Source organism: Podarcis tiliguerta (assembly GCF_965153285.1).
Source record: "Podarcis tiliguerta genome assembly, chromosome: Z".
Classification (NCBI taxonomy): Eukaryota; Metazoa; Chordata; class Lepidosauria; order Squamata; family Lacertidae; genus Podarcis; species Podarcis tiliguerta.
Genome location: NC_139553.1, coordinates 47392683 through 47513235, shown reverse-complemented (window position 1 = coordinate 47513235; position 120553 = coordinate 47392683). Strand labels below are relative to the sequence as shown.

The 120553-nt window shown below is 46.1% G+C and overlaps 3 protein-coding genes across 6 annotated transcripts; 1 reads left to right on the top strand and 2 right to left on the bottom strand.

Annotated features, from left to right (window-relative positions):
* Positions 1–31889: 31889 nt before the first annotated feature.
* Positions 31890–34827, bottom strand: AGTR2 (angiotensin II receptor type 2). The gene is made up of 2 exons (XM_083422791.1): positions 34589–34827; positions 31890–33694 (listed from the first exon to the last, which is right to left on the bottom strand). The coding sequence occupies exon 2, from the start codon at positions 33607–33609 to the stop codon at positions 32545–32547; it is 1065 nt and encodes a 354-aa protein (XP_083278917.1). The 5' UTR covers positions 33610–33694; positions 34589–34827; the 3' UTR covers positions 31890–32544.
* A 10933-nt stretch (positions 34828–45760) lies between these two features.
* On the top strand, positions 45761–49060 carry LOC310669798 (uncharacterized protein). The gene is made up of 2 exons (XM_083424176.1): positions 45761–46988; positions 48303–49060. The coding sequence occupies exons 1-2, from the start codon at positions 46142–46144 to the stop codon at positions 48767–48769; spliced, it is 1314 nt and encodes a 437-aa protein (XP_083280302.1). The 5' UTR covers positions 45761–46141; the 3' UTR covers positions 48770–49060.
* Positions 49061–52699: 3639 nt separating this feature from the next.
* Positions 52700–117498, bottom strand: PLS3 (plastin 3). 4 transcript variants are annotated; one of them, XM_083422622.1, is made up of 18 exons: positions 117331–117394; positions 94277–94378; positions 80353–80455; positions 73425–73513; positions 72023–72186; positions 70328–70457; positions 68628–68760; positions 65922–66003; positions 64270–64435; positions 63038–63180; positions 61941–62036; positions 61228–61423; positions 60721–60799; positions 59892–60006; positions 58968–59101; positions 58273–58396; positions 55979–56103; positions 52700–54839 (listed from the first exon to the last, which is right to left on the bottom strand). In XM_083422622.1, the coding sequence occupies exons 4-18, from the start codon at positions 73495–73497 to the stop codon at positions 54707–54709; spliced, it is 1893 nt and encodes a 630-aa protein (XP_083278748.1). In that variant the 5' UTR covers positions 73498–73513; positions 80353–80455; positions 94277–94378; positions 117331–117394; the 3' UTR covers positions 52700–54706. The 4 variants fall into 4 exon arrangements, with proteins under 4 accessions (XP_083278748.1, XP_083278746.1, XP_083278747.1 ...); XM_083422620.1 differs by lacking the exon at positions 94277–94378 and adding an exon at positions 115983–116161 and having other exon boundaries at positions 117331–117380; XM_083422621.1 differs by lacking the exon at positions 94277–94378 and having other exon boundaries at positions 117331–117498.
* Positions 117499–120553: the final 3055 nt, after the last annotated feature.

Sequence of the window (120553 nt, the reverse complement as noted above, 5' to 3'; positions counted from 1 at the left end):
AGCTGGCTGTCAACACTGTAGCAACAGCAACCCAGGGTTTCCCGCCTAAAGTAACTGATGTGGACCTGAGTGAAAACTATCTACAGTATCCCCCTGCTGGCCCAGGGTGAGAACATAACAGTAAGCTGGTGCTAGGCTGGGGGGGGCTCCTTTTTGCTCCAGGCCTCGGAGCTCCTCTGGGCTGTGGGCCAGGTGGTGTCGGTGGCAGACACTGGGGGGAGTTGGGGGCTCTGTGCAGCCTCCTTGGTTGTCGCGTTGGGCACCTCTGGTTACCCCCAGTCGCGGTGGTGGCAGCGGCAATGTTGGTGGTGTGCGGACCAGCCAGGCAGCGCAGTTGGTGCTGGAAGTCCTCAGGAGCTCTGCACGGCCATAGCGCTCACCATTGCGCCTCAATGCACTCCTTCAGCTTTTGGAAATTGGCCTCCTTAAAGTTCAGAGTGCGTGAGTTTTCCTTGCCACCGTATCCTGAAACCCAGGAAAACATGATCACTTCTTCCCAAGTTTCTGAGCACTTTCACTTCATCAATCAGTTCCTCCATATTGGTGAGAACCAGGTCCAAGATAAGTGATTCCCTTGTTGGTTCTTCCACCTTCTGAGAAATGAAATTGTCAGCGAGCAATGGAGGAATTTATCAGATCTTACACTCTTGCCAGAGCTTGAGTCCCAACAGATATCGGTGACGTTGAAGTCCTATGTGATTATTTTTTCTTTCCTTTTTGAATGTTTGGTAATCTGCTCTAGTAAGGCATCGTCCAAGTCTTCAGTCTGGCTTGACACCCACAGTAAGGTCACTGTTGTTTCTCCCTCCTATAATTTTTACCCATATACTCCCAATCTGCTTTCCATGCTCCAGGTCATGGATTTCTTCACAAGTGTACCCATCCTTTATATACAATGCTGCTACTCCTCCCTTCCTGTTTGGTCTATTCCTTTTGAATAGATTATACCCCTACCAGGTTGTATTTGCTGTCTTGTATTAAAAGCTCCAGTTCATCTTGTTTGTTTCCCAGACTCTGTGCGTTTGTGTAGAGACAACTGAAACCATGAGTCGTTCCCTGCAGCTGCTTTCTTTCTGTGGTTTCTTGCCCTTTAGCAGGTTTCTGGAGCCCCCCCCCCCCCCCGTTTCCTGTGCATCAATGAAGCTATTATCTCAGTGTCAGGTGCTCTTTTGCTTTTCGTATTGTTTTCTCCCTCCCCCTGAAGATCTAAAACTCTCCTGATCAGATTCTCAAGTAACCAATGCGTGTACTACTGTTGCAAGGCCTTCCTGGTCCAGGAATGGCCAGAATCTAAAATCGTCCTCCGCATCACAAATGTTTTTATCTAAATTGCATGACACTAGAACTGGTAGACATCCAATGAAGCTGAATGTTGGGAAATTCAGGACAGACCAAATAATGCACTTTTTCATGCAGCACCTCATTAAACTATGGGCCTCACTCCCACAGGAAGGAGTGATGGCCACTGTAGAGGATTCCACCAACCCAATTAATAAAGTAGTTGATCCAGCCCACCAACTGCCCCCACCTCACAGTACATCAATTAAATGAATGTCTATAATTTACCACAGGCTATCTTGTGTGGGTCTTGTGTGAGGGAAAACTTAATCTTAGGCAGGAGCTGAACAAAAAAAGAAAAATTTACAAAAAAAGTTTGTGAAACAAAGTTGGGTCAAGAGATGTGTTCTTTCAAACAGAAGTTAACTAATTACTTAAACTAGATATAAAGATGACACAGGCTTAAATGCAATATAATAGGCACAGTAGTTCTTAAACTTCAGTTACTAAAAAATCAGTTGGTACATGCAGGCGGCACTGTGGTTTAAACCACAGAGCCTAGGACTTGCCGATCAGAAGGTCGGCCATTCAAATCCCCTCGACGGGGTGAGCTCCTGTCCTGCTCCTGCCAACCTAGCAGTTCGAAAGCACGTCAAAGTGCATGTAGATAAATAGGTATCACTCCGGCGGGAAGGTAAACGGCGTTTCCGTGCACCGCTCTGGTTTGCCAGAAGCGGCTTAGTCCTGCTGGCCACATGACCCGGAAAACCAGAAAAACTGTACACCAGCTCCCTTGGCCAATAAAGCAAGATGAGCGCCACAACCCCAGAGTTGGCCACGACTGGACCTAATGGTCAGGGGTCCCTTTACTTTTACCTTTACCTTTACACTTCAGGTAGGTGTTCAGGTTTCTAGGCTAGGTGATAAAACACTTAACTCAGTTTCAGTTATTTCCCTCTCGTTTCTTCACTTAGTTGAGATAGTTTAATACTTACAAATATATTAACTTTGGCAGCAGGAAGTGGAAGCACAGCTTCCTTCACCACTTAATACTGTTTCATGAGCGAGGGGCGCTTTTTGCCAATTCCCCTCTCCTAGCAACTCCCCTCCTGAGGTGTTCCAGTTAGTGTAACAGAACCAGGGGATCCCCTCACCCAGGGCCAGATTTAGGTTTGATGAGGCCCAAAGTTACTGGAGGTAATGGGGCCCTTTGTATGTCCAGCTGTCCTTTGTCAACAACTAATTGTCGCTGTTTTTTGTGTTGAATATATGCTATATGGTAATTTGTGGACCTAATTTACACATAGCAAATAGGAACCTACACAACACAAAACATTGTTGCTGTATGTAGGTTTTATTTTATTTGTTTTTTATCTTATATTTTGGAAATGTACATCCAGGTGTTTTTTCCTTTAATTTTTTGGGGGACCCCCAAGAGAGTGGGGCCCTAAGCTATAACTTGTTTAGCTTATACGTAAATCTGGCACTGCCCTCACCCCTTGTTTCTAGGTTCTTCTTTACCTAGAGGTACCTAGAGGTACCCTCTGTTCCTGACAGGAATGAGCGCCAGGGAGTCCCTGTCCCCCCAGCTCCTGCCTCAGACTCAGCCCTCCGCTTTAACTCCTGTCTGAATCCTCTCCCAAGACGGCCTCCCTCTCTAAGCCGCGGCAATCTTCCCTCTAGCTACGGGTATTCTCCTCAGAGCCAGTTCTCCCTCAGACAAACCCTCTCCTGCTCCCTGTCCCCCATCCCAAATCAAGCCCTATTCCTCAAACTCAGGCATCGGCAAACTCGGCCCTCCAGATGTTTTTGGTCTACAACTCCCATGATCCAAAGCTAGCAGGACCAGTGGTCAGGGACGATGGGAATTGTAGTCCCAAAACATCTGGAGGGCCGAGTTTGCCTATGCCTGCTCAAACTGAACCCCATCTAGCATCTCAAATAAAGCCCTATCCAACGCTCTCCCTCAGAAACTGCTCCTTTTATTTTCCCTCCAAAAGTGCTGCTCTCCCCCCTCCCCCCTCTGGCTGGCTGTCTCTGTAGCCAATCAGAGGGAGGCTCTAGTCCTCTGGTGGAATTCTGAGGGACTGCATCACTTGGCTCTGCTGTCCGTCACAGCCGCCAACTTGGATGGCTTGGAAAGAGAATTCAACGGATTCCTGGAGGAGTCTGCTATGGATGGCTACTAGCCATCATGACTGTGCTCTGCCTCTGAGGTCGGAGTAAGTAATGCTTCTGAGTACCAGGTGTTGGAAGCCGTCAAGGGGTGGAGTTGCTGTTATAGTGCTTATATCTTTCTTGTATGCCCTTCTTGGGTGCATCTGGCTAGCCACTGGGAGACCACGATGCTGAACAAGATGGACGCCTTTTGTTCTGATCCAGGAGGGCTCTTCTGATGTTCTGATGTTTAGGAGCACAAACTGCCAACATAGGGAGCACTTCAAGATACCAGGAATATACACCAGATGCAGAGGGGGCTTGGGAGCCAGTGTAGCAAACCAGATCTACTGATGAAGGGCGGTATGCAAATTTAATAAAAATATTACTATTTTTTTGGTGGGAGGAATAATAAGCTTCAGCTTTGGAAGACCATTTTTTCTGTTATTTGTTTGTTTGATTGTATGTTTGTTTACTTGTATGTACATCTGTTTTTCATAAATGTATTTATTTTAAATTAATAAAAATATTTATTTATTTTTAAAAAGGAAACACTTGGGACCCCAGGGTCTGTTGGTTATGGAGGAGACAGAGGAGAGATTTGGTTTTCTTCCAGCTTGTTAGCTAGTTTATTTGTTATATGGCTTCTGTGAGTTTTTAACTGTAGAGTGAGTGAAATATAACACCGTGATGCAATTTTAACAAAAGATTTATTCCACAGATTTAGTCTCCCCAAATAATGAAAAGGAAGCACCTTCACTTCAAAAAGAAGGCTTGGTCAGTTGCTTGTTTTGTCTTCATATAACCTTGAGCTTCTCTTGTAAAGCTCTCAGGGACATGTGGAATAGGCAGATGATCAAACTGGCTCTCTATTCCTCCCCACCCCCACACAAAGGCAACATTTGCCCTGTTTTTCATCCAGTAGAGTGCCACACGCACAGCTTTGTGATTAAACTGTGCAGCTAGCATTTGACAAACAGTGGCATAATAAGAAATGTGTGCATAGGCACACCAAAAAATATGAAGAGGGGAACTGGTGTTGCCCTTTTTAAAAATGTTATTATTTGTGGCTGGTGGCTTTATATGCTGTTCAAGAGCTGCAACACGGAAGGCTGAAGACTCAGCAGCTGGAGCATTTGAGGATGGAGCTAAGTATCTCAACCCTGACTGGCCACCACCTTGGATCCATCCACTTCCCACCACCCAATCCCACCCCCTCTGTTTTTAGATTTTTCTTATGGTGAATACTCCATATTAGTGTGCTGAAGAGTCCTGAAAAAACAAGAGCTGCTCTCATGTCTCCTTCCACATTTGGCCACATTTAATGGAGGCCAAACGGCCAGAAGTTAAGCAAAATCTATAAGCCCAAAAGGAACTGAATGTCACATTTGCAAGAGCTGGTTTGAGGCTGTTGGGTGGGTTTTGATGAGTAGGAGAGGATATTTATTGATTGATTATCTTTCCTCTTCGTATTTGTGTAAGAATGCAAATACTTATTTCAGCAGAGTGAAAAATCTCCACCCATGAGCAGCTTATCTGCTCATGAGCCTATTTGGGCTCGCCCGCAAAGGCTGATGGATCCTGATAGATTCCGTCAGGCCTTGCAGGACCCTGCTCCTCCTGGCGACTCATTAGATGACCTTGTCAAGGACTGGAATAACTGGCTCTTGGCAGCCATTGATGAGATCAAGCCTAAGCGCCCTCTGTGACCCCGTCGAAACCGGGCTCCTTGGCTTACTGAGGAGCTCCGGAAAATGAAGCAGGATCTCAGATGGCTAGAGCGTCCTTAGGAGGGCAACCAAATTTAAGCTCAAATTCGACCCACAGCTGTGAGGCATTCACAAGCTTTTTTGCGGAGAAAGTCCTGTTGCTCCGCCGTGACCTCTCTGCCAATTTAGATACAGTTACTGAACTGGAGGCCCCTCGACTGACTTTGGGTCCAATGTTGGACCATTTCGATCAGATACTCCCTGCTGATGTGGATAGATCTCTCCAAGCTGGTAGGCCCACCACCTGCCTCCTCGATCCGTGCCCGTCTTGTCTGATTAGGGTGTGTCCAGGTCTCGCACGGATCCCCCAGTTGAAATTATCAATTTGTCCCTTGACACAGGGACATTCCCAGGGGAACTGAAGGAAGCAGTGATGTGTCCGCTCTTAAAGAAAACTTCACTAGATCCTTTAGACCTATCCAATTACTGCCCAGTTTCAAATCTTCCATATCTGGGTAAGGTAACTGAGAGAGCGGTTGCTGAACAGCTTGGTAGGTTTCTGGAGGAAACATCGGCTTTAGATCCATTTCAGTCCAGGTTCTGTCCTGGTTTTGGGACGGAGACGGCTCTGGTTGCCCTAACAGATGATCTCCATAGACAACTAGGTTGAGGCAGGTCAGGACTGCTGATCCTTTTAGATTTGTCAGCAGCCTTTGACATGGTCGATCATGGTCTTCTGGACCACTGCCTCGCCAACGTGGGAATACAGGGCATAGACCATAAATGGCTGTGCTCTTTTATCTCTGGTCAGGGACAGAGGGTGGCACTAGGGAGGGAAATGTCGCTGTGCCACTCCTTGGTGTGTGGAGTGCCGCAGGGCGCAATCCTCTCCCCAATGCTTTTTAACATCTTTATGCGCCCCCTTGCCCAGATTGTCCGGAGCTTTGGGCTGGGCTGTCACCAATATGCTGATGACACTCAGCTCTATCTGTTGATGGATGGCCACACCGACTCGGCCCCGAACACACTGACCAGATGCTTGGAAGCTGTGGCTGGATGGTTTCGTGGGAGCCGATTGAAACTAAATCCTTCAAAGACAGAGGTCCTTGTCACGGCTAAAATGGCCGCTGTTTCTTTAATGCGAATAAAGCTGGGTCAGCATGACTCAGCGGCTTGCAGCATGTTGTATATATATAGTGAGAAATGTTAGTCTGAGACTGAGGATGGTGTTTGGGTTGGTTGGTTGGTTGGTTGGTTGGTTGGTGCTGGTGTGTATAGTTATTCAGTCGTGTTTTGCACAAAGATTTTTGAGAATAAAACTCTGCAAGGATATTCTCGTGGACTCTTTTATGCAGACAAGGGTCCGAGGACCAGGCTGAAGAGACAAAGGGAGGTCAGAACCCTTTCCTTCTTTTTTCTTTTTTTGCTTTTTACAAACACTGACAGTCCTATGGCTGGGTCTGGATGGCATGGGGATGAGGGACCAACTCCCTTCTCTTGCAGAGGCCCAATTAGTGCCATTGCCTTCCGTTAAGAGTTTGGGTGTAATCCTTGACGCCTCCCTTTCCATGGAGGCACAGGTTACAGCAACAGCAAAGGCGACATTTTTTCCACCTTCGCTGCATCAAGCAGTTGGTCCCTTACCTTTCCCGCCTCGATCTGGCCATGGTGATCCATGCGATGGTCATCTCCAGGCTTGACTACTGTAATTCGTTCTACGCGGGGCTGCCCTTGAAGCTGTCCCAGAAACTCCAGCGGGTGCAGAATGCTGCAGCGAGGCTCCTCACGGGGTCTCTGCCATGGGAGCATATTCACCCAGTGCTTTTCCAGCTGCACTGGCTCCCGGTGGAGTACAGGGTCAGATTTAAGGTGCTGGTTTTGACTTTTAAAGCCCTTCACGGCCTAGGACCCTCGTACCTACGGGACCACCTCTCCCGGTATGCTCCACGGAGAGCTTCAAGGTCCATAAATAGCAACACCCTAGAGGTCCCGGGCCCTAAGGGAGTTAGATTAGCCTCAACCAGAGCCAACACTGGCCCTGGCCTGGTGGAACGCTCTGCCTCATGAGACAGGGCCCTGCGGGATCTGATTTCTTTCTGCAGGGCCCGTAAGACAGTGTTGTTCCGCCTGGCCTTTGGCTTGGAGCCAATTTGATTCCCTCCCCCTCTTTCTTTTTTCTTTTTCCTTTTCTCCTCCTGTGACGAGGCTGCATTTTAATATTTTAATGTTTCAATATTTTAATGTTGTATTTTAATCTTGTTTTTAAGTTGTATTCATTCAACTTGTTTTTATTATTGCTTGTTAGCCGCCCTGAGCCCGGCCCGGCCTAATTATTATTATTGTTGTTGTTGTTATCTTTAGAAGCTTTGAAGACAAGGGTGTGTAATGTTCTAAAAAGAATTACCGTATGTCATCCAAGGATGCTCAGGCAGATGTTGAATCCCATCCCATCTATGTGAAATCACTCTCAGACTGTTTAAGTAAACAATAAAATACAAGGTTTGCTCACATTGAAAGATGTGCCAGGATTCAAACAGGTACAGCGATGAAAATCAGGCACACAATAATCCTTGAAAGTTGCAAAAGTCCATTGTCCAGATCAAAATGCTGTGCACTCTCTGGAGAGAGCTTTCTGACAACCTGTCCGTCCCATTGTAGGTAAGAAGAATAGGTGCAGTGACGGGAAGAATAAGGTTCCCACCACAAATTTTAGAGGATGTGACATAATGCAATCCCCTGTTTGTGACTCTCTAGCAACCTGTGTTTGGGATTTTTGGCTAATGATTTTGGTTTCCCTCAATTCTGCTTGTTTAAAGGGGGTGGGTTAGAATCAGGCAAAAATGATGAGGAAGCCAGACAACGCGCTCCCCAAAGTGTTAATGCAAGACCCAGAGTCTTGACAAAGTCCATTGCTCTCTGGAGGATGGTTGGAAACAAAAAGTATGGATCTGGGTACCGTACTTCAGCATGAAAACAAATGGGTGTTCCCCCATAAAATGCCAGGTCATGGAAGTAAGTCCCAACCCCCTTCCTTGTCCCTGAGTTTTCAAACTGTGGCCTGGCTTTCATAACATTCAAGAAGAGCAGTTGACTATGTCTGCAGAGAATGTTCTATTGGAAATGGATGTCATAGTGACATGCATCTCACAACAAGGAAGCCCACCTCACTTCTTCGTCCAGGGACACAAGATTCTCCCTACCTAACCAATCCCTAACCAATCCCTCTGCTTGGCCCAAATTCAACACCAGAAATGGCAATAGGTTCTTAGGGTTATTTGGGCACTGTGAGAACAGGATGCTGGGCTAGACAGGCCTCTCCCTTTGGCCAGAGCTAGCTATGGGCTGTTCTTGCATCCAGCAACCTCTGAGGTCCACAGAGGTGCCTGAAAGATGTGACCACCTGGCCTCCTGAAACAGAGCTGTTTCCCTTCTGCTTCCTTCTAGGACTGGAAATGTGCCTCCTCCCTGTCCCACCCCCTCCCTGAGGCTCACCATGACTGCGTGCATCGGTTCATCCGCAGCGAGGATCTGTGGGAACACCTGATCTACACTTTGGCCCTTGTTGTAGGTAATGTTGTGGATGTATCAGGCCAGGCTGCAGCCACTGCCCATGAGGATGGTCAGAGCCAGAAAGTAGCCCTGCCACTTGTAGGTGTCAGCTCATGGCTTGCTGTAGTTGTGGTCCACAGGGGCTCTGGATGCCTGCAGCCCGCTGAGAGCTTGGGGAAGCCAGAAGGTGGGACAGGCAGGGAGACAGTGGTTTTGCCTGGTGCTTCATGCAAGCCAAAGTCTGCCCCTCTGAGCCACCCTCCCTCCTGCCCAGAGGAAAGCTGGACTCTTGATTTGATATCTGTATCACTCAATCCACAGTAGATGTACCATCCTGCTTGCTAGCAGGTAAGACCTTGCCAGTTATTAAATCTGCCAATAGATGAGGACTCTGCGGAGGTGATCTGACCCCATCCCCACTTCCACATAAATCAGACCCAACAGCATCAGACCCTCCAAGTTCCCCTATTTTCCAGGGAGAGTCTCAGATTTACAGAAGCCATTCCAGTTTTTGATTTGATTCTGGAAAGTCCCACTTTTCCTTAAAGGTAAAGGGAACCCTGACTGTTAGGTCCAGTTGTGACCGACTCTAGGGTTGCTGCACTCATCTCGCTTTATTGGCTGAGAGAGCCAGTGTACAGCTTCCAGGTCATGTGGCCAGGATGACTAAGGCGCTTCTGGCGAACCAGAGCAGCGCACGGAAACACCGTTTACCTTCCCCCTGGAGCAGTACCTATTTATCTACTTGCACTTTGACGTGCTTTCAAACTACTAGGTTGGCAGAAGCAGGGACCGAGCAATGGGAGCTCACCCCGTCGCGGGGATTCGAACCGCTGACCTTCTGATCGGCAAGCCCTAGACTCGTGGTTTTAGACCACAGTGCCTATTTTCATCAGAGAACCGTTGGAGGGCATGGAGTTATGTGACCCCCCAATCCAAAGAGATAAGTAGTCTTTAGAAGACATCTGTATAGGGAAGTTTTTTAATGTGTAATGTTTTATTATGCTTTTATACATGTTGGAAGCTATGATAATAAATAATAATTTTTATATAATTTATTATTATTATTATTGTTAATTAATAATAATATATTGGTACCTAGGTTGACAGATGCTTCGGATTACAGATGCTTCAGTTTACAGATGCTTCAGGTTACAGACTCCGCTAACCCAGAAATAGTACCTCAGGTTAAGAACTTTGCTTCAGGATGAGAACAGAAATTGTGCTCTGGCAGCGGGAGGCCCCATTAGCTAAAGTGGTACCTCAGGTTAAGAACAGTTTCAGGTTAAGAATTGACCTCCAAAATGAATTAAGTTCTTAACCCGAGGTACCACTGTAATAATTGTAGAATCGGACGTCCCTATTTTCATTGGAGAAATGTTGGAGAAGGTATGCAGCATTGTGACTAAGATCCAGGGAACTGGGTTCAAATGTCTCCTCTCTCCATGTTTTATTCTCAATACTGCCATTTTGGGCTTGGCTCCCTCAGCGCAGAAGCCAATAAAGCTCCTTGGGGAAAATCATGGGTTAGAAATGCAATAAATAAAATAAGTAATAACATTTGAGTCCTCCTGGCTCCCCTTAGGCCAAGTTGCTAAGCATGTCTGCCCATCTTTACTCAAGCTTTGATCTCCTGGCGCTTTCTCTTTAGACACATGAAGCCCCACAGCACTCCCCTCTGCACCCATATGTTTCCATGTACACCCATGTACACCCCCACATAACCCATGTACATGTACACTCACGTGCACTCATGTATACCCATACACACATGCCCGTGTACACCCTGTGCACTCATGTACACCAATGTGCACCCCACACCCTCTCCCCCCTCTTCTCCCTCAACCTTATACTGTGTACAACACTAATGTCTCACACTGAATGTAACTGACCTGTAGAAAAGACTCTGGGACCTGAAAGAAGATAAAATGCACATACTTTTGTAAACGAAGAAAATCTTTATTGAAATAATTTTTTTAAAGGTAAAAAATAATGGATAGAAACAAACACATTGATACAGAGGTTTTTGAATGTTAATATCCAACTAAAAGAAAAACTTCTTACTGGGACTAATGGATATACAATTAGAAAAAGAGTATAGAAAATTATTTCAATATATGATTACAGCAGCAAGATTGTTATATGCACAAAGACAGAAGAGCTTATCATTACTATGGAAGAATGGTTATTGAAATTAATAGATTTGCATGTTTAATTAGAGTAAAATTATTGCTGACATTTTTAAGGATTTAAACTATTTGCACAAAAAGAAAAATAAGCTTGTGATATCTGGGTTTGAAGGTTGATTTATAGAAAGTAGGATATTACTACAGAGCAAGGATTTTGCATAAATCGTTAAAGCTGATAGAAAAGCAGAAGCATTTCTTTTCTTCTTTCTTTTGGTTTTTGTGTCAAAAAGCGTTTGGAATTTGATGTTAACTGTTGTATATTGCTTTTTCTTTGCTCATTTCAAGGTTTAATAATAAAATACTTTTTTAAAAAAAGGCAGAAGCATATTGGAATTCTATAATAGGCATTTAAGAGTTGCAAGATCCTCTCTACTTTTTTTAAGCTTATGCATAAGATTCTACCAAAAAACTCTGCAGGCACTGCCATCATTATTCTGAATACTTTCTCTTAGATTACACCCCCTCAGCAGGAGGATCAGCACGGGGGCGGCCTCTCCCCCATCTGAAGGCTGTGGGTCAGTCTCCCCTCTTGCTCTCTCTTCCTCTCTTTTTTCATCTCTTTATTTTTGGCTTCACAACAGGAGGATCGACACTGGGGCCGGCTGCTCCCCAACCCAAAGGTTCCAGCCCAGTCTCCCCTCTTCCTCTCCCTTCCTCTCTTTGTCGTCTCTTTATTCTTGGCTTCACAACAGGAGGATCAACACTGGGGCCGGCTGCTCCCCCACCCAAAGGTTCCAGGCCAGTCTCCCCTCTTCCTCTCTCTTCCTCTTCTTGTTTTCTCTTCATTTGTGGCCTCCCAGCAGGAGGATCAGTGGCAAAGATTCCCAGCATGTAGTGGAAAACTGGAGCTCTTCTGAAATACTTGACTGCTTCATGACGAAGTTTATTCCAAGGAATGCTAGGTAAAGCTCCACCACCAGCATTTTCGTCACGATCACTGTCTTCTCCTTCTGGTTGATTTAAGCCCATAAATGATGATACATTTTTGGCAAAATCATCTGCATCGACTTTGGTGCTCTCTGAGGGCAACTGGCTCACTTTCTCCTTTCCTGGACGTGATGCCAATGTTGGGGGCAGAGTTTCCATGTCAGCCTGGGACATGCCTGCAAGCTGTTCAACTGCATCTTCAAAAGATTCTTCCATTTCTTCAGGTTCTGCAAACATTGCCGGAGCTTTTTCTTCCAGAGACGAACTCTCTTCCTTATCTTGCACCCTCTCAACAGGAGGCTCAGCACTTCGGCCAGCTGCTCCTGCATCCAAAGGCTGTGGGCCAGCCTCCCCTCTTCCTCTCTCTTCTTCTTGCCTCTCAACAGGAGGATCAGCGGCAAAGGTTCCCGACATACAGTGGGAAACTGGAGCTCTTTTGAAGCACTTCATTGCTTCCTGGCCACGTTTATTCCAAGCAGTGCCAGTTGAACATTCACCAGCAGCCTTCGCCTCTTCGCTATCATGTTCTTCATCTTCCAGTTGAGTTAAGTCCATAAATGATGATAAAGCATCAACAAATTCATCTGTGTCAAATTCGGTCTGCTCCTCTGGATCCTCTTGCCGCTCCTGATCCTCCTGATCCTCTTGCCCCTCCTGATCCCCCTGCCCCTCCTGATCCTCCTGATCCCCTTGCCCCTCCTGATCCCCTTGCCCCTCCTGATCCCCTTGCCCCTCCTGATCCTCTTGCCCCTCCTGATCCCCTTGCCCCTCCTGATCCCCTTGCCCCTCCTGATCCCCTTGCCCCTCCTGATCCTCCTGATCCCCTTCCCCCTCCTGATCCCCTTGCCCCTCCTGATCTTCCTGATCCCCTTCCCCCTCCTGATCCCCTTGCCCCTCCTGATCCTCTTGCCCCTCCTGATCCCCTTGCCCCTCCTGATCCCCTTGCCCCTCCTGATCCCCTTGCCCCTCCTGATCCTCTTGCCCCTCCTGATCCCCTTGCCCCTCCTGATCCTCTTGCCCCTCCTGATCCCCTTGCCCCTCCTGATCCTCTTGCCCCTCCTGATCCTCTTGGCCCTCCTGATCCTCTTGGCCCTCTTGCCCCTCCTTATCCTCTTGGCCCTCCTGATCCTCTTGCCCCTCCTGATCCTCTTGCCCCTCCTGATCTTCTTGCTCGCTTCCTAGAGTTGCTGCCAACATTGGGAACAGAGCATCCATATCATCCTCCCTTGCCAGGGATAGGTCTACAAACTGATCATCTTCATCTTCATACAATTCTTCAATTTCTTCAAGCCCGTCAAACGCTGCCAGGGCTTCTTCTTCCCCCTCAACAGGAGAGTCAATGGTGGTGTCAGCTGCTCCCCCACCCGAAGGCTGTGGGCCAGTCTCTCCTTTTCCTTCCTCTTTACTGTGAAATAAAAGTAATACCAATAATGATAATTATAATAATTAATAATAATAATTTATTATTTATACCCTGTTCATCTGGTGCATCTGGTAATTAAGATATGTATGTAAAATAGAAGGCCCTCTAAAAGAACTGCTATAAGCATGGGGAGGGGGTAATTAAAAAGCAATTAAACATTGAGAAAATTAGAACTATATACATACTGGTATATAGAATCTCGTGGGTGCCAGTTAAAGTATTTCATTTTAATTGCTCAAACTATATAAAAAGGGGGCTAGCTGACAATTGAGAAGTGCTGAAAAACTAATTATAGGAGAAGCCAATCTACTAAAATGACTATTTTCTATATGTTATAAAACATTAATCAACATTTTATTCACTTCTTTTAAGCAAACCCCTGTAGATGGTGGGAATCAAACTGGCAAATAAAGGAGGAAAGCTGGTCAAAGAGACCATACAAGTCTTCATTGGCTTTGACAAAGGAACGTCCTCTCAAGTCAGCCATGGCTGGTGCTTGACCCTCAGGCCGCTGTCCTTCACAAAACCAACTCCTGTATACTAGAGGGGCTGTGCAGGCCTTGGTATGTCCAAAATCAAGTGGTGGGATTACCCCAACAAAGCAACTTTTTGGAATAGTATTTCACTGATCACAGCACAAAGTAGTCCTCTCTGTTCTTATTTGGCTCTACCTGATGTATTTACAGGAGAAACAATGCATTTAGTAAGTTAGGACTTATATATCTGTTAACTGAAGCTCACACTGACATAGCCAGATCTTGGAAAGCTTTGGATTTCTTAAATCTGGATCAATGGTGCACTGTAGTTTCGCAAACAGTGCTATTAGAAGAATTATCCCACAAACTGAAAGTTGCAAGAGGTCAAAGTAATCATGGCAATTTCTATGCAATTTGATATTTCTTTTTGCTTATTTATTTTATTTATTTTTTTCATAAAATGAATATACTACTAGAGGGTGGGGTGGGGGGGACTCAAAGCAGTTTACAAAAAACACACACCCACAAACCCATAAAAACATCATTAAACATTTTACAACCGTAGTGTAAAACATACAAAAAGTTAATGAGGTTCAGGTAATGGAGTACATAACAAAGTTATGTAATATAGTTGAGCTTTCATAAATAAATACTTATTTTCAGGCTGGCATACACACTATCCAAACTCTATAGCAAAGAAAGTAAAATAACATGTTTTCGAAATAAATACCGTAAATAACAGCTATTTTCAAAAAACGTGTGAATCATAACAAACCTGTTTTCATTCATCATGTTTTTGGTAATGTTAATAACTGTGATTCTTTTCTTCTTCTCCTTTCTATTTTCTGTTGAAGATTCAATAAAAATAAAAAGATAAGATAAAATTAAAACATGTCCGTTTCGGCAATCCTATCAATATATGTAGAATATTGAATATTGAAATGTTTTTGGCTCATTATTGATTTTAATGATTATTCTTTGAAATACTTGTTTTTAACAGTTTTCACATCTAAAGTCATTGTTTTATCCCCCCCCCCAAATCGCTTTGAAATGATATTTTTATACAGTCAAGCAGTGCTTAAGCTTTAAGGAAAATAAAATAAATAAAATAATTCTTGTGGAGTACCATACGGGGGTGGTTTCTTTCAATGGTATTTAATGCATTCATTGGAAATAGTTCTATACCGCCGCTCCTAGCATCTGGTTCCCGAATGGTTTGCACAATTTCAACAGACAGCTTCCATCATTAGGAGCCTGAGCTAAGTGACTCTTGGGGTTCCCTCCAGTTCTGAGATTCAACCATTCACTTTTATCCTGCCTGGACGAGCCTAAGATTACAATAAGCAAAACTCTACCTCTGTTCTCGTCGCCAAACTGCACTGGTCCACAAAAACGAAACTTTTTGCCAATTTGCTGCCCGCTCCAGAGGCTTTGCAGAAGAACTTTCACCAGCCTCCACCTAAAACATTTGGAGAACAAATGTTTTTCAGATTTGAAAGTAAGGGATCAGCAGCCTCACCTGTTCCGGGGACAGTCTACGGGATATCTAACAATCCGGGATAGCCGCGGGAAACGGCGCTGGAATAAGGGAATTTTCCGCCAAAAAAGGGAAGGTTGACAGCTATGAGGGGAATAAGGAGCCTCAACTACAGGCAAACGGCAACGAGGCAAACCACGCATAAGCGAAAGGCTGGTCCCCAAAACAAAAAGACTCCTATGAAGGGCAGCGGTTGCTGCCAGCATATTTGCAGCACATTCGAGAAGCTAAGAAACTGCGAATGACGCCCCAAACTTGCATGTATGCACACTCACCCTCCCCACGAAAATAAATATTTTGTGGCGCTTTTTCCGAGTTTAATTTGCTTTGCTGTGGCGTGGGGAGATGATCCGTGTTCAAGTCTCCTTGCAAGGAGAGAGGGGAAGACTCAATAGAAGGTTTCTTCTAAACCTAATTGGGGACAGCTGAGGATCGGAAAGTTAAATCTTCCAACACCACACCACCACCACCCTAAAATCACCCCTTCCTTGTTGCAAAACAGAAGTCCTCTTCCAAGTCGCCATGCAAGCGCAGAGAGCGGGTGCTACGGGGACCACGGCAGGCGACACACAGCTAACTCGAATGTTAGGGCACAAGGAAGCCCGACCCTAGCGTTTTGTTCCCGGTCCCCCATGCATGCGTATCCTTTCAAGTTCTTAGGCGCATAAACTTTTGCAATTGTTTAAGTTCGAGCAGGTGCCGATTCCCACCACAGTCGCTCCACGCGCGCACGCGCACATCCCTTCGGAACAGCATCCCGGCGCATACGCATCTTTGGATGCTCATCTTTAGGACCTGAAAAATTGGGGCTTCAATTGAAATGCTATCCCTACCGCATAGAAAAACCTATGTGTTTCCATCCCCCCCGGACCGTTTGCTCCGCTTCGATGACAAATGGGCTCGGGGGCTTCCGTTTGGCGCCAAGGGGCAGTGGGAGCAGCGGGGGCGCTTTCCTGCAAGGTGGGAGCCCCCTCCAAATGCACTTCTGGAAGTCCCTGCGGAGGATTCTGAACGCGAGTCAGCCCGGGTGAACCGAGGAGGCTCCTGGAGCTCTCAGTCTTACCTTTTTCTCTCCTCAGATTCCGAATCTCCGTCCGCAGAAGCTGCTTCAGTTTGCCCTCCGCTCGCTAGCGAGTCAGTTCAGCTGCTGAACTGTCCTGGGCGAGGCTCCTCAAACCACCTGAAACAAAGCCTGTCTTCTCATTGGTCCAAAGGCTCCACCAATAGAAATTCAGCAGACACCTTCAGCGTTCACCTTAAAGAAAAACTTGCGGGAAACTTTATCGTATACCACTAGCTTCTGCCCGCAATTAAGGATACATCTTCCCAGGAGAGGGGTTTTCTTATTGCAACGTTCTTAGAATAAGAGTTGGGCGGTACAACAAGAATCTAGGACAGATAACCACCCAACCTCTGCTGAAAAACTTCCCAGGAAGTGGATTCTCTTTCTTTGGAGGTTTTTACGCAGAAGTTGGTCATCTGTCACGGATGCTTTAGTTTGGATTCCCGCATTGCGGGGGGTTGGGCTAGATGACCCTCGGGACCCTTTCCAGCTCTACAGTTCTAGGATTCTAAGGGCGTGAGAAGCCTCCCCTCTCCAAACTAGCTAAACCAGTGGTTCTCAAACTGTTTTCTCTGGGCCACACTTTCAGAATAAAAATTTGCTCATGCCATACCATTTTTTTATTGATAAAAAAATACACTGGAAAATAAAAAGAAACAACGCTTGGCTGTGCTTAATTTATAACACAGAACATAGCTCCTATATAATATGATCACGAAGCATCCAGAAAGTGTGAAACAATGAAGCTACATAACAACATGAATTATTCCCAAAATAAAATTAAAAAGAAGCCTCTTACATATGTACCTTAAGTATATACAAACTGAATGGGAGGTGTGAAGTTGCTTTTGTCAGGTAATGTCATTTATAAGACAAAATTTGAGACAAACTCTCATCTCCACAACAACACAATCCCCCCCCCCCTTTCTGATCTTTCGTATTTGTCAGAGTTGAAAATCTCTGTCGAAGAGAGGCGTGGGACACTGTTTTTGGTTATGTATATGGGGGGATGCTATGCTATGCCATGCCATGCTGCACTGACATGTTTACATGTTACATGTTTACATGTTACTTTGAATCTTTATTAATAATTATTATTATTATTATTATTATTATTATTATTAATTAAATTTGTATACCGCCCCATCCCGCAGGTCTCAGGGCAGTTCACAACATAAAATTACGATTTAAAAAGCACAAAATACGTAACAATAATTAAAAACCTACAAAGACAACCCTATAATCCCCCTTCCTACAACACATTTTAAAATGGCAGGGGATATCAAACAGCCAAAGACCTGGTTTTTGTCTGGCGCCCAAACCTCCCTGGGGAGAGCATTCCACAGACAGGGAGCCGCTGCAGAAAAGACCCGTTCCCCTGTCGCCACCCTCCGCACCTCTCAAGGAGGAGGCACACCAAGAAGGGCCTGATGAACGCAGGGCCCAGATTGGTTCATACGAAGAGAGACGGTATTTGAGGAATTGCGGTCCTGAGCCATTTATAGCTTCATAGGTCAAAACCAGCACTTCGAATTGACCTGGAAGGCAGCTGAGTCTACAACGCTATGCACCCTTACTCGTGAGGAAACCCAACTGAAAATAGTGCGACTGAGTTCTGAGCAAGCATGGATAGGTACCTGCTGTGAATCTGAAAGACTGGCTGACGCAACGGAGCAGAGCAACCGCAGAAATGAAAAATTAAAAATTAGTCCCAAGGAACATATATATATGAAATCAAAATGTCTTATGCCACAGTAACTCTCACACGATTTCTCCTCTTCAAATTAAAGAAAACTGCTTGCGCCATCACCAGCATCAAGTACTCGGCAGGAAAAAATAGAATAACGTACATTCATAGAGCTTTAACATACATTAGCTTAGAAATCCTGATAGCAGTCGTACATAGGTTGGTATGGTGTTTAATATTCCTATACAAATTGGTGGACTGACTGCTTAGGGGTGAAAAGAGGGGAGGGAAAAGTTAGCAAGGAAAAGTTTCCTCCCTCATGCTATCGTTCCCTCCCCTCTTTCCCCCTTTAACCCCCCCCCCAATATGGCATTTACTTTACTTGCACACTGCAGCACGTCATTGCCAAATTCTTGGTTGTGTGTCTCTGTGTAAGAATCAAAGAATCGTAGAGTTAGACGCGATCGGGGACCTCGAGGGTCATCTAGTCCAACCCCCTGCAATGCAGGATTCTTTCAACCAACATGGGACCCGAACCCGCTACCCTGCATCTCATCTTCTATGGAATGAGCCATGCCAGCCATGTTGCAGTGCAAGGCTATCCAGAAGTAATCGCCGCTGTGATCAGTGGGACTTAAGTGCCAGAAAACGGATGTAGGACTGCGGACAGTGCACATTTTAAAATGCATGCTTTTTACAGTACAGTGGTACCTCGGGTTAAGTACTTAATTCGGCCCAGAGGTCCGTTCTTAACCTGAAACTGTTCTTAACCTGAAGCACCACTTTAGCTAATGGGGCCTCCTGCTGCCGCCGCACCGCCGGAGCACAATTTCTGTTCTCATCCTGAAGCAAAGTTCTTAACCTGAAGCACTATTTCTGGGTTAGCGGAGTCTGTAACCGGAAGCGTATGTAACCTGAAGCGTATGTAACCTGAGGTACCACTGTAGTTTGTTTATTATTATTTTTTACAGTTTTTACCTTTTTTACAGTTTTGCCTTTCTAAGCTAAAGGGCCAGATCGCTCCGCCCCAACTTGCCAACCCCTTTTCTGCTCTTAGGCTGAACGGGGTTAATTCAGAGGGCTAATTCGGCGGAAGACAGGGATGAGTGAGGGGCATGAAGGAACACATTTTCCCTGGAGGAAGTCCCTTTGCAGTCGGTGGGGCTTACTTCAGTGCGTGAGCCTGAGTCGTTAGCTGTGCTAGTCAGTGAGGACCGCAAGATGGGTTTTCCTTCCTCCGCCAAGGAGAGAGGGCTTTTGTGAGGAAATGACGGACCCTGCCCCATGTGCTATCCCCTCTTCTATGGGCAAAAGGGTTGCCAACTGGAAGGCACAGACAGCAGACCCGCCGGCTTCTGCTTCTGAAACCCCGGAGCAGCCCCAAGGTCAGAAGTGCCCCGTCTTCCTCCTGCAAAGCTGCAGGGTGCTCAGAGCAAAGAACGCGCAGCGGGGCTGATAGAGCGGATAGCAAGGCGAGACCTTGATGCTGATCACGGAAACGCGTTGCTAGCCAGGTGTTGATACGAAGCTTAATCGGAGTGCAGTGACGACCTAACGATGCTGCCAAAAGTACATGAAAAAAAAGAGAGAGAAAAGCAGAGCGCAGCTGTTCTCCTTATTTCTGCCAGAAACTGTAATAGAAGGGAGTGGCCGCGGTTTGACGGTCTACTTATGAAGGGTCCATGTAGGGTTTTAAAAATGTGCAACGTGACTCTAGATCTGAAATACAAACAGGCAATCAGAAATCAGGAAGACCAAAATTTTGATAACGAATGGGGGAAATTTCTAATTTATCTTAAAAATCATTGTAAACAGTTAAAATCGTTAGTAGGATTGAATAACACTTGTAGTTTAATTTTGGATATAACGGACGTGCAAAAGATTTGGATTATTATAAAAGATGTAGGAGGAAATGACTAACAATAGGCCCCACAAAGGGGAGGAGGGAAGTTCAGGAGATTCTTTGGAATCTTGTTTTTATGATGTATGTTGGATATGTGATTGCAAAACTTTAATTTGGAAAACCATATATATATATTGTATGAAATACAAATAGGCAGAAGCTGTATGGACACAAAGTCGGGGGGCCAACTTTAATAAAATATTGGGGGGCTGGTAAGCTCCACCCCAAATAATTGATCACAAGATGCAATGCTTGCACACTGTTTGAATGAGGACCCCCCCTCAAATATTTTGTTGGGGGGGGCGAAGGGTGTGTTTTCTTGTAAGAGCCTTTTCTACTCACTAAAACTCCATGTGTTACATTTTTAGTTTAAAATTCTCTTTTGCCTATAGAGGGCAACCAAGTCCTTATCGTTTTAACTCTGGGAGACTGATTACAACAGGTAGAATCCCTAGCTTGATAACTTTAAAGCAAACTTATAAGAAATGTACATCTGAATTATTATTATTCTGAGTGGTTATCACAAACCATTGTTTCCTTGCCTTTGCCATAAGCATACCCGTATGCATGACTCGTATGGTATCATTTACTCTGTTTGGTTCATCCACTACACTCTTTCCTGGCAACACACTTATTTTTCACCTCTGAAATACTGGGGAAATTGAATACACCACAGCATTAATGCTCCCCATGCAGTAGCATCACAGAACTAATAATGCAGAATAAATTCACCACAAATGTACTATGATTATGTCAAGTGCAGAATACACCCACAATAAAATACCAGTCTGGAGGGGCCTAAAGAATAAAACAAATACCCCTGACTAAAATTAACAACACCCCATTATTGAAACAATGAAATAAATCAAGCATAATTCAAGACTCTAAAAGTGTGTTTAAGAAAAACAAACACCAGTGCTCACATACCCATTGAGACTAGCAATTGATGAAGCAGCAAGAGAATCAAAGTCTTGCTTTAAAAAATGAAAACCTTCAAATGTCAGAACACAGATAAAGAGGAAGATGAGCTAACTTCTTTGGGCAGGAAGCTCCCCAGGTGAGGTGATGCCACAGACAAAGCCCTCCCACACATTCCCTTGGACTGTAACCCTCCCGCATGTGAAGCAAGCGCTCTGTGCCCCTTTGTAACAACCTTCTGCAACCTGCTGCCCTTCAGATATTTTGGACTACAACTCCCATCAGACACTCCCCCCCCCCTCCTAGATGATGTTTATGATATTAATTCTTTACCCCTAGAGGAGCCACAGGAACCCACTATTTGCCACAAAACCAGAGCAAACAGCAATCCACAGAAAACCCATTGGCTCCAATTCAGTGGTAAAGGTGGAGTTTTCCTGGGGAAAGCAGGGGGGGGGGAATGCTCAGACACAGACCTGGGAAGCCAAGACCTGTGCCTAGAAAGGCAGAGCAAAGGTAAGTGTGAATGAGCCCTAAGACTCAAGGGGGAGGAATTCCAAACAGGAGGTGTCATGACACTAACTGCTCAATTCCTCTATTGGGGTCCTCTATTGGTGACCTCCTCAAGGAATCCCCTTATAGGTTGGTACCTGCAGGTGGCCCTCACCTGCAGAGTGCAGTGGTCAATTTGGTATAGAAGGGGTGAGATGCTCTTTTAGGTTTCCTGGTCTCAACTGGTATACACAACCAAAACCAGGACATCAGCATTGACTGCTTACTCAGGTTGTCAGGTGAGGAGCATCCCAGACTGGCAGTGTTCACTGGGCTGTTTGAGGGGTGAGATGCTCCCTTTCAGTCATTTGTCTTAATAATAATTTTTTAAAAGCATCCTCTGCAAACCTTCTGATATTGCCCCACTGGTTGCTTTTCAAAAGCAATGTGATTATCAGTCTGGTTTTGGACTACAATTCCTATCAGCCTGAGATAACTGAGCATGACATTTCAGTTCAAAACCTCTGAAGCACACCAGGTTGGCAAAGGCTCATCTTTATGATAAAAGTATACCTACAAATTGGAAGTTCTTTTTTCAGTCGCTTAATATTGCTGTGTCTATTTTACCTTTGTTTTTTTGACCCGGATTTGGTGTAAGAAGAATCCTTTATATTTGTTTGCTTTTACAAAAGAAAAGAAAGCAAGGATTCCAGCATTAACAGGGCGCCCATTTCTTCCTGCATTGCAGGGGTTTAGACTTGATGAGCCTCAGAGTCTCTTCCAACTCTACTGTTCTGATTCTGAGAGTTCCCACACAGTGCATAATTGGCTTAAATTCCCTTTGTCCCAGGCATTGCATTGTTTTGGGTTTTCAGAGATACCAGCAATATATATCTTTGTCTTCTTTTTCACATGAAAGAGTAAAAAGTTTCAGAGTTTCGCTAATTAATTTCTCAGACTCCCACTCACTGTGCCTTCTTCAAACTCCTCAGCAAATTTCTTGATAGCAAACTGACCAAGACCTGAGCAAAATGGAAAGTTAAGTTTAATAAGCAAGTTTGCAGCTTACCTCACCATATGAAGTGCTTTGCTTAGCCAGCTCTCTCTCTTTCTCTCTCTTTCTCTCTCTCTCTCTTTCTTGCACCAGTCTTTGAAGTGTGTTTTGAACTTTCTCTTTCTCTCCCTCTCTTTCTTCGTATTTATTGTATCAGCATACTGTGCTGGCAGAGTAGCAGCAAGGAAGCAAAATCATGTGCAATTCTGATTCTTTTCTTGAAATTAAAGTGATAAAATATTCAAAACCTTTTACATGCAGAACATATAGCTAAAGAAGGATATATGCAAAGTATTTACATTCACATGTTAATCTAAGCATGGGCTTAGTTTTTCCTTAGGTGAAGATTACAGCGTCTTCCTTAAACATTCAAACAAATGTGTCTTTCTTTCTCTCTATCCAGTCCTTGCACTCCGCCTTCTGTCCGTGACCCAGCCAGGCCACACATATCCTTCTTGAGAGGTTTCCACTTTCTCCTTCCAGCAGATAAGACTTACCACCCCAAAGTTAACATGCACGCACGCACACACACACAAACTAAACTTATTGCAAGCCATTTGTGTTCTAGTAAGCAGCATGCAATTATCGTAAATGGCTTGGATATTTTTAATGATATAGCAGTACGTAAATGTTTTCTATGACTCAAGAAGGCCTTGGGAAACAGAATGGTCCAGCTGGCCGTAAAGAACCTGGGAGCTTCCCTAGCAGGATATTGCACAGCTGGATTCTCGCTAGGGAAAAGGCCCTTGCCCTGGTGGGCGCAGGCTTCCCTTCATTTCTGTGAGCACTCAGAGCAGGTATTGCAGGGGGTTGGACTAGATGGTCCTCAGAATCCCTTCCAACTCTGCAATTCTAAGATTCTGAGAGTTCCTATACTGTGCATAAATAGCTAACATCCGCTTTGTCCAAAGCGTTGCTTTGTTTTGGGTTTTGGCAATGTATAAAACCCTTTCTTATCTTCCTCTTTATACACAGGGATGAGCAAAGCACTTCAGAATGTCTCTGAATAAATTCCAAAACTCCCAGATAAGGTTTGTTGGAGAAACCACACACCGTACTCCTTCAAAGTGAGGGGTGGGGGTGGGAATCCAGAGACTATTTCCTGGTAGCACAGTTACATTGATTGTTTGCAAATGTCTTTTTGGCATCCTTTTTAATAATAAAAAATAACAACTATCCTCTTCTTCCACCTATCATTGAATGGTTTCCTCATACACAAAATCCAAAATCCTTATTAAGGAAATAAGGATTCCCTAATTCAGGGGTCAGCAACCTAAAGCCCACAGGCCACAAGCGGCCCGTGGGGGTCGTTTAACCGGCCAATGGACACCCTGCGCCCACTCAGGGACCCCCAGCACCCGGTTGGTTGGCTCCCATGTGCTGCGCTAAGCCAGCATGGAGCAGAGTGGGGACAGCCTTCTGTGACGCTAGCCGGCATCCCATTGGCTGCAGGAAACTCCTGCAGCCAATGGGAAGCTGCACACACACCCTTTGCACCCGAAGGAGTGTAAGAAATAGCGTTTGCACTCTGGCCCTCCGCGGTGTCTGCGAGACCGTGAACTGGCCCAAGCCACAAAAACTTTGCCAACCCCTGCTCTAATTGATTAAGCCCATGGACATGTGAAAAAGTAGATGCAACCTTTGGAACTAGAATCATAGAATCATAGAATCATAGAGTTGGAAGAGACCACAAGGGTCATCGAGTCCAACCCCCTGCCAAGCAGGAAACACCATCAGAGCACTCCTGACATATGGTTGTCAAGCCTCTGCTTAAAGACCTCCAAAGAAGGAGACTCCACCACACTCCTTGGCAGCAAATTCCACTGTCGAACAGCTCTTACTGTCAGGAAGTTCTTCCTAATGTTTAGGTGGAATCTTCTTTCTTGTAGTTTGTATCCATTGCTCCGTGTCCGCTTCTCTGGAGCAGCAGAAAACAACCTTTCTCCCTCCTCTATGTGACATCCTTTTATATATTTGAACATGGCTATCATATCACCCCTTAACCTCCTCTTCTCCAGGCTAAACATGCCCAGCTCCCTTAGCCGATCCTCATAAGGCATTGTTTCCAGGCCTTTGACCATTTTGGTTGCCCTCCTCTGTACACGTTCTAGTTTGTCAGTGTCTTTCTTGAACTGTGGTGCCCAGAACTGGACACAGTACTCCAGGTGAGGTCTGACCAGAGCAGAATACAGTGGCACTATAACTTCCCTTGATCTAGATGCTATACTCCTATTGATGCAGCCCAGAATTGCATTGGCTTTTTTAGCTGCCGCGTCACACTGTTGGCTCATGTTAAGTTTGTGGTCAACCAAGACTCCTAGATCCTTTTCACATGTACTGCTCTCAAGCCAGGTGTCACCCATCTTGTATTTGTGCCTCTCATTTTTTTTGCCCAAGTGCAATACTTTACATTTCTCCCTGTTAAAATTCATCTTGTTTGTTTTGGCCCAGTTCTCTAATCTGTCAAGGTCGTTTTGAAGTGTGATCCTGTCTTCTGGGGTGTTAGCCACCCCTCCCAGTTTGGTGTCATCTGCAAATTTGATCAGGATGCCCTTGAGTCCATCATCCAAGTCGTTGATAAAGATGTTGAATAAGACCGGGCCCAAGACAGAACCCTGTGGCACCCCACTAGTCACTCTTCTCCAGGATGAAGAGGAACCATTGATGAGCACCCTTTGGGTCCGGTCAGTCAGCCAGTTACAAATCCACTGAGTGGTAGCATAGTCAAGACCGCATTTTACCAGCTTCTTTACAAGAATATCATGGGGCACCTTGTCAAATGCCTTGCTGAAATCAAGGTAGACTACATCCACTGCGTTCCCTTCATCTACCAGGCTTGTAATTCTGTCAAAAAATGAGATCAGGTTAGTCTGACATGACTTATTTTTCAGAAATCCATGCTGACTATTGGTGATCACAGCATTCCTTTCTAGGTGCTCACAGATTGTTTGCTTAATGATCTGCTCCAGAATCTTCCCTGGTATTGATGTCAGACTGACTGGGCGGTAATTATTTGGGTCCTCTCTTTTCCCCTTTTTGAAAATAGGGACAACATTTGCCCTCCTCCAGTCTGCCGGGACTTCGCCTGTTCTCCAGGAATTCTCAAAGATGACTGCCAGTGGTTCTGAGATCACATCTGCCAGTTCTTTTAATACTCTTGGATGCAGTTCATCTGGCCCTGGAGACTTGAATACATCTAAACTAGCCAAGTATTCTTGTACTATCTCCTTAGTTATTCTGGGCTGTGTTTCCTCTGCTGAATCATTTCCTCCAAATTCTTCAGGTCGGGCATTGTTTTCTTTATCGGAGAAGACTGAGGCAAAGAAGGCATTGAGGAGTTCAGCCCTTTCTGTGTCCCCTGTTTGCATTTCACCATCTTCTCCTCTGAGTGACCCCACTGTTTCTTTGTTCTTCCTTTTGCTACGAACATACCCATAGAAGCCTTTTTTGTTGCTTTTAACCTCTCTAGCAAGCCTGAGTTCATTCTGTGCTTTAGCTTTTCTGACTTTGTGTCTACACGTGCTGGCTATTTGTTTGAATTCCTCTTTAGTGGTTTCCCCCCTTTTCCATTTTTTGTACACATCATTTTTTAATCTTAACTCAGTTAAAAGTTCTTTAGATAGCCACCCTGGCTTCTTTAGGCACCTTCCATGTTTCCGTCTCATTGGTATTGCCTGAAGTTGTGCTTTTACTATCTCCCTCTTAACAAACTCCCAGCCATCATGAACTCCCTTTCCTTTTAGTATTACTGTCCATGGGATGTCACCCAGCACTTCCCTAAGTTTTATGAAGTTGGCTTTCTTAAAGTCAAGAAATTGAGTCCTAGTATGCTTGGCTGCTCCTTTCCGTTGTATAGTAAACTTCAGAAGAGCATGATCACTTGCGCCTAATGATCCTTCCACTTCTACCCCATTAACCAGGTCATCGACATTGGTTAGGACCAGATCTAAAATGGCTGTTCCTCTTGTTGCTTCTCCCACTTTCTGGACAATGAAGTTGTCTGCAAGGCCAGTGAGGAATCTGTTTGACCTTATGCTCTTGGCTGAGTTTGACCTCCAACAAATATCTGGGTAATTGAAGTCCCCCATTACTACTATCTCCCTTCCTTTTGCATGCTTGGCCATCTGTTCCAGGAAGGCATCATCTATGTCCTCCGTTTGGCTTGGGGATCTATAGTAAACTCCCACAATGAGGTCACTATTATTCTTCTCTCCCTTAATTTTGACCCAAATGCTCTCACTTTGGCTTTGAGGTTCTAAATCTTGGATCTCCTCACAGGTATACACATCCCTGACATATAACGCCACTCCTCCTCCTTTCTTGTCTGGTCTGTTTCTCTGAAATAGATTGTATCCCTCCATTTTTACATTCCAATCGTGGGACTTATCCCACCAGGTTTCAGTGATGCCTATTATGTCATATTTAGTTTGCTGTACCAAGAGCTCAAGCTCATCTTGTTTATTTCCCATGCTTTGTGCATTAGTGTACAGACATTGAAGTCCATTAGTCATTCCCCCGTGTCTCTTATTTAAGGATTTTTTCCTCCCACCACTAGGTCTGCTTGCTGTTTGCTCCATTTGGTCTATGACATTTGGATGATCATCTTCATCAATTAATAGACTCCTACCTTCAGGAGCACTGTCTCCCTCCCCCACATTAATGGAATATAGTGCATATTAAGCTCACATCTCCATGTTTTTTGATTCTCAAAAAGCCTTGTTTGCAGCCCCATTATCCCAAAAAGCATGTGAGTAAAGTTTTTTTGTTTTTTAAATGGGGCAGTATACCAGCATACAGCTCTTTCCTACTGTTTTCACTGTCCAATAACATTATTTGATGTACCACACCACACCCACTGGGTTGAATGAGATTCATTGCATTATTCTTATTCTTATTCTTATTCTTATTCTTATTCTTATTCTTATTCTTATTAGAATTTATATACTGTCCTATACCTGGAGGTCTATTGCTGATCAAATGCTGATCAAAAAGGCACAATTCCAAAATGCAAGAGGTACTGCAGTGTGAAAGGAACATTAGAAAATGGGACAGAAGTACTCACATTAGAATCCGAAAACTAGCACAATATTCTCCACATCCAAATGCGCCTTTTGTTCATAGAAAATAACCTTGTTTCTCTTTATTCCAGTTTTCCACCTATAGTACCAGGAACCTGTCTGCTTTGCCTATGAATGCAAAGAGACCTGGGTAAGAGACAAGTTTTTTGCTTCCAGAGACAGGATATCCACCACTGCCATGCACCTGGTTCCCAGCATGTTGGTGCAACCTGAGTCCTGCATAGCCCCTAAAAGGACCTCGTGGGAATGTCAGCTAACGCTCCTGACATTCATCTTGAGATTGGGACCAGATGCAGAATCCATGGCTTCAATATCAGGCAACAACGTGTCAAGCAAATGTTATCCCGCTTTCCAATGCATCTCCACATCACTTTACTTATCCCGAAAAGCACAATTCTGGTGAAGCAGGTTTCTCGTGCAAAAGTTTTCAATCAGGTTTAATTGTGCAACATGAATTTGCCAATGTGTGATTGGATCCCACCAAGAACAGAGACTGTCTGGAAGAAAAGTGCAGCCAAAAACAATCAAGGGACTGGAGCATCATACCTATGAGGAAAGGGCTTTTGAGTTTTTAAAAAAGGTTAGTGGGTGGGTGAGTGGGGGCAGATGTGGAAGCACTTCCCTCCCTCCCTCCCTCCCTCCCTCCCTCTCTCCCTCCCTCTCTCTCATAATACCAGAACTCATGGACTCCAAGCTGAATGTTGGAAGTTTCAGGACAGATAAAAGAAAGCACTTACTCCCACAGAGTATAGTTAAACTATTGCCCTCAGCTGTAAAAGAGGATTAAGCAAATTCATGATGAGGATGTCAATGACAGTCTTCTCCCTCCACTTGCTGCCTCTGAATAACATTTGCTGGGAATCACAAGCGGGGAGAGTGCTTCTCTTGAACTCAGGTCCTGCTGGTGGGTTTCCCTTTGGGGCATCTGTTGAGCCAATGTGATAACAGGATGCTAGATGGGCCTCTGACCTGATTCAGCAGTAACTTCATTGGTTCTTAAGCACCCTCAGAGTTCAGATTCACTATTTTGAGTAGCAAGACTGAAGGGGGAAATCCTCATTGCAGCATCTGCAACACTGCAACTCCTTTCTTCAAAGAGCAACTGCCACCCTGGTATGAGACCTGAGTGCGGAGCCCTAAGAAGGGGCCTTGCCCAGGATCAGCTGTTTTAGGCCTGCTGTTTCCAATCCATCCTGGGGGCAACAACTGGTGGGGATGAGCATCATTATCAGCCTTCATTATCAGGATGAAGACAAAAAAGAGAGATTCTCAAGGGATGCTCTTTCAGGACCCGAGTCCAAACATGATTAATCCCACACTGAAGACAAGACTATAAATGATTGCTTCCTTCACTCACACCCCCATCAACCCCGGTTTGGACAGCTGGATGGGATAAAAGTTCCTTTTGCCATGATAAAAACAGAACAAGGGGAGCCAAAGCCCACTACAAGACCTTTAGCAATCACTAATAATGGTTCGCTGGAGCTGGGCTTGCAGGGCAGGTTTTGCATTTTGATCTCTTGTGGCACACAGCCTCTGTAACCTTCCTAGACGCCTCAGCATCTCAAAATGTGTCTGATAGAGGAAGGGCACCTGTGACTATTTTCAGCTTAGGGAAATGGAAAACAGGCATTGGTGTAGCGTGAGCAATGGGTTAAATGACACAGTGCTGTCATGGTCCATGTCTTGAGTTAGCACATCCCCAATGTCTATAATAAGAGAGCAGGAGAATTGGTTTATCATAGCAACAGAACAGAGGGCGAGTGTATGACTTGCTGGGTCATCCCCCCTCCCATTGGTTCAGGAATGTAGATAGAGGTAGAACAGTCCCTTGGGCATGGCTTTTCTTCTGTCCTGGAGCTGTCCTGTTTGCTGTCAGGATCTGACTCTGGATCTGTGAGAGTCAGGGGAAGAGGCTGTGGGTTTTCGCAGCAGCATTAGCTAGAATGCTGATTGTGTTAGCAGTTCTTCTGTACATATGGGATGTGTTACTAGACATTTCAAGGAATAGAGAGTGATCAGTGAAGAGGCAAAGAGAGGCAGCAGTTCCTTGTCTCCTTTCACAGGAGGACTATAGCCCTCTGTGGAGAAGACGTCTACTTGCAAGAAGTCTACTCTAACCAACATTCACATACTAAACGCTGCTCACTCTGCATATGAAAGGGTTTCAATAGGCAATTGACCCATTTACACTTTAATGAAGATATTGCAATTACCAGTTACCAGATCTTTTTAACTGGAGAAGCCAGGGATTGAACCAGGGACCTTCTGTGTGAAGAGAGCTATAGTCCTCCAACACAGCTTCACAGAGAGGTAATTGTCTTAATCTTGTTCAGCAAAAGCAACATAGTTATTTTCTAGCACCCAACAGGTGTTATGTATTGTAGCATAAGCTTCTGTGGACCAGAGCCCACACCACCAGAAGTTTCTTGTCTACAAAAGCTCTGGCCACAATCACAGTGCAATCCTAGAATATACATCTACTCAGAAGTAGGCCCCATTCCATGTTCTCCCTCCACTATCAGGAACAGATTTGCCTTGGAATGGCAATTTCCTGTATGCAAGCAGGGAGATGCCCTGTTTGTAGGCCTCCCATTAGGGTTCACCACTTTGAGAATTGGATGCTGGGCTAAATAGGCCTTTGGCCTGATCCAGGTGCAGGGTTCCTATTGTCTTCTTAATAGGACTTACTTCTGAGTAACCATGTTTAAGATTGTGTTGCAAGTGTGTTTAGGACAGTAACCTAAGTCTTCAAAGTGCCAGCACCATCTCAGCAATTGAAATCACTGAGCTTAAGTGCATGCTGGATCATGTCCAAAGATGATGATGCTATGTGTGGCTGGTGCTAGTCCTAATGTTGCAGAAATGCCTTTCGTAATGATCAGAAGGCTGTGTGTGTGTGTGTGTGTGTGTGTGTAAGCAGAGAAGAAGGAGCCAAAAGAGATGTGTCCAACTGGCTGGAGACATGTGGCAACAAAGCTGTGCATTCCTCTACAGATGCAGTAATAAATCACGTCTGCATGGATGAGTAGCCTGGATGGAGCCAATACTTTGCTGCTGCAATGTGTTCAGTGAGGAGGGGAGAACATGCTGTCCTCAGTGGTGTTTACTAGTTGTGCACACAGTAGATAAACAAGCAACTTTTCTGACTGTTTTAGAAAAAACAACCTCCCTCCTCTGAATGCAGGTCGTTAGACTTCCTTCTCATTAAAAGGTGCCACAGATAAATGCAGAGGCTGACATCATAACAGCTGTTCATTATGCTCCTCAGAGCAACTTCTTGATTCTGAGTGACAAAATTAATTCTCAGGGTCCAAAGAAGACACATCATTAAACACATCTTTGCACTTAATGTGCATGCCTTTTTTTAAAAAAATACACAAATGGCAACATGGGCATAGCCAGGATTTTTGTTAAGGGAGGCAGGCCTTTTGTTGGGGAGGGACAGAACCTTAGTTTGCTATGTATTTTTATCAATATTTGTTGATGGGGGGCAGTTTCCCCTCCCTGGGCCCCCTTGGCTACGCCCATGAATAGCAGGCTGCTAGCAGTAGGGGCGTAGATAAATAGGTACCACTCCGGCGGGAAGGTAAACGGTGTTTCCGTGCGCTGCTCTGGTTCACCAGAAGCAGCTTTGTCATGCTGGCCACATGACCCGGAAGCTGTACGCCAGCTCCCTCGGCCAAGAAATTGAGATGAGAGCCGCAACCCCAGAGTCGGTCACGACTGGACCTAATGGTCAGGGGTCCCTTTACCTTTACCTAGCAGTAGGGGCAGGGAGGGGGCTGATGATAATTGGGATTGCAGCAGATGGGGTGAAGAGTTAAACTTTAGCACTTTCTTCCTCTACTGTGGTTGCAAGGTAAAATAAAATAGTTATAAAGGAAAATCTCTGGATGCCAAAATCTAGGTTTAGGGCAAGTCCTCTTTGGTGAGAGAATCCCAGCAGAGATTTAATATCACAAAAGATACAACATTAATTTCAAAGGATGGCTGTGTTTCAGTTATTGCATTTCCCTCCCCCCAGAAAGTGTGAATTAGGGAGGTTTGGTTTTAAATGAGAACTTAATTGAATTTCTCCTCCCATTCCCAGAAGGTATGTATATCTATAACTCAGGATAACACCTCAAGCATCTGATGAAGTGGACTATATTCAGGGCCAGCTCTACCATGAGGCAGAGTGAGGCAGCTGCTTCAGTTGGCAGATGGGAACAGGGAGTGCAGGGGTGAGGCCTGGCATCCTCACACCCCCAACAAACTTGCTGCCCCCAGGAAATGGGGGAGACACTGCCTCATTGTCAATGTGGGTACTAAGATTCAGCAACCAGTCTAGCTGGCTTCTGTAAATGGAATGGGGTGAGATGGAGAGCCATTTTATCCCTTGCCTCAGGCAGCAAAATGTATTGGACCAGCCCTGACTGGTCCATGTAAGCTGAGGCCATAGTAGTCTTTAAGATTCCACAAGACTCTTTATTGTTTTAGCACATCCAAAGCAAGAGGGCTGTCTGTGCACTTGCTCTACACACTATAGCTGCCATACGTCCGGATTTTCCCAGACATTACCGGAATTTCAAAGGCAGAAATGACTACATACTGCGCTCTCTCTCTCTCTCTCTCTCTCTCTCTCTCTCTCTCTCTCTCTCCCTCTCTCCCTCCCTCCCTCTCTCCCTCCCTCCCTCTGGCATTTCCTATAAGCCAGCTTTCCTCCCTGATGGCATCTAGAAGCCAGAAGGGCTGCCCTTTCGTCACAAACAACTACTGGGTTTGTAATGTCACCCAAATGTTTACTGACGGTAAGTCAAACCCTGTCTCACACACACACACACACCCCGCAATGTATAAAAACAAAACATAGAGCAAGTAAAATGCATGAAGAAGTCAAAATTTGTTCAAGAAAGTGAAAGCACAGTCTTTGCTGGACAGTTTGTTCCAGGAGATGTGTAAAAAGCAGGCGAGGAAACCGAGCAAGAACGCAGCCGCCTCCTCCTCCTCCTCCTCCTCCTCCTCCTCCTCCTAAAAGTTTCCAGATGCTGCTCACTCACTCAGAGCACCCATGGTGGGTGTGTCTGTGGCTTCACATAGACTCTGCTTTGGTCTGCCCCCATCAGGGACTCCGTGATTTTGGGGGAGCAAGTTTTGCTGGGGCAAAGGTTTTCCCCTTGAACTGATAGAGCCTCAGCTTGAACAAATGTTGGAGTTTCTCCTGGAACTGGCTGCTGATGACATAGTACAACAAAGGATTGATGCAGCTGTTAGCGAACCCCATGGAGAGCCCAAACGGTAGGGCTGCGTCAATGACAGAGGTGACCCAGCAATTGCTGATCACATCCATCCAGGAAAGGGCATCCAGGAAGGTGAGGATGTGGAAGGGGAGCCAGCAGACCAAGAAAGCCACCACCACAGTGGCCACCAGCTTCAGGACTCTATCCCTCGTCTGCTGGTTCTTCCCAAACCCCTGAGCTCTCATCAGGTGCACCCTGATCCAAAGGTAGCACGTGATAATGATGATGAGGGGGACCAGGAACCCAAGGATGTTCTTCATCAAGGCTGTTCCAGCTGACCAGCTGGAGTATTTCTCTGATGGGTAGGCCATGATGCAGGCTGTCACACCTAGCTCCACGATGTATTTGGTGTTGCGGAAGTAGAAAGTTGGCAGGGAAGTTAGGGCTGCCAGTCCCCAGACCAGAAGCGCAGTCTTGGACGCTTGCTGCAGTGTCCCTTGCTGGGACTGGAATGGGTGGGCAACTGCCTGGTAGCGGTTCAGGCTTAGGCAGGTGATGAAGAAGATGCTGGCAAACATGGTCAGGCAAAGGACCGAGCTGGTGATTTTGCACATCACTGGGCCAAAGAGCCAGTTGTACCCATACGTATAGTATGCAGCCCAAAAAGGAAGTGTGGTCAGGGCCAGCAAGTCCGCCACAGCCAGGTTGACGATGTAAATGCTGGAGACTTTCCTCGGGCTCCGCTGCCAACACAGCACTGCTACCACCATGCTGTTCCCCACCAGTCCGAGGATGAAGATGATGCAGTAGAGGACTGGGATGAGGACAAACTGGTAACTGGAGACAAAGATAGGGCAGTGGGAGGAGAGGTTGGCTGGAGAGGAGTAAAGATCTTGCAAAGGCTGCTCAGTGGGGCTGGGGGTGGAGTCGTTGTCCCTGGAATGCATGCTGGTGCCCAGGATGGAGATGTGGGGTGCAGTGAACTCTTCTTGGGATCTGGAGTCTTGTGTGTCACATCATCCAATAGCTAGCCTATTTTTATTTTTTTTAAGAAAGAGAAAACACAACAGAATCACAAGCTGCATACGTGCAAACTACATCCTTGGCCTTCCCAGTTTACTCATGAAGGAGATGAAACCAGGAAATGGCATTCTATGGAGTCAGAGCATGGTTCCCTCTAACATGGTATGTTGTCTTCATTGACAGGCAGTGGCTTTCCAGGGTTTCAGGTAGGGGACATTCTGGAGGTGCCAGGGATTGAACCTGGGACCTTCTGTGTGCAGAGCAAATGCTCTACCACTAAGCTACAGCACTCCCCCAGGATGCAGGTGCATTCCAGGTCTACTATTGCTTAAGATCTGATCTGCTGGAAGAGATCAAAAGTCAGCCGAGTCCAGCATCCTGCCTCCCGAAGCAACCAGCTTTGTGCTTCCAAGAGTGGAGGGTCTGAAGGCAATGTCTGCCTTCAACTTTTGTCCCAGGACTCTAGGGTCACAGCTGTGAAGGCAAATGCTTAATTCTCTCCCTAAACCAGGCACCATCAGCCTAGAGCCTTCCTTTTAGCTCTCTGCTACCACTGACAGGCATCAGCTCCCCAGAGGTCCAGACAATGGTCAATTTCCCAGCTCTATGTGGGGATGTCATGGTTGAAACCTGGGACGCTCTGTATGCAAGTAAACACTGAGCCACAGCCCTCCAATTGAAAGGCTGAAGAAGGATGTTTATTTTAAAACAGAAATAACGAAGGAACCATATTGAGCATGGATGCAAAAGTTTGTGTGTGTTAAATACCCTTTAAATCTTCACTGTTATTATTCAGACATTTCTGTACAGCAAACTGCCCCTCCATGCAAAGCAGTTTCTTCACACATTGCTAGATAACATAAAGCCTTATGGGAAACACAAAGAAGACAGGTGGTGACTTACTCTGGGAGTGCTTGAACTCAGGCTGGTTACACACCAAGTTGTGTCCATCCTCAGGCAGGAGCAAAACCTTCCAGGCAAAACCTTCCCTTCTTTCTCTGGCTGCTTTGTGAGAGTTGGTTTTATATCGCTCCAAGACTGAAACATGAACACCACCGAGAAAGTCTTTGCATAGCTTCCCGCTTTGTATGAGAGGAGCATTGGGCTGGTAGAGAGCATACATGCGTCTCTCAGTCTCTACAACCAATAAGAGGCAAAAGACTGAAGGAGGGAGGGTGTTTAAGTAATCCATTCCCAGTGCAGTTGTTTGGAGAGAGAATGTTCCCCCTCCCAGCTTACCCTTCATAAAGTTTGGCTAGAAAGTGTGCAGCTATTTCTTCCTGCAATCTGAGAAGAGTGTGTGCGAAAGAGGGATGGAAAATAAGCAAAATAAACTAGCATCTTCAGTAAGGTGTAGCTTCCAGGAAAGTGTGCATGGAATTGTACAGATAATGCTGAAAGAGAAAAAAGCTTCAGAGCAGAAGTTTCATCTACACTTACTGTTTGCCCTGCGCATTCTATGTGCAGCTCCACACTGAATCTCAACAAAAGGCAATTCAGGTTTTCTGAAGGTTGCTGTTTGCTCCAAATCAGCAGTAAAGAGCGCGTTTTCCTGGAGAAAGTGTATGTGGGGAAGCAGTTGGACATGGAGCTTTAAAGTGCAGACCTGTGTCTAGAAACTCAACACAAAATGAAGTTTGAATGAGCCAAGAATCTCTGAGCAATGTGCTTTCTGATAAGCAAGCAAGGACTCAGCAGGTAAATGCAACCAGCTCGGTGCCAAAGCAATTGGCTGTGGTTCCTAACTTTCCCCCTTCCCCTGCCCAGCAAGAAAGATAAATGCATGGAATTTGGGCTGCATGGAATTTGGAAATGCTGTTGGAAAGGCTGGTTCCCATCAAACTCAGAGGTCCGATTAGCAACATGTTAGAGGTCAAATGGTCCATGTGCATGAGACTGTTCACCTGTTTGCATGCGCAGGGTTGGCTGGATTCTGTGACTGGAACTATGCCGGGGTAGGGAGCAGCAGCATCTTTCCCTTGGCCTCAGGTAGAAAGACATCTTGAGTGAGCCCTGGTAAGCTCGATTTGCACTGAAAATTGATCCAACTGCAAGCTGAAGGAGAAGCACAGAACGTTTATTCTCCAGGATGCCAAGTCCTGGCTGCTTAACTTCTTTCTTGTAGTTTGGATCCATTGCTCCGTGTCCGCTTCTCTGAAGATTCCACCTAAACATTAGGAAGAACTTCCTGACAGTAAGAGCTGTTCGACAGTGGAATATGCTGCCAAGGAGTGTGGTGGAGTCTCCTTCTTTGGAGGTCTTTAAGCAGAGGCTTGACAACCATATGTCAGGAGTGCTCTGATGGTGTTTTCTGCTTGGCAGGGGGTTGGACTCGATGGCCCTTGTGGTCTCTTCCAACTCTAGGATTCTATGATTCTATGATTCTATGAAATACATCAAAATGCAGTATCCAAACATAGATGAAGCTCCTTGATCTCAGGACCCATCATGTGAAATTTGGAAAAAAAATAAGTGCAGTTTTAAAAGACTCAGTCCGTCATCTTGATTCAAAACAGGGTTCAATTGTATCCAACCATAGATGAAAATCCATTTTTCAGTTTTGGGAACGCACACAGAAAAAATTGGTATGGTATCTTAAGAGGTGTGCAAATGTATAATGAACAAATAACTTTCCAAAATTGAGAGTATATTACACCATTCCTCCAATGAGCTCAATGGTTCTGCCAGTTTACCCTCACAACTCTGTGTGGTAGGTTAGGCTAAGAGATGGTGTCTAGTTCAAGGTCACCCAATGAGCTCCAGGATTGAGGGGGGTCTCCTAAGATCCATGTCCAACACTCTAACCACTATACAACACAGACTGCTTCCTACCTGTTCGTATTTTGTATGGGTGGGAAAATTCAGCTGCAAAAGGCAAATTCAAGTTCTGCAATTGAAATCGGTTTACTGTTAAAAAAAACAACACCTCCAGAATTTTTGCTGTAAGGAAAGTTATGGGGAAATGCACTGGAAAGTGTGGGGTGGCAGTGTCTTAATGTGACACTACATAACCTGCCCACAAACAAATCAAAAGGAATGTTCAGTAAATAGCAGGCATTGTAGCACCTCCTGCAAAGTCAGGCTAAATGCTCAACAACCAGTTCATCTGGAAGTATCCCGAGCTTGTTAGTCTCTTAATGAGTGTCACAAGACACTATTGTTATAAACAAGCTCTGCTCTCCAAGAGCCATTTTAATACATGTGTCATAACATAAAGTCAGAATGAGAAAATCAAGAGGCTGAAGATGATAAAGTATGGGATAAAGCAATTTCATTCCCAGAGTAAATGAGTGGCCTGGATTTAACCCAGCCAAGACTGAAGGGACTTGCCTTCACAATTTCTGGCACATATCCAAGCCTAGCTGTGCCTTCAGGATGTACAGACTGCATGGACATGAAGTGTTCCAGTGACCTACATTATGTGCAGTAACTTGGAGAGGGGGCTTTTAAATGATGTCCCCTCCCAATTTCCTTTAAAACACGAAGAATAACCTTGTAAATGCGCCTTATGTTTAGATTCCACATCGAGGACTTGGCATATCAAGGAGCTTCTGCGCTCCAGAGCATGATTTGACAGTCTCTCTAGAACATTTTGAAACTGCATGTTTGGAATATTCCATGAAAGAGGAGATTACTGCAGAAGCTTGGCTATGTCTTCCCTTTTCAAGCATTTCTTACTGACTTAGAAGCATCCAAATGAACTCCAGCATTCAGAGAGAGTCCAGTTTTAGAAAGCCTCCTTGCAGTTATTATGAGTTGCAAGCACCTTTCAAGCATGTCTTTCGTGCAAAATAAACAGCTTTCTCCTGGGTAGAGTATTCTCGAATAAATACTCCAACAAAGTATTCAGCTTCCGTTGATACATTTGAACTCCAGATGCAATCACTTTCCATCCCCTTGCTATTAACTAGTACACCGTGCCCCCTCATGGGGTTGTTTTGTGTTTTTCCTCCATACCCTGCTTTTAGAGTTGTTAAAATTGTACCTTTGCAAATCTGGATTTTTTCCTAACCCTTCTGAAACTTTCGTCTTTTGTGTGGGACTCTGTGCCTTTATTTATTTATTTATTTATTTATTTATTTATTTATAAGTCATTCCTACACCACTTAATTATTTGCATTTCTTTCTTTTTAAAAATAATTTTATTAGGTTTTTTTAACATATCATTTTCAACAATTATTAAACATACTTATATATCTTATACAATTTTTTTTTACTTCCATCAATCACATCTGACAATTTTCCAATCTTTTCACTTATTTTACATTTCTTACTTTCACTATTACATTCAAATCTCATAACTAATATCTCTCTTCTTTCTCTTCTTTGCAATGTTTCATATATTTCTCCTTACAAAACTTCTTGTAGTCCTACTAGCGTAATTTGTTGATTACGGTTGCTCTTCAAATAGTTCGTATATTTCTTCCATTCTTCTGTGAATCTCTGGTCCTGCAGGCTTCGAGTCCTTCCTGTCATTTTATCCAATTCTGCGTAGTCCATTAATTTTGTCTGCCATTCTTCTTTTGTCAGTATTTCCTCCATTTCTGGGCCAACAATACTCTTGCCGCTGTTGTTGCATATAAAAACAATTTAACATCCTGTCTATTAATACCCTCATTTATAATACCAAGTAAAAATGCTTCTGTTTTTTAATATATATATATATTTCAACATCTTTTTCATTTCATTATATATCATTTCCCATAAATTTTTTACTAATTATTTGCATTTCTAAGTGGTGTGCATAAAAGAATCAGCAGAAAAATACAATAAAACATTTTTTTGAAAGTGTCATAAAACTGAACACTACCTTAAGCAGCTTCCAGAATAAGAAAGTCTTAGCCATATGCCTGAAATTTAGCAAGGAGGATGCCTGTGATCTCATCTGGAAGGAAATTGTTGCAGGGTTCTATCCTGGGCCCATTAGATGAAGGAATTGAGGAGATGCTCATCAAATTTGCAGATGACACCAAACTGGGAGGGGTAACCAATGCTACAGAAGACAGAATCAGAATTCAAAATGACCTGAGTAGATTGGAGAACTGAGTGCAAGCTAACAAAATTAATCTCAATAGGCCCAAATGTAAGGTTCTGCACTTAGGCAGGAAGAACCAGATGCACAAATATAGGACAGGGGACCCCTGGCTTGCCAGTAGTACATGTGAATGGGATCTAGGGGTCTTGGTGGACCCCAAGCGGAACATGAGTCAACAGTGTGATGCAGCAGCAAAAAAAGCATTGCTATTCTAGGTTGCATCAAGAGAAGTATAGTGTCCAAATCAAGGGAAGTAATAGTACCCCTCTATTCTGCCTCAGTCAGATCATACTTGGAATACTGTACTGATTTCTGTGCACCACAATTTAAGAAGGATGTTGACAAGCTGGAACATGTGCAGAGGAAGGTAACCAAGATGATCAAGAGTCTGGAAACTAAGCCCTTATGAGGAACAGTTGAGGGAGATGGGTATGTTTAGCTTGGGAAAGAGGAGAGTGAGGAGATATGAGAGCCATCTTCAGTGATCTCAAGGGCTGTCCTATGCAAGATGGAGCAAGCTTTTCTCCTGCTCCAGAAAGTGGGACTTGAACCAATGGCTTCAAGTTACAAGAAAGGAGATTCTGGTTAAACATCAGAAAGAACTTTCTGACAATAAGAGCTGCTTGGCAGTGGAACAGACTCCCTTGGGAGGTTGTGGACTTTCCTTCCTTGGAGGTTTTTAAGCAGACATTGGCTGGCCACCTGTCATGGATCCTTTAGCTGAGATGCCTGCATTGCAAAGAGTTGGACTAGATGATCCCTTGGGTCCCTTCCAACCCTATGATTCTGTGATTCTATTACTCGGTTCTATGTCACTGAATGCAGAGTTCCAGTAGTTATGACCTGTGCATCTGATCCATGGGGGACCACCAAGAGAGACTCAGTGATCATGCTGAAATATAATAGATTAGGTGGTCATGGAGGTACCCTGGACCCAATATGTTAAGGGCCTTGCAAATTAAGACAAGAACCTTGACACAGGCCTGGTTGCGAATGAACAGCCAGTGCAAGCTTTTAAGCACTAGAGTTGTAGTCTGTCCCCATCCACAGTGCCACCACAGTGCTTTGAACCAGCTGGAGCTTCTGCGCCAGGCACAAGGGCAGACCCACTTAGAGTGCATTGCAGTGATCAAGTTTTGGAAGTTATCAGTGTATGAATCAGTGCAGCCAGATCGATCCAGTCTAGGATTGGCCGTAGTGTGCACATTAGCTTTAGATGGTCAAAGGCACCCATAGCCACCAAGGCTACCTGAGCCTCAGGTGATAAGGAATAGTCCAAGAACATCCCCCCCCACACACAAAATACCCTATGCACCTGTTCTTTCAGAGGCAGATACATAATGATTGGCACTCGCAGCTTGAAAATCAGTAAAAGAGGGAACTCAACTCAAAATGAAGACTGCTGATTTCTTCATCTAGCAGTAAAGCTAAAGGTAAAGGTACCCCTGCCCGTACGGGCCAGTCTTGACAGACTCTAGGGTTGTGCGCCCATCTCACTCAAAGAGGCCAAGGGCCAGCGCTGTCCGAAGACACTTCCGGGTCACGTGGCCAGCGTGACATCGCTGCTCTGGCGAGCCAGAGCCGCACACGGAAACGCCGTTTACCTTCCTGCTAGTAAGCGGTCCCTATTTATCTACTTGCACCCGGGAGTGCTTTCGAACTGCCAGGTTGGCAGGCGCTGGGACCGAACAACGGGAGCGCACCCCGCCGCAGGGATTCGAACCGCCGACCTTTTGATCGGCAAGTCCTAGGCACTGAGGCTCACGCAAAATTTAGCTCCTAACATTATTGTTGTGGAAGAAATATTACCTCCCACTCTAGGTGCAGAGAGTGGGATGTGGGACTGAACCTGAGAGAAGATGGAGGGAGAGGGAAAGCAGGCAGCCAGATTGAATCAGCCAGGAGAGAGGCTCCCTGGCCAGGGAATGAACAGAATCTTAGTTAAGGTGCTCTTGGCAGGAGAGGCTGAAAAATAAACTAGAGAAATTCCACTGCAGAGGCCCATTAAAATCTGTGCAAAGGATATGTCTGTCTAGCTCAGCATCTTAAGCCAAATGAGGGTAAGCATTTGTGCTAATCCTTAGTTTGCCACATATCTAGTAATCCAGCCCTTGGGGCTTGTTGTGTTTTTGCCAGGGCTCAGCAAAATTACAAGATGTCTGGAGTCCAATCACAGAGCAGTCCTGCAGTGCTTGAACCTCCTTCTTGGGTCAGAAGCAAAGGGCTCTCACAACAAGCAACATAGTGGCTGCCAGGGGTGCCAACTTTAATAAAATACTGGGGAGGCCCAGGTAAGCCCCATCCCACATAATCAATCACATGACATAGTGCACACACCATTTGAATGGCAATGCCCATCAGCTTTGGGAGGGGCAGCTCCCTTAAATATTTTATTGAGGGGGCGAAGGGACCTTGGCCCTTAGAAGTTGGCTCCTACGGGGCTGCAGTCAGAAGGGGCTCAGAAGGAGATAACCCATGGAATAATGAGGCAGCTGTTTTCCTTCCCTCCCAGTTAGGCCCCATGTCCATTTAGATGAAAAATTGGCCCCCAAATTCCATAGTTTTCCAAACTCTCAAGGGTTGAATTCGACACTTGGGGCCAGTTTACCTGTGAGGTCATATTACCCCATCCATGCATAGGCTCAAACACACATTCAGCTGCTCCAGTCTAAAGGACTGGCACCATGGCAGATGCCACAAAGCACTTGCCCTACATTCATAGGAAATCAAACTTAGTGTGTTAGCAGCCACACTTTGGAACTCCCTGCCTATTGACATCAGGCAGGCACCCTGACCCTTTATGGTGCTGCTTAAAACCTTCGGGGCTAGACAAGCCTGTCCCGGCATGTTAACATGTATTTTAAACTGATTTTTAGCTTAGCGTGGATTTTCTGATTTTTTTTTTAACTGATAATTTCATTTTGAAAATTCTTTTTGTCAACTACTCTGAGGAGTGTATATACATTTCAGGAAACAAATATAAATAAATCTGTCACCCAAAGGTGATTTGCACAATTCATAGAATCATAGAGATGGAATTGCAATTTGCTGATATCCTGAGAGTTAATTTTACTGTGTACTATTATATTCTCAATGAGCATGCTGTTCTGTTATCTGCCTTAATTAAACTCTGCCATGTTTACTGTCATTATGGTGCTGGAGGAGACTCTTGAGAGTCCCATGGACTGCAAGAAGATCAAACCTCCCTTCTTAAGGAAATCAGCCCTGAGTGCTCACTGGAAGGACAGAAGCTGAGGCTCCAATACTTTGGCGACCTCATGAGAAGAGAAGACTCCCTGGAAAAGACCCTGATGTTGGGAAAGATGGAGGGCACAAGGAGAAGGGAACAACAGAGGACGAGATGGGTAGACAGTGTTCTCGAAGCTACAAACATGAGTCTGACCAAACTGCGGGTGGCAGTGGAAGACAGGAGTGCCTGCCGTGCTCTGGTCCATGGGGTCACGAAGAGTAGGACACGACTAAACGACTAAACAACAACAATTATATTTTAAATGGATTATTGAATATTACTTTATTTTATGCATCATTTATTTTACAGTCATTTTTTTATTATGACTTGTTTGTATTGGATTGTTTTGTTATTAGATGTGTGATCTTTGCAGTATATTTTGATGCTTCTTTGGCTTGTATGCTGCCTTGTGTATAGCAATCCAGGAAGGTGGCGTACAAACTAAAGGTGAAATGGAATGAAATGGAATCATATCTGACCAGAAACTTATGCATGTAGTGGCATTGGGTCCATCTGCACATGGGTGTAGCCAAGATTTATGGAGGAGCGGGGCAGAAACACAGTTAAGTATTTTTTTTATTTACTGGGGGGGGCAGTTGCCCCCTTGCGCCTCCTTGGCTACAGCCGTACATCTGCACACAAACATAGCAAGATGCATTATACAGAACCAAATCCTTGGTCCATCTGACTGGTTTCTGGGTTTCAGACTGGGAATGTCACCAGCCCTACTTGGAAACTCCCACGATTAAATCTCAGATCTTCTGCCTGCAAAACAGATGTTCTGCTGTCAGACCAAGGCCCATTGCTACACAGTGAACAGGGGGTGCTATGTGGTCTGTCTGCAGGTGGGTGTCCAAAGAACTACCCTCTGTGCTGCCCACCAGCAAACATCAGCCACTGCAAAGTTCTCTGTTTATTTGCAGAGCGTGGCAGCTGGTGAGGATGGGCTAATCAGTGGAACCTCCAGATTCAGCTGCAGTATATCTCTGGATACCTGACACTGAAGGGCAATCAGGAGGGCTCTTGCCTTAGGGCCTTTTCTGCGATTCTAGAATTCATTTGTTTGAGCCGTTGTGGGAAGCACAATGTTTGACGGGGATCCGATCGGTCAGAGATTGACTTATGGCTTCTCCCTGTTCTGGTCAGAGTGTGTGTGCCCGTGCCCACGCACGCTAATGATGTGTAAATATGCAAATCTGAGCTGAGCCTTACAGAATTAGCATCAGATTAGAGCACCAGAAAAGCTGTTTTCTCTTGAGTGGAATGGAAGCGATTAGGCGCCTGATCGTTAAGCGAGTTGCTGCTCTGGAGGTCTTAAAGCTGCGGCAGGAATCGCCATTTGGAAGCTCATACCGGCTGCTGCTGGGTGTTCAGAATGCGTAGCTGGGGAATCCTGTCCTTTGGCGGCCTGTGTGCGTGTGACGCTTTGAGTCTTTACAATGCCTTCTAGGGAGCAATGCAGACTCGGGATATTACGCTGTGGTGGATTCTAGGTTACGGAGGCTGTTCCGCTCAATTTATTTCGTTATTTATTATTTACGGGTCCCTGACCCTAAGATCCCAAGGCGGACTACAACAATTAAAAACACAATGTTGAAAACAGCTTAAAACAACTTTCAGAAACAATTGTGTGAGTCCTAAAAGTATGCATCTCTGATATACACATCTTACAGTATGAATTTTACTTCGAATTAAAACGAACAAACAACACACACCCCACCCCACTCTCGCTTGCAACACACTTTTAGAGAGACCATGGAAGCTGCTTTGTGGAGAAGATTTCAGCCAAAGCTGGGTGTGCACTGTGTTCAAAACATAGAACTGTGGATATGTAAGGGACCACAAGGAGGATCCCATAGTCCAACTCCCTGCAGCGCAGGGACATTTTGCTCCAAGCAGAGCTGGAACCCTTGAGATTAAGGGTCTCCTGCTCTACTGACTGAGCTGTCCCTCACCCATCTGCTTCCCTTGGAATTGTGAGTGCATGGAATTTAATGAGCAAAAGGGGCCCTCTCCAAGCCCATGGTTTTCATCCCTCCAGCCCCCACTCCAGCCATATAAAAAACAAAAAACAAAATAAGGGTATCATATTAGCCTACACTCTGTAAGAAAAAAACAGCACCCTGAAGTCCTTAGCTGGGTCCTTGGGTGGTATTGCTGCTGGATGTTGCCATGACAGGGTCTTCTCACTGGTGGCTCCTCAGTTCTGGAATACCCTCCATGGTGAGCTGTGTATGTTATTAACATTTCAGCATAATGGTTTTGTTTGTTTGTTTTGTATAAATAGTCTGTTTCTGGCATCTTTGAAATTTTGAGGATATTTGAGTGTTTTAAAACATTTTCAAAATCTTTGCATTGCTTTGATAGTTTTGCTGTTTGCTGCCCTGGCCCCTCTGGATGGAAATACATGATAAAAGTTGAATAAATCAAATAACAAACACGGTATGTTTATTAAAAGTATTCATCACACAATATGTTGCACAGAGCAGGTGGTGGTTGGACATCTTACCTTTCATGCCAGATGAAGAGTGCTGCATAACCCAGAAGCCTGCCACATTCCTTATGATAAATGGTAAGTAAGAAATCTAAAGAATAAAAATAAATCCACATCCATTCAAGGAGGAGGAGGAGGAGGAAGAGGAGGAGAAGCAGCCTGTCACATTTCCAGCAACTCACCATACTGTTCTTGCTTAGCCAGACCCTCTTCAGGTAATGGAGTCTAGTTGGGGAGAAAAGTGTTGCATGGCAGCCCCGACCCCACTTTCTATGGGATTGCAGTAGATCCGGGCTTAACCACACAGATCCACGGCTGTTGTGTAGAATGACAAGGGATGCCCTGGTTGAGGCAGAATCCTCAAGTCACAGAAGGCATCAGAACAGATTCACATACTGAACTAGAAAGTTAAAGGGAGCAACAGCTACAACAAAATTCTCAAAAAGGCAGATCATAGGTGAAGAGCATCTAAGGATGTTGGAGGTCTGCAGACAAGCAAGCTATTAAATGCTTTCTTCACATAGCTGTCAACTTTCAGATTTGAAAATAAGGGATCAGCAGCCTCACCTGTCCCGGGGACAGTCTACGGGATATCTAACAATCCGGGATAGCAGCGGGAAATGGCGCTGGAATAAGGGAATTTCCCGCAAAAAAAAGGGAAGGTTGACAGCTATGTTTCTTCATCAGTCAAAACAAGTAGACTGCAGGCATCCTTGTTGTGGTTAATGACATGCTGTTCCAGTCTGGAGCAGAAATTGGATTCAGTTCACACTTGCTTTTGGGGAATAGTTCCTAAACTGTTTTAATTTATGTGTGGTTTTTATTTTAGTGTAATATTGTTGCAAACCACTTTGATTTTTGTTATAAAATTGTAGTATTCAAATATTTTTATAAATATATACAGAAAGGCAAACCTGCCTAATTTGCTCTTTCCATGCAAACTTAAACACATATATTGGAATTTTCACTTTTCCTAATGTTTGCAATGTGGTTCTCCATCCTGGTTAATGTTTCTAAAACTGCAAATGCTAGGTTAAAGAAGAAGAAGAAGAGTTTGGATTTGATATCCCGCCTTTCACTCCCCTTCAGGGGTCTCAAAGTGGCTAACATTCTCCTTTCCCTTCCTCCCCCACAACAAACACTCTGTGAGGTGAGTAGGGCTGAGAGACTTTAAAGAAGTGAGACTGGCCCAAGGTCACCCAGCAGCTGCATGTGGAGGAGCGGGGATGCGAACCTGGTTCCCCAGATTATGAGACTACCGCTCTTAACCACTACACCACACTGGCTCTCAAGTGTGCATAAAAATGAAAACAGCATCTATATTGAGGAGACAGCTTTGCAAAACTGTCTGCATGGAGCAAAATTGCATACAAAAATTATGGGTCAGGAGGAATTATCACTAAAATGCAGATTAAATTTCATAAGGGTTGGTTTTGAAAACGAAGCTGTAAGTTGATGTGGAAATGCAGAGAACTGAACTTAAGACAGATTCGTTCACTCTTTGGCCAGTCCTTCTTGTAAGCTCTCATTTGACTAAGAACTTTATCCCTCCTTGTTCATAGGAAGCTTAATCTCCCTTGGCTTCATTTCACTTCTCAAAAGCCACCTCATTCATCTCAGTCCCCTCTGCCATTTCTCTCTGCAAGGCAGTCCGCGTTCTTTATCCTATGCTGGGACATGCACCTCCTGCTTCTTCTTTTGATCTTCACCAGTTCATTGAGGCCTGGCCTGGGCCCCTCGACTTGCCCCTCCTCGTGCAATTGCTCCCCTGGTGCCACCATTTACTGCAACAGCGCTGGACTCCGCAGCCTCCCTAGGGAAATTGCTGCTTCCACCATCTCGCTGAACCTGTCCAATAACTTTCTGCGCTTGCTGACCACCGACGCCTTCAGCAACCTCACATACCTGAACAGCCTCTGGCTGGATCGCAACAACCTCACTTTCCTGTACCCGGGAGCTTTTAAGTCACTCTGCAACCTGCGGGTCTTATATCTCAGCAGGAACCCCAGGCTGACCTACCTCCATGCCAACACCTTCCAAGGCCTTCATAACCTCATCAGTTTGGATTTATCCCACTGCAACCTCTTTGAAATCCACCCTTTTGTTTTCTCCCACCTCCCCTCTTTGGAAGCCCTCGACCTAACCTCCAACAACATGCGTTACATCCCACAAGCTTTCCGGAGCCTGACGAGCCTCACACAGCTGTCAATGGAGAGGAACCACATCGAAGCCATCGGTAGAGACTCCCTGAAGGACATGGGAGCCCTGAGAGAGCTGAACCTCCGGAAGAATCGCATCTGGACCATCCAAAAGGACGCCTTCCTCCAACTGGACAGGCTTGGCACGTTAAATTTAGGACACAACCGTCTCTCCAATTTGCCTAATCAGCTCTTCAGTGGATTGACGCAGCTCAAGAGCATCCACCTAGAGGCCAATCGGCTCACCAGGATCAGCTGCCCTTTCGACAGTCTCCAGAATCTGAGGAGGCTCTACCTCAACAACAACCGGATTTTGTCCATTGCAGGTAAGAATGGACAGGTCTTGTCTATTTCAGTTCCTCTTAGTTTATCATGCCTCCCCCCCCCCCATCTTAAATTCTAAAAGCTCCCACATTTCTGTAGGAATTTTTGGCTTTAAAAGCAACAACAGCAGCCTTGCAAAAATTCATCAGCATTTCCATGATAATTGTACAATTGTACCTAATAAACACATTTTTGTATACACTAAGCTAAGAAACAATGGACTAATATACATATGGATAATGTACTGTCAGCACAAGTGATTTTTACTAATGTGAATTTTGCACACAAAATTTTCATCAATATTTATTAATTTATTATTTGATCTGCTGAATCTCTATTGACAGAGCATTCTGCAGGACTGTGCTGATAACACTAAAGTCTCTATTTCTTGCTGTTATCAAGTGAGCCTCACCAACTCAAAGAATGATCAATAACACTCGTGTTGATCTCACTGATCAAGCAAGGAGATAAGGGTTTAGGTGGTCCCTGAGCTGGCCTAGTCTAAGTTGTTCTGGGCTTTGTAAATTCATGCAAAGGCCTTGAACCTTGTGTATATACAGTGGTACCTCCAGTTATGAACTTAATTCATTCCGGAGGTCCATTCTTAGGCCAAAACCGTTCATAACCTGAGGCATGCTTTTGCTAATGGTGCCTCCTGTTACTGCTGTGCTGCCGGTGCACGACTTCCACTTGCATCCCGGGGCAAAGTTCACAACAAAGTTCACATCTACTTCTGGGTTAGCAGAGCTTGTAACCTCCTAGCGTTTGCAAGGAGGACGGTATGTAACACGAGGTTCCACTGTATACGATATGATCACAGCTTATGTGTGGGTTCAGTTCCAAGGCTTCTGTGTACACTCAGAAATGTGTATGCTCAAACTGCCCCCTTGGAACTGCCGCTGCACAAGCATCCCCAGCCTTCTGGAGCCAGCATGCTAAGTGGGCCTTGCCCCCCAAGTGAGGCAGAGAGCTTAAAAGCTCTTTCCACACCTGGAAAATGCAGTGCAAAAAATTCTTCCAAGTTCTCCATCTTGCTTGCAGTGTTTCAACCAGACACACGGTTCAACTGCACACGGTTGGAATCACGCCAGTTAAATGCATGTAAGTTGTGATTGTACTATGTATATACATATTTATGAACATTTCTGCCTAATCTGTGCTTTGGTTGTCTGTAGAACCACATCACAAAGTTCTGAGAAGGGCAAGTCAAAGGACCAGCTGCATTTCAGTCTGTCTATTGGTTTGAGAAGTGTGAATTTGACTGCTTGCCATCAAATGCAAATGAAATCCAGTTTCTCTCCCCTCCCTGACTGCAGGCCCTGCTTTTGCACACTTGAAGGAACTGGACTTCCTCCACTTGAACAGGAACAACCTGAGCTACCTCTCCAGCCACCTCCTGGTAGAGCTCCCCAAGCTGAGATACGTCCTCCTGTCACACAACCCTTGGCAGTGTGACTGCGGAATGTTGTGGTTCGCCACTTGGATCCTCACCTACCAAGGGGTCATTGAGGGCTTGCACTGTGCCTTTCCCACCATTCACAACACATCTCAGCTTGGCCAGCATGCTCAGGGGGCCTTACCCAGCTGCCCGCCACAGTCTGGGGTCATGAAGGAAGAAGGCTGCGATGGGCCCTACCCAAGTGCGGCTTCTCACCTGGTTGTTGCTGCTGCTGCTGCTGAGAAATCGTTTTGCCTCCTCCTTGCCTGTTGGGCCTCGTACTCAGCTGTGTTCTCGTTACCTAAGCAACTAGGTATCCACAATCTCCTTGTCAAGGCTTTGTAACCCACCTTCATTTCAAGCTGCCTGCTATAAAGGGACAGATCATTTCTCTAATCCCTTTTTTGGAGGGGGGTTTGCTCCCTGTCCATTAATAAACTGTGCTTACAGTTTAGCCTCCGCCAAGCTATCAAGTAGCAAAAGTGTGATTAATGCTGCAGGCAGTGGCATAGTGTGGGGGAGGGGCACAGGGACAGCTGCCCAGTGTGCAAAATCGTTAGGGGTGCAAAATTTCAACACCCGGTGCTGCCTCAATACAGCCGTGTGCTTCTGTCACTCCATGCAAACCAGGAAGCGACCTCTTCTTTTCAGATCTCTGTGGCTGTAATCTCCTGGGTGCTGTGGGTGCTGTTGGGCAGCTGAACGTGCATGTGTACTTGGTCTGTTTCCCTCCCCTCCCCACCACTCCTTGTGGCCCTGGGCACTGGCAACCTACGCCACTGGCTGCAGACATGCTCGCGAGATGCTAATTGCATGGTGGTTTGGCTGGGCAAGGGCATATGGATACTTAAGAGAGCCAAAAGCTCAGTAGGTCAGGTTAGCTGCCAGGGCTCTGGGCTTTCAATCTGGAATGCTGCTGCCTGTTCCAAGACAACTGCAAAAGGATGCTTTGGTGTGGGATCTGTGGGCTGCAGCTCAGCTTCCCCATACAGGTCTTATGAAGAGAAGGATCCTTCCAGGGACTTCCTATCTGAGCTTTCTGTCTGATGATGTCAGGGATTAAAGTTGAGTCTTTGTGTGCACAGTATAGGAACCATGGGTTGTAAAGTTGGCTTGTTTCAACAGACAGTAGTTAAGATTAACCAGTTTAGGGTTTGAACATGGGTCACTGTTTTTTCTTTGAATCATTGTAACAGCCTGCAGGCATAATTTCAGTGTTTCTGTTTTGGTAAAGTTCTACTGGGTTCTTATTGTATTTTGATACTCTGCTTTGTTTTCTTTTTGCTTGTGGTATCATGATTGCAATCTGTCAAACTGTTTAAAGATGTTGTTAAGTGGAAATTTAAGTTATTAAAATAATGATGAAGATTATAAACAAACAAACAAACCCTATGTTGCCTTATGCCGAGTCACATCTAGCCCAGCAGTGTCTGCATTGACTGGCAGCAGTTCTCCAGGCTTCCCTGTCCTACCTGGAGATGCCAGGGGTTGAATCTGGGACCATCGGCAAGGAAGGACCATCCGCTTTGCCGCTGAGCTTATGGCCGCTCCCCACTAGTGGCCAAAATTATGGGAACGTTTAGGAAAAGTTGTATTTCTGAGGCTTGGTGGCTTAAACATCAGTCTTTTTGGGAATAAGATTATAATGAAGAATGCAACAATCTGGGATGAATTATCTTAATTCTATAAAAAACTACTGTATAGCCAAATAAAATAAACACAAAAAAATGATAAAGGGTATTTCATAACTTCTCACCATTTCTGTTTTAATACTTTGTATGGAAACCTTTGGCCACAATCACAGCCCTACATCGGCATCCCATGGAGTGAACCAAGGAGTTTAGGCCACCAGGTATTATAATGTGAAACCAAGATTGCATGATTGCTTCTAGCAATTGTGCTTTATTCCTTGATTGCCCCTGACTAAAATAGTTTCTTTCATTTGCTTCACAGATTTTCTATTGGATTTAGGTCAGGGCTATGACACCATTTTCTAGGTGACTAGTCAACTATTTACACTCCATTTGCCACTGGTTACTTTTGAGTTAAGGAAATCTAAACCACAGAGCCTAGGGACTTGCCGATCAGAAGGTCAGCGGTTCGAATCCCTGAGATGGGGTGAGCTCCCGTTGCTCGGTCCCTGCTCCTGCCAACCTAGCAGTTCAAAAGCATGTCAAAGTGCAAGTAGATAAATAGGTACCTCTCTGGCGGGAAGGCAAACAGCGTTTCCGTGCGCTGCTCTGTTTGCCAGAAGCGGCTTAGTCATGCTGGCCACATGACCCAGAAGCTCCATTGGCAATAAAGCAAGATGAGCGCTGCAATTCCAGAGTTGGCCACAACTGGACCTAATGGTCAGGGGTCCCTTTACCTTTACTTCTTGCCACACAAGGCAGTTGTCCTTTCTTTTTCTGGTTATTTGGCTATACCTTTTGATACAATAAAGATGATTCAGCAAAATTTGTTGCATTATATTCCACATTAAATCATCTTTCTATTGCTATATGTTTTTATGGCATCAGTTTCTGGTATTATTCTAAAACAAGATTTAAGTTATGAGCCACCAAACCTTACAAATGCAACTTTCCCTAAAGGTTACCACAATTCTGACCACTAGAGTATGTTCTTTGCCCCAAGTTACAGTACAGGAAGCCATCTCCCCAAGTGCTTTCAGATATTATTCAGTCCATCCTTTCTTCTTGCAGAATGCTCTGGTCCTGATGCCTTCACACACTCCACAAACTCCCTAACTTGCAACATCTTGGAAGCAGGTGGGTTTGGTCAGGGATGGAGAACCTGAGGTCCTGAAGATGTTGCTGGGACTACAACTCCCACCATTCCCTGAACATTGGCAAGGCAGGCTGGGGCAAAGGGAGTTGTAGTCTGGTAACATATGTAGGGCTACCAGTCTCCCATCCTTGGGGAAAGGGGAAGGAAAGCCTAAGAACAGGCAGGGCAAACATAACAGTGACCTCTTCTAGGTTCTGAGTTTGTCAATAGATGCCCCCAAAAGGTTTTCATTTTGTTTCATCTAATAAGGACTAGAATCTTGGATAAACCTCCAAAGTGCAAAATGTCCTTTCATTGCAGAGAATAACTTCACTTTTTAGGATACCAGGAGCCTTCCTAAGATTTCCAGCAAGTTTGCAAGATATGGATACATATTATTTACAAGGTATGTTTTGAAAGATGCATGCTTCTCCAGCTAGTAGTAAAGAAATGCAACCGGTACAGAATGATCTATGATAGGCATGCCAGAGGGATGTAGAAGAAATGTACAAAGCAGCACCATTTGGGCTTCATTGCAACCAGTGACACAGAGCCAAACTACACATTACACCAAGTGATACATTATTGAGCTTCTGAATTCTGCACCCAAAATACAGCCATGAGGAGAGCTGCCAGTTCGTTTGCAACACGAGCACTGGGGTAATTTTTTAAAACCCCTTCCTCCGTGCTATTTCACAATCAAAATCCCAAACTGCTTGTTTGGGCTGGGAAGAGCGAACATAGCTACCTGCATTGCACGTTTTCCGTCCCCAGAATCTCTTACGTAGAATGTTGCTCAGTCCTCTGTGCATTCCTGGGTGAGTTGGTTCAGCAAGCTGTTCCTACGGGAATGGTGAACACCTCCAATGAAGGAGCCCACATCCTAATTTAGGGTCCCCTATCCCGTCATGTGAGTGGAAAGGAGTGTTCAGGCTTTGAACTGAGAAGTAGGGTTGCACCTGCTTACTGCATGCCCCCCCCCCCGTGCCAAAGCACCTCTTATGAGCCACGTGTTTGATGACGCAGGAAAGGGCTATTACATGCATCGAGCTGAATTTCACTGGGCATTCAATGAATCTGAATTTAGGGCGGAAAAAAGGCAGTAACTCCTTCACACAGTGTTACAGAGTTAAATTATGGAATTTACTCCCCTGGGAAGCAATGATGGCCCTCAACTTAGGCAGAGAGGGCTGTAAAATGGGATTGGGCAAATTCATGGAGGAGAAGGCTGCAAACAGCTACCGGTCATGATGGCTATTCTCTGCCTCCATGGTCAGAGGCAGTCATGCTTCTGAATACCAGCTGGTGGGAGAGGCAGCAGGGGGAGAGCTGCTCTTGGGCTTGGATCCTGACTGTGGGCTTCCCACCGATCTCTGGTTGGCCACTGTGAGAACAGGATGCTGGACTGGCCGGGCCACTGGCCTACATCCAGCTGCAGGCTCTTCTGACATCCTTATACTGGGCTTGAACCAAGAGGTGCGAGAAACTGGGACGCTGACAGAAATCAGATTTGGTCTGTATTTTAAACAACTTTATTTCAACTTTAAACAACTTTTGCTTTGTCTCCATATTACATCATTTTGAATAGCTCAGGATAACAATATGACCTGAAGGGTAGCTAACAACTCGCCAAAGCCAGAGTACACTTGCTCCTATGGATAGAATGCCTTCTCGTTGCTGATAACATTTCCCTTTTTTATTTATATAAAAAAATAGTTTCTGAAATCTCAGCATATTCCGCAATTACTGGTCCCTGCTGTTTGTGGAATTGGCCTGGTCCCATCTGCCATGCTTTTCTACACACACACACACACACACACATACATGAAAAAGAGGTGCCAGAACTCATCATGAGCGCCTCCCTTGCTCTCTTATAATGGCAATGGTGCCCATCTGAGAGGGGCCAGAACTGAGTTCCAGTGAGTTCTGGCGGGGGGGGGGGAGCCCTGTATATAGATAGATAGATAGATAGATGATAGATAGATAAATGGATGATAGATGGATAGGTGTGTGTGTGTGTGTGTGTGTGTGCATGCGCATATTTAAAAACTTAAGATGTTTTGCATACATATTCTGGGGTTAAACAACAAAGATCTCTAGCAAAATACAAACTGAACCAAGATAATATTACACACACAAAAAGGCATTCATTTGGTTCTTTTGGTTTACTGAAGCAGTTGGCAATGCAGTAGCCTTTGAAGGTGGTGCTTCTCAAAACAAAAGAATTTGTTTTATATATAAAGAGAAAACTTAGCCAAAAAAGTGGGGGGAAGAACCCTGCTATGCTTGTGCCTGCGAAGGAATAAAAAGCATCGTTAGGCTGTACGGAAGAAAAATAAAGATAAGAGCAGCACCATGTTTTGAGAATACTGCTGGAAGACTCATCTTTGGAAGTACCATTTCCACCCTGCCCCTTCCTGCCTCCTCCCTTGAGACCAGCTGTGTGCAGATTTCCATCCCACAGGACCCCTGGGAAAATAACTGGGTGAGGTTAATTGGGCTTTTGTTTTCAAAAAACAAGTTTTTATCTTCACAGAGAGCATGTTTGAGGAAGTGTGGGCCATGCTAGCTGAAATTTTAGAAACCACTGGCATTTCACGTTAAGATTTCCACTGTGAAAGTGATAGGGCATAAGCACCTGGCCTTGCTCCTCGCTGTGACTGTCACTGCAATCCTAACCATACCCACCCAAATGTATTATTTACTTCAACGGGGCTTACCCCCTCGTAAGTGGGGTTAGGGTTGCAGCCCAAATCATGCAGGACAAATTAAACCTACCAGCCTATAGTTGCTGAGAAAATGCTGCAGAATTACAGAATGTGTACAACCTCACCCAGTTCTATAATTTACAACTAGCTGCAAAATGCAGCCTTTTATTAGCCAAGATGTAGAATCCTTTCTTTCATTCTTTTTGTGCCTGGGGTAACACACAGTTCTGGTTACTGCCTTTGCCTCAATGAAACTGCAGCAAAAATTCAATGGAAATGCTGTCACACATTCTAAGACCACCTGAAATAAAATAAAAACTAGACTCCCCCCCCCCTTTATTAAGACAGAAGAGTGAGATGCATCACTATTAAGGACTGATGCCAGCCAGCTCTGACAGCCCACTAAAGAACGGAGCATCTAAGCATGGAAGCCTCAGCTGCCAGCCCAGCAGTCGGCTCCACAAAAATATCCAAATGCTTTCTTGCAGGCACTTGAGAAAACAAACCTTTCTTTTAAAAAAAAAACTGGGGGAAGAGAGCTCTTGTGGCTGGTTAACGCTCCCTCCCCCCCAATCTCTTTCTCAGAGAATTCTCATCACATTTCTGCCTTTTGCAGGACAAAATGGAGAGTTCCCCTTTAAAAACAAAACAAAACAAAAACCACACCAAGAGTTCTTTTGTTGCTGCTGCTGCTGCTGTAGAAGCTGGCAGCCTTTCCCTCTGGAATCAGCTGCTCTCGCAAGACACAAACGGGTGGGGGTGGGGGTGGATTGGTCTGGGTGCTTTGGTTTTGGTGGTGCTTGGACTCTTAAACTCTCTTCATTCCTCGGCCCATCAAGCAGGCAAACACTGTCATCACCATCTTGGGTTTCACCTCCACCAGGTCCTCGGGGAGAGCATACACACGGGCCCCGATTCTCCTAGCCATTGACACGGCATACCTAGGAGCAAATGAAGGGATGTCAGGTGTCTTGAACCCTTTTGCCACTTGACCACAATGGAGGAGGAGGAGGGAGAGATCTACACCCAAACATGTGGGGTCTGCAGTGCCGGATTTATGTATCAGCTAAACAAGCTATAGCTTAGGGCCCCACTCTCTTGGGGGCCACCCAAAAAAATTAAACAAAAAAACCCCCTGGATGTACATTTCCAAAATATAAGATAAAAAATGAATAAAATAAAACCTACATGCAGCAACAGTGTTTTGTGTTGTGTAGGCTCCTATTTGTTATGTGCAAATGGCTTTAGATACCTATTAGGTCCATCAATTACCATATAGCATATATTCAACACAAAAAACAGTGACAATTTGTTGTTGACAAAGGACAGCTGGACCTATAAGGGACTCCATTACCTTCAGTAGCTTAGGGCCTCATCAAACCTAAATCATCAAACCTAAATCTGGCCCTGGGGGTCTGAGACTGTCAAAGAATAGTTTCCCCCATTTTACCAACTATGGGCAGATGCACAACATACATGAAAGCACATCCAGCACACATTTAAAGCACATGATTTCACCCTCCTAGGAATCCTTGGAACTGTAGTTCTTCAGAGCTACAATTCCGAGTAACCACAACAAATTACAGAAGAAGACCCCTTCGGGATCAGGCCAAAGGCCCTTCTAGTCGTGCGTCCTGTTCTTACAGGGGCTAACCAGGTACCCCGTTGGGAGGAAGAACACAAACAAGACCCGATCGCAAGAGCCCCTTCCCCTCCTGCTGCTTCCAGCAACTGGCATTCAGAAGCACCGCTGCCCCCAAGTGGGAGACGGAGCACCACGGCTAGCAGCCACGGACAGCTCCAAATTTCTCTGTGAATTTGCCAAATCCCCCTTTTAAAGCCACCTAGTTGGCGACCCTCACTGCCTCCTGTGGGAGTGAGTTCCGCAGTTCAACTAGGATTCTTTGCAGGGAGTCATGTGCTTTAAATGTGGAATCCTGAAAGCAAAAATTCTGGGATCAGCATATGTTTTTGGACTACGAGGTCTGCACACTAGACCTGGAGCCAGAGTTTCAAATGAGAATACATTTGCTAGAATGCTAAAAAAATAGGACACTGAAGAAGAAGGAAAGAGGCTTACTTGGCATTACTGTGTTTATCTTCCTCTGACAGATCTCCTGTCTTCACAAGATCATAATTTATACAGCCAGGTTGAATGGCATCAATTAAGTCCACAACGGCTAAGCTGCTGCTAATACTCTTGTCCTAGATGAAAAAAGGGGGGCAGTATGTTAACGTAATATAAAATTTGAGGAAGCGGGTGACAGACAATTCATACACAGAACACACACAGTTGAACTGAATAAATAATAATAATAATAATAATAATAATAATAATAATAATAATAATTTATACCCCACCCATCTGGCTGGGTTTCCCCAGCCACACTGGGTGGCTTCCAACAAAATATTAAAATACAATAATCTGTTAAACATTAAAAGCTTCCCTAAACAGGGCTGCCTTCAGATGTCTTCTAAAAATCTGGTAGTTGTTTTTCTCTTTGACATCTGGTGGGAGGGCGTTCCACAGGGTGGATGCCACTACTGAGAAGGCCCTCTGCCTGGTTTCCTGCAACTTTGCTTCTTGCAGGGAGGGAACCGCCAGAAGGCCCTCGGCGCTGGACCTCAGTGTCCGGGCAGAACAATGGGGGTGGAGACGCTCCTTCAGGTATACTGGACCGAGGCCATTTAGGGCTTTAAAGGTCAGCACCAACACTTTGAATTGTGCTTGGAAACGTAGTGTAGGTCTTTCAAGACTGGTGTTATGTGGTCTTGGTGGCCGCTCCAAGTCACCAGTCTAGCTGCCGCATTCTGGATTAGTTGTAGTTTCCGGGTCACCTTCAAAGGTAGCTCCACATAGAGCGCACTGCAGTAGTCCAAGCGAGAGATAACCAGAGCATGCACCACTCTGGTGAGACACTCTGTGGGCAGGTAGGGTCTCATCTTGCGTACCAGATGGAGCTGATAAACAGCTGCCAGGACACAGAATTGACCTGCGCCTCCATGGACAGCTGTGAGTCCAGAATGACTCCCAGGCTGCGCACCTGGTCCTTCAGGGGCATAGTTACCCCATTCAGGACCAGGGAGTCCTCCACACAAAGGAAAAACCAATGCAATGGAACAAACAGCAGCTCTTACACTTGGGAAGAATCAATACAGTGGTGCCTCGCAAGACGAAAATAATCCGTTCCGCGAGTCTTTTCGTCTTGCGGTTTTTTCGTCTTGCGAAGCAAGCCCATTAGCGGATTAGCACTATTAGCGCTATTGGCAGTTTAAGGGCTATTAACGCCTATTAAAGGCTTAAGGGATTAGCGGTTTTGCTGCTAAAATGCTTTTAGCAGCTTAGCGCTTCAGAAAAAGGGGTTTTGGAGCGAAAAAAAACCTCAAAAATTTTCGTCAATTTTCGTCTTGCGAAGCGCCTCTGCAAACGGAAAACCCTTTCGTCTTGCAGGTTTTCTGTCTTGCGAGGCATTCGTCTTGCGGGGCACCACTGTATTTCTTTCTTGAGGTCTACAAAAATCTCTTGTGGGTGTTTAATCATTTCTAAGAATCTGCCATACAACCTGATATTCAGTGCTGTTTTTCTAGAAAAAGAGGAACCAGACCTCCCCATGAATATCTCCCTTGTTCTCTTAGAATGGCAATGGCACCCAGAAAGGAACCGGAGCTGAGATCTGGCGAGTTCTGGCTGAAAGGAAGCCCTGCTGATATTCAGAATCTACAGGCTGCATCCAGCTAAGTCCAGCTACTCACTCAAGTGCAGTTCCAGTGAAATTAAACCATCTCGGTTAGCCACACCCATTAATTTCAATCAGTTTACCCTGAGTTAGGATCAGCACTAGTACAGCCCTGTAGCATTGAGAACCGTGCGGAACTATGTCTTGGGTGAACCAGACTGCAGATGGTGGCCACTCAACTGGTGGACTGCACCTCCATAAATAAATAAAGAGCAGTAGCATGTCACAGAGGATAGTTTGAGCGTAGCCTCCTTATCTACAAGCAGGGAAATGTTTAAATGGAGGAACAAGAACTCACGGCAGCAGCTCACACCCAGATACTAATGACAGCCTGAAGTCTCACAGACTTCAGTTAGAACAAGGCCTAAGTTATTTGTGGATGATGGAAGATTTAGAAGAAGCTAGCAAACTGCTCACTGTCAGAGAGGTGTCTGCATGGGGAAAATTATTCCACAAGAGAAGCCTCCTGTTTTTCCCTGTCAGGATGGCTACTTATGCAGGCCTCAGGCCCAGAATGTGCCTACAGACACACCCACCTAAAAATACCAGGCTGCACCATTTCAGGAATATTTATGCTAGAATAAAGGCAAGAAATCCAATACCCATTTTAAAAGAAAGAGAGAGGAATGCTTTGCACCTTAAAGCTCTGGATAGAGCTCGATTTCCCAGCTTCTGCCAAGGTCTTGTTTACCCAGCTTACGATAATGTCATCATTTGCCTTCTGACCATCTCCAAGATCCGATAGGACGTTCAGAGTATATCTAGGAGCAGGAAAAGAGAGATATCATTGTTCATCACAAAAGACAGAGGAGAACTTCCAAATAAAATAACCTGCTTGGGGTTTAGCAGTGAAAAGGTGGCTAATGAGCAAGAAAAAACTTCTCAGAAGTCTTCCTAGGATAACCAGGGACAAGAGTTGCAGGCCTTGGGCTAAATCAGGAGGGGGCGCCCTCAATATGCTGTGGGGTTGTCAACTCTTGATTTGTCCATTTTTCCTAATTCAAGACATTTCCATAGTCATTCTCTTATAGCTGGGGCTTCAAATTATTTCCAGACCCTAATTTTCCACATGAATAAGCAAACAATTTTTTATTTCCCTTTTTTTTTAAAAAAAAAAGGGGGGAGAAGCTGCACCAGTGGACCTTCTTTGTTTTTCCGTGTGAGAGCAGAAGCTGGGTTAACAACAGCAAAAGCAACCACACCAGACACAAAAGGCCCCAAGCCTTTTCTGAAACGTTTGCCCACAGTGGAAGCCCTGTGGGCAGCCCACACCAAGGCCTTCGTCCTGCAAGGAAGCATTTGCACACGTCAAAAACTAAAGCTCAATGATACCTTCTCATCAGCTGCCACACTACAGCCAGCGTGAGAGTTGGGTTGCCGTCATTGAGGTCTTGCCCGCCAATGCCAACCAGGGAGAACTTTGCCGGATGCTTCCCTAGGTCGACGGCATAATTGCAATTTTCCAGCTGCTCGTGGGGAAAGGGGCAAATTGTGGAGAGGGAGAGAGAGGGAGGGAGGGAGAGAGAGAGAGAAAGGTTAGATTGTGTGATGTGCCTTATACTGATGCAATCCAGCTAGCCTACTATGGTGCAGTCCCACCTGGGCAGAAATGGAGTTGTATTGCAGTTAAGTGTGTCAGGCTAGGACCTGGGTGACCAGGTGTCTCATCCCCACTCAGCCATGAAGCTCTCACATGGTGATTTTGGGGGCCAGTCACTGCCTCTCAGCCTAATCTACTGCACAGGGTTGCTGTGGGGGTTAAAACAAGGAGGAGGAGAACAATGTATGACACTTTGAGCTCCTTGGAGAAAAAGGAGGGATACAGATTCCATGAATAAATAGAAAAATTTTGGGGTTACTTGGAACAATATTCCCCAGCTCCCAAGTGTTTTAATTCCTCCTGAATGTTAAGAATAATGGAGACAGGTGCACCTCACTAGCGAAGGCATTCCACAAATTGGGGATCCACAACTGAAAAAGCAGGTGCTCTTCCGCTGAGTCACAGCCCTTCCCTTCCCTTCCTCCATGGAAACAGCAATTATGGGCAAACCTTCCTGGGAAGAATCTTTGTTGTGATCCTTGCTCTACTCCTGCCACGCACAGCTGCCAGGTGTTCGGTGTGCTGTAGAACACAATTAAGCAAGCTGGGGGGGGGGAGGCAGCAGGCTCTGTCCGCCTGTGATGTGAACTGAATCTGAACCCTGAATTTGTACAAAACCGTTTCTAAGCAGCAGCGCCTCCAGCAGGCATCCTTACCTTTTTCATGTTTGCGCCAAGCTTTGGGTACGGGGGCTTGTTGACCTTACTCCAGTCAACAGGAACTTTTATCTTTTCATAGAGCTGCAAGATGACCAATGCGTCCTGTAGATCACTGGAAACAGAGAGCATCAATTAATAGTTGATGTGTTTTTGCCACATGGGACATTTTCTTTTTAAAGCAAAACCAGCTCAATATTTAAAATACAGACACAACCCCTGCCGGAGTTACATGCATTCGACTCACACACAACTGGGCATACACGCAGTGCGAGGAAATAATTAAATAGTTCAATTCAAACCCAGAAAAGGTGGGCGAGAGCTGGAGTCTTCGTGGCTCATGAAGAGACCCTCCCCAGAGCGCAAAAAGGACATGTGAGGAAGGAGGAAGCCCCAAAGAGACTGGAGGCACTGAGGCTTTGTTTATACTGCTCAACCTCCCCGCCTAACAACTGGTGTGTGGGGCAGCACAGCAGCAGCAGCAGCGGCTTTCTCCCTAGAGCTTCAATTCTAGTTGTGGATATTTTTGGATACAGTATTTTTGGAAAGGATTGAAGAGGAAGTGGCAGAGAGGGCGTTGAAAGGGCATTTAGAGGGTGCTCCCCATTTTACACAATTTCATGCACAGGGCCCCAGAACATAACCCCCACATGTGTAGAGTCACCTGTAGGTTCCAGCAGGGATGAAAACCCTCTGTGGCTCCCCAGATGCAGAAGGACTTCATCACCACCAGCCAGCAAGCCCAATGGTCAGGGACAATGGGCGCTCCCCTTCTATGTATCAGAAACCGATTGCTCCAAACAAGGCAGGCAGTGAGCCTGCTACTTACCCGTAGAGATGGTTCACATGGGGGTTCACGCCAAGAGAGTTCATCCAGTTGCGAAATGTTCTTTCTTCTCGGGTCTCACCTAAGTTGGGGGGGGGGGAGACAGACAGGAAATTAGGTGCCCCTTTTACAAAACAACAACAACACTGAAGGCAGCTTAAAAAGTTAAATATCAGAAAACTTTTCCAAGTATACGAGAAAAAATCCACTTAATCCTTAAAAATCTGCAAAGCTTGGGCAGAACAGGGCAGCATGGTTTCTGAGAGAGAGAGAGAGTTGTGAACACACCATGTGAGTCTCCAGGAAATGTCTTCTTCCCAGTTGCCCCCTGCATAACTTCTGAACATAAGGAAATGTGCATGGCTAATTCTTTGAGTGCAGGAGAGAGAAAAGCACCTGCAGCTGTCCACCTCTGCAACACACACACACACACACACACACACACACACACACACACTACCCTCTTCCCTCCAACAAGAACCCTGGAGAGGAAATGCAGCCCTTCCTTACCTTCCAGCAGTGTCCAGTCAATGTCCTGGTTTTCAGGCTTGGTGAGTGCCGGGTACTTGTTGAACAAGTTGGCCACGAAAGCCAAGTTCAGTTTGGGGTTGCCACTTACAACGTCCGCTGGGGTGACAAACTGGCGGCAGCCCAGTCTGTCTGCCTGCTGAAGCATGCACTCAGCCCTCTTCAAGTCGTCTTTCTCCTGGAAAAGCAGGGATAGCACCATGAACTATCAAGAGGACCTTCTTCAACCGCATCACAGGGCAGTGATGATAAGCAGACTGATTGCCCAATCGACATGTTCAGGGCTCGCCCTCCTCACCACCCACCACCAACAAAACAAGCTGGGGTGGGGGAGGTCCACAGCTCAGTGTTAGGACACGTGCCTTGCATGAAGGTTCAGTCCCCAGCATCTCCAAGTAGTGCTGCAAAGCCTAAAACTCTGGAGACTGCAAGTCAGTGTAGGCAATAGTGAGCCAGATGGACCAACAGTCTGAATCAGTAGAAGGCAGCTTTGTATGGTAGGGGAAGGGCTATAAAGCAACTGCTATGCATGGAGAAGACGTGGATTCTACATGGGGCTGCCCATGCAAAATTCAGTGGGAAGGTGCCACTTTCTTTCAACAGCATCTGGTGTTTTAAATTAACCAAAAGCCAGGCAACTATAATGCCCCAATGCTAAAGAGATTTGTAGCAGCCCAAGAATGGGGATGACTTACACTGAAGCCAGACATGTTGATATCAATTTGCGGCTCCCCTTCCTTCTGTCCCTTGGGTGCAATTTGGTTGAGGAGATGGTAGTATGCTCTGGAGTCCTGGAGCAGACCAAAAACGAGGAAGAAGAGAGTCAGCCATTGGTTTGCCTACTGCAAGGCAGAAGACACATACAAGACTGGGCACCATTAAATTAGTTAAAACACTGAGGAGGTATACATTGCTTTGATACCTTAACAGAGTTATTGAAGTCAGTGAGCTTGCAAAAATAAAAGCAAGGGGAGGGGGAGAGAAAGGAAGGCAAGGGAGCAAAAGAAGGACAGCAGAAATCCAGGAAGCATGAGAGAAAGAGAGAAGAGAAGTAAGGTGGTTAGATGGGAACCAGTGGAAAATAGTTTCAATTCCAAAAACCAGGGAATATTCCCCAGTAGATAATCCAGCTTTTTGGGAGGGGGGTGTCTCCCACTCCCAAAGCTACAGCAAGATCTGTAGGAATAATTCATTATCCTCACCCTCAGTAATATTTATATACCACTTAATGTGCAAAATCCTCAAGTGGCTTACATAAAGCACAGTAAGGTGGTTTTAAAAAATAAAAATGTATGAACATTTAAAACCAAAATTACAAAGAAATACATTGGTAAAAGCAGAAAAGCTACTGATTTAATATTATGTTGAATATCAATAAATGCATCTGTTGAGTCTGGGAATGCCTGCTTCACTAGATGGGTCTTTAGGCAATGTTTAAATCTTGCCAATGTTTCTGCCTCATGAACAGCACACAGAAGGCCATTTGGCCATTGACCATGTTGGTTGGGGAAGGCGAGAGCCCCATAAAAGCTAGAGCGTCACAGGTATGCTCCTCCCTAGTTGAAAAGTTAACATGATTTCAAGGGCCCTCAGACAAGGCAGTCTCGGCAAACCCCTCACCCGGAAGAGATGGGCGTGAAATTCTCCCCCTCTGTTCTCTGTACAAAGCGAGAACTATGCCTGTAGCCAGATGTTTAAGGTGGGATCATTGCAAGGCAGTCAGAACATCAGTTGTAGCCCATTTCTTTATTGCTTAGACAAGGCACCCCACTGTCTCCAGCCCCACGGATACCTTGATCTCGGAGCTGAAGTTGTTGATCTTGTGCCACCCAGCATTTTCCAGGTGGAAGTTGGCCCACCTCAAGAGCAGCTCCTCTGGAGACAACTTCATCAGGTCTTCCAAAGTCTCCCCATCTCGGAGCAAGGCAGCCAAGGCTGAAACAAACGACGGGGTCATGGATGTTGGAGGGCACCATTGGGAGAGGCTAGGTTTGCATTTCGTTCCTCCCAAACGAAGCTATCTTAATTTAAAAGGGGCATAATCACATTTGGCTAAGGGAGGAAGTAAGTTGTCTTAATACTGAATGAGGCCCTTGATCCATCTAGCTCAGTACTGCCTACACTGACTGGCAGAGGCTCTCCAGAGTTTCAAGCAGGGAGTCATTGCCAGCCCTACCTGGAGATGCCATTGGAGATTAGATCTTAGTTCTTAGATCTGCTGCATGCAAATCAGGTGCTCTGCCACTGAGCTATGGCCCTTCTCTGGCACTGTTGAGCTATGCTTTGTGTCCCCAACTACAGAATCCAGAGTTCTCCACCTGGATATGTGATAGACTGAATCTGGGACTTTCTGCAGGAAACACAACTTTGACCCTCCACTTATCATAGGGAACTGCCTTATATAGAATCGGTCTATATTAGCTCAGTCTCCCTCAAGGGGTTGTGGACTTTCCTTCTTGGAGATTGTTAAGCAGAGGTTGAATGGCCATCAGCCACGGATGCTTTAGTGGTGATCCTTGTGTTGCAGGGAGTTGGACTAGAGGACCCTTGGAGTCCCTACCAATTCTACAGTGCTATGATTCTGTGAACTACAACTTCCATCAGCCTCAACAAGCACAGCCCAGGATGATGAGAGCTGTCCTTCAGCAACATCTAGAGGGTGAAAGGGTCTCCACACCTACTCTACACTGACTGACAGAGGACCTCCAGGGTTTCAAGCAGGAGGATTTCTCAGTCCCACCTGGGAAGTTTTGGGGACTGCACCTGGATAGCTTAAAACATCTTAGGGATACCCTCACCGTGGCAAAAACCCCAGCATTCTAACCATGGCATCCTACTGGCTTGCTCACTCCCACAAATAGGGGCCAGCCACTTTCCAAAACAGCAGCAGCAGTGATGACAACGAAATGCAAAACTTGGCCTGCTCAAAGGAAAATAAGAGGGTGGCTGGGTCCAGCAGTGACTTTTGCTGGGTAGTTCTTAGTCCATCATCCGGATGGGAAGAGAGTGCAGCCCTTGGCTTACCTTCATTTCTGCTGAGTTCTATGTCTGCAAACAAGCCAATCTTGATGATCTGCCACAGAAGCCCTAGAACCAGATGTGGCTTCCCTTCCCTCAAATCTTCTGCTCCAATGTTGACCACATGACACCCAATGGCAGAGGCCGAGTTCAAGGCCAAGTTCAGGTTTTCCTGAAGACAGAAGGGGCTCAAGTCAGAAGGGATCCCTTTCATACCGTTATCTCTTGCCTAAGAGCTGTCCCCTCTATGGGTGGTCAGGTGCACTGTATCTAAATTAGTAAAGGGACCCCTGACCATTAGGTCCAGTCGCGAATGGCTCTGGGGTTGCAGCACTCATCTCACTTTATTGGCCTAGGGAGCCGGCGTACAGCTTCCGGGTCATGTGGCCAGCATGACTAAGCCGCTTCTGGCGAACCAGGGCAGCGCACGGAAACGCCGTTTACCTTCCTGCTGGAGCGGTACCTATTTATCGAGTTGCACTTCGACTTGCTTTCAAACTGCTAGGTTGGCAGGAACTGGGAATGAGCAATGGGAGCTCACCCCATCGCAGGGATTTGAACCGCCGACCTTCTGATTGGCAAGCCCAAGGTTCTGTGGTTTAACCCACAGTGCCACCTGCATCCCTTGTAGCTAAATTACTGAAGCCCCAAATTGCCTGGCTGTTCCTTTACCCACTGCCTTTCCCCACAAAGGGGCTATTTGTGCAGTGGTTCAAATGAAAATGCTAGGCCATTGTTGTTGTTGTTTTTAAAAATCCTGTCTTGTTGATCTTGAACCCTATGCTAGCAAACTGCAGCACAGGAAGCTGCCTTATACAGAGTCAAGCCATTGGGTCCATTTAGTTCAGTGTTGTCTACACTGACTGGCAGAAGCTCTCTGAGGAGTCTTTCTGAGTTTTACCTTGAAGATGCTAGGGACCAAACCTGGGTAACTTCTGTGTGCAAAACAGATGTTCCAGAACTGAGCTATATAGCGTTCCTTAACATTTAATGTTGTTTCATTGAAAGCAACATTAAATACTGCAGTTAAAGTTTTTTTCTGCCTGTTGAAATAGGTTCTGGGGCCCTGATAAGGAAAAAAAAAGACACAAATCCAACAGATGTTAGGGGGTTTTTTTTGGGGGGGGGGTAGGGCTCAAAGCAAAAATTGCTCCCCAAATGCTGTTGCTACAATGCATTTCCATTTAATAAACTTCGAACCCAGTGGTGGTTTTTTCACCTGTTCTTTAACCTATATTAATATTTACAGGCAGCTACTTCGAACCTAGCAGTTTGAAAGCATGTCAAAGTTCAAGTAGATAAATAGGTACTGCTCCGGCGGGAAGGTCAACGGCGTTTCCGTGCGCTGCTCTGGTTCGCCAGAAGCGGCTTAGTCCTGCTGGCCACATGACCTGCAAGCTGTATGCCGGCTCCCTCGGCCAATAAAGCGAGATGAGCGCCGCAACCCCAGAGTCGGCCACGACTGGACCTAACGGTCAGGGGCCCCTTTACCTTTTTACTTTTTGATATAACGCAAAAGCACAGAACAAGAGGCCCCTTCAATAATTAAAAGCAAAAAACCCCTCATCCCCCTTGGGTCAATGAACAACTCCAGCATTACCTTAACCCACTGGGAAAGTGAGGGAGGAAAGAAAGCCAGTTGGAGGAGGATTTCCTACCTGAATTATGAATGGTGTTAGCTTTTTCTTGTTGATCGCTCTTTCATCAATTGTGTCAGGAACAGAAAGGTTGATCATTTTACTGGTGGAAAGAAGCAGGGGAGAACAAGATTCAAACTGAGCTTAGTCAGGGTCTATGCACTCATGTGAGAGGAGGGGGGGGGGGAATTCTGTGAAAAGGTGCAGGGCATGATTAAACGGCGTTTGCAGAATAACTCCTCTAAATAATATTAGTGCAATATTACTGCAATGTTGCTCAAAGAAGCAAGGAATTTTTAAAAATGAATTCTTCATTAATATATGTGAACTTATAAGCAGCTGTTTCTCTGCCCAAAGCAGATCAGTGCAGAGGTTTAATTATAAAAAAAAAGGTTTCCCCCCCTGTGATCTAAATTATTTTTAGCAAAGTTACCCTTAAAAGCAGGGGTGCAGAGACCTTTTTGCTCCATGTCCTGGATTCTTACCAGGACTGGCCTTGCAAACCAAACTGGGCAGGTGGATGGGGCCACACAACCAGCAGCCACACATCTTTATGATGCCCCATGACTGACAGGTGGCTTGTCAAAATCGCTTGTATGAGGCCTGTGAAATGCGTGAGAGAGAAGCCTGGGATTTAAAATGCTGGCTTCTTTCTTGTGCTTCCCATTGATGGCTGCAGGTAGAGGCTGGACAGAGGGGAATACAGTATTAGAATTAGTATCAGTATTTATATCCTGCCTTTCTCCTAAGTTGGGATTCAAGGCAGCTTCCAACAATTGTTAAACGACTTTATAAATACTATGTTATAAAAAAAAACCCAGTTAAAAACAACATTTTTTTAAAAAAAACTCAACAGGATGAATTCAGAACCAGCGATTAAAATGCAGTTTGCCCTGACAACATCCCAGAGATCAGAATAGTCTGCACTTCCATTTCAAAAGGTCTGTTTGAATAGGAAGGTCATATAGGCTGCCGGAGGAAGAGTCACCAAGGAGGGAGCTAGGCTAGCCTCTCTTGGGAGGGAATTCCACAATATGGCAGCGACCACACAAATGGCTCTCTCGCATCACCACCAGCGGGACCCTATTCAGACATGAAGCTCCCTGGGTGACCTCAGGCCAGTCCCTGCCTCTCAGGCTAACCTACCCCACAGGGTTGTTGTGTAGATGAAAAGAAGAGCAGGGAGAACTAGGTACGCCACCTTGGGCTCTTTGGAGGAAAGGTAAGGTACAAATGTAATGAAGAAATAATGAACAAACTGCTGCTCTGAAGCTGATGGGATGAAGAGAGGGCGATCAACAAAGTATCTTGGCATCCACGTAGGTTCGTATACGAAGAAAGGATCTTTCGGGTGGACTGGACCCAAGCCATATACTTAAGGCTTAAATCATGTACTTTTAACCAGGGAATAAGGAAAGTGTTAAGGAAACTGGGGGAAAAAACCATGGGGTTTGCTCTCCATGAGTTGGCAGAAATGTTATTTTGCCCATGTGCAGCTGAGGCATCTTGTGACTGTCTCTGTTGCTGGGCCAACTATCACTAGGCACAGGGCAGAAAAGGACTCAAGCTGCAGTGCTGGGGAGTGCAGGAGAATCTGTGGGAAATGTGGAGATTGTTGGAACAAGCCTGTGAAAATGTGGAAGACGTTCTAAAGGGTTCGTCTGACAGACGTCAGACAACATGCAAGACCTCTAGACTCAGAACGTCTGAGAACTCTGGAAGTTGCAGAACTTTGTTAGCAACTAGATTTTGCCTTGTGGACTCTGCAAGGAATTGGCAAGCAAAGAACCCCTCTGGGCTCAGAAAGAGAAAACTTACTGTAGCAGCTTTAAATAGTGTGTGCATATTTTGTGCATGTGTTTGTGCAGGTCAAGTAAAAGCAATCTCTGCTACACAGTTTTTTTCTTCCTGTGGTGAGCTTAGCCACTTGGCTGAACATACACAATACCCAACATACACAATACCCAACAGGACACCCTAAACCATACACTGTGAACTTTAGACAGGAGGGAAAAGCTAACATACAGAGTTACAAGAGTTGGTTTCAACATTGCCACTGGTGCTATATGCTAAATCAATGGGGAGCAGTCAGTGCTGCAGATGTAGATGAGGGAGACTCAGGTTCAAATCCCCAATTAGCTGTGTCAATCAGTCTTTCTCAGCCTGACCTCCTTTTTTTAAAGAATAAAATCATGTGTGCTTTAGTATGTGAGAGTCCACACTTCCACTGGAACACTGACCTCTCCTTGACCTTTCTGAGCACTGACCTCTCCTTGAGCTTTTCCATCCCAGCTGGTAACTAAGAACTTGTACCCAAGTTTCCTTATTTCCCCCTCCCTCCAAATTAACTTTCCTTTTGTGCCATTAAATTATACAGACTGATTTTTTGGTTCATTTTGCTATTTAAAGTTGCAACTGATAAGCTGCTCTGGGGAAGTTTTTTGATTGAAGAGTGGGATAAAAAATCCTTTAAACGAATGGTTAATAATATGTACATCACCCTGAGTTCTCTGAAAACATAATGGAATAAAGACTAAAGAGCAAAAATAAAATAAAATTATTGGAGGGAAGTGTGATACCCATGTGAAGTGTGACAATCTAAAACATCGACAGCAAAGCTAATATAGGAATGTCACTTAACTGGAGATTACAATTTTCCCCTTTCTGCACCTTTCTATTTGCATCCATAACTCTGGAGAACAAAAGCCCTCCAAAGAAAAAACTCACCACAGCACAATCCCATCTGCAACGGCTTTGAAGAGATCGTCTGTATTTGGGTTCATTGGAATGACATGCTTACAGTCCGGATCGTTTTCCAAAGCCTTGTTTATCCAGTTCACAAAGGCATATTTTTCTTCCTCTGAAGAAGAAGGAGACTGTCAGGGTTCACACAGGTGGCAAGCAAAACAAGAGGACTCAGTGCATCATCAGGCACCAGAAAACCCTGGGACAGGCTCCCCCCACCCACATCTAATCACTTTAGATACTGGCCTTGGTGTTTGTGTGTTCCACAATGAAACACCAAAAAACACCTGGGGCTCAAGCAATTAACTATAGGCCTCCCACAAATCTGCACAACTTTTAACTGTGTCACATACGCAGAGACCATCTGAACTGTTCAGATAAAACTCCTCCCCAGTGCACCCTATCTTTGATAAGAGAATTATTCACAATAGCAGCTTCCAAGACCCACTAAGGCTGTGGAGATAAATTCAAAACAGTAACGCCTAATTGCACATTGACTCGGAATACAATTAAATTGATTCATTTAATTAGTTCCACGAAACTGAACTTTGATCCAGTGGCATCTGGGGTCAAATCTCCCATAGTACACCTCCAGCTGATCTTACTGCCCACCAGGGAGCGCTACAATCGCTTTGGGAACCATGACTGCAAATTGAATTCTTGAGTTTTGATCCGTTCCACCCTCTGTTTATTTATTTAGTCTTCACATTTCTACCACAGATCACTGGTGGGATGGCTCTCTCTTTCATCCTCACAAAAACACAGGGAGGCAAGCTGGGTTAGGCCGAGAGAGCATGACTGGGTGAAGAAGGCCCAGTGAGATCCTCCACGAGGCCTCCTTGGAATCTCACAGCCAGCAGGGAGTGCATTCCAGTAATAGCTTATGGCAAAGCTGGGGAACCTGGTGGCCTCCAGGTGTTGTTGGACTCCAACTCCCATCAGTCCCAGCCAGCTTGGCCAAGGGTCAGAAGGACAGGAGCTACAGGGCACCACATTGGTTACACCCAACACAGCTGAATGTTGTAAGATTCAGGACAGACAAAAGGAAGTCCTTCTTCACACAGCGCCTATGGAACTCCCTCCCACAGGAGGCAGTGATGGCCAGCAATCTAGATAGCTTTAAAAGACGACCACTCACCATGACAGTGATGATTTGCCTCCACAGTAGGTGGCAATAGCACCCCTAAGTATCTGTTGCCGGGCAATTGTTCCATTGTTGCACTTAGATCCCAAGGAGCTCCGGGTGGGATACATGGTTCTTCCCCTCCTTATTTCATCACCACAACCACCCTGCGAGGTAGGTTAGGCTGAGAGGCACGGCCTGGGCCCCAGGGTCACCCAGTGAGCTGCATGGCTGAGTGGGGGTTTGAACCCTGGTCTCCAATGTACTAGTCCCAACATGCTAACCGCTACACCACACTGCTATGGTGTGTGACTCCGTGCATCATTTCAGCCAGAGCACATGGGTCCCAGGATGCAGCTGGAGCTAGGGATTTGCATCACCGGCATGGAGGGAATTGAGGTGGTGCCTGAAAATAACTGATGGGGCCTTCCTAGGAGTGCCGTCTCTGCACCCAATTTACACCTCAAGGGCACAAAAAGAGGCAGAGAAAATAAACCTCAGCGGCATAGGATGCAGGAATGTATTTCAACTTAGTCCAAAAGATTATTTCAGGGACTACCTGAGTAGGAGTGCTGGGTGCCTTCGCTGGAGAGCTCAGATGTCCCACCGATGGCACAGATGCCTTCTTTTCTGTTGATGGCTTTTCTGAAAGTCTTGGCGATGTCACTGCTTTTCACCTCTTGGAAGATCTGCGCAAATAAAAACACGTGCAGTCGGTGATAGGCCTGGCTCTTAGCAACATATTAAGCCTGTACCTGAGGTGCACCATGTCAGACCTTAAGCTTGGAGGCTGATTGTGGTTGTGTGCTTTGCCAAACCCAACCTCAATAATACGGAGTTTCTGTAGGGAGGAAATGGGGATCCAGGTGTATGTGGAGCAGAATGCTCAGCATGAAGGAGACCCAATCCTGGAAAACCCTTAATAGACATTTCAAACGCTGCAACCACAACCTGGGTTTGCCACCTCAGTGAGAACCAGCTCACAAGACAAAACGTTTTTGCAGTGTCTTTTCTGTTCAGGATTCCAGCTACATTGGTACCTTTGGATATGAACAAGATCTGTTCTGGAGCCCTTTTCGCATCCTAAAGCAAACGTAGACACGACTGCGTGTCTACAGGTTGTGTTTCACCGCTTCCGCACATGCGCGTGATGTCACTTTGAGTGTCTGCACATGAGCGAGCGGCGAAACCCAGAAGTAACACTCTCCATCACTTCCGGGTCGCCATGGAGCGCAACCCGAAGCTACCTCAACCCAAGGTATGACTGTACTCCATTTTAGTGCACTTGGCACATGGTTTATGATACCCCATCCAACAAACAAACAAACAAACAAACAGTGAGCATTTCATGACCACTGAACAAAGTGTGCATTGGGCTGTTTTTTTGAGTCTCCCCACCCCCCACCCACAAGGGTCCCAGCCCTAAATATTTAATGGTACTTCTACAAACTTTGGAGCTTCCACAAACTAGCGCAGTTGGTAGAGAATGAGACTCTTAATCTGGGGTCAAGTCCCACAACAGGCAAAATATTCCTACATTGCAGGGGATAGACTAGATGACCCACACAGCCCCTTCCAACAATAATTCTATGATTCTATAAAACTAGCTGATAGTACTCTCTTATGCCTGGGTGGTCCTGTCTTGGCACTTGGAGAACTGAGATCAGGACTGGAGATTCTAGCTCCCATCAGCCAGGGCCAGCACAGAAAAACATCAGGGATGGGGGGTGGGAACAGTAATTCAGCAACATGTGGTGGGCTGCTAATTCACCTCTCCTGAAAGATATGATGACACAAGTCTTCTGCGCTTGTTGGTGCAGCTCCAAAGCACAGCAGGTAAGCACCTCGCATGCTATTAGATCAGAATCAACTAGAACACCTAAAGGAGTCAAAGGGCTGGAGGAAGTCTGGGGAGATTTTTGTCTTCGGATAGCAGAGCCCCCGACTCCAAAATACCTCACCACAAACTGCTTTTGAGATTCCCTCAGGTTTTCCCAAGTGGTCTTGGGGGTGGATGGCATCGTGGTTTGGGAAAGAGAAGCCCAGAGGTTTCAAGGCCTTTAAGAAGTGGAATAAAATTCTTAAACCTTGCCAAATTTCAGATCAGTCCATTCAGCTCTGCTGTGTGTGGCACAATGCCCCCTTACCATCACAGATAAAAGGCTGGCTGCCTTGCAACAGAAGCAGGCACTGAGGTTCTACGACTGGAAGAGACACGGAGGACTAGCAGGAGGGAGTTTTTTTAGATACTTACGTAAACGAACTCTTCAAAGCTGATCTTCCCATCTTTGTTCTTGTCCCCATCTATCATCAGTTTCTGGATGATCTCCCTCACTTTGTATCCAGGAAGGGGAAGGTTGGCTTCTTTGAAGAGTTCGTGCAACTCATAATCACAGATGAATCCATTGCTGTTGAGATCTTTAATGCAAAAGAAAAAAACACAAGGCTTGTGAGAAAAAAATTGTGGAGTTTTATTGTTTGATATTAGGTTGTTCTAAGCTGCTTCTAAGTCACAAAATATAGATTTATTCATTCATTCATTCATTTGCTTGCTTGCTTGCCCTTGCTCTCAAATGAGCCCACAACACCCACATTTATTTAATTAGGTATTTATTTAAAAAAGCATTCTTAAACAGTTAAAACATTCTAAAAACAGTTATCATACAGTGATCTTGGGGTTGCCAGGAACTGTATTTCTTAGCCATCAAATGCCTGGGTAAACAGGAAAGTTTTCAAATGACTCCTGGGAGTTCATGATGATGATGACAGGGGCACCCCACTAAGGAGTGCATCCCATACAATGGGGAAAGCAGGTGTACATACTCATATATAAGCATGCATGTGTAGCCTGTGCTTCACCATGTGGTCCCAGGGTGAGGCTACATATGGCTCAACGCAGAAAGGAAACCAAGTAATACATAAACACTATGAAATCGAATAAACAGCAAACACAAACCAAAGCAACATTGCAATAGGAGGGACAGCCTGATCTTATCTTCCATCTCCCCAAAAGGTGCTTCTTGACCTGACTTCCAAAGCACATCCCACGCTGAGGCCGCAGGCTCCTTAGAAAAGGAAGGCAATCTGCAGCTTGGGGAGTGCCGCAGAGATGCCCCTCTCATGCCCCCACCCCCATGAATCTCACAAGGGCGGCATTAAAGCAGTAGCAAGGCTTCCATTGCAGATCTCAGGACCAACCCAGGTCTACTTGGAAGGAAACACTGCTTCTGCTATGTTGGGTTAATGTTGCGGGGAAAATACAGGACGATGCTGGATCACAACCTCATGTGCTTTTAATTCTGTTGGGAGCCGCCCAGATCGGGGGGGGGGGGGTTTAAATAATTATTATTATTATTATTATTATTATTATTATTATTATTATTATTATTATATACATTTTCAATAAATATATCCATCTTTTTATGATCATTTAAATAGCACTGGTTCCTTTCAGTTCAGACTTTGGGCTCTGTTCTGTATATTATCTGGCTGCTTGGCTAAGATCATCCACTAGGAGGCAGCACAAACAAACCTGGCACACAAAGACACCACGCTGGAGAGTTTGGGATCCAGTTTGCTGCTCCCAGAGCAGAGGCACCCACTCCTGACACCCGGATGCATAATTCATGGTGCTGTAAGCCATAATAGACACTCACCGACTTTGGCAAAGGCCTCCCTGAGTTCCTCTAGCTCATCTTTGGATATCTGTGTAGTGCTGGCCATTTTCATGCATTAAAACAAGCACCTGCAAGGGAAAGGGAGAGGGGAGGTGGAAGAGAAGCAGGAACACTGAATAAAATCAGGAGCACCAGTCTAGTTTTGAAATCCCTCCTTTCCCAAGAGACTGCAACAGAAAATGGGCTGCTGTGTCTGCTACTCCTCCAGTGGGATTTCTCCAGGCATGAGAGAGCAGTGTGCTAGCTAAACCATTAATGCTATCAATATCCAACCATCCCCGTTTACTTTTGAGAACAGGGCACACTGTGGCTGCCTGTTAAACCAAAGAATTCGCTCCCGCCAGAAGAAGCGCCGAAGGCCATCAACTTGGATGGCTCTAAAAGACTTATAGACAAATTCTCCTGCTCTGGAAGGCAGGACTCGAACCAATGGCTTCAAGTTACAAGAAAGGACATTCGAGGAAGAACTTTCCGACAGTAAGAGCTGTTAGACCATGGAAGAGACTCCCTCGGAGGGTGGTGGCCTCTCCTTCCTTGGAGGTTTTTAAGCAGAGGTTGGATGGCAACTTGTCATGGATGCTTTAGCTGAGATTCCAGCACTGCAGGAAGGCTGGGCTAGAACTCTACAGTTCTGTGATTCTATAATTCTATGAGTATCTCAACAAGGTTAGTAAGAGAGAAAGTGTAAATCAAACACAATAATACCGAAGAAGAAAGTGGATATTATAGAAAACATGGAGGGATCTAAAAATAAAAAGGCAAGATTATTATAGCTATTCCAATAGAGGACACTGAAGATATTGCTTCTGTTCCCAATAATTAAATTTTACTCAACAAAGTGTTTAGATTTATGGTCTCCTATTCTTATTACAAAATAAAAGGGATTCTCAATGAACATGCTGTTCTGTTATCTGCCTTAATTAAACTCTGCCATGTTTACTGCCATTATGGTGCTGGAGGAGACTCTTGAGAGTCCCATGGACTGCAAGAAGATCAAACCTCTCCCTTCTTAAGGAAATCAGCCCTGAGTGCTCACTGGAAGGACAGATCGTGAAGCTGAGGCTCCAATACTTTGGCCACCTCATGAGAAGAGAAGACTCCCTGGAAAAGACCCTGATGTTGGGAAAGATTGAGGGCACAAGGAGAAGGGGACGACAGAGGACGAGATGGTTGGACCAAACTGTGGGAGGCATGGAAGACAGGAATGCCTGGCGTGCTCTGGTCCAGGGGGTCACGAAGAGGCGGACACGACTAAACGACTAAACAACAATAACAACATGTTTTCTGTCTACAACACCTCCCCACAACTTGGCATTCTCCAGACATTTTGGACTATAAATCCCACCATCCTGAAACATCTGGAGGGCAACAGGTTGGGGAAGGCTGGTGTATATATCCCATCCCAGATTCTTATTATCCAAGTCAATCAACAAGCAGACCTGAAATCTCCTAATTTGGCTTGGAGAAGATCTCACAAGTTCACGGGTTTTGCAAAGGAACGATGCTGTACCCTGAATAGTATCAAGGAGGAAGCTCTTTGGGTACCGCCAAGCCTCAATGTATTGCATTAATACTGTCAGCCAGGATGCTTCCATGTGTGATTTATTCGCGGTCTGGTTTTGGGGAGAGTGTTTCCTCAAGGCTCACGTAGAACCAAAGTTTTGGCTTATTATCACTGACTACATGCTGGGTAGCTTCTTTACGCTTAACTGGTTTAGGTGTCATGGCTTCTGGTCACCCAGGACAGAAATGTTTAAAACAAAACTTGCAAATCAATGGTTCTCAAACTTTTTTACGCCACCACATCCTTGGTTCCATAAACTCCTCCCCAAGTGCTCACTGCCCTATCTTATAAAAAGCATTATTCAAAACAGCGTTTTCCACTAAGGCCGTGATAATAACACAGTAAAATTCCAAGTGATGGCAATTAACTGTGCAGTGCTCAGTGGGGTTATAATTCTTTGATTATGGTGCAGAACAAGTTATACACAGTGTGCATATTCTTGGAAATGTAACAAATAAATAAGTAAATTGGGGTGGGTGGGGAACCCACTTCAGCTGAAGGGCTGCATTTCCCAAAGGTCACAGGACAATGGTGGGAGGGGCTAGAGGGAAAATTTGGCAGATTTTACCTGTGCACAGGAGGGTACTTTCTACACAGCCAGGTGAGCAAGAGACATGATCAGAGTTCAAGGCCATATTTCCAACCAGGCAGAAGCACTCAAGGAGAGTACATAGCAAAGGGCAATGAAGGGCTGTGGTCTGGGGAAGAATCCGAAGGGCCAAAGAGAGGGTCACATTTGCGCCCTGGCCCTGAGGCTCCCCACTCCTCAATTTAATAATAATAAAAAAGGATTGTGTGTTTTCAGGTGAATATGGGCTGCCTGGTACCACTCAGAAAAGAGTGTGCTGTGAAATGAATCAAAGCAGAGTGTTTTGTTGTGTGGCTAAAGGTGGCCACCTGCCAGGATCCTTTGTTTGAACTGGCACCAATGAACATTCCCCCTGCCTCTGTTTGCAGAGCGTCTCAATAGGCCCCACTTGCTGTTCCAAGCTAGAGGCTTCAGCATGTGCTTCCAGGCGATAGAGATGTCTGGAGGCCCTGTTTGTCTGGGGTTGCAAACATTTGCTGAGGTTTAGTGCTTTGTTGTTGTTTTTTTATTCTGTGTGCTTAAGAATCCATTTTCACAAGGGTTGTGGGGGAGAAGGCAGAAAACAAGAAAAGGTTAAATAAACATGGCACGCTCAGTGCCCCTTTCCAGCCCAATAGTTATATATGCCATGTCCTGTGTCACACATGGCACCAGGTGCGACAGAGGTAAAACCCTGTCTGAGCCCCAAGGAGGTTGCCTGCCACCGCCAATCTGCTGGTCAGCGATGCCTTCAAAACCCCAAGAAAAACACTCTGTGAGCTTGAAAGCAGCTTCTGAAGACACAAAATACTGGCTAATTGTGGGACCTGGAGAAGCAGCATCTTGAGCAGAGCTGGGTTACTGGCAGGTGGGTGGCTCCAACCACCTGCCAGACTTGGCCCACGAGTGATGGAGGGTGGGAATGTCCTGGTCCACTGGTCAGATGCAGTTTCCCTACCTCTGATATTTGGGGCAACCTTTCTTTACTTCCTGCCCAGAGTCTGGCTGCTGCCATTGAGCGCCAGGAAGCAATTCTCTACCCCACCCAGCCCCAGATCACTGCAGGTAACCAGGGTAGGTAAAACATGGTGGGCATGGCATGAAGCTTTGCTCATGAGCTTCAGGGATCCATCACTGTGAGGCACCGTGGCCTGAATGCAGTCTGCAATCTTTCCTGCTCTCAGTTTGTGCCAAACACATGGCGTGGATGAGCTGGTGATAGGGACACCTGCCTTGGTGCTGAGGTGGTGGAAGCAGCCTTGAATTTATTAACCTTCTGACTCAGGGCTTGCCCATCTTTTATGGCCAGGTGGCACATCTGCGAATCAAAAAAACTCTGAAGGGCACATAAAACACAGGGCCCAGGCAGGGTCTCTGTTGGTGCAGGTGCACCTCTGGGTACCATGCTAGCAATCCTCATTCCAGCCCTTAAAAGGTAAAGGTACCCCTGCCCGTACCTGCCAGCCTTGACAGACTCTAGGGTTGTGCGCTCATCTCACTCTAGAGGCCGGGAGCCAGCGCTGACCGCAGACACTTCCGGGTCACGTGGCCAGCGTGACAACGCTGCTCCGGCGAACCGGCACCAGAGCAGCACACGGAAACGCTATTTACCTTTCTGCTATAAAGCGGTACCTATTTATCTACTTGCACCCGGAGGTGCTTTCGAACTGCTAGGTGGGCAGGAGCTGGGACCGAACGACGGGAGCTCAACCCACCGCGGGGATTCAAACCGCCGACCATGCGATCGGCAAGTCCTAGGCGCTGAGGTTTTACCCACAGCACCACCTGCGTCCCATTCCAGCCCTTACTATTCCTATATATATATATTAAAGCCTGATGCTCAGTTTAGGATCTGTCAAGAAAGAAGGAGTGGAACAAAACACTCCCTCTTCCCCCTGTTTGCTTAACAAAAGCATTTATTCTGCTAAGCTTTGCAGTTTTCACCTTTTGCAATCAGGACACACTGAGCTCTGCACTGGGAACACACAGAGGTCAGCTGAATAGAGCAAGGCCAGCCTGCTTGCCTGTCCATCACCGTAATTCCATAAAAGCAACGGGGAGGGAGCATAAGGCTACTAGTGACTACTAGCCACAATGGCTGTGTTCCACTCCCGCTGCTGAAGGCACTATGCCTCTGAGTTCCAGCTTCTCAGAAACAGAAGTTGGGGAGGGGGCTGGTGCACTGGGGTCCTGCTTCCCACAGGCACCTGGGTGGCCACTGTCAGAAAGGGTGCCAGAATGGGTGGACTCTTCTTAAGTTCTCACCTCCCACCAAGCGGTTGATGGCCTTCCAAATGATCTTGGGTGGGGTTTCCCAAACATGGGTCTTTGTTGGACTACAACTCCCATCACCCCTAGCTAGCTAGCAGGATCAGTGGTCAGGGATGATGTGAACTGTAGTCCAAAAACAGCAAGTTTGGGAGACACTGGTCTCCACTGACTGGCAGCAGATCTGCAAGGTTTCAGGCAGGGTTCTCTTCCAGCCCTACCTGGAGATGCCATTGAAGATTGAATGTGGGACCTTCTGCATGCAAGGCAGACCCTCTGCCCCTGAGCTGCAGCCCTTCCCCAGCTCCAGCTTATGTGGTTTATGAGGAAAGGCATTTGGGGTTTTTTACTTAAGAGAAAAGGCAAGTTTAAGAGGGGACGTGATAGCAGCACATAAAAATTATGCATGGAACGGAGATAGTGGATAGAGAAAAGTTGTTCTCCCTCTCCCTTATACTAGGACTTGTTGACATCCAAGGAAGCTGCATGTCTGAAGATTCAGGACAGATGTGAAAAGGGTACTTTTCCATGCTGTTCAAAGTTAAACTGTGGAACTCACACCCACAAGAGACTGCTATAGCCACCACCTTGGATAGTTCTAAAAGAGGATTAGCTCTCAATGGCTAATAACCCTGACCTATACGTTCCACCTCCATGCTTCTGAATACCAGTTGCTGGGAATCACAAGTGAGGAGAGCACTGTTGCACTCTGTCCTTCTTGTCAGCTTCCAAAGGCAACTGAGAACAGAGTGCTGGACAAGGTGGGCCATTGGCCTGATCCAGCAGGTTCTTCTACAGTTCCTTTCTCCTCCAATGATGACTGGAATAGACAGCTGCTTCTGTGCAATCACACACACAAAAGTTGCCTCAGTTCTTCCAGCTCAAGCCAAAACCCAGTCAGAAAGGGATTTTCCCCATGCATACAGGATCTTTGGGGATTTCCTGGCATCAATGGAGAAGTAGTTCAAAATATACACACATATATAAAATACACAGGACGTGGGTGGCGCTGTGATCTAAACCACTGAGCCTAGGGCTTGCTGATCAGAAGGTCAGTGGTTCGAATCCCCGCAACGGGGTGAGCTCCTGTTGTTCGGTCCCAGCTCCTTGCTCACCTAGCAGTTCAAAAGCACGTCAAAGTGCAAGTAGATAAATAGGTTCTGCTCCTGTGGGAAGGTAAATGGCGTTTCTGTGTGCTGCTCTGGTTCGCCAGAAGCGGTTTAGTCATGCTGGCTGCATGACCCGGAAGCTGCCTGCGGACAAACGCCTGCTCCCTCGGCCTATAGAGCGAGATGAGCACCGTGACCCCAGAGTCGTCCACGACTGGACTTAACTGTCAGGGGTCCCTTTACCTTTATATAATACACACATACACACACAGTGATGTAGTGAAGGCAAATCACTACACAATAGTTGCAAGAGGAAAAGAAAAAGGGAATGATAAAGTGTTTTCCATATTCTGCCACTCCTCACCCTCCAGCACTGTGCAAAGGCTGAGAGCACCTGCCTACATGCAACAGAATAGCCATGCAACAACAACAACAAAACCTGAACATCAGCCAACCTTGGCTGGCTCTAATTCAGATGCGTAACAGTCCTGACCAAGTGTCTGCTGGTCTGGATGCATCAATTCACCTCAGGGACTGCCTGTTTTAAGTCCACACACCATTTAAACTAACTAATGGAAGTGAATGAGTCAATAGCTGAGGTTTTATTTCACCAGTTGCTAAAAGCCTGAGGAACACACCCACAGTTTAAACACAGGTTAAGGAGCAGCACCCAGGGGGAGGGACTGGAGAAGGTGCGGAGAAACTGCAGGTGAGCAGAGCACAGGAAGACTTCAGCCGCAACTGGAACCGGTGTTCCCATTTGCTGGTGTGAAGAGATCGCTGTGAGCAAGCCTCACTGGCTGATGCAGCTCTCATGTCTCAACAGGCCAACCACACAATGCTACTAGTGTGAGCTAGAGTTACTTCTGGTGCACCCTTGTTTACACCCATGTTGGGAAATGAAAGCAACCTTTATCAGGGAAAAGCAAGAGGGGGAAAACTGGAAAGGCAAGCCCCAGCACGTGGTTCAGTTAGAATGTCAAGACTAAGAAAGAAAAAAGGGCCCTGCTGGATTCAAGTCAATGGCCCATCTAGTCCAGCATCCTGTTCTCACAGGGGCCAACCAGATGCCCCAAAGGGAAGAAGCCCACAAGCAGGATTGGCACACAAGAGCCCTCTCCTCACCTGTGTTTTCTGGCAACTGGTGTTCAGAAGCATGGCTGCCTCCAACAGTGAAGGCAGAGCATCAGTCCTCATGCCTAATTCATAGCCCCATTTTCCATGAATTTGAACCCAGCCATACAGTTTCTGAGTTTCTCTAAGCAGGATTTGTTGTGGGGATGCAGAATGTGAGGTGGGAGGAAGAAAAGCAGGCATTGCCATGGCCTCTTCCTCCTCCTTGGAGAACCGCTGTGATAAATACACAAATAAGTTAAAGCACCACATGGTTCGCCTTACCTATATATTGTCTTGTGTGGGGGGCGGTCGCCCTCTGAGCCAGGAACACAGTAAAATCACAGCAGACACCAAGTGGAAATCACTGCTGTTGGCTTTTCAAGTCCTGTTGGGGGACAGAAAGAGGGGCAGGGTGGAGAGAAAGATGCATGCGATGGTTAGTAATGCTTCGTTGACTCTATTAAACACGGAGAGAGCGAGGTCAGCTCCTGTTTCTGAAAGCAGAGAGCACTAATAAAACCACTTCTGCTGTTTTAAAATGGAAGAAAAGAGGCTCTGGAGGAGTCGTCCCCCCACCCAGAGGCGCCACAGAAGCCTGCTTAGAGGATGCAGCAATTGGGATGTGGGTTCAAGGGTCAGTTTTCAGCTCTAGGCAGAGCAGAATAGAGTTTTATGAGCCACCGAGCCCTTTTCTGAAGCCTGTTTGAGAGAGAAACTCAACTTCCACATGGTAGAGGATTGCTATGCAGGAAGCAGCCGCAAAGTCGATAGGGGAGAGCCCCTAGCATCCTGTATTCATCCATCGCATGCAGACCACAGAGAGTATCATTGGTGCAACAAAGCTTTGGCTCCTCTCAGTTGCAAGTCCCACAAATCTTGTGTCACAGGGAAGCTCCCAGTTGATGCAGGGGCTCCTCATTTACATGTGAGCACAGGAAAGTCCCCAAACTTTTCTGGCTGTAATGGAATCATTCCAACTTCCCTTTCCACTACTTTATTGGCTTATTTCTCAAAATTTACATATACTGCTCAGTTGTAACCTCAAAACATTTTGTGAAAGGTAAAACACCATATACATATGTGTGTGTGTGTGTGTGTGTGTGTGTAAAATTAAGGAAACATTTTAAAACAACATTTTGCAACATTCAAAAATAATTAAAATGAAAGCTAAAAACCAGCTTAAAACAAATGTCAGATTTCTACATGCCTTGATGGGCTCGCCTAAACAATTCTCAGAGTGGTTTAACAACCAACCCTTCTTCACAGGAAACTTTGGAAACCATAGCTCTAGAAGGGGAATAGAAGTCTCCTAACAATTCTCAGTACCCTTCACAAACTGGACTTCCCAGGATTCTCTGGGGGAAGCCATTTTCATTTAAACTAGAGTGACAGGGTGTTGCTTTAAATGTTTGGTGGGAATGCAGCTGAATATTTCCTCTCGGGAAGCAAAAGTTGATGTGTGAAGGAGACATCAGGTGGGAAAGATCCTCTATTCATGGGGCTGCCTCCTCCCACCCATCCCAATAAGCTCAGCAAGAGGAGAGGAGGGTGTTTTCAGGTTAAATATCTCCTCCTCTTTTTTTGCCACCGTCCCTTCAAAGCCTGAAGGATTAATTTACTTCCTTGTTTATCAATTTCCTTCCGTGCCAGAGGCTCTGTTTGTTGCTGAAAGATAATTCTGAAGTTAACTGGCTACAGTGTTCCTTAAAACTTATTTAAAGAGAGAAGAGATCTTGCAGGACAAGATTGCAGAGCAGATGAAAGGGTCCTTCAACCTTCTAACTTAGTGGTTCCCAAAGCAATGCCCCCCCCCCGGGGGGAGCAGGAAGGGGGAATTACCTAGGGGAGGCAAGTGGGCAGCAGAGGGGGGCTGCAGGTGTCAATGACTATCAGATTTTGAAAAGCTGGTGTCACTGGATCATATCTGCTGAATTAATTAAATGAAATAGTTTTGATTGGATTCTGAATCAATGTGCAATTAATTATTACTGTTTTGGCTTTTCTGTTTTCCTCTTGCACTTAGCAGGTTGTGCAAACTGCTATTCCGAATAATGCTTTTTACAGGGTAGGGTAGGGGGCACTGGGGATGAGTTTATGGAACCAGGTTTATGGGGAAAGGTTTGGGAATCACTGTGTTAACTGGTTGAGCTGCTATTTTCGGGGGCTCTTTGTGCGCACCTGGTCCTGCAAGAGACACATATGCAGGTTTGGATTCTGCTTCTCCCTTCAGGTCAAAACATTTCCCAAGTGCTGCAGCACTATCACCCCCAGGTGGTACAATGTGTTAAGCAGAAGGTTTGTGGCTCAAGCCCTCCCAGGGATAGCTGTGGGAAGGATTCCTGCACTGCAGGAAACTGAACTACAAGATGACCCTCTGGGTCCCTTCCAACTTCCAATTCTGTGATTCCCATCATTTTGGATGGTGATGGACAGGCACTCTGGAAGCTGCCAATGGTCCATGAAGCTCAGTAGTGTCTGCACTGACAGACAGCAGTTCTCCAAGGATTCAGAGAGGGGTCTCCCCCAGCCTCACCCAGAGATGCTGAGCACTGAACCTGGGACCTTCTGCATGCAAGAAATGTGCTCTGCAACTGAGCTATGGCTCAGTTCCACAGCTCAAGAGCATCTCCCCTTCTGCATTTTTTCATCCACACCCTCCGTGTTTTATTCCATTATCTTTGCACTTCTTTTTCCCTGTTCAACACTTCCATTCTCTGCTCTAGCCAAACTCCCTTAAATGAATAGCCGCTTAGACATTCTTCTTGCTTTCTAACACTTGTTAGATTAGGGCAAACGAACAGCATGCAGACTCAGCAGCACAGTCAGAGCCATAGTCAATTAATTAATCTACTGCATTTTCTACAAATAGGTCTGTGCTCAAAGTGGTACACAAAAACTCAGGAGTGGCTCCCAGAGCCAGAGATCCCCCACCCCTGGGATAGCTCAGTGGGTAAAGAAAACTCTTAATCTCAGGGTTGTGGGTTTGAGCCCCACGTTGGGCAAAAAGATTCCTTCAATGCAGGGAGCTGGGACTAGATGACCCTCGTGGTCCCTTCCAACTCTACAGTTCTATGATTCCTTTGACTGGCAGCTGTTCTCTGGCTGGTCACTATAACATGATGCTGGACTGGACTAGATGAGGCTGTGACTGATTCTGCAGCACACCTCTTGTGTTCTGCCCGAGTCCCTGGAGAAGGCTCTTGCCCATCACCTAACAATGGAGCCTTTGAACTTTCTGAATGCAGAGTAAGTGCTCCAGGCAGCCGGCTGCAATTCCTCCCCGATACTTATATTAGAACAGACTAGAAAACATACCAGATCCTGCTGCCTTAGCATTAAGAACCTCCATTGTGGGCTACTTTACCCTGAGTTGCCTAGAAGTTTATCTACTGCTAACAAAACACCTTTCCAACATCCATGAAATCTGGTGCAGTCTGAGAAACTATGAAATCAGCATCCTAGCAGCTGTGGCATAACCTGCAACTATCTGATTTTAAAAAGCCACACAATTATAAGGACTCGGAACTTGCTTCCAAGCGTGCTTACAGGGAACCCACCCAAAAGACTGCTGACATTGTCTCGATGACAATGTTGCTATTTGTTCACTCAAGGGAGGCATTAATCACAAATTAGTTAAGTGTTGGCTTTTGCTTTCTGAATGCAATCGGATGCCATGACAAGGGAGTAACCCACGAGGCCAGGGAGAGGCCAGGGAACGCCCAGCTGGCAGGGCAATCCTGTGGGAGAAGCCGGCACAATTAGATCATGCTGACTAAGGCCAGACTCGCAGCCCTGCCTAGGAGACAAGGGAGCAGGGGAAAGGCAGCAGCTGCCTGGTCTAGAGCACGATCTGCTTCACCTGATGAATGGGCTGCCACCAATGTTTCAGCTACTGTCAAATGCCTTTGTGTGTGTGTGTGCCACTTGCAGGTCATAGTTAAGAGCCCTGGCACTTTCATTTCCACATGAACTAGCTACTAATATTCACAGGCATGCTCCCACTTTGCTCCTTCACATGCTGTGGCCGACCCTCTTAAAGCCACTTCTGTTCACATCCTGCGGCAGCTATGTGGAGACGTTTTCATCCAGTGGGCCAGAGGCAGAAGCAGGCAGAGCAACAACTGTAAGACTGCCTGTATTTAATTGCTGCATTTCTATCCTGCTTCCCCCACCCAGCCAAGGAGATCATGTGGTTCTCCTCCTCCTTGTTCAATCTCCACAACAACCCTCTGAGGCAGGCTAGGCTGAGGGGCAGTGACTGCCTGAAGATCACCCAGTGATCTTGATTTGAACCCTAGTCTTCCAGGTTCCAGACACTCTAGCCCAGAGTCAGCAAGGTTTATCTTGCCTGGGCCAGATCACGCGTGTGCATGAGCGTGCACACCCATGATTTTCAGTGTCTGCGCAGATGTGCATTTTCGGCATCTGCGCATGCACAGACATGATTTTCAGTGCCGCAGAAGTGAGTTCCCATACCACGCTGCACCGGTCAGCTCAGCGCATGGGCGGGCAGCTCAGTGGTGGCTCATGGACCAGTCAAACGACCTCTGCAGGCCGCTTCCAGCCCATGGGCCTTATGTTGCTGACCCCTGCTCTAGCCATTAGTAGGCTAGTTTCTTCCTTCTCTCTCTCTCCCCCTCAGGCAAGCAAGAGGCATTATCAGAAGTCAACAGCACATTTCCTGCAGGGCAGAAGCCCTCAAGCATCGAGTGTGGGGCAAAGCAGGGCTAGACAGTAAGAACTGGAGGATCACATTTGAGGGTCCAAAGTCCTGCATTCCTGTAGTACAGGAAGGGGAGAGGTGACGGGAAGTGAGATGGAGATGTGCTCAAGAGAGGGGTGTTGGGTGTTGCCCATCCTATGCTCAGTGCTTGGGGCGGGGGGACCCTCACAAAATCTGGTTTAAACTCATGTTTATTTATTTTTCCTTTGGGTAGCCACCACTGGATTGTATATTAGATGACTGCTTGTAAACAAGCCAGCCCATGACCCGTGGATATTTCCAGCTGTGCCAGAGCTACAAGAAACAGCAAGCAGGGAGGAAGAGTCTGTCTGCACAGGGTGAGCCTCTCTCTTTAGGCCAGAACATTTGACACTAGCATACAGAATTATGAGTATTTTACGAAGTTCTAGCTAGTTCTTAAACATTTGAACCTGGCTCACAAAAAGGGCCAGGTGTGGCACCAAGGAATCAGAATTAATTTTCCCACCTGTGCCTGCCCTGCTGGTTTCATACAGACAATAGACATGAACCATTAATGGAGAAATAGGCTATTAATTATGCTGTGGTGTCCTTTCCTCTAACCAGAAGCAAAGCATAATGGAAATTCCCCTGTGTGATCACAACAGCTAGTGCAAAAGGAGCTTCCCTTCTTTCACATTGCAAATGCACTTCAGCAGTCTGCTTGGTTCTGGACTACAGCTCCCAGAAGCCTCAGTCCGGGATGATGGGAGTTGTAGTCCAAAACATTTGGGGATGAAACTATGGAACTCAAGTCCCACAGGAGGCAGTAATGGCCACCAACTTAGATGGGGGAGACAACTATTGATGGCAACTATCCACAATGGCTATGCTCCACCTTCACAGCTGGAGGCAGCAACGCCTCTTGAGTACCAGTTGCTGGAGGCTGCAGGAGGGAAGAGAGGTAATATGCTTGAGCCCCACTTGGGGGATTTCCATTACCATTGGCATCTGCTTGGCTGCTGTGAGAACAGGATGGATGCTGGACCGGGTGGGCCATTGGCCTGGTTTTATGTTCTTATCTATAATTATTATTATTATTATTATTATTATTATTATTATTATTATTATTTATTGTTTATACCCCGCCCATCTGGATGGGTTTCCCCAGCCACTCTTGGCGGCTTCCAACAAAATATTAAAATACAATAATCCGTTAAACACTAAAAGCTTCCCGAAACAGGGCTGCCTTCAGATGTCTTCTAAAAGTCTGGTAGTTGTTTTTCTCTTTGACATCTGGTGGGAGGGCGTTCCACAGGGCGGGTGCCACTACCGAGAAGGCCCTCTGCCTGGTTCCCTGTAACTTGGTTTCTCGCAGCAAGGGAACCACCAGAAGGCCTTCAGAGCTGGACCTCAGTGTCCGGGCTGAATGATGAGGGTGGAGACGCTCCTTCAGGTATACTGGATCTAGAAATTAGTTCATCTAGGGGGTCATTAAACTGAAACATCCCTGGGCTTGTATCCAACAGAGTGCTAAGTAAGCATCCCGTTGTCAGTGCAAGGATTCCCTTATGCACAATGAGATTTTCCTCCTCTCCCCCCTCCATGCTCAAACATGCACCCTGTACTCTCCCCAAATATGATCTAGGAGATTGGGAGAAAGCCTCAGAACAGTCTGGGGGGGAGGAGAGGCAAGCAGGAGGAATCGTAGAGTCGGAAGGGACCCTGAGGATTATTTGGTCCAACCCCCTGCAACGCAGGAATATGCAGCTGCCCCAAACGAGGATGAAACCTGCAACCTTGGCATCCTTAGTACCACACTCTAACCAACCGTGCTGGCCATGCCCTGGGGGCAAGTCCCCCTGCACATGAAGAAATCCTTGTGCTGACGGGATGATGCTTAATTAGCACTGAACTGGATGCAAGTCTTCGTTGACAGCAACTCTCAAAGATCTCAGGAACTTTTAATTTCCTTCTGCATGCCAAATATGTGCTGTGACCTCCTCCTACACTTCAGTCTGAATGCTCACTAGGCAGCCATAGGTGTTCTTTCTGAGATCTTATCTCTCCACCTCCGATACACACATCTGTAATATGGGGATATTAATGGTCAACACCTTTCTCATGAAGACTATTGAGAAGCACTTTGAACAGATAAGGCCCTATGCAAATATCAGAGTTCTACAAATTTTGGTTGGTAACCAATATCCTGCCCTCACCCTTAAACACAGCCCCATGTATGTCCACTTGGAAGTAAGTCCCAATGGGTTTTGGTCCCACGAAACCATGCTTGCTGCCGCCCTATGAACATGGGGGCAAGCCCCATCAAGCTTTGCAGGACCAGCTTATGACTAGATATGCACAAGAATGGGGTACTGGTCCCTGACACCAGGTTATGTCTCCCAGTGAGCACGGGGCCAATCCTGTGCCCCCCTTCCCCACAACCCCAAGTCTGGAGGTGTAGATATAATCTAGGAGTCCCCCACAGCTGCACTTCCCTCTGGGGGTCCTTCAAAGCCCAGTGCAAGTGCAGGAAGGATGACTGCCACTCCATAGTTAAATCAATGGAGGCAATAATGGCCAGCAACCCCCCACCGTCAAGGGTGATATGTCTCTGAATATTCATTGCTGGGATACAGCATTTGAAATTCAGCAAGTGAAGTTTGCACCTGGCTAGTAGCCACTTACAACCAAGTGAAGATGCCTGGACACCAGGATTGGCACCTGACGTCTCTACCATTTGGAGGTACATAGAATAGAATCATAGAATTGGAATAGACCACAAGGGCCATCGAGTCCAACCCCCTGCCAAGCAGGAAACACCATGCCTGTGGATCCTGTTTTCACACACTAGCAAGACATTCTGTAGAATTCTATATGTTATATTTTATCTGCACATTCGGAATGAATTTCAGGAACTGAAAAGTCCTGTTGAAAAATACAACTTTTGAGCCGCCTGGCCCCAAAATGGCAACTAGGCATTCTGTTTGGGCTTAAGGAGCCATCCTGGTTTAAGAAGCCACTTGGCGCCTGGCTTATATATATCTGAATTTCTAACACTGGCTGGGAATCATGAGTTGCACTTGGGTCCTGCTTGGGTGCTTCCAATTAGGGCATGCTCTTGACCACTGTCAGAACATAGTGCTGGACTAGATGAGCCATTGGTCATTGTTGTTAAAAACAATTTAAAACATTCAAAAATGATTAAAATCAATGCTAAGGTAAAAACCAGATTAAAACACATGTCAAATTCCTACATGTCTGGATAGGCTTGGTAAGACACATATTTTCACTGAAAAGAGCACAGCGAAGGTGTTTGCCTGATGCCAACAATAAGGAGTCCCAAAGAGTGAGTGCTGCTGACACTAAAATATACATTTCTAAAAATGTGAAGGCTAATACCTTTCACATCTGCCCAATGTATCTTTTAAGAGACCTCTGGCCCTCCTGATGTTGCTGTATTAATACTACTACCATTATTACTACTCATAGTACTAGTACTATTAGTTGCTGTTGTACCCTTACAGTAGCTTTGCTTTAGGATGGTTTTGTTTCCTCTGTGTTTGCACGGGCCTTTTTCAGGGTGGGGTTTTATTTTTCTGTCCCGAAGCCCTTTCCACACATGCTGTGGAAGTTATACAAACAAAAATTTGAAGAAAAGAAATCCAGTCACTTTCTGTTCCAAGTGACCTACACTCAGAAGAATCCAGGTTCAAAAAGGTTAAGCTCTCATTATCATCTACCTGTTTAGCAGCAGCAACAAGCAGAGATTACAAAAAAAATAGAATAAAGAACTCTTGGAGCCGGCAGAGCAGAGTACTTGCTCAATCTCCTTAAAGGTATGAGGAGTGAAACCTTTCCACATTCCTCTACCTGAAAGCCAGCAGCTTTCAGCATCTTTCAACAGTTCTTTTACTGGGTCCACCACCTCCCAAGGAAACAAAACAAATAAAACTCAGCAAGGTCACCACAGCTCTCAAGCAGTCAGGCAGAGGCTGCCATTAGGCCACAAAGATTAGGACCAAGATGGCACAAACACTGCAGATCATAAACAATACATTCTAACAGGAATGAAATAAAATAAATTTCAAACTGCCAGCGAAGGCATTCCTAGCAAGAAAAAAGAAACACGCCCACACCAAGCCATGAGTGTTTCTGCAATCAAGGATTTTCTAATGCCCCAGGCAGCGTTCCCCATGTTTGGGTCTCCAGCTGTTTTGGGACTACAGTTCACATCATCCCTGACCACTGGTCCTGCTAGCTAGGGATGCTGGTAGTCCAAAAAACAGCTGGGGGGACCCAAGTTTGGGAAACACTGGACTAGAGCAAGGGGGAGGAAGCTTCTTTAGACTGGGGGCCTCATTTCATCGGGGGCAAAAGTGAGCCAAGTGTCAGATTCCAGGCATGCAAAAGACCCCTACACACACACACACACACACACACACACACATGTTCCACACATCTCTCTCCGCTCAGGCGAGCAAAAGTGGTTATCACTTTTCTTATGCACCCCAGCCAGGCAAAAAGCCCAACATCTTGAGGAAGCCCCAGGGCAGCAAGTGTGAGGGGAGTGGCTTGAGGAGCCCAGCCCCAAATGACTACATTTGGCTCCCAGGCCTCAGGTTCCCCACCCCTGCCCATAGATCAGCTGTTTTGGACTACAACTCCAATGAGCTATGCTGGCTGATAGGAGCTGTAGTCCCAAAAAACAGCACCAGGTTGGGGAACAATGGAATAAATGCTTGAACGTGAGAAGTCTTCAAAGAGAGAGGCTGGCAGGCACGCAAGCAGTGGAGCTGGGGCTTTCTGGGCCATTAAAATTTAGTAGGAGGAGAACTCCTAAAACTAATCAGAATAATTTAAATATATATATAAAATATTTATTAACTTGGCAACAGATTAAAGGTGCCAGTCCTCAATGTGGGATGGGAGACAGAGGCTATCAGCTGTTTTCTTTGCTACTTATGTCCTGAAATGGTTTGGAACTAGAGCCATGAGCCGGCCCCTCCCTGGCCAAGCCCAACATTATCTGAACTGAGCTGCAATTCAGGCCTCACAAGCTATTCTGAAACCTTCTTTTGTCTTCAGAGAGAGTGAGTGGAATGAAATTGATATTTCATTATAGGCAAACTTGTGAAAATCCCACATTACTATTATTATTATTATTATTATTATTATTATTATTATTATTATTAAGATGGAGTCACTGCCAAGATGTTTGTGTGTTGTTGTTTGAAGAAAACAACAACACAGCTAACAGTTACCCTCTTTTGTTAAAATGTTTTCTAATATTGTTTTAGTGAACCTTGTTAATAATACGACAAAGAAATTACTTACAAAACTTGAAGGTTTAGAGTAGGCTCTCATTTTACCCTGCAATTTCACATATCCTGCTTTGCAAGACAGATTAAGTGGGAGGCAGTGAAATACTAAACCCATTTTGGCTAAGTAGCCATCTGAACCACACCTAACACTCCCCCCCCCCAATCAAGCTGGCTTGGAAAGAGAAATTTTTTTTTAAGGTTATCGCATGATATAAGTAAGGAGTTCTCCAACTTTTTGTACCAGTGGGCACATTTTGAATTTTGAGAGAACACAGGGGGCACCTGTCCCCAAAGAACTGTTGTGCGGGGGCATAGGACAAAGTGGCTGCCGTGGGGAGTGCAGCAAAACACAAAATTAGAGAGACAGTCACCTCCACAAACCTTACCATGGGAAGTCATAGAATCAATAGAATTGTAGAGTCGGAAGGGACCCCAAGAGTCATCCAGTCCACCCCCCTGCAATGCAGGAATCTCTGCTCAAGCATCCATGACAGATGGGTGCCCAACCTCTGCTTTGAAACCTGCAAGGAAGGAGAGTCCACCACCTCCCGAGGGAGACCGTTCCACTATGTCCTACTGGTCCCAATTGTGGAGATCACAAGGTATTGATTTCACACAGAGAGAAGGGCGGGGGAGGTGCTACTTCTGTCTGATAGCAACAGGGTGCATTCCTCAGTACCAATAAAAATATACAACGTGGCTACACCACACCCTCATTTCACAGAAATCACTCAAGAAGTACCTGCGTATTTTGACTCATAAAGTTCTATGAGAGCTAGAGACTTGCTTTTTCTTTGGGGGGGGGGGGAGAAAGCTCAGAGTGTGGGGCACATGCCTAGAGGCACCAATGAAATCCTATGGCCCTGCTGACCAGGGATGATGAGAATCGTAGTCTAGAACTGGGTGATGGGCTGGGCGATGGGCTTCGTGGGATGGTGAATCCTTCCCTCTGTGAGGGAGCCTTCCCAGGCCCACTGAAAGAGGCGGTCATTAAACCGCTTCTTAAAAAAACATCCTTAGACCCGGCCATCATGGCCAACTATCGCCCAGTCTCAAAACTTCCATTCTTGGGCAAGCTGTTTGAGCAAGTGGTTGCTGAACAACTCCAGGCACGCCTGGAAGAAGCAGACCATTTGGATTCCTTCCAATCAGGATTCAGGCCTCATCATAGGACTGAAATTGCCTTGGTCGCACTGGTCGATGATCTTTGGCAGGCTAGGGACAAAGGTGAGAGCTGTTTCCTAGTTCTGCTGGATCTCTCAGCGGCTTTTGATACCATCAACCATAACATCCTTGTGGACCGTCTAGAGGGGCTAGGAGCTGGGGCACTGTTATACAATGGTTCCGTTCCTTTCTCCTGGGCTGTGTTCAGAAAGTGTTAGTGGGGGATGAGTGTTCAGACCCCTGGGCTCTCACTTATGGGGTGCCTCAGGGTTCCCTCTTCTCCCCCATGCTTTTCAACATCTACATGAAGCTGCTGGGAGAGATCAGGGTGTTTGGGCTGGGTGTTCATTAATATGCAGATGATACCCAGCTCTACCTCTCTTTTAAATCAGAACCAGTGAAGGCGGTGAAGGTCCTGTGTGAGTGTCTGAAGGCGGTTGGAGGATGGATGGCTGCTAACAGATTGAGGTTGAATCCTGACAAGACAGAAGTACTGTTTTGGGGGGACAGGAGGTGGGCAGGTGTAGAGGTCGTGAATGGGGTAACTGTGCCCCTGAAGGACCAGGTGCACACCCTGGGAGTCATTCTGGACTCACAGCTGTCCATGGAGGCGCAGGTAAATTCTGTGTCCTGGCAGCTGTATATCAGCTCCATCTGATAGGCAGGATGAGACCCTACCTGCCCAGAGTGGTGCATGCTCTAGTTATCTCTCACTTGGACTACTGCAATGCGCTCTATTTGGGGTACCTTTGAAGGTGACTTGGAAACTATAACTAATCCAGAATGCGGCAGCTAGACTGGGGACTGGGGGCAGCCGCCGAGACCACATAACACCGGTCTTGAAAGACCTACATTGACTCCCAGTACATTTCCGAGCTCAATTCAAAGTGTTGGTGCTGACCTTTAAAGCCCTAAATAACCTCGGTCCAGTATACCTGAAGGAGCGTCTCCAACCCCATTGTTCTGCCCGGACACCGAGGTCCAGCGCCAAGGGCCTTCTGGCGGTTCCCTCCCTGCGAGAAACCAAGTTACAGGGAACCAGGCAGAGGGCCTTCTTGGTTGTGGCACCCGCCCTGTGGAACGCCCTCCCACCAGATGTCAAAGAGAAAAACAACTACCAGACTTTTAGAAGAAATCTGAGGGCAGCCCTGTTTAGGGAAGCTTTTAGTGTTTAATAGACTATTTTAATATTCTGCTGGAAGTCGCCCAGAGTGGGAAACCCAGGCAGATGGGAGGGGTATAAATAAGAAATTATTATTATTATTATTATTATTATTATTATTATTATTATTATTATTTATTATAGATAAGAACATAAAACCAGGCCAATGGCCCACCCGTCTTCTGAATGCCGGCTCCTGGAAACTGCAGGAGGAAAGAGTGCTCTTGTGCTCGGATCCTGATTGTGGGCTTCCATAACCATCTGGTTGGCCGCTGGAAGAACAGAATGCTGGGCTAGGTGGGCCATCGGTCTGATCCAGCAGGCTCTTCTGATGCTCTTGTCAATGCTGGGTGGGGCTGGTTTGGAGTTGCAATCCAAAACAACTGGAGGTCCCTAGAGCTGTTGGGCAGCCCATTTATTCCATTTCTAATGGGACAGTTTATGTTTAGCTTAACCTACTGCTGCCTGTTCTAAGGCTAAATGGACTAGTTAAGAAATCGTTGCAGTATTTTTGATTCTCTAATCAAAGAAGAGGTCAACCCGGCAGTATACAGGCTGCAAAATCCCATAGGTGCTTGGCATCCCTGAAGTCAAGGGATTTTAGGTGCTCTTCCCTGTGCAGGATTGCAACCACAGAGCCTAAACAGCCCCACCACAAGGAGCCAGGGGGGTTGTAGATGGCAGGAACTCCCCTTCCAGAATCCTGCTCAGTTCTCACACACCCCCCAACCCCAATTCTCACTCTAGAGCAAATGAAGTTTTACATAAAGATCTAAATCCCATTTTGCAATAGCTTCATGGACCATGTATCACATTACAAGTGTCAAAATGAAGACAACAAGAAAGTTTGTTTTCAACACTGGAGCTTGCAGCATCTCATTACTAGATAACTTAATTCTTGACTTAAAACATCAACACACTCCTGTTTAGAGCAACCTAGAAAATACCTCCCATTACCTAAATTGTAGCTTCACATATCAAATGAGCAAAAAATATTTACTTAAAATGCTCTGCAAAGAAGTGTCCCACCCCACGAAAGCCTCCCCCCAGAAAAAAATAGCTTCTCCTACTTCACAAAAATCAACTGTCAGATCTAAAAGCAGAAGTGTGTGCAGAAGAATCACTGAGAGAAGTAAAAAAAAACCCTCGCTATTTTGATTGGCTCTGTTATAATAGCATACTGTGAGTTTTGGAATCATATTTAAGGGCACAGTCCTTTGCTTATATCTAGAAAAAATGACTTGGGGTGGAGAATGACAGACCAGCATTGCTCTCATTATACTCATTGCTTTCTTGGAGAAGCAAACCAGAACTACAGAGCTATTAGTCGTAGCCTGTCCAAAAACATAAGACACTGCTCAAATCTGCTCTTATTTTTTCACAAGAAAAACTCTAATCTTACGGTTTGTCTCGACTGAATTCCATCTCCTGTACGCTTCTATCAAAAGGACTGCTTAACACACCAGTGGTAAAGAGGAAGTTAAATGTAAAAAGAGAGGGGAATCTTGCAAGTCAGCTTAGCCTCAAGAATTCATTTTGCCACACTGCAGCAACACTGAGCCAAGACTTCCCACTTTGGATCCCCGAAATTGTTTCAGTCTCCTTACCTCGCCCCGTCCAGATTTCAGAGGATAGCAGATCTGTTTCTTCACTTAGCCCCACAGCAAAATATGGAACATTCTTCCACGCCCAGAAAGTTAATTCTGGAAGCCCAGCATTCCTCTTAGAATTGTAATTCTAAGCAGCAAGTCACAACACTTCCTGCCAGCAAATGAGAGCATGCTGACAGAAGCCTGAGCTGTTTAAAAGCCCCCTCCCCACTGTCTAGAAACTTTGCATTACACAGCAAAACTCCCAGCAAGTAGCTCTCCTCACCTGCCTCTAAGCTCCAGGGCAGACAGATCACAGATCCAGCCCAGCGGGTGGGGCCAGCGGCTTCTCTGAAATTTGATTTGTGAATCAAACAGAAGCTTTCAGCTGCAAGCAGAGAGCAAACCAAGGATCATTCACAGCTTCCCTGCACATTGTTCCAAAACTTCAGTACAAGAAAAAGGTACATCTTCAGGCATAAACTACTTCTAAGCAATGTGTTAGAACTTCTGTTTCACAGATTAAAATTGTGGGTTTTTTCTCCATCCCAGAAAAAGAAGACAGTTCCTTTGTTCTGCCAGTGCTAATGGCATGCAGCTTTACTAAGGAAAGATTTCACATTGCTAAAAGAGTACAGTAGTCCTGACCAAGGAGAGATTTAGCCAAAATGTTTCCCTGCTGCTTTTTTTCTCAGGAGGGAAGAAAGAGTCCTCCTTGAGCCAGGAAAGTGAGTCACTCTCCTGACTGGCCTCCCTTAGCCATGACCTAGAAATTTAGCTACTAGTAGCTAATTCTCCAGAGAGGTAAACACTTGCCAAGGTTCTAAGTGTGTCTGTGTGTTTTAAATATAAGGGCTTGGAGCCAAGATTTTTGCAGAGACTGCATTACAGAGATTGCATTGGGGAGTCCCTGTCTCCTTTCCTACTGCAGATCACCCCCCCAAATGCCATTATTGGGGTGAGAGGATCCTGAGAACAGCAGGTGATATGGAAGGGGGCTACAGCTGGAGAAGGAGAAACTGGAGAAGGCTAATGCCATCCCAGGCCTTCTTTGTAGAAGGAGCCCCATGGGACTAAGTACAGTGGTACCTCAGGTTAAGCACTAAATTCATTCCGGAGTCCATACTTAACCTGAAACTGTTCTTAACCTGAAGCACCACTTTAGCTAATGGGGCCTCCTGCTGCCGCCGCACGATTTCTGTTCTCATCCTGAAGCAAAGTTCTTAACCTGAAGCACTATTTCTGGGTTAGCGGAGTCTGTAACCTGAAACGTATGTAACCTGAAGCGTATGTAACCTGAGGTACCACTGTATCAAGAAGGAATTCTGTTATCAGGCCTTTGGCTGCAAAGGAGAAGGAATCTGCTGGTCACATCACAGACTCACAGAATTGCAGACTTGGAAGGGAGCCAAAGAGTCTTCTCTGTTTTATATGCCTGGACACTGTTAATTTGGCTGTACTTGGCTCCACCTGTACTTGGCTCCAGCCCCATCAGAAAGGCAGAGGTGGCAAGGAACTGTACATTTAAAACATTGTGATGTCATCTCAACACCTAACAGGCTCTTTCATGATGGGAGTTTTGGACTACTGGCTTTTGCATTTTTCTTGCCACTTTGCATCAGGCCTAGTCCCTTCAGTGAAAAAGCACAACATATGGTAGGCTGGTTAAATAGCCTTGAGGGACTAATTCCACCCTTACAACCTGAAAGGCAGGGACGCAGGTTGCTTGTGAAAGAGACAAGCAACTTGCGTACCAGATAAGCTAAGAGAGAGCTTTCAAAGCCCATATCAGTCTCCTCACAGTGCAACATGCGCATGCAACTGTCATTTTATGGCCACCTAATAGACACACAGGGCCTTGTTCACACATAACTTTTAGTCACGCATTTAGTCAGGCCAAACCTCAAATTAACCACGAGTTGCCCCACAGATGATCTAACAAGCCATGGTTTGTTTCTGCAAAACTCTGTTGGCTTTTCAGAAGCTCTTGCTTTGTGCTTTTATAGCTTAGGGAGCTTCTGGACAGGGTGGCCAAAAAAACCATGGTCAAGGAAGGATGCCAGGTTCACACACCCAATACCTAACTAGGCTCAAAGCAAACCAAGGTTCATAAACCAGTGCTGCTTTTCTTTGAGGCTGAATTAAAGCATAAGAATCCAGAAATAATTCTTGTTTTTTGTTTTGAGAAAGATCAAGGCATGTAAGGAAATCAAAACCATGGCTCTTTTGCATTATGCACTGTTAAGCCCTGAGAGAGGAGCTGGGTGTGTGGGGGTGTCTTTTGCAAAAAAAAAAAAAAAACCACCAGTTTTCAAATAACCCAGAGTTGTGAATGTTAGGTTTGAACATTCCAGCTTTAAACTAGGAAACTTTTTTGAAATGAAATACCGTATTTTTTGCTCTACAAGACTCACTTTTTCCCTCCAAAAAGTAAAGGGAAATGTGTGTGTGTCTTATGGCACAAATGCAGGCTGCGCAGCTATCCCAGAAGCCAGAACAGCAAGAGGGATTGCTGCTTTCACTACGCAGCAATCCCTCTTGCTGTTCTGGCTTCTGAGATTCAGAATTTTTTTTTTCTTGTTTTCCTCCTTCAAAAACTAGGTGCGTCTTGTGGTCTGGTGCATCTTATAGAGCGAACAATACGGTATAAGCGTAAGAGAAATGTGGGAGCCTCTTAGATTGCAAGAACCTCCTTTAGCAATGCACATTACTCCCCAATGCCTGTTTGGCTTTTCCAGAATAAAAATAATTATTCAGAATTGTTGGGAGTCAAGCATCAACTAGGGGGCTTAGGGGAATGGAGTGTTTTATTACCTGGTGAGCAAGGCTTCATCAGCACCCTTCATGATATTCCCATGTTGAGGAACACCTGCTTTTAAAAAGCTGCGTGGTCAGGCCCATTGCAATCATGCAGTGGAAGAAAAAGGAACTGCGGATGCACATCAGCATGTTGAAACAGCACAGAAAACCTTTAGAAGCGCCTCCACAGGCAACAGAAGAGGCCCTGAAGCACAGGAAATGACATCAGGGTTCCTAGGAAGGTGCCAGCTTCCATTTCCCTCATCATTTCCCCAGCCACACCCTGAGCAGAGAGAACTGGAAGAAGATTTTCACAGACATTTCACGTTCTGGAGCACAACAGGGCAAACTTAGCTGGGCAAACATAGAGGAACCACTCTTGCTTGCCTCCTTGCCTTCCTGAAAAATCTTGCCCAATATTGCTAGGGATATCAGAGAATTCGAATGAAAGCAAAAACACGAGTGGAAACTGCCAGTGTTCAGTTATTCATCCCATGTCCAGAACGGAAATCAATTAATACAAGCGGTATTCATGGTTGTGGATCCTTTCAGCCTGCAAATGATAGATAACTGATTACATTCCTCCCCACCCCATTTTCATGGTGTTTCCTTTGCAATAAAACAAACAAAGTGGGACGCGGGTGGCGCTGTGGGTTAAAGCCTCAGTGCCTAGGGCTTGCCGATCGAAAGGTCGGTGGTTCGAATCCCCGCGGTGGGGTGCGCTCCCGCTCTTCGGTCCCAGCGCCTGCCAACCTAGCAGTTCGAAAGCACCCCTGGGTGCAAGTAGATAAATAGGGACCGCTTACTAGCGGGAAGGTAAACGGCGTTTCCGTGTGCAGCTCTGGCTCGCCAGAGCAGCGATGTCACGCTGGCCACGTGACCCGGAAGTGTCTTCGGACAGCGCTGGCCCTTGGCCTCTTTGAGTGAGATGGGCGCACAACCCTAGAGTCTGTCAAGACTGGCCCGTACGGGCAGGGGTACCTTTACCTTTACCTTTTATTCATGGTTGTGGATCCTTTCAGCCTGCAAATGATAGATAACTGATTACATTCCTCCCCACCCCATTTTCATGGTGTTTCCTTTGCAATAAAACAAACAAAGTGGAATAACATAACAAGATCAAAATGCATGTAATGACTTTAGCGAGTTATGTAACTCTGCCGCAGCAGACAGCGAGACCAATAATGCAATATTTGGTGGAAGATGAAAAGCAGCAGAAAAGAAACAGTGTTGCATGCAATAGAGTGTGGAATAAAAAAAACCCACTGCCTTCTTAACATCCCTAGCTATTGCTAAAGGAGATAAGAGACCCATGACACTCCAGCTCTAACCAGTGTGCAGAAAACTGAATTCTGCATGCAGCAATTGGTGCCTTCATAAAGTACCCAGCATAAGCTACAAGCTTTGCAAAAACAGAATGAACAGATCTCTGACTGCAGGCACAAAGGAGGATAAAGCTAAAAGAAAGCAACGAAGCGCATTAGAAGTGCAATAATTAACCTCCTAGTAGGGAAAAGATCAAAGAAACCACACAGAACATGAAGAAGAAAAAGGAAGTTTTTAATCATTTCTCAAAAGTGGGACAAAGATGCCAAAGAACATCACAAGAAGGATGCTTATTCCCACAGCCACTTTCTCATGGGCTGGGGAGCTGCAGGGAGCAGGCTTTCCCTCACAGTGACCCAGGAACCGATGATCATGCAAAGAGGACGTCTGCACCCGACAAGCTGCTCAGAGTGGGCCACGGAAGTAATTATGGCTGCCAACCTGGCATGCAATTTAGACTGCGCAAATCTCACTGAAGCCAATGCCCACCTTCATCCTGACAGATCCCTTCTCCCCCAACTGCCCAACAGTAATACAGAAGCAAAATGCTTATGAGGAGAGACTGTCCAGCAAACCTGCAGCAGATGTGTATTTGGCTTTCATTACAGGGAATCTGCCTATACACTTACCCAGAGTTCTGAGATGCAGGAAAGCCAGTGACTCAGAGCTAAATTTAAAACATGCCTCCTTCTTTGTTCAGCTTGTCAGCATCAGGAAATGAATGGGTAGAAGCTTATTAGAGGCTCCAAGAGAGACATTTGTCTGCATTGTGCTCAGATTATGCTTTTAGCCTACAATTCTGCATCTCTCTGTGGTAGTAAAAGCAAGGAGAATGCACACACGTCTTGTTTTTAAGTGGTGCCAGTAGCTCCTCTCTTTTGCTTCAGAGACTGCTACAGAAGACACCCACAGCAGCAGGGTGACAACAGAGAAGAGACAAAAGGTCACATAATTGGGATATTTGCATGCAAAAGGTGGCTCTGTTACTATACTCCTCGTCCTTAACTGGCATGAAATCGCCTCTTAAAGAAACCTGCTAAAGACAAGGACATGGGACCAAGTGACAGAGCATCTACAATTCTATGATTCTGTGATTCATCTAGGAATCATCCACATTTAAAGTCTAAGCTGTTTGGGACACGACTATTCTGATCAGGAAGTCTTCAGAGACTGACTCCACGTCAACCACTAAGATTCTGTTAAAAGCAACTGAGGAAGGTAAGAACACAGGAAGCTGCCTTGTTCAAGCCATACCATTGGTTCACCTAGCCCAAAATGGTCTATACTGACTGGCAGAGGCTCTCCAGGGTTTGAGACAGGAGGTCTCCCCCCACCCTGGAGATGCTGGGGACTGAACCAGGGTCCTTCCACGTGCAAAACCAATGCTCTACCACTGAACTTTGGCCCTTTCCACAGATGTTGATTGGGGAAATAGTAGGGATCCAGATATACAAAGGGTTTAGCTCAGTGGTGAAGTGCATGCATGGTCTGAAGGCGTCCTCACAGTCTCTCACATCCACACTTTGAAACAAAGAAAAGCCAGGTGGGAGGTGATGGGAAGGCCCTCCACTGGGAAGCCTCTGCCAGTCAGAGTACACAATGCTGGATTAGATGAGCAAATAGATGACCCATTACAAGACAGCTTCCCATGGAATACCTGAGTGGTGATTTGAACCCAGACTTGTCAGGGCCAATATTTTATCACATGGGGCTAGGCATGCTCTTCCCATGCACTCTTTTCATCTTACATCTTCATTAACCTACCTCACAGGGTTTTCGTGGGGAAGGGGAGAACCTTGTTCACCACCTTGAGCTCCTTGGAGGAAAAAAGACAGGATATATATAAACAAAGGAGTGAAAACTTCACGTTTTGGATTACAACTCTCATCTGCCCCAGCCAGCGCAGGGAGTTGTAGTCCAAAATGTCTGGAAGCCACAGAGTAGGCAAAGGCTTTTGCAAAGCATCCCTACAGTGGGAAGACATTGAGTAGCACCCCTCCTTTCCACTGGTCGTTGGCACACACATCTCAAGATTACATTGCAAGAGCCGGGACAGGAGAAGTGCCAACCATGGCACCAAACAGAACGAAGTAATATCTCCTAACCATAACTGAAAGAGGGGACATTCTAGCTGAAATCACAGGTGGGATTAAAGCCCCCAAACTTGTTGATTCTCCCTACCAAAGCACCAAATTGGAAAACATCTAAGTGAAGAGTCACACACAGTCAACACATCTCAATAAGGGTTTGAAGAAGGAAAATGACCTGATGGCAGAAAGCCTCATTAAGTTGCTAACCAGAAAGCAAATTACTATAATCATCTTGAGCAAGAGAACCATGGGCAGTAGCTATGCCTTTGGATGAGTCAGGACAGTTGCCACAGGAGGGCAACTATGCAACAAAGGAGGGAGTTGGGAAATGCATTATCAGACTCTTTCTGTAACAGGCTATGCAGAAGGCAGATTTTGTGCTCTTGCTTTGAGTGTTTACCTTTCTAAAGGCAGACAAGAGGCTACCTGCCTGAGCAGGTACCCACCACTTGCTTGCAGAAGTGTGTGTGTGTGTGTGCCTCTCTCTCTCTCCAAAGTAAGATCTCCCAAGCAAAGAAAAACAAGGTAGAAAAATAAACAGTTGACTCTTCCAGAGTGAGCTGGCATAGGAATGACCTTTGGAGCACTACAGTATACATTTGCAGGCTGTTTCCTTCCATTCTTATAGCCAGTCACAACAGTGAAACCATATCAGAAATCATATCTCCCTTATCTTTGTAGGACAAACGATGTCCGCATCTCATGCAGGAAGAAGTTTATATTGCAAAAGTTGACCAAATGCAGTTCCCACATAACATGCTTGAAAGGGGGCATTTCCTGCTTTTCAATACATCCAGTAATTTTATTTTTTTAAACCTTAAGAATGAAATTGACAAGTTTAGACAGTTGCATCAATCAAGTGAATGATCAGGGAGAAGGAAAGCAGCTGGGACTAGGAAATCAGAAACAGTAAAACAAAAGCCCAGTTCTCATAAACATAATATGAGGTGGAAAACCTATGTCTGGTCTGGATTGCTTCACACTGGAGCAAATATATATACTGCATGAGAGCTATTAGGGTGCTAAATCTATCCTTCTCCTGACGTGCTACTTTTTGACATCTAGAAATTCCCCTCTCCCAAAATATGGGAGCCAGCCTTCACCCTCAGTCTAAACTGGCAGGGTACAAAGAAGATCACCACCTCATTGGTCGGTCTCTGAGAAGCAGGTGATAAAAGTGAACAGGTTTTTTATCCCTGTGGCCAGGCTTCCACTGAGGCACATGGGTAAAGACAGTAGTTCAGGGCTTGACCACAGGTCTGACCCTTGGCATCTTCAGGTTAGCAAAGGATCAGGCGGCAGTAGATGTGAAAAGATCCCTCTGCCCAAAACTCTGGAGAGAAGCTGCCAGTCAGAGCAGACAACACTGGACTCAATGGACAAATGGTATAAACAAGTTCTTGTTTCCTTAACCATTATTGCAGCATCAACTTTAATAATAAGAAGCTGACTTCTTTGGAAGCAGAGGCTAACACAGAATGTATGCATCAGTTTCTGAATATATGATGGGCAGGATTCCTGCGTTCCAGGGGGGGTTGGACTAGATGACCCTTGGTGTCTCTTCCAGCTCTACAATTCTATGACTCTACATGCATGTGTGGAACTTTCTCATTGGATTTCCCACCACCACCAAGTATTCAGAGTAGCCTATTCTAAGAGGAAACGGTCTGAAACATTTCCAGTTCCTTTTCCTGAAATTGTTTATAAAATGATCCACTAGCCGCTTTTAAAGCTACTGTTTGTTTTGAACCTGGTTTTCTTCTCCTGGGTATCTCCCAGAAGGAAAGCAGTGAATTCCAAGAAGTGTCTCAGCATGGTTAAGAGACTCAGCCTCCAGAAGAGAGCACTAAACATAAATTATCAGTCTGAATAGTGAAGATTGCTGCTGCACTGCTGGATTTTATTCCAGATTTTTTTCCAAGAAAAAGAACAGAAGATTTCACTCTCTACTCATCATTTTGTCTCTGCTTGGGATCTGGATGTAAGTTCCAGTTTTTAATCCTCCCATCCTCTGGCAATTCAGGAACAAAATCAGGGTGCCTCTGATTGCCAGATGCTGAGGACACAGACAGAACAGGAGGATATGCCTTGCTTGCCAGCTTTCCAAAGTCATCTCTGGTTGACCACAGCTGGGAAAAGCATGCAGGACTACAGTCTATCCAAGATGGCTCTTCTGGGATGTTTTGGCCATTCAGCTTCCTGGTGAATCTAATGCAAAGTCCTTAGGACTCACCTTATCAATTCAGGGGTCACTTTGTTGGGGGTTAAACTTCCCATTTATACATGCCCTCTTCCAAAAATATAAAAAAGGAAAAATACATCAGAGCAGAGAACACCTGCTGATAACTAGCTGGCCAAAATTACCTGGAAGCTTGCAGAATGGCTTGGAAACAGCTAATGTTTAACATGGCTCCTGGTTACCTCAGTCTAGAAGCTCCAAATGTTCTTCAGGTTTTTTTAAAAAAAAGTTAAAATCCATGCTGCTCAGAATCCTCTGCAGATATGGCGGCACAGTGTAAATGGCTACTTACTTTATGGGGAAAGGGTTTTTTGGTTTTTTGCAATAACGCAAATCTGGGTGTGCCTCAGACTCTAGCAGAGGCCAAAATAACTATTATGTTCTCAGAAGACCAATGTCTGGCAACCTTTATTTATAGATCTACATCTTCTGTTATTTAGGGAAAGTGACCTCACTTCTTTGAGGTTTTTAAATATACAATAACATCTGCAGGATAATCAACTGGGAGGAAAATCCATTTGCCCTCTGTATTTGTTGGCTAAAGGAAGGTGGGCAGTGCAGGAGTTGAGAATGAGCAGGGTGGGTTGTTGTTTTTTCTTGGGATCCTGTACTTTCTTTTCAAACACCCACCCACACATATAGACACATGCCATTCCTCCAGAAGAGAAACAAAAAGAAAAATCTGCATTTAATTTTATTTAAAACCAGGGCAAACAATGTTCCCATGCAGGAGGCTTGCAAATAGTAACTCATCTGGTCTCCTGTGGACATCAGAGTGAGCCTAAACAAAACAGCTTCAATAAATTGTTTGATTCTTTTCTCACTCTTTTTGCCCTCCCTTCCAAGCTACTGATATGCCCAGCTAATTCACATACTCAGACAGCAGAAAAGAGCACAGCTTCCTCATAGGTGTATAAAGCCCCTGCCACACGTACCAGGTTTTATGTACTGCATCTCTGGGATGATGCTATTTCCTCTACCGAGCTCCAAACAGAAAGAGATTGAAAGCAAACTTACTTTCATCCACAATCCAATAGTACATAGTTCTGTGCATACAATACCTGGGTGCATTAACCACCTGGCATAATTAAGGAAAGAACTTGCATGCAAACAAGTCAGACAAACAAGCAGGTTCAATTTAGGGTTTGTGCTTAACTGAATACATGGCTTAGGAGTTCAGTATTCTGCCCACCGTGCAACATATTGAAGCTGCATGTCACAAATTAACCAAATCTGACAGGTGCACCTGCAGAGTCACATTTTCCATGTGTTGACAGGAGAAATCTGTACATAAGGTTTCTCTCAGAGGCAGCAGTCACAAATGCAAATGGAATCATCCTTGTTTACTCAAGAGTCTGATGTTTCTCCGTCCTGGAGAAATGAAACACAGGGACACCCAACAGCTGATGCTAAATGGACAGGGGAAGGGAAAACTACATCCGCTTAAGAAAAGCAATCCTGACATGTGGAAAGCTTAAATTGTCACTCCTACATTGCCGTGAGAAATCACCACCCCTTTTTATTGTTATTTTAAAATGTGTTTCTTGCTTGATCCCAAAAGGCTTAGCACAATTCATGTGCACAATATATGAATTAATTTTGAAAACCAATCTCCCCACTGCTCCTGAGTTTCTTCAATACTGGATTGTTAACTGTGTGATTTTGTTTTATTTTGCATTTTGTTTTACTGCCATTTCTAAAATTATGACCTGCAGTTCTTACATACTTCTTTATAACCAGTATACTAATGTTAAGTGCTGTACCAGGGGCTCCCAAACTGTGGTCTGTGAGTTTCACTCAGGCAGTCCACCACATGTCTGCATTAAAAATTCATACTGATTTTTAATTGTATTTTGAATGATAGAACAGTAGGGTTGGAAGCAACCCAAATAGCCATCTACTCTAACCCCCTGCAACGCAGAAATTGCAGGTAACGAATGCAGGAGTTGTAATCCAGTGGTGAATGTTCAGCTTATAAGCCAAGATGCTGCCCCACCCCCTTACCTGTTGGTGGGGTCGATCAGCCCCACCCAGTTCACAAGCAGCAGGACCTCACTGGTCCCGTATGTCCCGTGGAACATGCCAAACTTGCCCACGTGGCAGTAGTGCTGCTGGAAGAGGGCAGGAGGAAAGGAAGGCTGGGGGCAAAGGGCAGCAAAGGCTTTACAACGCAGGGTGCCGAAGCCCCCAGAACAAGACATTTCTCTCCCGACCTCACCCCCCCCCAAAAAAATCTTTTATTTCTTCTATCGTGTTTTATTGCATTACCATCTGAATTCTGTGTAATCATTTGGCATCTAGCAAAACATGCTGCAATTGGCAGAACAGGGAGAAAAGTGGTCCACCATGACCATCAGCAATCTTCAAGTGGTAAAGGTCGAGGATTCAACCCAGGAAGGGCAGAGAATGGGAAGAGCCCATGCCTGAAACCCTGGAAAGCCACTGCCAGTGGACAAGCCAATGGTCTGAACATGGTACACAGCAGCTTCCTCTGCTCCAATGACCTCACTATCCACACATAAGAAAGCGAGGAAGGCTATCAGGAAGCCAGGTCACCAGACAGCAATGCTCATGACTGAGACACAGCAAGTGACACATGGGATTTAATCCATTTAAAGCAATTCCTGGTTATGCAAATGTGCCTTGAACAGGGGAAGTTCCTGGAGGACTGCGCCCAGCAGCTATGAGTAAGCTTTTCAAAAAGCCCATAAAAGCAACTGGCCCACCAGAATTCTCACTGGCTACATCCCAGACCAACTCATTTTTAAAAAGTATTCAGCAACAGCACCTGAACGGTGTGCAAACCTTCAACAAGACAGGAACCCACAGCAAGTTGTTGCAGAGTTCTCCATTCCTGAACATTTTTCGTCTTAAGCATGTTAGGTGGAATGATTCCTGTTCTGACAGCTGAATTACTCCTGTGAAGCACATTCAAATGAAGCCTGACTCCACAGAGACAAGTAAGCACTAGGCCTGGGCGATGTATTGATACGTCTTCCAGGATCAGATTGAGGGCCGGATCGTGATAGTGTTTGACCCAGATATTGCAGGTATCTCGCTTGCCGGTCAGCTGGCGCCTTGACTTGCTTCTCCAGCCAAGCGGGCAGATTGCCTACTTCCTTGTGGGACCAGGGCCTCTTCTTCCTCCCTCCGCATGCTGGCAGCAGCAGGGGTGGTAGCAGTTTCAGCCTGGTGCCTCGCAGGACGAGGACCAGTGCTTCTTCCTTTTCAACATCATCATGATGCTCAGCTGGTGATACATCACAATGTTGAGAACCTAGTATCGCCCTTCCCTATTAGAATGTAAGAGTAGCCCTGCTGAATCAGACCAAAGGCCCCTCTACTGCAACACCCTGTTCTCACAGTGGCCAAGCAGATGTCCTTTATGGGAAGCCTGCAAGCAGGACCAGAGCACAAGAGCCCTCTCCCCTCCTGTGGTTTCCAGAAACTGGTATTGGGAATCATGTTACCTCGAACCATGGAGACAGAGCATAGCCATCGTGGCCAGAAGCCACTGATTTAGCTTCCACTTCTCAAGGATGTGAAGGCTAAAGGTAAAGTGAAACAAGACTACTCTACCTGCATAAAATACTCATTTGCAGGCTCAGTGGATAGGGGCCTTTACATCTTTTTAAGTCTGCAGTCTCCAATGTTCCTGGAGTTCTGCAGCATTCCGAGTTACTAATTCAGAGCCTCATGTCTTCCAGATTAATCATTTGCGAACACTACTGCAGAGATGGTGTAGAAAGAATGCAAGCTAGCATATGCTGCTGGGTAGCGTGTGTTGCGGGTTCTTGACACATGTATATCACAAAGCAGCTGTCTGCAACATTTGCTGAGGGGAGGGGAAAGAGGATAACTTCTGGGACCATTTGCTCAAAAAGGACGCATGGGAAGAGAACTCCTCATGTAGGGTTAAGCCAGGGAGCCAGCTCACCCTGTGGAGCTGAGGATTTATGAAACATATGGGCAGACAACTGCTACGCATACTGAGCATCATCCCGCAATGTGTGCTAAGGATTTCAGAGCTGGGCAAAAGTTACATCTGAACAGGTGCCCCTCACCCTTCCAAGACCCACTGAGCAAAGCAGTTCTCAGAAGATTCATTTATTACATCTGTTCACCCTACATCAGTGTTAGATACTCTGGTATATAATCTAATTGCCAAATAGTACAGTTGCGACAATGGAATGTGCAGGTGCTTTTCTGCAGTGGGGTATTATTATTATTATTGCTCATCTCACTTCTATGCCACTTTATATTTTGAAGAACAAATCTCAAAGTGGTTTGCAGCACATTTAAACATCAAATAAAACAATCCAGTACAGTGGTACCTCAGGTTACATATGCTTCAGGTTACAGACTCCGCTAACCCAGAAATAGTAGCTCGGGTTAAAAACTTTGCTTTAGGATGAGAACAGAAATCGTGCTCTGGCGGCACAGTGGCAGCGGCAGCCCCCATTAGCTAAAGTGGTAACTCAGGTTAAGAACAGTTTCAGGTTAAGAATGGACATCCGGAATGAATTAAGTACGTAACCAGAGGTACCACTGTATAAAACAAACTCAAGCTCCAAGGAAAATATTTCAGATCCTTCTCTAAGTGGCATTTGGCTTTCCCAGTCGCCATCCTGGCATCCAGAGAGCTCCATGTTGTCACAACTGGACCGCACCAGTTGCAGAACGGCTATTTTCTAACACTGCCCTGGAGATCCCACTGAAATGAACATACAGTGGTACCTCGGGTTACATACGCTTCAGGTTACATACACTTCAGGTTACAGGCTCCACTTACCCAGAAATAGTGCTTCAGGTTAAGAACTTTGCTTCCGGATGAGAACAGAAATTGTGCTCCAGTGGCACGGCAGCAGCAGGAGGCCCCATTAGCTAAAGTGGTGCTTTTGGTTAAGAACAGTTTCAGGTCAAGTACGGACCTCCGGAACGAATTAAGTACTTAACCCGAGGTACCACTGTACATTGGAAAGAAAGCAGAAAACTGCAAGCTGCAACATTGTGAGAATTGCTTATTTTCCTTTAAGAACTGGTGCTTGGGGTTGCTTGCCAACCTTTCTCTCCCTATCCCTTTTCCCTTTTGTACCATGTCTTTTGCCATGGTCAATAACATGCACCCTTAAGATGCCCTCCTTGATATTTGAAGGGCCGCCTCCCCTCTGTGAAATTAGGCTTGGAAGAAGCATTATATCATACTCAACAAAACTGGCCACGATTTGTTGACAGCTTTGTAAATGCGTCCATCTGCCCAAAGGGACTCTTCTACGAAAAAAGGCTGTCTTATTTTAATTTGCTGCTGTATGAACAGTTTTGGCAGATGAGCAGGGTTAAAAAATGCTCTAAATAAATAAATAAGAGGCTTTGGTGCCAATTAATTGGCTGAATTTGCACTACAACCTCACAGTGACATTATAGCCTCACAACAACCCTTTGAAGCTGGTCAAGCCAAGTTACTGCCTCTCCCCAAAGCATGTGAGCTTTAAAGTTTGGGGCAGCAGTGGCGGTGGTAGGATTTGAACCAGCATTCCTGTTAACACTACAGTATAGTCATTCTTGTGTGGCCTGAAGTTCCAGATTCTTTATACAGCTGTTTGCAATGTGAACACTCACACAAACACACATGTGCAAACGCAGACACAGAGCTTCTGGAAGCTGCCACAGTAGCAGACAGATCCTTTCAGAGGCGACAGGAAGGGAGGTTGAAAGAAATGTAGCATAACCCCCTTTCATATGAGCACCTCGGCTCCTGTAAAGGAAATTAAATGCTCAGTTGAATCAACAGCCAGAATGCAGCAAAATGAAAACTCTGCACTTCCTGCACCTTGGCTTGCAGTTACATTCACAATTCCAGAGAGAGGGAGTGAGGAAGAGAGAGAGGAGGAGGAGGAGCAGTGGGGGAGGGGAGGACTGGGAGGTTCTACAGTTCTGCAATTCTAGCGCCCAACTTACCCCAGGTGCAAATGAGGTCACGTCCACACCAAACATTTAAAACACATGGCTTTCCCCAAAGAATCCTGGGACCTGTAATTTGTTGGAAACTGTGGCTCTGTGGGGGTAAACTCAAGTTCCAAGCCATAAGCTCTAAAATATATGGTGTGGGTCTGAGCAGAAAACACAACATTTTTGCAAGGGGGTACCGTATTTTTCGTTCCATAGGACGCTCCGTCCCATAGGACGCACTTACTTTTTTGGGGGGGAAATAAAGGAATTTTTCCCCCTTTATTTCCCCCCCAAAACCAGGTCGGGGAACAGTGGGATGGCTGCCCTGCGCCTCCCCGCTGTCCCCCAAGCTTGTGGGGCTGGCCGATGTCTGCCCGGCGCGAGGGGCTCTGCTTCAGGGCGCCGCAGGCGCAAGGCTTGCCGACACCTGCGCGAAGCACGGGACGTCCTCTGGAGGGCACCCTGTGCTCCGCACTGCAGGCTGCCGCCCACAAGCCTTGCGCGCCAGGGGGGAGTCCCCCCCCCCCGTGCGCAGGGCTTGCGGACACCTGCGCGAAGCACGGGACGTCCTCCGAAGGGCGCCCCATGCTCCGCGCTGCAGGCTGCCGCCCGCAAGCCTTGTGCTCCCGGGGGGAGTCCCCCCCCCGTGCGCAAGGCTTGCGGACACCTGCACGAAGCACGGGACGTCCTCCGAAGGGCGCCCCGTGCTGCACGCTGCCGCCCGCAAGCCTTGCGCGCCCAGGGGAACTCCCCCCGGTGCGCAAGGCTTGCGGATAGCTTCCTGGAGCCTGGAGAGCAAGAGGTGTCGGTGCGCACCGACGCCTCTCGCTCTCCAGGCTTCCGCCAAAGCCTGCATTCGCTCCATAGGACGCACACACATTTCCCCTTCATTTTTGGAGGGGAAAAGGTGCGTCCTATAGAGCGAAAAATACGGTATTTCATGTTGAAGTCAGGTGGCTGTGTCCTCCAAAGTGAAGTCAGTGGCCCTTTTAAAGCCCGCTCATTGACAGATAACTGACTAATGGGACAATTTGACTCTTCTTTATAATTACAAGTTTTCCATAGGCTCTCTCTTATTCTGTCAACCACCATGAGATCTTACGACAAAGAGTGGTATATAAAGCTAATAAATAAATAAAAACTACCTGAGATGGTATATTTCAAATGCTATGTTCAGCTCCCAGTCTTCATACATGGGGCTCCCATGCAGCCTGCCTGCCCTCCGACCCACACCTCAGTTACGGATCACTGGTTAGCTGAACTTTAAAGAAGCATCCCACTTTAAACAGCCATGGCTTTTCCCCACCCAAATAATCCTGGGAGTTGTAGTTTATTAAGTGCGCTGAGAGTTGTTAGGAGACTCCTATTCCCCTCACAAAGCTACAATTCCGTGAGTTCCCTGGGGAAAAGGATTGATCATTAAAATTATCTGGAAACTGTAGCTCTGCGAGAGGAATAGGGGCCTCAGCACCCTCAATGAACTACAGCTCCCAGAATTCTTTGTGGGACGCCATGATGCTGCTTTAACGGTATAGTGCAGAGGGGGCTATAGAACTGCTGTAGGAATCTGACAAGCATCCTTGGAATTATGCACATCATTCACTATGCACAATCATTCCTAAGCCAATGCTTCAATGCAGTAATGGCTCCTCCATCTGTTAATAGCAAAGCAGTATTGGGCGGAATCCTGTCAGCGTTCATTTGCAAGTTTAATTTATACATGAGAATGGAGAACAAGATTTCAGCCTCCAGACTTAATCTAAAAGCTTTGTTCCAAGTAGCAGCATCCCTGGCTCCCTTGTGAAAGATCCATCTGAGATCCAAAAGTCCCATGCTGTACCGACTAAGCCTCTCCACTGAGTGAATGGAGTAATCCCCTGAGCACAGAGAGGAAACCGGTTATGTCTTGACATACAGAGAGCTATAGAAGCCCCAAGATCAGGGATAGAGGAATCTTTGGCCCTCCAGATGTTACTGGACTCCAACACCCAACTGCCTCAGACAGTATGTCCAATGGACTCAAGGATTATTGGAACTGTAATCCCAACATCTGAAGAGCCACAGGTTCCACATCCTTGCCCACGATTATAGGCTTGAGTTTCTCTGATGTTGTTTTCCTTGAGGCAAAGTCTCTGTACTGAAACTTTTAAGTTTCTCTGCACTGAATTCTCTGCAGTCCCAATATCTATGGTGACCTTTGCTTTTATACTGACAATTCTCTCGGTGTGTTATTTCAAATGCGAGAAAACAGATCTGATTCTTGCCTCCAAAATGTTAAAAACCTGTGACATCTGTTGCACTTAATAGCCTTTATCTGCAGAAAAGAGGAAGAAAAGCCCACAAAAAACAACAGGAAGCAGAGTTTGGGTTGCACATTCACATTCCACTGGGATTATGCAAGATATAACAGCAACTTGATCTTGTAATTCAGTGGTGTTTGCTTGGGGATATACAAATAATACTCTGGGGTTGGGGGGAGTAAAGAATGAAAGTTCTAAAACACAGGTAGCAAATTTCCCAGAGGACTTTTCAACCTGCTGTAAAGAATGCTTAATTTCATATTTCAATGTTTTGATATACAACCCCATCAGCTCAGTACCCGAAACGAACTAGTTTTTATCTTCATCACAAGCTCAGCATCTAACCTTAAGCGTATAATGTCTCTGAAACTGTGCCAGTTTTGGCATTTGACAGGAAAGCCAGAGATGCTTTCAATGCCTTCTTAAAACTGGGGGACGGGGTGGAGAGATAGAGACGCCAGTCTGAGAAATTGTCTAGCGCACAGATCTGTCTTTGCTAATAGAACAGTCATCTTGGAGCTAGGGTGTGGCTGCGCATTCTCTCCAATAAAAAAGCACTACTACCGTTCTCAAAAGATAATAATGAATCAATGATGCTTCTGAGCTGCTAAGTGAAAACCAGAAGGGTCACCACCACATGGATGCTTCCCTTTGCAGCAGTAAAGGCTCAACAAAGCAAGTATCTATTGGAGTCACTGCCCCAGGGAGCCTTGAGCAGCCAGACCCATTGCAAGCCAATTCATCTTAATGAATCAGCCCATTCAGAGAAGACTTTATCTGGCAGAAGTGCAGTTATCTCCAAATGAGGGGCCCCATGGCAGGAGCAGAAACCCCCAGTTTGAGGAAGAAGTTGAGACAAAGCATGCTGGGGTGAGGGCTTCTCAATTTTTTAAAAAAGAGTGCTTTAGTTTAATAAGAGCCACATGTGCTTTGAGAGGAAAGGGATGCAAGGAGGCTTCCTGGGATGTGCATCTTCATTGCAGCCAGGCTTCAGCCTGGAGGCTAAATCTTCCTTTCCTCTCCTCCTGCTGCGTCAGTTCAGTGGGAGGTTATTTGTCAGAGGGAATATACACCCCCTCCTCCAATTACTGGTGGCGAAGGCATGGTTGGCGCGGGGGGGGGGGGGGCGTCCTTCAGTTATGCCACAAACTGCCCCCCAGCAACCCCCAAAAAAGGTTGATGAGGTGTGTGGTGCCTTCCAGCAAGGAATGTGGATATCAGGGTGTGATAGTAAAATAAGACCCTGTGAAGGAATGGATGGGGGGAAAGGAGGGGGAAAGAGCAACAAAGAAAATCAAGTTGAGGTTCGTGCAAAAGAAGAAGTTTTCCTTCCCCACTCACAGCATTAGGACTTGTGGACATCCCATGAAGATGAATGTTGGAAGGTTCAGGACAGGTGAACCTTCCATGCAGTGTGTGGCAGAACTGTGGAACTCCCTCCCACAGGAAGCAGTGAGGGCCACCAACTTGGGTGGCTTTAAAGTAAAGGTAAAGGTACCCCTGCCCGTACAGGCCAGTCTTGCCAGACTCTAGGGTTGTGCGCTCATCTCACTCTAAAGGCCGGGAGCCAGCGCTGTCCGAAGACACTTCTGGGTCACATGGCCAGCGTGACAAGCTGCATCTGGCGAGCCAGCACAGCACACGGAACGCCGTTTAACTTCCCGCTAGTAAGCGGTCCCTATTTATCTACTTGCACCCGAGAGTGCTTTCGAACTGCTAGGTTGGCAGGCGCTGGGACCGAACGACGGGAGCGCACCCCGCCGCGGGGATTCGAACCGCCGACCTTTCGATCGGCAAGTCCTAGGTGCTGAGGCTTTAACCCACAGCGCCACCCGCGTCCCTTGGGTGGCTTTAAAGGGGGATTTAAATAAATTCATGGAGGAGAAGGCTATTAATGGCTACTTGCTTAGTGGCTTTATTCTCCCTCCGCTGTTGTTTGAACTGCTGATGCGCTGAGGTCCTCCATGTTTGCTTTCTATAGGGATCTGGCTGGCCACTATGAGAACAGGACGCTGGACTAGTTTGGATGGATCCAGCAAGACATTTATGTTCTAATGGATTTGCTATATACACACACACACAAAAAGGCAATAGATTTAAGATTTGACTTTACAAAAAACTGCTACAGTCGCAAGTATTAACACAAAAGGTTTGATGCATCCCTAGCAGAAGAGGAGAGGCATGATGTTAAAAGAGAGGTGGCAGCAGTTTCATGTCCACACTCTTGCAGGGGCAGAGGCAGCACTTTTGGAGTTGCAGGGGAGGCAAGGAAGGAGGGGGGCAAGAAGGCAGACAGAGGGTATTTCAGGTTTATGGTACAGCAACCACTAAGTCATATTGCACCACAAGTACCAGAGCTGTTTGTGTTATCTGCATGCCACCTTTTGCCCTGACTGGAAGGCAAGAAGGTTTACACCAATTAATTAATTAATTAAAACTTACTAGTTAAAAACAAAACTAATCTATTAAAATCCTGATGATAAAAACAGCACGGCACGGTTAAAAGCCCTTTCCTTTTTTAAAAAAAATGCAGTCAGTTCCCAAGAGCCTGACAGAATGAAACAGGCTTTACCTGTCAGCAGAAGGACAACAAGGAGGGAGCCAGTCTAGCTTCTCTAGAAAGGGAGTTGCGAAGTCTGGGAGCAGCCACCAAGAAGGCCCTCTCTCACGTCCTTACCAAGTGGGTCTCTGAGGGTGGTGGGACTGAGAGATGGTTCTTCCCTGAAGATCCCAGAGCCTGGGCAGGTTTGTATGGGAGAAAATGGTCCTTCAGACAGCCTGCACCTAATGGCTTTAAAGGTATTAACCAGCAGTTAGAATTGCACTTGGAAACAGGCTGGGAGCTGGTGGATCTGCTGTAACAAGGGAGTCGTATAAGCTCCCAGTCACCAATGTGGCAGCAGCTGTTTGAGCCGGCTGGAGTTTCTAAGCTCTTTTCCAAAGGCAGCCCCATGCAGAGTCCATTACAGTAATCCAAACCGGATGCAAGGAAGGCGTGTGCCACTGTGTCAAGAGTTTTTGCAAACGCTGCCAAGTTCTTTTGTCAGTGACTTGCTCCCAATAATACAAACAGCCTTTTAAAAAGAAGATGACCAGCAAACCAAACTTGGGAATCCAGATGAAATGTCTCAAACAGCATTGGTCACATCTGTTGTGATCAACACATTTAAGGCATTGTTACACCACTTTAACAGTTACAAGACTAAGTCTATCGGGAACTGTAGCGTGTTAATGGTGCTAAGCATAGGTAGCTGCATAAGGGGTCTCCTAACAACTCTTGGCACCCCTCAACGTACTACAGTTCTCAGGATTCTTTCGGGAGCAGCCATGACAGTTAGTGGAATAAATGGTGTTTCTGTGTGCTCTAGCACTTGTCATGGTGTCCTGTTGCACCAGAAGCAGTTTAGTCCTGCTGGCCACATGACCCACAAAGCTGTCTGCGGACAAACACCAGCTTCTTCAGCCTGAAGCGATATGAGTGCCACAACCCCATAGTCGCCTTTGACTGGACTTAACCGTCCAGTGGTCCTTTACCTTTTACCTAAAGTGAAATATGAGGTTTTTTAAAGGTATGCTGTGGATGAGACTATTATCACAAAGAACTCAGGCGTGATGCTGAAATTAGTTCCTTAATACCACAGAAATTCAAAACACAATACAACTTGTTTGTTTCTAAAGTGAAGTCTTATATGTCCCTGAGCCCCAAAGCAAGTTTCTGTGTGCCTCCATGGCCTGCCCCCTTTGAAATCCACAACATCCCCCCCCCCCACAACCCAGTTCACAACAGTCATAAATGTGTGCTAACCTCAGATAACAACAGCAACGAACTTGGGGTGACACCAACAAATTGGAAACTTCAGCATAGTAAGGCTACACCTGTTTTCACACCACATTTGAGGCACATTATTTCCCCAACAGAATCCTGTGAACTGTAGGTGGTTTTTCTTTTAAGGTAAAGGGACCCCTGACCATTAGGTCTAGTCGTGACCGACTCTGGGGTTGCGGAGCTCATCTCGCTTTATTGGCTGAGGGAGCCGGCGTACAGCTTCCAGGTCATGTGGCCAGCATGACTAAGCTGCTTCTGGCGAACCAGAGCAGCGCACGGAAACGCCATTTACCTTCCCGCTGGAGTGCTACCTATTTATCTACTTGCACTTTGACGTGCTTTCGAACTGCTAGGTTGGCAGGAGAAGGGAACGAGCAACAAGAGCTCACCCCATCGCGGGGATTCGAACCGCCGACCTTCCGATCGGCAAGTCCTAGGCTCTGTGGTTTCACCCACAGCACCACCTGTGTTTTGGCAAGCACTAGGCTCTGTGATTTAACCCACAGCGCCACCCGTGTCCCTGGTTTTTCTTTTAAAGGCTGCTGCAAAATGCAGTTCCACAATGGTTAAATTGCGGTTCCCAGGATCGGGGGGAGGGGAAGTTTGCATCAAATATGCTTTAAGTCTATGGTGTGTACATGGCCAAAGCATGGAACAAGGCGTGTTGAAAATACCTGATGTCCACTTGAGGATTACAGCAGCACGTGTTTTGATGCCAAGGCACACACGAGGGCAGGGCTTTCCCGTCAGAAATGATAGGTAAGTCAAGTCAAGAGAAAGTACATCCATTTCTCTGGGGGACATACCTGCCTATTCGCGAGGGGGGGCCTTTGATCAAGTGTGGCACACGAAGGGGAGATCCCAAGAATCAAACCAGGCATTTGAAACTCAAAGGGTGCTCTGGCTGAAGCTGAAGAAGGGAAGAGGAAGGTGAGGAGGCTCCTGACAGACACTCTGCCTCTCTCTGCACAGCCTGGAAATGGAGCAGCTGCGAAGTGCATTGCAATACTCTTCCCCATTCAGCACTTCCCCCAGGGAATATGGAGCCACTTGCAAGTTGAGATGGGGGAAGAAGCAGAAGAAAGGCGAGTTTTGGAATGTGTCTCTCACACACAAAGATTGGTGAACATAGGAAAAGTCAATGAGTCACACAGCTCAGTCCAGTTAGTCACTGGGACATGCGAAAGGTCTGCAATTCACTCAAAAAGGTCTGCAGCTCACACCCACCCCCTTGAATGGCAGCAGGCGGAAGGCCACATGCAGCCAGGCAGTTTAGCGTGCCCACGTGCAAACTGTTACCAGCTGCTTTTATGTCCATTGAACAGAGGGCCCCAAAATTAACCTTGCAGCCAGCATTTGCCCGGTGCACTACACTTCTCAGTGGTAGAACCAAGCAGGTTGGAAAGGCAGAGGCACCACCTGCCTATGGCTGGAAGCAGGGCAGCTTGTAACTTTCCACTCACCTGAGAATCAGCAGCAAGCGAATCAGAAGCAAGAGTCCAGTGTGCTAAGCTATGTGATGCTACAAGAGGCTCTCTCTCCCACTCCCTCTCTGTCTAGTGTAGCCTCCACTGGGCTGCTGTAAGAGTGAGATGAGTAGCCACCCATGCAGGTCTTGCAAAGGGTGGGGCCAAGGAGCCAGCTGCAGAAGAAAGGGGGAGGGCAAGAGCAGGCGCGCTCACATCTGCACCAGTTCTTTAAAGCACATTCTTCCACCTCCCCCAAAGAACCTGCAATGCTAAGAACTCTGTCTGGTAGCCTGTCACGGCTAGTGGAAATGTGTGCTGTGGGAGTGCCCATAAAGAACAGCAGATAACCTGGGGGGAAATGAGGGGCGGGGGCGAGTGGGCTCCTCTCCCAACACACTTCATGCTGCTTCACATGCACTTAGTACTGAACATGCAACCCACATGGAAGTGGTCAGGAGCAATGAGCATCCACACTAGTTTTCCATTGCATAGATGGGAACTAGGAAACACCCCCCCCCCTTTTCTCAAGCACGTGTGACAAGTTTGGTAGTCTGAAAGGCCCTTTTGGAAAGGGACGTACAGACACTCCCGGCGTGTTCCCAGAGCCCTTGCAAACGGCAGTCTTGCAGAGGAAACGCGTTAAGACACAGGAAGCGCTGACTTGGTCTACGGGCCCATCTGGTCAAAGTATCCAGAGGTAGACTGCCCCTGAACATGGAAGCCCCGCGCAGCCACCGCAAATAATTGCCGGCGACTGACCAACCACCCGCTTCCGGCACTAATTTCTCTTACACCCACGCGCCCTTTCAAAGCCATCGAGCTTAGAGGCCCCGTTGCATATTGCAGCGGTCCTAGTCAGTCCGTCTCTCTCTCTCTCTCTCTCTCTCTCTCTCTGAGGAGCATTTTTCCCTTCTGGGGAAAGCATGACCGCCGCCGCCCCAACCAACCCAAGGATCAAGAGTTATTTGGCGGCATTACCTTGGAGAATTTCTCTTTGGAGCAAGCGCGCTTGGCGCCCCAAGCCCCCTGCCCTGCAGCAGCCCCCTGGAAGAGTCCGGAGAGCACCCCACCCCCGCCTACAGCAGGCCATCCTCCCGGCTGGCCTCGCTCTTGCTGCCCAGCCCGGCCTCCTGGCCAGTGGCCCGAAGGAAGCAGGGCGGGCGAAGCCCCCACAAGCTGAGGCAGGCGCCACTACTAAAGGCACGTGCGCTTCGCTTGCGGGAGGTGGGGCGGAAAGGCTCCCCAAGTTCTGCCAGAAGCGGCCGGCGGGAAAGTTGCAGCGCCAAAGGAGCCCCCGAGCGCGACCCCACCCCCGGCCTCGCTCGCTCGCGGGGACACTCACAGTTGTGCGTTACGCTCTCCGACTGCCTCTCTCGCTCGCGCTCTGCTCTCCGACTGGCACCGCGGGCGCTTCCCAGCTCCCTAGACACCTCCCCAGCCCAGGAGCATCGCTCGGCCCTCCCGCTCCCCCACCCGCTCTTCAAGCGCCGGGGTCCGCCCCTCAGCCGAGGAAGGATTGGGCCGAGCGCCCGCACATCAAGGCCGATCCGGGAGGCGATTCGGTGGCAAGGAATGTCTGTTACTCTCCAGAGGCGGGGATTGGAGGGAGGCTTGCCCGCCCAGGTAGAATTAGTGGTTGCTCAACTCTTAGCCGTGACTCCGAAGCTGAGGGAGCCGAGCCCGGATGAGTTAGTTTCACGGACTGACCCCTTGGGAATCATCAGGCGCTGCAAACAATATATGCTAAATGCAATTGCATGTTAAAATGAGGCATGATTTTAAAATTAAACACACTTTAAGTATTTCTGTCACAAGGAAGTTTTCCCTGTATGTTCTCATGCATATGGAGATCATGTGAGTGTGCATATTTGCCGTTTGCAGCTGTTTATAGGGGTCTGTGTGACTTGTGAAACAAGCATGGGATATGTGTGCATGAGATGCACATGACTGCTAAACTGGATTTTTTATTTAATCCCACTGCACATGGGATGTCAGCACTATGGGCTTTTCTGGGGTAGTACAGAGGGACGCGGGTGGCGCTGTGGGTTAAAGCCTCAGTGCCTAGGGCTTGCCGATCGAAAGGTCGGCGGTTCGAATCCCCGCGGCGGGGTGCGCTCCCGCTGTTCGGTCCCAGCGCCTGCCAACCTAGCAGTTCGAAAGCACCCCCGGGTGCAAGTAGATAAATAGGGACCACTTACTAGCGGAAAGGTAAACGGCGTTTCCGTGTGCGGCTCTGGCTCGCCAGATGCAGCTTGTCACGCTGGCCACGTGACCCGGAAGTGTCTCCGGACAGCGCTGGCCCTTGGCCTCTTTGAGTGAGATGGGCGCACAACCCTAGAGTCTGTCAAGACTGGCCCGTACGGGCAGGGGTACCTTTACCTTTACAGGGCCTTTTACAGCCTGGCCTCAAAGAGCAGAACCAACAGCAGCTCGCTGTGACTTGTTTGCAAAGCATTTTGAGGACAAAGTCATTTGCATCCCCCTGGAACTTGACCCTGCTGTTACAGCAGATGAATCTCAAGGGCGTCCAGAGCACAGGACTAGTTATGTTGGATGAGTTTCCTTTAGTAAGGCTCAAGGATGTGGACAAGGTGCTCGGATCAGTCAGGGCGACCACTTGTACCCTGGAAACTACATTCCATAACCTCTCCCACACTGCCATTTCAATATTCTAACATAACACCAAACAAAACAAAAGGTTGGTACTAAAGCAAGGTAGAAGCAGGACATCTTGAACTGAGGCAATTCTGTTACAGCAGGCAGGTTTCATATGGCACAGACCTGCCCATACACATAGGGCTCAGAAACTAAACAGGAAGCAAAAAATGCTTTGTTATGACATTGGACCAGCAGAGCTGGGACACCTATGAGGCAAGGTGAAGCAGCCACCTCAGGCAGTTCCCCCACAGGTGCCCTGCCTGCCACACCACAGAGTGAAACAGCATTGTTTGTTGGTCTCCCCTGTCTTGCAGAACTATCAGTAGTTTGTGGGTTAAAGCTTTAGGTTTATGCAATTAGATTAGATGAGTGGGGAGTGCCTCGTGTTGCCTGGGGAATCTGTAGAAACCAAAAAATATTGCCATTTTCAAATGGCCAGTGCAATTTGTGAGTTTGGGCCCATCATGCTGAAAGCATGAAGTCATGCCAAGGTCTCATTTTGGTTCACCATTTTGAACCAAATGGCACCTGGCACCCTAATGTCAATGGAGTCTACCACCCCCACTTTGGGAACCTTCATAACAAGTTTTGTGATTATACCTTGGGAGGCAGCCAAACCTATGCCACAAAATGGGCAAAGTCACACCAAAGTGATGTTATGGTACACCATCTTGATTCAAAATGGTGCCTGGCACCCAAATGGCAAACAATACCACCACCTCAGGGACCCTCATGGCAAGTTTGGTGACAATATCTCAAGAGGCGTCCAAACCCATAAGGAACAGAGGGACAGGCAGACAGACAGACAATCCATTTTCCAAAATATATAATAGATTAAAGCACACTCCCCTTCATGGATCACTGCCTTGCTGTGGCGAAGTGGCTTGAAGAACTCAGAGAAGCTATGAACTATGCCAAGCAGGGCACCCAAGATGAACAGGTCATAGTGGAGAGTTTTGACCAAACGTGATCCACCTGGAGGAGGAACCGGCAAGCCACTTCAGTATCCCTGCCAAGAAAACTCCATGGACAAAGACAACAGGCATATAAAAGTTATGATGCTGGAAGATGAGCCCCTCAGGTCCGAAGGCATCCAACATGCTACTGGGGAAGAGCGGAGGACAAGTACAAGTAGATCCAGAGCTGATGAAGCGGCTGGGCTAAAGCCAAAAGGACGCTCAGTTGTGGATATGCCTGGAAGCGAAAGGAAAGTCCAATGCTGTAAAGAAAAATATTGCATAGGAACCTGGAATGTAAGAACCATGAACCTTGGTAAGTTGGATGTGGTCAAAAATGAGATGGCAAGAATAAATATTTACATCCTGGGCATCAGTGAACTAAAATGGACAGGAATGGGCGAATTCAGTTTGGATGACCATCATATCTACTACTGTGGGCAAGAAACCCGTAAAAGAAATGGAGTGGCCCTCATAGTCAACAAAAGAGTGGCAAAAGCTGTACTGGGATGCAATCTCAAAAATGATAGAATGATCTCGATACGAATCCAAGGCAGACCTTTTAACATAACAGTAATCCAAGTTTATGCACCAACTACTGGTGCTGAAGAAACTGAAATTGACCAATTGTATGAAGACTTACAACACCTTATAGAAGTGATACCAAAGAAGGATGTTCTTCTCATTATAGGGGATTGGAATGCTAAAGTAGGGCGTCAAGAGATAAAAGGAACAACTGGCAAGTTTGGCCTTGGAGATCAAACCGAAGCAGGGCAAAGGCTAATAGAGTTCTGTCAAGAGAACAAGCTGGTCATCACAAACACGCTTTTCCAACAACACAAGAGACAACTCTACACATCGACATCACCAGATGGGTAGCATCAAAATCAGATTGATTATATTCTCTGCAGCCAAAGATGGAGAAGCTCTATACAGTCAGCAAAAACAAGA

What these genes read in the sequence shown, in the direction of transcription:
- AGTR2 (XM_083422791.1), bottom strand. Translation starts at nt 33,609, where the DNA reads ATGCATTCCAGGGACAACGACTCCACCCCCAGCCCCACTGAGCAGCCT.
- LOC310669798 (XM_083424176.1), top strand. Translation starts at nt 46,142, where the DNA reads ATGCACCTCCTGCTTCTTCTTTTGATCTTCACCAGTTCATTGAGGCCT. An exon ending in CCGGATTTTGTCCATTGCAG is followed by an intron (nt 46,989 to 48,302) that starts GTAAGAATGGAC and finishes CCCTGACTGCAG; the next exon opens with GCCCTGCTTTTGCACACTTG.
- PLS3 (XM_083422621.1), bottom strand. Translation starts at nt 73,497, where the DNA reads ATGAAAATGGCCAGCACTACACAGATATCCAAAGATGAGCTAGAGGAA. An exon ending in TAACACCATTCATAATTCAG is followed by an intron (nt 64,436 to 65,921) that starts GTAGGAAATCCT and finishes TTCTGTCTTCAG; the next exon opens with GAAAACCTGAACTTGGCCTT. An exon ending in AGAACTCAGCAGAAATGAAG is followed by an intron (nt 63,181 to 64,269) that starts GTAAGCCAAGGG and finishes CGTTTGTTTCAG; the next exon opens with CCTTGGCTGCCTTGCTCCGA.